General features: G+C 45.9%; 1 protein-coding gene across 1 annotated transcript; it reads right to left on the bottom strand.

Moving 5' to 3' along the window:
- Nucleotides 1-27,504: 27,504 nt before the first annotated feature.
- NFATC2 (nuclear factor of activated T cells 2) lies at nucleotides 27,505-118,031 on the bottom strand. Its single transcript, XM_075721359.1, has 10 exons — nucleotides 117,887-118,031; nucleotides 108,352-109,378; nucleotides 106,828-106,996; nucleotides 88,657-88,859; nucleotides 86,329-86,501; nucleotides 75,600-75,740; nucleotides 60,075-60,130; nucleotides 59,038-59,164; nucleotides 56,784-57,479; nucleotides 27,505-27,560 (listed from the first exon to the last, which is right to left on the bottom strand). The coding sequence occupies exons 1-10, from the start codon at nucleotides 118,029-118,031 to the stop codon at nucleotides 27,505-27,507; spliced, it is 2,793 nt and encodes a 930-aa protein (XP_075577474.1).
- Nucleotides 118,032-144,179: the final 26,148 nt, after the last annotated feature.

The following is a 144,179-nucleotide window of genomic DNA, read 5'->3' as shown; positions in this document are numbered from 1 at the left end:
TTTATGCCAGAATAAATGGAGCATCTCTGGTGGATATGATTGAATTGATTTACAGCAAAGGAATACAATTTAACAAGGAAGCCATTACCTTCAAAAAAGGAGGGGGGGAGGGGGGGAAGAACCCTGTAATTCTGAAGACTGCAGGTTTTGGAGCATAAATGACAATGGAAGTTTATGGAGCCTTTTGGATTAAACCAAAGGCCAGCTCCATTAAACCAAATGGAGCATTCCTAATCTGACATGTTGACAAGAACACCCCTGCCTATTCCAAAAGGGAGTTTCAAATGAATCCAGATTTATCTTATGTTCCCAACAGGGGCTGGGCTGGCTCCAAAGGAAGTTATCCAGGCCAAAAATAAACAAGATACACATGAAGCAGTTTGTGCCACCAGGAAACCTTCCAGGGAATATGTGGAGAGGAGAAGGAAAGCCAGCAGAATCATGGCTTAAGATGTCTTTCCTCTCTCCTCATTATGTCCTATCTCTGTTTCTTCAGAGAATGTAAATCAAAGCTTCTTCCCCATGAGATCCCTTGCCCTTCTATTTACTTTCCTCATTCTTGCCTCCCCAAGAAGAGGGCTCCATGTGCTGCTCCTCCCCAACACTCAACTCCTCCCTGTCCTGCAGTTGCAAGGAAGCAGCTACAGAGATGCTCATTGCTGAAGCCCATTGCTCATGGTGCTCATGATCCTGCATCTGCTAATATTCATACTCGGTTATTGACTTCTGCAAAAGCAAGCTGGAGCCAAACAGCCATGCTTTCCCCAGGAGTGTGTACACATAATTTGAATTATGTAATTCTAAAAAGCAAATTTACCCTTTTCCAACTGCTTTTTACTGTGGCAGACACACAGTCACAGTAATTGCAAATATCAGGGCAAGCACCTTTTGCATTTATATTTTGTCAAACTGGGACAAACCTTTTAATTTGCTAAGAGACCCCAGGAGAGCTGTCCCGGTGGCATACATTGCTCACTGCGCCATGTCTGACCGGAGCCTGACATGGGTTTTATAATTTGCTGGAGCAGAGTCACTAAATTACACGCTGCTATGAGATATACAACCCCACAAGACACAGAACAGCTCCTTAATACAACAGCCTTCGAAGAGGAATGAGCTCAAATACCACTGCAAAGAACAAAGTTACCCAGTGTTAGAGACAACATTAGAAGTTCTACCTCATGAAACATTACAGACTCCATTTTCAAAGGAAATCCAAGTTTGTGCCCATAATAATAGCGTGTTCAGAACTTCCTGCCAGAGAAAGTCTGTCTAGCTACGAATAGACAAGCATCAGTGCATGCAAAAAGGAAGGCTGCAGAGTGTCTACTTTACAAATGCAGCTCTAGGCTTTCAGAAGTGCATTTTATACACATGCAGGAGGGAGACAGTTACAAGATGTTTGGCAGTGAGGGCCAGGGTATAAAATATGAGTCTCAAAAGGTTGTTTTATAGCCTGAACTGTAGATTTTGCAGCAGCTTTAGTATTCTGTTAGCTATATTTTGGAAATCAGAAATCTGTTCCAGAGATGTGTGTTGCCTTTCATCTAGTATTAACATTTAAATTTTGTGTGTGAATCTCTCGTCATCAAAATTACAACAGTCCTGTTTGTCCATGAATTGTGTCATTTACTATGCCCAGCAATAACTGGATGATAATGGCCATGTTCTTGTAGAATGTGATACTTGAAGGAAATACACTAACAGAATTAAATGTGAAAAACAGATTACTAGTGTCACTTGCAGCAATGAAAACTTTTGCAAAGAGATGGCATAGTATATTACTACAGTATAGAAAACTGTTGAAATGCTGCACATAAAATAGGTAAGGGACAATCAATGATTGTATGTGTGTATTCACCACAGAGTCCCACTGACTTTAATAGCAGTTGTATGTACACAGCCAAGGAAGAGTTTTTCTCATATATATAAAAATAGATATATTTATATGTCTCTATCTGTATGAGTAGATAGATGTGTGTGCACTTATGTATAAAACCACACAAAACCACAGCTGCTTGGTCTTGTCCTTTTGCTATAACGTTTAACAAGCCTGGTAGACATTTATTCTGATAATATTACAGTATATTTGCTACATGCACCAAGGTTTTTATTGTTTGTTTGGGGTCTTTCTGTAGGTACCAGGAAGGTAATAGGTAGCTGGGTTTTGGGGTTCAAGCAGATGCAAAAATCTGAGGCTGGCAGATCAAGACTTGAGCTTGAGAAGTGCAAAATATATAGCTGGATCATTCCAGCAGTTCTAGAGCAATGATTTTGCTCTTGTCTGTCTGTAAGATGTCTTTCGACTTGCTCTCGATCCTGGCAAGAAGCTCACAGTTGAGGCTTTGGCTCTCCTTCCAAGGAGGAATATTTAGGCCAATATGGACACTTGAATCTCCCAGCCCTCGTAGGAACTGATAAAATTATGGGCAAGTTCCACTAACTGACATTGGAGAGTTTTGTTTCTAACATTACTTATAACTAGGTCGTGCACGTGGGACTCAAGCTGGGTATCTGGAGGGGATCAGGAACCTGTGTGCCTGGGTGAGCAAGCTACCTGCAGGATTGCAGATGGGGAACACCACCCCTACACGCACTGTCTGCAGCCCAGGGTTTGCAAACTGTTGCCAGCTTTGGCCAGCAATGCATTAGCCTCTCCCTGGGGAGGGATGATGACTCAGAGGGGTGTCTGAATCATTTGGGCTTCCCCTGGGCGAGGCAGGACTTGGGCGCACTGCCCTGCCACATGTCCAGGCAGGGGGGATGGAGGAGGAAGGAGCTTCTAGCTCCATAGACCTGCAGCCCCAGGAGCAATCTCCCTCCTGGAGGACCTTACACCTGCAGAATAACCACAGGTGAGAAACAGGATCGAGGTGACATATGGCATTTGTAAAAGTCATTCCTATGACTTTTTTTGGTGTATTTGCTTTCAGGGTCTGTTTTCAGTTCACCGGCGCTACAAACTACGGCAGCTTCCCTGCAAAGTCTGCAATAATGCGAAAACAGAAGTGAGCAGTGAGTGGCTGTTGCAAACTACACTGGTCTCCTGGCATTTTCGGTTGTTTTCCACCCACCCTTGAAAATCATCTCTGGCCCAAAATGGAACTGTGAGCTGTACCACATGCTCTAAATGAAGTGCTAATTAAATACTTCTACTTAATGTAGACAACATTTCTTTGAAAAGACTGTAATGTATTGCAGATGTCATTAATTCCCTTCGAGAATGACAAAGGGAGCAACGTACACATTGCATCCCTCTCTAGGAGGTAGGGTTGTAACCTGGGTGGTTACCACTGATAAGGCCTAATGCTGAAGTAGCACTCGTCCGATCCAAAATCCTGCACATGTTCTCTCACAGTGACCTTGGTATCAGGAATACTGCAGGTGTTTCCACCTGCATGCACATTTTGACACATGGGAGATAAATGGCGGAGCTGTAGAGCTTGATAGATACTTGGGGTCTAAAAGAAAACAGGTAAGAACTGGCAAATGTTGCAGAAAAGAACCTAAATCTCTCTGGGTGGAGGCCCCAGCCATGCTAGAGGAGCTAGCAAGTGGTTTCTGGCTCAGGCTGTCCCAGGACAGAGCTCCACACCAAAGGAACCGAAAGGCTTTGGGCTTAGCACATGCACCAACATCCTTTCTGGCAACCGGAGAAAGGCTGAAAATCCAGGTCCAGAGTAGCTAGAATGCTCTGCTAAAGTTATTGCCGTTGAAATCATGGTTGATCTTTAGGTTTCAGGGTCAACAGACATCAAGCTCAGAAGAGCCAGATCACCCAGCTTTTGGGATATGTTAATGCTGTTAATGGACCATATGTTCAAGTCCATTTCCAAGTCCAGACTTGTCCGTGAGCAGCTTGCTTTCATGCAAGCTCTGGCGCAGGCTCAAGTCCAGCTCTAGCTTTGTCCTGAGGGAAGAGTTTGAGCAAAATGGGTGTCTTTGTACAGACCCAGGCTCTCATCAGTGCGGTCTGGGTGGATTAGACAAAAGCAGGGCTGTGCATACAGGGATTCAGTTTTCCAGCATGAATCCCAAACTTGGATTGAAACACTTCATATGTATACCAGACCCAAATTGCCACCAGGCCAATAGCTAGCCAAATGGACAGGAGCTTGTCACGGAGCTTGTCCCCACGTGCCTGTGCTCGTCACACACATGGCCTCTGTTCTCAGGCAGGCTCCAAGATCAAGCCCTCCTGGGTCATCTTTTAGGGGAGGAGATTTTTCTCATAATCCACAGGATGAGAAATCCCGATTGTCCTTTCTATGACAGTTTAAACCTTTGGGTATGTGAGGGGTTACCTGTGTGAGACCCGCGCTTTGCCTGAGCCTGGGCATCAGAGCTGGGTCGGAGAGGCCCCCGCTGCGTGCAGTGGGGCAGGAAAGGGAGCTTTTGGAGCATTTCAGCTGCCACGGTCTGAATACACCACACACACAAACAAAGCAAATAGGATGGAAAGAATAAACTAGGAAATCTAGTTTTCATGCAGTTATGGTTACTTACGGGGTTGGGAAAGATCTCTGATACTCCAATATCAGGATAGGGAAAGAGCCTGATTAGGCAGAGATTCCAGTTCGGAAAGGAAGGAGTGTGAGCCAGGACTCCTGGCTTTAATTAGTTTGTGCTAATGAGCCTTGTTAGTGGCTTGTCTACTGATAACACCAGTTTGCTCTTCAAAATGGATGGTACTATCCTGTATCTTTAAGATCAAGCAAATAACTAAGGTGTGTTAGTGCAGGTGAAATAATATTTGTGTGGGACTTCCAGGCCCACAGACGAACATTGCAATAGTGCCTATGGTTTGGGGTGTCAGTGGTGATGAATTAATTCTTACATTAACACTGGCTATGTGTAAGTTTGTAAGTGCAAATTGGAGGAGCTCAGCACTGAAGAGTTAACAGGTGAAAAAAAAGCCAAGTTCCTTCTGTTTGCATCGTGACACATTTTGCTTTGAACTGCAGCCAGCGTGAGCCACCTCTGCCCTGATCCAGCAGTACCTCCTCACTGCACTCACGGAGCTTCGCCCCCTGGGACCATGTCCTACAGGTCTCCCCAGCAAAAAAGACACAGGGTATTCATGGATCCTTAACTGCAAATTGAATTTGCTCTCTTTTTCTTTTGAAGATTGCAGGCCTGTAAAGATCTGAAGCTGGTTTAGCAACTGTTCTCTGCAGCAGGATTGTGCTTCTTGTGCAATGTTAAAACAGTTATTTTTATTAAAATAGTGAAGCCAGCATGTTTCCTTGCTGGTGGAGGGGCCAATGTGGTCCATAGCATACTGAGTTTCTGCCTGCAGTGCCCAAAGTCTGCAGGCAAAAATGAGCGGCAGGGTGCAGAGAAGGATGTCTGGTGACCCTGGCAGCGTTGCTCCAGTCACCCTCCGCACACTGTCCCTGGCCTGTCCCCACCTCAGCAGCTCTTCCACACTGGGCAGTTGTCTCAGCTATCTCCATGTCCACTTTCACCTTCTCATTCCCAGGTACCGTGTTGGGAAAGGTGCATCCTTGTGCCATTGACGGCAGCCGGTAGAAGGCATGGACGACCTGGCACCCTGATGCTGGTACCAAACCAACCTCAGGCAGCCCCACGCTTGGGGCACAGGGAGAAAATTGCTCCTTCACAGGAGATCTGGGGATCTGGACAGTTTCCAAACAAGTGACTTTCAAGGTGCCTGGAGGCTCTAAGTGAAGAATTAAGGGTACAGCCAAGGTAATCAATATTTTGGAGTAGCACAATTCATGGATTATTCTCCTCTTGTGGGTGGGAAGGAAGTTTCAGGGTGGGATTCAAGCGCACGGAGGGGTCAGAATTGCTTCGGTAGCTGCAGTAGGCACCAGCAGAGCCTGCAGGGAGCTGGGGCTCTTGCGGTTGTGCTGTGTGAAGATACTCCAGGAGATACCAGAGTCAAAAGCAGAGAAAATCATCATTTTCAGAGTGACACAGCAATTAATTAGCTCTATCTTTGTTCTTCTTTTGCTAGGGCTGATAACACTGATAGCTGAACAATATGGAGATAGCTTCAAAGAACTTCTTTATAAGAAGAAGTATGCAGCATCTTACTGTGTAGAGTGTAAATGCTGCTCCTGTAAAAATTCATAGAATATTGCCACATTTCTTTCAAGATGGTTCTGCAATGTTGTGAGTGCTTTCTGGGGTTGGATGCTCTCTTGGGAGAAAAAGGAGGTAGGAATCCAAGATGATGAAGAAACAAGAAAAAGGGGGAAGAGAAAGCAGACGGCTAGGTGGAGAGCTTTCCTTAATAAAGTATTATACATTGAGGATGTGAATTTAATTGCCTGTTGCTATTTATCATGACCACATAAAATTCAAAGTACTTTGGTATTTAAATAGTTATAGATTCAGAGATGACTCATGAAGCAGAGCTGATATTTTATCCGTGGCCATGTTGGTGAATGGTTTTCTAATGCAAGGATCTTATTTCCACCTCTCTAATGGCATTTCTGTTCTCAGATTATTTTGTTGTAGATAAACGGGACAAAATGAAGAAAATTAATGCTTCTGGGGCTATCTATTATTACAAACTTAATTATTTTCATTTAAAAAACACACTGCTACAGTATTGCAGAGGAATTCCAAGTTCTCACTCTCCAGAGAGAATTAATCAAGAAAGATACCTTCTGGCTCCACTTCTGTAGGAAACTTTGAGGGGAATTTTTGCTGCTGTTGGTGAGCAGGTCTCTGAGTCAAGTCTCATTTTGTGCATCTTTTTGCCAAGAGGCAATGTGTCGTTTGTGTGATAGCCCCTGCAAGCCTCCTGCACAAGGGAGGGAGTGTTTGGAAGTGTAGGGGAGCGTATCCAGTGGCATGAACTTAAAAGAAAAAAGAAGAATAATCCTGCAAAGTTCAATTCTGCATGTGGAACTGGATACGATTTTCAATCTGTCAAGTTTAATTCTCTTAGTATTTCTGGGTATGGTAAGCTAGAATAGGCTGAAATTTGTGTAATAAATAGGATCATTCACATGAAATCTATTTTGATACAAAATGTTCTCTCTTGCCCTGAAGACAACTAGCTACTCAAGCAGCCTCTCCACCCCGAAAAGAATTTGTAATGGTGCAGTGGTAGTTTTCTCTTCCCCCCAAAAAAGAGTTACGTTTGAGAGAAGACAGATCCTTGTCCCAAGGAAAGCATTGCTGATGTTGGAGTCAGGGACCCCAAACAGAGGCTGCTTTCGGCAGATGCATGTTGAGGATTGTTAATGCTGGAGAGGGAACTGACTCATCACATCATCAATTCTGCTCCTCTGCCAGTGCAGCACAAAACGTCTTTTATCATCATGCTCTCTCTTTCTTCTTCGTTTCTTTTTTAAAGGAGTTTAAAACTGTTCAGTGCTCTTGTCTTCCCCTTTTCCAGCCTGTTGCTGTTCTCTGTCTGGTGGTTACATTTTGGGGTGATGGAGCCCCCATTTGCCCTGTGCAGGAGGACTCTTCCCATCCAGGCATTGTCAGGGACAAGCCAGAGGATGAATTTCTTGGCTTATGCTTTCACTCCTAGCACTGAGTTGCACACATAGCCCTTAGCTGTAAGAAAACTAAGCTTTCCCATCTGAGTCCTTTTTTCTTTTTGCTTGCCTTAATCCCTCTTTGTTGCGGAAAGCACTGTTTATCTTAATGGGGACAGCAAGAACACTCTGGCCGCATAATTGCCACGAAGGCTACAGCACGGTCCAGACGGTACCAGTTTGCACTGATATTTTTCTGGAGCATGCCAACAACAAGCGGCTGCTCTGAGAGCTGAAATTGCTGCTTTTTTCTGTTCACATCTGCATTTGATTTTCAATCAAGACTTGGTTGGTGAAAAGCCAACTAATCTACAGTTTGTTTTTAAGGAGCTGGTTTGAGCCAAGTTTAGTACCACAGAACTAGTTTTTAATAGATTTTTTTCCCCTGAATTATAAGTATTTTTGGAGATACAGACTATTTCAAATGGATCTTATGGGAAAATCATTATTCACCATTATTTGTTGTATTACTATCTTGTGTATGACTGTTATGAAGGGCCAAGACCTTTCTGTGCCAGGTGCATTACAGCACACAGCAAAATGGCAAATCACATCCCCAGGCCCTCATGGTGTCAGGGATGCTGCTGGGGAGATGGGTGCCTCCAGCTTTGTGCTCTGGAGCCAGGGAATCCGAAAAGTTTGACTTTTGTGAGAACTAGGGGAGGAATTTCCACAGGTTTTGCATGAAATGCCTGGCATTTTGTTTGGGCTTGTTGTCACATCCTCTTCCATTTGCTGCTGTTGTGGCAGATGAAGAATTGGTTTTGTATTGAAGATACACGAAAAGTCACTGTTCAATCAGAAACTTCAAAGGAACTGAAAAAGGATCCATCTGTGATTCAACCATCTTAAGCTTTGGGGAACAAAAAGAGGGCAAGGTCTTGGACCACAGGGGGTTTTTGCTTTTTTATGGCAATTTTTCTGTGAATTACAGTAACAGGAAGCACTGAGCTGTGACTAACACAGACTAATACAGAAGGACTTCTAGTATAGATTGCTGTCCTTTACTTACCCAAGGCTCCACTTGATACGTAGCACACTTTTAACAGAATTTTTTAAGCTGAACATAGATTTATTGTTGAAAGGTGCTGAACTAATAACCCTCTGAAACTACAGTTTCCTCTTAACATGGGGAAAATTGGTTGGGGGCACCAGCTGGACGAGGAAGAGGGCAAATTGATCATAGTGACAAAGAAAAAATGTAAAAGGTAAAAACAACTAACATAACACAACTGTAGCACTGCGAACCGTTAACACTCACATCTCAGTGTTTTGTGCCTCTATTTGCATGTGTGCTAGTGCAAAAATCAGTGTCAAAACCTACCTCGGTCAGTCTGTATATGAGACCCCCTGCAAGCACACCAGCACGGCACCGAAAGCCTAAGGCACTTCGCAGGGTCCCAGAAACTATCATTTCCGTGCCCACAGAATTAGGGGAGGGGGGAGCTGGGGCTGCTCCCGTGTGCCCCAGCTCCCAGCCTGGGCAAACACTGCAGTGCCCATGGAATTGGGCAAGGGCAGCGCTGGGGCTGCTCCCGTGTGCCCGGCTCCAGCCGCGCTGCCCCGAGATCCTTACGGGCCCGCTCACTCTAGCGGCTTCTTTTCCATAGGATGAACTTGACCTTCCAGCCTGTAGTTGTTTTATTCCCTTTTTATTAGATTGTTTTATGCAGATTTTCTATAGCTGGACATTTTTCAACTAAAGGTGCAGGCTTCAGTAATGAAGATCCACGAGTCCCATCCCTCCTCTGTTAGCAGGCGTGATGCGTTTGGTGCAAGAGCTTTGGCTTGTTAGAGACCTGGTTTAAATAGCTGAAAATACTAAATGACTGTGCGGTTGTAGATCAAAGTACAACCTTCAGCAGTCTATGCTTTCTTCTGCTAAAGCTTGAAAGGTCCCTTAATAACCGTCAGCCCAGAGCTAAAACTTAGCATTCTTTTCTGGTTAGTTGTCTTTTAGCCAGCAAATATATTAACTACAGTCTTTGTACGGAAAACCTGCTAATTTCCCACCTACCTTCAATTTTCTGGGTTAGTCCCAGTGGATGTATGTTTAAAAATATATAATAGTTGGAGGCTGAGCATACGGCTGCAGTGGTTTTGTTCAGCCAGCCAGCTGATGGAAGTTGGCGGCTGTGTTTGTACGGGGCTTTAAATACCGAGGGGAGCTAGCCGTGCCCGTTGGCGCTGCCAACAGCAGTGGCTGCGCGTGCGTGCTCGGCGCTGGCACCGTCCTGCAGAGTGACAGGCTCTTCTCTGCCTTACGTGGAAAGTAGAACACAAGGAATAAACCTCTACCTGTTTCAGTCTTTGGGGGACATTTTTAGGGAGCTTGGATAGCTTGATCTGCCTTCCGCAGTCTACCTGGTGCCATCTATTGCTGCCTTCCTTGCAGCACGTAAAAACCTTCCTCTTGGTATGGTTTGTGCTTATGTCCAGTATATTTGCCTGCATATCTGACCTAGACACCAATGTAGGATGAGCAATTTTAGGTTTTTAATTTCTTTCCTTCCTCCATGCTTGGCCTTCAGAAAATGGTTTTCTTTTTTTTTTTTGGAAGGAAGGAAGGAAAAGCGTTGAACTTCTGTTTACCTCATTTTGTTTGAACAGAGCCCTGTGTGTTAACTCTCCTCCGCACAATGAAACTCTATGTACAGTGAAAATTGGCTAAGTGGGTCCTTATTCAGGATCATTCATCACCATGGCACGGCCTCGTGCATACATGGCAGATTTACATCAGTGAAACTGAGGAAGAAAAACAAAAGGCCCATGATCTGAAGGAAGGGCTGGCGTTATTTATGAAGCGCCAGTAACGTGCTGAGGACTAGATGAAGATCTAATCAGCCTCGCTCTGCAAGGGTGCTGGTGGCAGGGTGACACGCCACCGAACGCTGCGGCGAGGACAACGCAGTCAGCAACTCGGGGCTACTTAAAGGCACATCGTGGCGTTCATTTTGCACGCTAGACTCTCCCCTCCAGAAGATAGGGCATGCATATGGGAAGTAAGTCTAATGGTGAGTTTAGATAGTAGAATTAGTTAAAGGAAATAGCGTTCCTGTTGCACTTGTTTATTTGAAGCTTCAGGACCTTCACCAGGCTAGGAAGCCACAGTGATAGGTTCAGATCCCACTTTTCTTGTTTTGTCCAAGCAAATAAATGCCAACAAATATCAGAGGGGATGCAGAGATGAATGGAGAATGTGCTGCTTGGAGTCGGCAATTTATCCTCCTTGAGGGGCTCTAATATATACCTTCCCTGTTGTCTCTCTGCTGTATTTTGCCGAGGGACCAGCAGCAGCTCTGAAGTTGTTACCCAGGAGCCCAAACCCACAAGCCAGGCTCAGGCCGACTTCATCGAGAGCATCATTAGGATGCTGCTGGGCTGGGTGCAGGGTGCGCGGTGTCAGCTGGCACGCGCTGCTTATTCACAAATTCTCAGCTTTTTTCATAGAACTGGCAATACTTGCTCAACAGCCAATTGCCAGACCATGAGGAAACCTTCTCCCACTCCCTGTATCCTGGTGGTTTTTGTTAAAGGAGAAATTGCATCTCTTGGCACTGGACGAGATGAGAGTTGTTCTGGTTTCCGAGGCGTTGCTTTTCGGTGAGTGTCTCCAGCTGCTGCACTCCCCTTCACTCAGGGCACTGACTCATGCTTTTTGCCATCACAATAAGTCTGTTTTCATAAACAAAATTAAGTGCACTGTGTTTATTCATTAGGGAGATTTGAAGTCTCTCAGCAACCAAGAAATATGCTTCGTGGGATGAACTGTCCCTCCCTCTTCCCCCCTTTTCTCTTTTCGCAGCTAAGGGGAAGAAAAAGTTTGGGAAAACACTGGCCCAATGCTATCAGCAGGCTGATTCTGAGCCTGCTGATGTGCAACACCACGACTGAGGAGAAGGTATTGACTACTCAGCTGGGGTGTGTACATCTCGGAGACTCAGTGCTCTAGAGAGAGATACTGTGAATTGCACAAAGACTAACAGGAGAAAATGAGACAGGTTAACGAACTAGTCTTTAAACAACGCTCCAGGTAAGCATAGCATACATGAGGGGTCCCAGCTTGACAGCCAGAGGGAGAAGCTTGTCTGGCAAGCTTCTTTGGGGGTACTGGAAAACATGAAAAGCTGGACATGAGCCGGCAATGTGCACTTGCAGCCCGGAAAGCCAACCGTGTCCTGGGCTGCATCAAAAGCAGCGTGGCCAGCAGGTCAAGGGAGGGGATTCTGCCCCTCTGCTCTGCTCTGGTGAGACCTCGCCTGGAGCTCTGCATCCAGCTGTGGGGCCCTCAGCACAAGAAGGACATGGACCTGCTGGAGTGGGTCCAGAGGAGGCCACCAAAATGATCCGAGGGCTGGAAAACCTCTCCTACGAGGCCAGGCTGAGAGAGTTGGGGTTGTTCAGCCTGGAGAAGAGAAGGCTGCGGGGAGACCTTATTGCGGCCTTCCAGTGCTTAAAGGGACCTACAGGAAAGATGGGGAGAATCTTTTTAGCAAGACCTGTTGTGACAGGACAAGGAATAATGGATTTAAACTAAAGAAGAATAGATTTAGACTAGACATAAGAAAGAAATTTTTTACAATGAGGGTGGTGAAGCACTGGCACAGGTTGCCCAGAGAGGCGGTGGAGGCCCCATCCCTGGCAACATCCCAGGCCAGGTTGGACGGGGCTGTGAGCAACCTGGTCTGGTTAAAGCTGTCCCTGCTCACTGCAGGGGTTGGGCTGGATGGCCTCTAAAGGTCCCTTCCAACCCAAAGCATTCTATGATTCTATGTGGATGGCTCTGTGCCAGTGGCTCTCTTATGGACAGTTTTGTGCAGGACTGGGCATGGGCTTGGGCTTTTGCCAAGCAAGACAGGTTGCCCAGTGCCCCAGTGCCTGTGCCAGAGCCAGGGTGGCACAGCCAGCTCTGCTGCTCTTCTCCCTGTCATGTCCATCCCAACCCCAGCCTTCTCCTCTCCATCCCACAGTGGGAACATAGCTGGAGCCAGCCCCATATCCGAAGTGGGACAAAATTCAATTTGCCTACAGTGCTGATAGGTTTTGAGCTGGATCTGCAGCAAGGTGAGAGGCTTGTGCAGCCTCACCATGCTGAGACTGCCCGCTTTTGGGTGTCACTCCTCCCTGCTGCCAAAGGAGGAGCAGCAATTGCTGCTATCTGGGATTACTGATGTATTGGTGACATTGATGTTTCTTCATTAAGGACTGGACTAATGCCCGCAATAAAATTTGAGAGAAAAGAAAAGTCTTCCAATGGTTAAGCCTGAAATAAAATTAGATTAGATGGAAGCTGTATGAGTGAGTTCATGGCAACAGGATGGATAAAATGTTGGGACTGAAACAACCCCTGTGTTCTCACTTAGAACAAGTGTAAAGGCAAGTAGCAGCCGAGAGATGGCATTAAGCACGTGAAGAGTCAGAATCCAATTAAACTGATAAATAAGCCCCTGTAGTTCATACGAGTTCATAACTCAAGCATCCGGATCAACAGGTTCTGCACCTTGGTCAGCTGCAGTACTGCAGAAGGAGGAGTCCAAAATGCCAACTTATAGAGCATTATTAAGATAGATTAATTCTAATGTGAGCTAAAGAAAATGAACTTGATCAGAATCAGCAAGTCTGTGTAAGGACGTGTCTTGCTCATATCAGCTCGCCAATATAAATTTACTCCCTAATGTACGTTGCCTATTACCATATGTTTTCCAGCATGCCAGCGTGATGGGATACCTGCTGCCCCTTTTGAAATTTGGTTTATGTTATGCAACCCAAATCAGAGACTTGCAAAGCATCTCCCATACTGAGTGCATGCTTCCATTCAGGTAGCTTTAATCCTGCAAAAGAGAATTTAGAAGAAGTAAGTAATCCCCAAACCAGTGGGGACCAGTGAGGGAAGCAATTCAACCAGCCAGGTATAATGTCAATATACAAGGAGTGTAATCCCAGCCTCTAAAATAGCAAGATCTGGGTTTGAACATTGATTAATAAAACCATGTTATTACAGGGTGGAGAATGTACCTTGTATTTCTACTCATAACAACTACCCACTGACTTCTTTACTAGTATGCAAATTTTGTACCCATAGAAGAGGAAATAAACGTGAAATTTGCTGTCTTTGCAGCAAATGTAGAAGGTATTTTGGCCATTCTTGAAATCCCACTTTCTACCACATACTATAAGTAAAGTGAATACCTTTCACTTGTGCTTTAGAGGGATCCATAAATCAGAAACAAAGGACAGCAGAATAACAGGGTGGTATTTCTCCTTCTAATATACCACATACCTCGTGCCAACAGCAACAATGTCAACATGATCTGTGGTTTCCGTGCCAGACGATTCTACAGGACTTGAGTGTGGGGGTTGCTTACCTTCCAGCGCGCAGAGCCAGCCCTTACTTGCCAGCACCCAATCTTCCTCAGTAAGAGATGCTGGCAGCAACCTCAAACTTCATGACTTTGAGGGAGTGGGAGCATGGATACTGATCTGGGCTCAGAATTTTGATAACTGGATTCTGTCCCCACTTATCATCGCAGTTGCTGGAGCTGGGACTTTGGCTGAGTCTCTTCCCCATGCCTCAGTTTCACCATCTGTACAAACAAGGTTATATTTCCTTGAGAAATTTGTGCTGTGTGGATGAAAAAACACTGGATAAAACCAAGGAATTTTGTAATTTTAAAATGTTTATAATTTGGGAATGTTTGGTTTGTGTGTGATTGATAGCAAGTGCAGGGGGTCTTCTGGCTTAGGTTCCCACGTAGAAAACTGGATACACTGATATGTGTAGGAGTTTATTGGCTAGATAAACTAAAAAAAAAAAAAAAAAAACCAAACAAAAACCATGTCTTCAAAAGCGTAACCAGATGGACTGTCCTGCTAAATAGTCGCAAGTGTGTGGCTGTGCATAATTCTTCAAAGAAGACATCTTAACCTGCAGTCATTCTCTCACTGGTGTGTCTACAAATACTATTTCAATACTCTTCAATTTCTGTTGCTCTTGGATTCTTTCGCCACTGAAAAATGCTCTGGGTAAAGTCATGGCCAGGCAGAATGGGTAAGTCTAATTTTCGGCTCCCACCAGGTCAGCCTCCAGCTCTGATTGCTTATAAAACACCTGAGAGATGAATCTCACACAGAAGCAAACTGTCCTCTTCAACACCTTCGGTCGGTTCTGCTCTTCAACCCCTACCTCCTCCTGAGAGACGGAGCCAATAAGCCACCATCGGGTGCTGCTCTTTACAAACTAGAAGTATGTGGGTCTCAAAGGACTCTAACAACTTTTTTGAGAAGTCCTGTCTCATTTCAAATCTGCTTATTTCAGAAACTGAAAAAAACCCCACAGACATAGAAGAGATCTCATCAAACATGTGATGGGCTCCAAGCCACAAGTGGGTCTGGGTCTGTGTTAGGGGTAGGTTCAAAGGTTTCAACCAGCCAAAGCTTCCAGCACATTCAGATGCAGTGCCTTGGAGTGTCGGTTTCTGAAGAATTCACATTCAAGCTCAAACCTCTGTGTCACATATTTGAACCACCCAGGTTTGGAGGAGGGAGAAGCCTCATGGTTATTTCTGTTGCTGCATTTTTTTTTTTTTCCCTACTTAGTCATAATGCTTATCAGGCATCATTGCTCAAAAAAAAAACACCAAACCCAAACCCCACAACCCAAAACACCCTTGTCCTCAGATTTTCTTTTCATCCGCCAAATCCCTCTTATTTCCTTAAGTTCTCCTGATGGAGATCTTACTGCGGGTAAGAAAAATAAAACAGCTAAGCCTTCATCATTAGTCTTATTTCAGAGGGCTTCAGGTTGGCCAGAAAGATCTGGGTTTGTCTGATATAACTTTAGGAAAATGGATTAGTCCTGGACTGTAACCAACACAAAATGGATCTTGTTTAGGTGTAGCCTTAAGTTATAAAAAATACATATCTAGCTTAACCTGTTTCTAAAGAATGGAGGGATAATTAAAAAATGGTTAATTGTTGCCAAACACACTCTCTGTTGTGTGAACCAGAAAACTGTAGGGGCTGTGGTCAGAGAGTACCAATCCCTGTGGGGTACGACGATTCCATCCCTGCTCTGGTTTCCACACCGCCTCTGGAAGCCATGGTTGGTCCCCGGCCGGCCGGCCGTTTGCTGTTTGCCAGGTAGGTTTGGTGTGGTTTTCCCAGCTGTGAAATGGGGCAATTGGCTCTTGGAGCCTAACAGGAGTGTGCTGTGTCAGGGAATGGAGAAAAAAGCCACGAAGTCGCATAACCATCGCTGCAGCTATGCACACACTGGTTTAATACAGAGCTGCTGCAATTAATAGAAAAGGTGTCATCCTATGATCATCACCCGCTGGCCGGTGCGTGAAATAACAGTGGCAGAGATCAGCCCAGCAGAACTCCCTGCTTTCTGTCGTGGTTTAGCCCCAGCCAGCAACTCAGCACCACGCAGCCGCTCGCTCACTCCCCCTACCCCGATGGGATGGGGGAGAGAATCGGAGGAGTAAGAGTGAGAAACACTCCTGGGGTGAGATAAGAACAATTTAATAATTGAAATAAAATAAAGTAAAATAATAATAATAACAGTATAATAATAATAGTAATAATAATATCCAAAGCAAGTGATGCACAATGCAATTGCTCACCACCCGACAACCGATACCCAGACAGTTCCCGAGCAGCGATTGCTGCTCCCTGGCCAACCCCCCCCAGTTTCTATACTGAGCATGATGCCATATGGTATGGAATAGCCCTTTGGGCAGTTTGGATCAACTATTCTGGCTGTGCCCCCTCCCAGTTTCTTGTGTACCTGGCAGAGCATGGGAAGCTGAAAAGTCCTTGACTAGCATAAGCAGTACTCAGCAACAACTAAAAACATCAGCGTGTTATCGACATTCTTCTCCTATTAAATCCAAAACACAGCACTATGCCTGCTACTAGGAAGAAAATTAACTCTATCCCAGCCGAAACCAGGACACTTTCTTATGAGGGAGCTGAGCTGCACAAGGTGAACCAAGCTGCATGGAAAACTAGAAAAACAAGGTTTTTCCAGACAAAACAGTTTTCAGCATCATGAAACACTTCCTAGTCTTGGCATCGCTTTGCCAGAGCTGGGGAGAGATGGCTGGGAAGCCCCAGAGGGGAGGGTGGGGGTGTCTGCCCGCCTGTGTCTCGGTCTCGGAAAGGCCGGCCAAGTCGCCCCATGCTTGGAAAAGTGCGTGCATGTGTCTGGCTGGCTGTCGGGGGCAGCTGCTTCGCCTGGCAGCGCGGCTCGCCGTCTTTTGCTGTCAGAGTGGGGAGGATTAGGGGAGGCAGCAAACTCCTCCGCCAAAAAACGCATCCCGGTCAGAGGCCGACGGTGCGACGTGCGAGGGTGCGGTGTGCGAGGGTGTGATGTGCGAGGGTGCGACGTGCGAGGGTGCGACGTGCGAGGGTGCAGCGGGTGACGGTGCAGCGAGGCTGCTGCCGGCGGGGCCCCCGCCTCCCTCTCCCCCACTGCTGAACCCACCTGGGACATTTAATCTCCCTCTGGTGCCCCCCCCGCAGGGGTCTCGGCGGGGTGGGTTCCCACGGGGGCCGTGGGGAGGGCCATGGGCCCGGGCAGCCCAGTTCCCTGCAGAGGGCACCGGCAGGCTGTGCTGCAGCAAAACCCTCGCCGCATTTCCCCGGACCTTTTTTTCTTGCTAAGGGAAAAAGAAAAAAAAAAAAAACCAACCCGCAAAAACCCAACAACAACCAAAAAAACCCCACCCAACCCTCCGTGCAGCCTAAAGAGCAAATTTTACATAAACTTTGCTTTGGCCTCAGCTGCAGCCTAGAGGGAGCAGTGCCATTGTAAGGCAAAGTATCGCATAGCCCGTTCCCATATAAAAGCCTAGAAAATGTAAGATATGTGGGCATGGTTTAATTACATTTATTCCTTCCATTTATTTCTTATGTTATATGGCCTTTTTAAAGGTAAATGAAGCCAATACGGTTTCTTGCAAGAGCCTTGTATACATAGCCAGCAGGAATCCTGATTTATAGACCTGTTTGAGTTTAGAATGGGGAAAAGGAAAAGCGTAAGGCAAGAAAGGCACTCCTGCGCTAATGGTAGACTGAGCTAGTCACTGGAGACTTCAACTCAAAACAGAAAGGGGTCTCCCCCCCCCCCTTTTCCTTTAGTGAAGCCTAACATGAAAAAGCTTAGAAATTAAACATCTGTTGGGCTTAGATTTCAGTGGCTTGCTCATGCTGATATAATCAGGCATCTGAGAAGGTTTCCCTGATACTACTTGGCTTTCAATAAGATTGTATAAAGGGTCCATGAGAAATTTACTCAGGCCAACCTAAACCTTCAGGACTATTCATCTCACCAGTGATCTAGTCTTACCAAGTATTTGATATATTAAGAATATCCCCAGGGAGCAGGTCAAAGATGAGACCTGACTATCGCTCTATAGAAAAATAACCTGCCAGTCAATGAAGCTTCACTTTGACTGAATTGTAGCCAGTGGCATGGAAAATACATAAATTCCCATCAGTGTCATGTTCATGCGCTCTTACCCAGCACAGTGCAGAGATGGTGTGGCCAATCTGCCACACTTCATTGGACCCAACGGCTGTGCTGCTGTAGTTCCCCGTACAACACCTGAGCAGACTGCTGTGCTGCTGGCTGGAGACATCCGAAATGCCTGTGCACTTAGTTATAAGCCTGGAAAGTTTTGGGAATTAACGGTAACACTCCACAGCTCTCACGGTAAGTAAATGAGGCCCCATTTCCCATGGATGTTTTTCTTATGCTGGAAACCTTTTAATTTTAATTTGGGATGGGGAAAGTTTGCTGGTAGTTGCAGCGAGCCTGCAATGCACATTCATCCTTTCTGCACACACTTCCCAGAGACTGGATGAATGCTTAGTCCAGCTCCATCACTTGCCACGCAGCACATGTGCGGTCATCGCCACTGACTCTCATCCTTCCCCAGCCAGTTTGTAATTTTTCTTTCAGCTAGAAGCAGTTATGTATTTTGGTATATATAGGGCAGTGTTAAAGCAAGTGGCTTCAGATGCTGTAGCACAGATTAGGGCAAACTTTGCAAGGAATCAGGCAGTAAGATGTGAGGAGGTCTGTTGTCACAAGTTTGGGTGGGGGACATACACACGCTTCTGGATTTTTGATGCCTTGAGTTCACCTGGTGTGAAAAGTTAAGGCACATGGGTTTATGACAATTTCTGACATTGAAAAAAAAATGTAAATTAAAGGCGGGGGAAGCATGTAGCTGGCAAAAAAGTCATTGATATTATCTGTCACAACTAATACGACTCAAACGTGACTCCTCCTGTGATTACTCCTAGGCTATCATTAAAGGCCTGCCACAAAAACACAGCATTCATCTCTGTTCTGCTCTGCCGGCACAGAGGCTGTAATATTTTCCCCTCGGCCGCGCTGTTTGCTGTTGCACCGATGGCTCCCACCAAGGGCCGGGAGGGCACGTTGGTGCAGGCAGTGCCTGCAGCTTTGCTGGAGGGAGGTTTCGGAAAGCTGACGTCCTAATCCGCTCTAGACCTTCAGCAGTATTTCAGAACAGGCATTCTCAGCTGCTGCTCTCAGCTAGAGGTGGTGGGTAGACTGGACCGCTCGCGGGGAGACATTTGAGTCGTATTTCCTCTGCTCTTTCCTCGCGCGCTGCTGGAGGAGAGGGCTCAGGGCAGCGGCGAGGCTCCGCGCCGGCGCTGAGCCCCTGTCCCTCACCTCCGCTGGAGGCAGAGAGCCAGCGTACGGGCCAGCATCCAGCCCAGAGGTCCGAGGAGTTAAGCTGCAGTTTCTTACTGCTGCTTTCTATCTGGAGCCCAAGGCGCAGTCTAGCGGTTAATATTGCCTAAATAATTTCTTTAATTGCATCTAGTCCTGTAAGTGCGCGTAAATGCTGCAGCTGGCTGAGGAAGGTTTGTTATGCTTTCAGCTTGGGTTCTGAGGCAAGCAAGGCTGGCGTGGTGACCGCTGGCTGCTTGCTCCCTGTACCCCATCCCTGCCTGAAATCTATTTCATCCCAAATCCCTGAGCAGAGCTAAGCTCTCACAGGTAGTTAGACAGCTAATAGACTGCAGTGCTCAAAAAAAATCTATATCCTTTTACTATTTCTTTATACCTGAGTGAGAGATAGAGACTGTTTTTATTTTATGTGCCTGCTTGCCTTGCTCTGGTCTGCCTCCGTGCCCTCCCACTTGATTTCAGCTACAATTTCGGTCCTACCGTCTACTGAATAAAGAGGTGCCTTTGTGCTGCAGTCACCTCCAGTGCCTGGATTCGGGCAATTCGTGTGCAGTGCAGCTCCTGCCAGCCTCTCCCGCCTCCCCCTCCCCCCCAGGCTTTTAGGTTAAGTGGTTCCTCACAACCTCAGCAATTTTGCTGTGCCAGCAGTCTTGCCCTTTGGAGCTCAAATCCAGCGCTGTGGCCTTCCCTGCCCTAAATAAAAATAATTCAAGCCCCTCTACACCAGGAGTTCACTGAGATGACAGCTGCTTACCGGAGCAGCCGGTCGGACAAGGGCACAGGAGGTGAGCAGGGCTAGGGAAGACAAGGACAGCATTGGGTGGGAGCTCGTCTTTCCTGCGAAGCTCCCTTAGCAGCAGCCCAGTTGAGCGTGGCCACCTGAGCAAGCCAGTGATGATGTATTTAGAAAAGAATCTGCTATGAAGCTGAAAGGCAGCGTCTTAAATTGAATAAATTACATTTGTATTTTAAAAAAAAAAAAAAAACCCAAAACTTGTAAATCGCATATTTACACAATGGAGCACGCGAGCAAGCGAGTTCTCATACGAAACCCAGATGTTCATTAGAAACATGAATTTTTCTTCCTTGCTGCTACTATGAAAAGTAAAACTGGGAAAAAAGTCAGCTATGTTGAAGGGGTATAAAGGAGTTAAGTCTACAAGATCCAGGAAATTTCCCATTAAGACTAAAAATCTGGGGTACTGTCGTAGTCTCTTAATTTGGACCCAAGATATAAATTAAAGCCAGAGTATCAGGTCAGGTGCTCAAGTTCTCAGCCCTTAGCTGTGGAATTTCCAGGTTAAGTTACTTAAATTTTCCTGTTGCTGAATGAAGCTAAAAATCCTGTGTGCCATATATTTGCTCATCATAAAAAGTTCTCTCCTAGCCAGTAACAGCTTCTTTGTTGGCGAAGCCTGTCTGGTTTATGAGCTTCCCAGCCTTTGTACAGTGTACTGGGAGTTAAGAACTTCCACATGGCGCTTGCTCTGAGGCTTTTGTGAATAAGCAAAGCAAAGCGCTTGCTCTATGTCCAACAAATGCATCAAATATGGTTTGAATTCTCTGTTTTTAAATGCAAAGGATAATATTGATTTTGTTAAGGTAAATGTCTTTAATTGTACGCTACATAAACTTGACTCTTACTGAGACATAATGGGCTCTGGGCATTCTTCCAGTACAGCAGTATGAAAATGTATCTTTTCATGTCTCCAGTAGAGAAATGCAGAATTAAGATTTAGATGAACAAAAATTAAATGGAGTACATCCCCAGTCTCTAAAAAGCATATACGGACGCAGAAGGACATTTACGCAGATGGAAATTAATGCTATATTAAGGTCAAAATTCTGGAGTACCTGCGGATGTGCTTTTTATCGGGATGGTGCCGGTGGGAATAGAAAGTTAAATGAGGGAAAATAGACAGTAAGAGAAAATGAAGACGTTCATAAAATTGTCACTGTATGAATCAATCTATGTCATCTACAGAAACTGAATGGGATCTTGATGCAAAGGGGTACTGAGGGTACTGGGCATCTCATTAACAAAGTACTCCATACTCTGAAATCCTTATGCACGTTCCATTTGTGAGTATTTAGGAGGGTGACTCACCCACTCGATATTAGTTTATCAAAGTCAATAAAGATATTTAAGAATAGACCAAACACTCACGCAGCAGATGATATCTTTTCATTTATTGCTAAACTACCATAGTACAGGCAATATATAAAAATATTTTACAGATAGCAAAAAATCATTACATTGGAGGTTAACAATGTTGTTGTAGGAATGTGAATGATCTAAATCCCTTCTGAATTCTTAAAGTTAGGCTTTTGAACAAACAGTTTGATTAAAAAGACATCTGTTAGGATGATTTGAGTGACAATTGCTCACTCGTGTATCTATCACCATCTGGTTTCACTTGAAGATACAGGGTAGGGCTTCAGCAAGGAGGCTTGGACTTCAGGGAGCGGGGGATCACTTCATAATTACGCACGCTCACACACACACACACAAAAATATCTAAGTCCCAGTTAGGCCACCATTATTAAGACTGAGCTGTACCTTGATTCTCTATTCCCAGGTCTCACCACACTACTTGTGTAGTAAGGTACCGATCAGCATCAGTAAAATGACGGCCGTTTAATCCTGGAATAACTGATTATTCCAACACCACATCCGTGGATTTCTGATCTATTCCAAAGACATAAATCATTATTCATTTTTGTGACTCAGTCATTCCACAACTTTTGACCCAATTTTGTTATTTTATGAGAGTTGTTGAAAAGAAACTCAAAATATTAACTTTTCCCCAGATAACCACTCGTTTGCAGCCTATATGATCTTTTACAGTGCCAGCACCTTCATTTGAAATTTATTGCAGTGTGGGTCAGGTACCAGTTTCTTTTTTTTTGTACACCAGGAACAATGAAAATGGCTAAACAAATATTAAACAGACCATAGTAGATTAGATACTGACTGGTAGTTAAACAAATTGCTATCAGCTGTCACCCACTGCAGCTATAAAGTAGCAGACATTAAAAAAGACAGATGCCAATCTTATGTCAAACAGTCAAAAAGGTGGATTATTCATTCTGAACTGAGAATAATAAAGAATTACAACTTTCCACATGTGATGGCAGATAGATGCCTTACATTTACAGGTAAGAAATCACTGCAATGTAAATGACGAACAGTTGATTTCTGGAGAATTTGTAATTCACCCATTCTAAACCCAACATTGGTGTCTCTTCCTATTGCACAGGAATACGTAATATAAATAATAAACACTCAGAATTGAAGCTAAACTGGAACATCAGATGATCGTTAAGTGGTGCAAAATTTACGAAGAACTTAATCAATTTAAGATTTGAAATTAAGACAGCCATTTTCTTGAATCCCATCTGGCAGATAATTGTTCCCTAATAAATAGCAATTTGGAAAGAAATGCAGGGGAGAAAGTCAGATTGAAATATTTAGAAACGTATTTCTGAAGTGTTTAAAGCTGTCTTTGAAGTCTTTGGAAAATTTATCAAATATACCTTTTTAGGACAATAACAATTCAACAACAATTGCATAGAAAATTAATACACTCAGAAAATGAAAATTGATCCTTTATAAATACTATCCTTAATCCAAAAGGCGTTGCATATTTGGTCAGACAAAAAGCATAGACACTTTTTTTGTAAAGATATGGATTACAAAATACACTTTAAAAAACATGCTAGCTAATTTGAGAACTGTTTTAGATATGTTATTAAGCAGCAGCATTTTATACAATAGAGAATAACATAGTGCTGGGTTTGGAAATATTCTACATTCAGAAAATGCTGTATTCCTACAAGAAGAATGGAAGTGATACATATTTACATGGATACAAATAAAGCAAGTGCAAAAACCATGGCTCTTCTACATTCTTTCTACCAATAAAAACACATACATTAGACACTTTCATTCCATCGCTGTTGTTCAGGTCTTACATTTTGCTCATTCTCATGGAGAAAAACAAAAACGGGACTTCATACTTCATTGCAAGTATCTTCACGAGCAATTACTCTCCTGGCAAACTGTACTTCCAACACTCGTAACTGACAAAAAAAAAACCTTCCTGATATCCGTCCACTCCCATTCCACTCTCAGACTGTTTACATATCATGAATGATGATTTTATTCTACGTATTCATATATTTGATGCAGAAGTTTATAGAAGCTCATCCTGTATTTGCAGCCAAAGCTTGGATGGAAAAATGGAAGTAAAAAAAAAAATGCACACACACACAAAAATGAAAGAGATGAACTTTGAGTTCCAACGAGCCCCATGTACTTCGCATGGTATAACTTTGATGGAAAATGCATTAGAGTTGTTCACCCTGCAGACAATATGATTGGAGGCCTTTGGTACAATGGCAGGAAGGCACTGTGGTGAAACATTCAGATAACTGAGGAAAGACAGAATTTCCTCATGTGCAAATATGGCTATCTTCCAGATAAAGTGAGAACAAATTACTCACAGAATGGTTTTAACTCTTCCAAGGTTAAGCTAATGCTTCTATAGAAAAAGAGCAAGTTGTATTGAGTAACAAAATGTTAATACTGGAAAAACACTGCTCAGCAAGAACAGGAAATAATTTAGTATTGAATATTTTGAAGTTCTTCAGCGCAGCTATATAATTTTAACCTATCGGTTTTCTTTTTAAAAAGAGACAACAATGCGTAACGCTATGTCTGAGGATACTCCCTTTTCTCCGGAAATAAATATAAAGTTGGTTAAAGCTGTATTATTTAACTAACAGTTGCATGTAAAAGCGGATAGAGTAGCATGGCCTGACCTCATGTAGCTGTAAATAAAACCACTAAAATGTAGTCTATATTATATACATCTTATGAACCCTCGATCCAGTAGCTGGCTTCATATGCCTGCATAGGTCTGGCTGATTGGAGCCATTTATAGGATCGTGACCCAAGTTTGTAATGGGGGTGTGTGTGTGTGTGTGTGTTCATATATAATCATATGTGTATAATATATCCATATATATATGGTTATACTATATAAATATAAATGTATATGCACCTACACACACATACAGATTAATATTTATGCGTTAAAAATGAGGAAGAAATACAGCTAATGCAAGCATGGGTAAAGCACTTGTAGCACATGGAAAAAAAAAATCCTCTCCCCTCTCTATAGCAAAGTGCCCGACAGAACACATAAGAGCAGTGGAAATCTTATCTTTCGGTTTAAAAGCGCATGTTTCATGGGTGCATCCTGCAAAGTCGCGTCAATGGAGCATTGCAGGGGCTCAGGGGTTTGCCTGCGTGGGTCCCTTTGAAGGTTGAAAAGCCTTTGCTGTGAGTCCGTATTTTTCTTGGCTGCTTGATGCATTTATGCATTATAGTAAAAAGGGGAGAAAGATGCTTAAATGATCAGTGGGGGACAGTGACAAAAAAATAAAAATACAAATAAAAATCAGTCTGCATCATGAACATGCATACTGCAATGGGTCATTGCAGGAGAAGGCTGCCAGTGGATTTGGTGCGCGGTTATCTGACTTCGAGATCAGCTGTTCATCTGTATACAGAGGACTATTGACAAGCAGTTGCTACGGACAATCACCAAATAAGCAGCAATATTTTTAGACTACGCCAGTGCGTCTACAGATTTGGAAAGAAGTCCATGTTTTTCTTTGGTATACTACTTAAAATCCAGCAAGAGAGAAGTCGCTGTCAGTTATTTGGGGATTTTTGGTTTTCTGTGAATGGGTTTTTGGTTTGTTTTTTAAATTTCTCCTATAGTTTACAGGTTGGATCAGGGAAAATAGACGGTCATTTTCAGTAGTTCCAAGTGTGAATTCCGTGAAACCGGGAGACACATTTGGTCTGTTCTGTTACTCAGCTGCAGCAAAGAACTTCTGACAGGCAACGTTTGGCCTGAGGAATTTTTCAAAATTGTCCAGAATGTCGGACTGCATTAAAAAATCCGTAATATATGTCAGATTCTGGCAAACTGGCAGTTTTAAGAAAATCCAAAACAGCTTACTTTGAGGCATGTGAGCCAGCCGAAGTACTATCCAAGCGCTGTTTAATGATCAGTAATTGCCCTGCGCAGAAGTCATTTCAGCTACTCCAAGCCTCAGGTTTGTTTCTGTAAAAGTCAGTAATAAAAGAGGCCATTTTCACCTCTGCAGGTAACAGACTGAGGCTGGGCTATCTCAACATTCGTACTGATGCAACACGTGGAGCTCAAAATATGAGCGCCAGCATGAGGCGTCCTCAGCCAGGGACTTTTTGGTGTTGCTGAAATGGGAATACAGGGGATTCATTTTGTGACAAAAGATTTGAATCTCACAAAGTGGGCTAACGCCTGCTGCCACTTGCTGTCTTACACTAGTGCTGTCGGTGTGTGTTAGCAGTACTTCAAGGGGAGAAGAAGCAAAATCCCCAAGCTGTGTTAGTAATGCCAGTTTGGGATTTGCAATCAGGAAGGGCTCTGCTCTGGTTCAGGAGCTAGGCTTGGTTGAACCCAGAGCTCAGAGCTGCTCCTGTGAAATGCAGATTTCAGTTTAAGATCCAAGATTATAGGTGAGACCTAGTTCAGGTATTCTGGAAAGTCTAACAGTTCTATTTCTAACTCTAAAACTGAAGACCTTGCAGAGTTTAAGTGCCAGCTTTTATTGGCAGCAAATATATTCTTCTCAATACTCCTGAAAAGACTGCTGCTGAACTGAGCACATTCTCTGCAGGGTTTGTGCAAGATCTTTCTTGCACTATTGGGGAACCAATTATGCAGCTGGTCTGCTGTATTCATGTGACCTAATTCTTGCTGTGAGGATGTGGACACATTGGTATTCAGCAACTGAGAACAGGATAGATTCGCTGTGTTTTCCAGAATAGAGCTCAGGCACTGCAGTCTTAAAAATATCAGCATCCCTCATTTACAAAACCAGAAAAGATCATGACGTATTTCCTACAATATCATGGCTATCTTTTACTGTACATTGATTGTCCACTCACGATGCCTTTGTATCACACTGTGGTAGCAATGACATGCCAAAATGTTATGAACTTGCTAGCTGTGCAACTGCAGATGGCAGCGGTTATCTCTTATCGTGATAAGCCTGTGTCAGTACAGTATATTCTAACACATGAAGCAAAACATAACAAACATGGTAACTCATGTGGAAATTTAACCTTTCCAGAAATTGCTGGTAGCTTTGCAAAGCTAAAGAGACAAGGTGAATATAAGTAAGTGTATACTTTTTCTGGAACATATGACTTCTGTAAGATGCAATTATTTTCCTCTGCAGCTTGTGTGGCTAAATGTTTGAGCTGCTAGATGAGACAAGTTATGAGCCAATAGCAGGTTCTATATGAAAAGAAACAGCAACAATTTATTACAGAGAAAATATCTAACATGTATTCTTACACTGCCTAAATATTAATAAGGATCAATCGTAAAATCTTTGGATTTGCTGTGACTCCTACAGATTAATCTCTGTTTTATCTGGGTTTATTTTACCTTGGGACAGGTGTTACAACTGCTGAATTGCTCTTTTCACTGATTCTCTGTGAGCATCCCTCTCCTTCAAATTCCTATCCAGTCTGACAAGAAAAATGAAGAACCTGGATTCAGCTGACATCTACTGTTTGAAATACCGATCACAGTGCTCAGAGTCAGAAAAAAATGGCTTTTGATCCCAGGTCGGATAAAGGCCGAGCAAACTTGGGTTGCCTCAGTTTCCTACAACAGTAAAACTTCTCAAAAGGGCTTTGAGACCTGGAGGGCAAGTCATTGTTAGTGAACCGCAAAACATCGTTATTCTTTTATGGAATATATTACTCTTTCTTCCCCCGTTTCCCACCCCACCCAAATAAGCACTAATATATAACCTCCCTTGCTTTGTGCGGTGTTCAGGAGTGACATCTCACTTCTCCCTTATTACTATGATAGATCGATACATAGATAGATATTTTGCAGCAGGCTTGAAGAGTTTCCTCAGACAGATGCTCTGTTATACAAGAACAATACGATCTTTGGACGAAAGGAAGGGTGTCCTTCTCGATGTTTACAGAGAGAGGTGGCAAGTTGCTTAGTCAAGGCTGTCAGCTTGATGCCAATACATTGTTCCTTGCATTGAATTGGTGCCTTGAGATGAACAGTTAAGGAAGCAGGAGGTTGCAGGGGCATTGGAAGGATCTAAGAGGTCAGTTATGGAAGGATTCGGTAGAAGTTGTCTCACAAATCTCTTCTTCTATGTCTGATTTCTGGCAGGGAGTCCAGAAAATTCCTTCCTGATAATTTCGTTAACTGTGAAATAAAAGAAAGAGAGAGAAATGTTAGAGCACTTTCAAAATCACAAGAAGTAAAAGCAATCCTTGGGCGGTTTGCTGTTAAGCTGAAAACATCCCCTCTGTATTCATAACATAATTTTAACTTAAAACTGTTAGTTTTAATTACCCAGACTACATATATTTGGAAGGCCAGTGGGAAGGAGCGGAGAGAGGGGGTTTACACTGTGTTCAGCATGCTTCAAGTACCATAAAAACACAACTGAGAAGCTGTACCATGTGTCCAGTACCTGCTACATCCCTTACGTACACAACACTTGCCCTCTTTCACAGACACTTCCTTTACCCGAGGTTAAAAAAAAAAAAAAAAAATCTGTAAGTATCTGAGCATTTTTACATTTTCACTAGGCTGAAATAAGAATATTTTGAAAAGAGAAAGGCCAGATTTGGAGGAATTATAGTGGACAGTGCTGAAAACACAGAGATTGCAATTCAGGTGAAAAAGTGTTGGATTTTTTTGTGGTTTTGAGTTTTTTTTGTTTAATCTCACTGTAGACCCTATTTGCTCGACATTTTTGTTATAGTTTGTTTGTAGATTATAATAGAAGCAAACTTCCATGCACCACTATGATACTCTAAGAGGCTGGGACAGGCTTGTTCATAAAGCTCAAGAGAAGACACTGAAGAACTTTGTTCTCTGTTTAAAAAAACCAGAACAATATTACATGTTTTATACAACAGCCATTCTCTCTTGTCTACCTTTCACACTTATTTGCCCAAAGCACCCTTTGGTCCGTCCTGGAACAACATTTCTTTCTCTAGGCAGTGATTTCATTAGGAGAGACATGGGTGTTTTGGTGCAAAAGTCCAGAACTGCCTGTTTTGGGGCTCCATTTCACATGCAGCTCCTTGGTGCTGCATTGACCAAGGGGGTCCAGAGGTCAGCAACTGTTTACCTACTTCGACAATTTTGCCTTAAAACCGAAAGACCGAATTTTCTAAGGTTTCAGAACCCCAATCTGAATGATTTCTCCCTGCTGATATTTAAGAGCTAAGACGAGGATTAATTCAAACCAGAGAAGACCCTCACCCAAGACTGATTAATTGTCAGGTATGCAGCTGTAAGACTCCCCCATATTTAGGCCCATTTCTAAAAAATGTTTAAGAAAAATTTTAATTAACATAGTATTTCACCACTTCCCAACAATTAAAAAAAAAAAAAAAAAGGCACCTGATCTCTTATTGTCTCTGGGAAGGGGAACACATGTATTAATTTTTAGTAGGTATGACTAGTAGTTTGAAAGCTCCCTCCACTCCACATGCAATGGAATTTATCTCTGAGAAAGTAAAAAAATCTGTTTCACGCAAAGCTCCACGTTATTACCGTACATGTAACGCACAGTATTACCCGTCTGCTGCGGTCAGCTATCCTCCTCAAGGACTAAGTATTCTCACAGAGCACAGCACAGGTGCTTGACGGGAAGAGCAGGGAGCCAGCCCTCCATGGTTTTGGGTACAGTAAACTCTCCTGAAAGGACCCCATCGCCTGTGCCACAGAAGGCAGTTTCCATCCCTCCGTGCTCAAAAACCCCACTGTTAACAGCCCAGGGTTTAGCTCTTCCTAATTCCAGCCAGGAAAGGCCTGATATCGATCAGATTGGTGCCTCTTGGAGAGGACATGGGCAAAACCAGCATGGCTGACAGCAGAACTGTCCTCTCCCGCTGCCCAACTTCCTACCTGCCACCGTCACCTGCTGGCTTCTACCAGCCTTTTGGGTGAATTCGTGCAAATAGAGCCCATATGTGGGGTATCTGGTGTGTTGCTGCTCTGCAGTGCAAGCAAGCAACCAGTGGGAGGTGAGGTTGGTCCACTTTCAGGGAACAAACCTCCTTCAGCTCAGCTAGAAGAGCTTCCTGTTTGCTCTACCCAGGAAATGAGAGGAGCAGGTCTTCAATGGAAATTTTTCACAGCCTCAGCTAAAAATAGCAGTGAGGTAAAAGAAGTGGGCACCCACTCTTACAGGGTCATTTCCTTTCTAAAAACAAGTGGGCTGAGAGTGCAGGCCGATTTATTTATCGACACGTTTGTTTGAGCAGCCAGCGTACCAAAAATACCATGTATGAGTTTCCTTTCATTTAATACAGCCACCACATGTGGAAATACCACAGCCAACAGTCATCTTCATCTAGAAAGGGTTAAATGTGAAGTGAAAAATGAGCAGATAATTAAATGATGTTTACTAAACCTACAGTCTTTTGAAAGGTCCGGTTTTGGTTCTGTTTCCCAGCCTGAGCTTTAGGCAAAGTGAAATCCATTGCACAGCACCAGCAGACCACGAGCCTGGAGCTTGGCCAGCGTGGGGACCTCCACTTGCCGGCTCTGGGCAGGTTGGATGGTGTGGTGAAGGGCCCACTCAGCCTGCAAATTTCACTTTCCCTCTTGTGTGCTGCATGGGAGGTCAGCAGTGGGTTTTGTGGGCTGAGGTTATAGGGGGGACTACAATACGTAAAGAGCTAGAATGTTGCAAGGGAAGAGTATGAAACATTAACCCCATAGACGGGCTGCACGACCATGCTCGGGTGCAGTTGGACACTCTCTCTGTGAGCTCTTACAGGTGGCAAATTGGATTTTTGTTGTAAGGATCTGAATGACAAGGAAGCTTCCTGTTTTCAGGTGGCCTGAATGTCCTGTAGTCACCCTGAATTTCACCTAAATCTATGTGGTGAGGGGAGTTAGGTGCAGCTTAAGCTGGACAACACTAGTCTGGGAGCTCTAAGGAAAGGATGTGTAAGTCAATGATTGTCCCAGCACAAAAAGTCCTAATCTACAACTAGAGCCCCTAAATCTAATGAACATATAAACCTAACAGGAATGGATCCCAAGACAAGTATCTCTCTCCCAGCTTCGAGTCACCTCCAGACTGAGTCTAGTGAAATCACACATCTTTGGTGATCTGCTCCAGATTTGGGAGCACATGGATCCAGATCCAGGTATAACCTCAGTGACTTGGGTTTCAATAGTAGGTTGAACAAAATCAGCAAACTGAGACATATCTAAACCTCAGAGGAAGCTGAGATCATGTGCTGAACTTGCTATTCTGAACTCCCATCTATCTTTTTTTGGTAGCATGCTTAAAATGTATCTCAAGTATCGGTTCTCATTATTTGCTCATTTCTAGCCGAGAGGAAATGGAGATGATGTGATTAATAAATAAAATATTGTTACTTAAGGTGCCCGGCATGTGACAACTCTGGAGCACGCTGCTATTGATCCATTTAATGAGAAAGAACTGATTCAATGGGACCATGAGGACATATGCAAAGATAATGAAAGATTAAACTATAAAAAAAAAGATATTTAAATTACAGCTGACGTCAGCCATCCAGACCAAGAAAATGCCTAGTTAGGCCTGAATCCCTTCAGCATATCCTCTGTTAGATAGTGCTGTTGTACGAGTATTACAACAGCCCTGGTGCTTGCAGATCCCCAAGTTAGCTGAATGCGAGAGGCTGGCTGAAATCATGGGAGAATGTCTGCATTCTTCTAATCACTCAGCTTTGATGGGTTAGAGTCAGTCTTTCAGGCTTCAGTCCTCAAAGACATTTAATTTAAGACTCTAATTCACATCCTCTCAGATAGAAATCTGGAGTGTATTCACTTGCGGGATGATAGTGGGTTGTATTAAATACCGAGCTTCAACTAGTAGTCCAGAGACAGAAAACAGTCTCCAATTTTAGCTGGCAATGAGTCAGGCTCCTTGTAATTGATTATATACACGCACACACGCTCATATGCATGCGTGCACACACAGTCACACACGCATCAGAATAACAACTATCCTAGCGTTATTCCATGTATATATCTGGAATAACACCGATGAAGTCAACGCTGTCACAGCACTACACCCGTGACAGTGACTGGGGACTTGTGCCCTTTGGGGATCCTGCAAGAGTGGGGTCTCGTCAGAGAAGGCAAAGCTCAGCTCCAGCGGGCTCCTCCCTGCACTCGGCAGGGATCCTGCACATTCCATGCTTGCTCCGTTGATGCGGCCAAGAGGCAGTTTACATGCGAAGCCAACACAAGACATGCGGGAAGGAACTGATGGCATATCAGGGACTGAGGAGGAAAGTTGAACCCTGAATTTTTAGTGTGCCCTCAAAATGGGACCAGGCAAACCACGGTCCTAACGTGGTTCTAGCTGCTGCCTTGGAACAACAGGATGCTTTAGCCCCGCATGCACAACCCCATCTCTCCTTCCCTGCCCACCAGGCCCCAGCTACTTCAGGACAGCTCTGTGGTACACAAGTGGGGAAGAAAAAGAACGAAAAAAAAATTAAATTAAATTAAGTAAGATTTTAAACCCTCTAAGCCAAATAAAAAGGGGCATGACTTTTTAATTGAAAAAATAAATAAATAAAGGTTAAGAGAAACACACAGCTGGAGAAAAGGCAGAAAAATACCAATTACCTTTCTTTTTCATTGCTTGGATCAAAGATCACAGTCATTCTTTTTCATATAATGTTTTGTATCCAGCTAAGGTGTGTATCTATCAGCTCTGAAAAAGATTTGCAAAACCATTTTTGAGAAAAAAAAGTAACCTTTGACCTGTGTTGCAAGGCCAAATGTTACAGTTTTCAGCTACTCTTTCATTTTGTGGTTTAATTTATTAAAAGGACATTTCAGCATATACAATACATAAGGCAGAACCTAACCGCTGACCTTTCTGTTTGCTCAGATCCAGCACTAGATTTTACTTTTTTCCCCTCTTTTCTCAACTGATATTATCTAAAAATAAGTATCAAAAAATTACACTCCTAAATTGATCACAAAACATATGCGAAATGCTGGTAATTCGATCTGAGACTTCAGAGGCACAGGAGGTCCATGCGTCTTGTAAGTCAGGTCAAAGACTAGTCACTGCCTTTTGCAAAACTCAGTTATATATTACCATCTTAGCGGCCCAAATAAAACATGACACATTTATGCCAGACCAAAAGTCAGTCCCTTTTAAATAAGAGATCTAACCACAGTGGCCGTGCAAATTAGACTTTGCCTTAATTGTGAAGAACAGAAAGATATGTGCAAAGAAATTATGGAAGTTACAGTCTTTGCTTCAAATACAAATAAGGTGAAATTTTTTTCTCATAAAATGGCAATATTTAATGTTCTGTTTCTTTTTTTTTTTCTGTCTGATCTTTTTAGATTTATTTCTAATTCATCATGAAAGCATTTGGCACTTCTGCAAAACTATCTGGAAATTAAAAAAAACCCTTCAATATTAAGGAGGAAAAAGTGCTTCTTAAAAACTAAGTTAGTTTTGAGTGCAAGATTCAGAAGTGTCTTTGCTGCTGGATTTCAGGTGACTATATATAGAAAAGAAATATTTTACTTGGCTCCCAAAGATTGTGCAGCCACATAACGTACACTGGAACCTACCACTCAGTACACAGCCTATTTTATATTCTGCATCCTGGAAAATCAGCTTTTGCACATGCAAGCAGAGCAACTAATTGACTGGTAAATACAAACTTAGGTGTATCAGGCGCAAGGAGCCCAAACCCAACAAACTCTGTTTGGGAAAAATACTGCGGGGTGTGTGCAGGGTTGTTTTGTAAATCAACAGCAATGAAAGGCTTTTTTCTGGAAAATGGGGTCGTATAACTACTAAGAGGTTCTTAACTGTAAAGCTTTACTTTAATTACATGTCAAAAAAAGATTTTACTCCTTATTGAAATAATGCCAATAGATGCACCCTGCAACTTTTCTTCCTTGTCCTGCTTGTAATCTATGTAGTCTGTATAAACTAGAAACCTCTTCAACACCATCCAGCCCAACAGCAATCAGGTCATCTCTGTTAATTAAGCAAACTCTTGGAAGAAGTTACTGATCTCAAACTAAGTGGCAATCCAAGTCCCATGATGCATTTTTTGCTATAATAGTTTCAATAGACTCAAAAACCATCGGCATCTTTCCATTAATTTAACATCATAATATAGATGTCTGGTGGAAAACGGAATCTAAATAAGATGCGTATTTTTGGCTAAAGCCTGTCCCAACTGAAATCAATATCTAAACTCCTCGTGATTCACAGGATCTGGATTTCACTCACGACATTTAAATATCCTTCCCTTATATTTCAATATAGTTCCAGAGTGAGGTGCAAAAGTAAAATTATCAGTATCTATGGTACTATCCTACTCAAAATCTTTAACAGGAAGCTGGGTGTGCCTATAAGAAAAGAGCAGAAAATAAAGATAGCATTTCTGCTAAAAAAAAATCTCAGCGTCCTAAACGCACTATACATCAAAACTGTCAAGAAGGAAATACTCAAAGCACTGTGCCACTACCCCGGAAAGTTTAAGGATTTTCTAAGTACTTTCATTGTTGTCAGTGTGCTTAGAGAAAAGATCAACAGCCTACCACTACAAAACAACTGCGTTAAAACTGTCAGGAAAAAGCGTGACCTAGTAGTGGTTAGAGCAGAAGACCGGACAGCAGGACTCCAGAGCTTGGACCTCTGCTATATCATCATCCTGCCATATGGCCCTGGCCAAGTCCAAAGTATCCCTGAAGGACCAGATTTATTACAGGTTTGCTTTGGTCTGAAAAATGCAGAAAGACTATGAAGGTCACACTCAGGGAACTTAAGTAATACATGCCTAGCTAACAGAAAAAAGCCTGAAATAATGATAAGCTGCATAGAATGAGCTTCTACTAAGTGTGTGGATGTAGTAGAGCGCGATCATTTTCAGAAGTCCCAAGAGGGATGTTTTAAAGTCCTTAGGTAGTTTAGATCCCAAACTACCAAAGGCATGAGGTGCTGAGCTCACTTAGGCACTCTAAAAATTCTAACAGGCAACAATTTAAGTTACCAACCTAAAACCTTTAAACCCATAAACGTCAGTCAACGTTGGAGTGCTCAGTACCTCTAAAAATTAGCTCCTGAGTACTTCTGTTAGGAAATTGAGCCAACATAGGCAACAGAGAGCACTCTGGAGACAGTGACCTGTTCTGACTTTGCCGTATGGCATCTAAAGCCTGGAGAATAAGGAGCACCCCTCAGCTGTGGGGATGCCTTGTTCTGGGAGACACTGGGGTACCACTTGTGAGAAGCTGCTCGGATGCCCTCTTCACTGACTGTGCAGGAAGCGTGGGGCTGGTATCCCGAGACAGTTTGTAGCCTGGATAATTTCTTTTAGACAAGCAACCCTTTGTTTTTGTTTATTCACGCATACTTCTCAGACAGAAGTTGTTGCTCTGCAAACTGTTCCCTCCAGCTGAGCTCTCCTCAGTGGTACAAAGCAAAGTGACCAGATACCAGGGAAGGAAAACAGAGCAGTTTGCAGCAGTGGAGATAATGTGAAACCTGCGCTGCTCTCCCTGTACTACCTGCCGTGCGTGCTGGGTCCTGTCCTATTTTGCCAGGCTTCACTTCAGCTTGTTACACAAATGGTTACGATCTTGTAAATCAGTAATACGTTGCACCTGAGCCTGTAAGCGATTAGTAAAAAATCATTACACTTCCATGGCCAGAGGACTTTCACATAGTTAATCAGTTAAGAAAGGATCTGGGTGTTAACTGGTTGTTTAATTCCCTGGAAGGCCAGTTTATTGAGACCCCGTAGTAAGAGGACTGAAATCTTATGTGCAAACAATATATTGGAGAATTATATTGCTTACAAATGACATACTCTCCTGGCAAAACAGGTGCCAAATGTTGCCCTGAAGTGAGCTGAACGGAGAAACTCTTAAGGCTGAGCTGGTGCGGTTTGTGGTGCTTTCAGTTATTTAATCCATTTGATCCCTGTTTGAATCGATTGGAAATCACTGAGTCAAGTTTTCTAGGTACCTTCTCCATGAACCAGGAAACTGGGTTATGTGATACTTGCCAGACACACATGCACACACGCACGAGCTTTCTCATCCTGGGTTGTTGACTGGAACAATAAATACAAGAAAGAACAATTTTTGCTCCAGAGTGTAATTTCCTGTTTGCTTGATGGATTGCAGCATTTAGTTGTCAATTTTTTATCAGAAGATTCTAAGATAGGTGCAAACCCTGCCTACGCATCAACTGAAGGAAGAATCCGGATCAGCTGGTGATCTGGCAAGTGCACCTTCAGGCACAATTTCATGCCCGTTAGGCTTCAGCACATCGCCGTGGGAAGCCCTTGCAGCTCACCTACAGGCTCAGTCCCCCTGCTATAAAAATCACTGAATCAGAGGAGCTGCATCTTAGTCACTGCATGACTATGATGGGAAGAGGCACCCCATCAAACTGGGGTCTTTCTTTAAATCTCATTCTCAGCACCCTTCTTCTGCCTGGTCCGCAGCGCCGCACACCCTGGAAGTGAAGCTGAGGGGTGGCGATCAGGGTGGCATCCAGTGCCAGGCGCTGCCCATCTCGTTCAGGGGTTACCTGACAAAGGACTGGCTCTGAACATTAACGCCGACACTGCCGGGAACTATATGAATATGAAGCAAAACCTCTTGTATTATTAAATTTGCGAAGACTATGATAAATACCCTGTTTATTTATTGGATAAACCCTTTAAGTCTGTTTAGTCACTACACATAAGGCATAAAGGGACTGGAACAAGATCTGATGGCTTTGTGCAGTTCTTCTAGGAGTGTCAGCAGCCACTTTGGGAAGCGTACCTTGCAAGTGGAAAACTAGCTCAGCCTGGGTGTGATGAGGAACTCCAGGCCACCGTGGATTTGGTTTGTAGTAGCTTTCCATAACAAAGTCTTTTTTTAACTGACTTTCTTTCTGCTCACATATATTTAGATATGACTTTCATTCTGCAGTACTCTGATGCCAGATAGTTTTGGCTGAAATTGTAAGGGAAGGGACACGTGTTTGAGTCATGCAGTTGGCTCTCTCTAGTTGATACTTAGCAAGTTACTGAGAAAAGATGAAGTTTGTATTTAGTTTTAGTTAACATGCAATGAGACCAAGTAAAATGTTCCAAGTAGAATACGCACATAATAAATAAATATACAAAAACTTATACCAGAAGGGGATGGAGTTCATTTTCTTAAACCACATTAGTTGGCTAAACCAATAGAGAAATATTAGGCCGACGGACTGAAGCTTAAGAAACACAAGGCAAGAGTCTTCATTTTGTCACTGCTGCCTCTTGATCTAACTCTGTGGCAGCTGCTGCTGCTGCAAAGCACGAGGGTGAACTGTGCTCGCATCTATTTTTGTGTGCATGGTTTGGACCTTATGAATTTGCTACATAACTGCTGAGATAAGCAGTGCCATTTGGTATTGAGACATATTTCTTTTAGATTAAAACCAGCAAAACCAAAGGAGGTTGGTGATGATTTTTTCTGCAGTAGCTTGCACCTCATGGTTTAAAAGCTAATGAAATTGGTAATAGATACCACAATGCCTCTAAAATAGTAACTGTCGTCAGGAAAAGCACACAAGCGACAGCACTATTTATTCACATGCCACTTTGCAGTTTCATCATTCTCCTAGACTTAACCTATTTACTAAGAGGCGATATGAGTCATTCAGCAAAGTGTTTCAAAAACAGAGAGAGAAAAGAGAATGGATGGGAGAAAGCTATTTTTTACAGGAAATAATTGGGGGGTAGGAACCAAAGAACAGTTACAGCATGTTCAGGATTAGCTGAAAGTAACAAGAATAGGCAATGCTGCTGCTTTTTATATTTCTGTCACAAAGGAACTACTAGAACAAATATTTAATTGAGGGGAAACAAAGCATTTAACAAATATTTAATTAAGGGGAAACAAACCATATTACCCTTCCCTTCAGGCAGTTTTGCAGGGGATGAACAGTCAATAATGTAATCTATTTTCCTCCCTTGAGCACTAGTGCTTATGTCTATTAATCCACAAAACTATTTACTGGCTCTAATTCTCTGGCATCTTATCTTCTGCTGTGTCTTAACTTTGCAAGCATCCCTGCTGAAGGGCTTGTGGATTCTTGCAGAACCCAGGCCTCTCCAGCAAACCAGGCTTCCCTCCGAACATGTCTGAACTGAATTTTAAGCCTGGTTCTCAGGAGAAAACAGCCCGCAGAAATCACTGTCCCAAGGTAACAGGGAAGATGCACAAGTGGCCTACGAACAATTCTGCCAGACAAACCAAGCTCTCCTCTGGAACAAGCATGCAAATAACCTTCTGCTTGCAATTACTCTGCTTTCACAAACAACTTCGGAACAGTGACTGCAAAGAAGGCATATGTTTCTTATGTGCCTTATTTTAAAGAGGATTATGGTCAGTAGGCACACTGTAGTGAAAAACACTGAGCAGGGGAACACATGAAATCACTTTTGCATACAGATTATTTTTCTATCATGACTCCATAACCTTCAGCAAATGAATGTTTAGGGCCAGATTCTTCCCCCCTTTGCATTAGGCACTGAATGGTGAGCGCTGTTTTAGGAGCCCTGGTATCAGGACCTGCCTCTGCAGGTGACAGAAAGTGATAGGCACCGCTAGAGAGGTCTGTGGGTCTTGGCAATGGGAGTCCAGGACAGCTGAGCGCCTAACTTTGGGGCTATAATTATGAGTCCCAAGTTAGCTGGAAAGAATCCAGACCATTAAATATTTAAGTAGTTATTGACAGAGTGTTACAATTCACATATAACAATGTCAAGGAGGTGCCACATGCAAGATACTGCGGGTCTGCCCACATCCATCTGTTTGCTTTTATTTTGCGCTTTGTAAGTCCTCTGAGGCAGGAATTGCTATTTTTCCTTTGGAGTCAACACAGCATCTGCCACAATGGAGTTCTCATCCATGCGGGGGTTTCTAACATAAAATAATGCAATAATAAAAATACTACGCAATACTATGGAGTATATGTATAAATCAGAGACCACTATGAACCAAGAGGGAGAGCTAATTATGAGACACCTATAACTACAAAAAGGAGTGCAAAAGACTATGGGGAGCAGATACTGTAAGTGACTTTGTATCTCACCTCAAGAAGGCCAGCAACCTCTGACAGTAAATAGCTTGAGAGAATAAGAAAAATGTATATGCACCATCCAAAGACTTAAAACTTTCAATTTGACTCAATGGCACAAACGATAAGACTTTTGTTCTCAGTATGAAAATGAAAGAAAAGAAAAGAAAAGGGGGGATATAAATTACCAGAAACAGATCTGAGCTCCTCGATGTCCAATAGCTGTGGAGGTGACTATCTTTAGCTGAAGCGCAGCTGGCGCTACTGAGGTTGGGCAATTCCCAACCTCACCACACTAGCAATAACCTACATTTGTTCAGAAATTAGCCCTCAATTATTTGCAGACCTCCCATCCCAATTCCAGATCAAGATGTAGGAGCAACCACCCAAAGAGACTGCCCCAGGGAATCCTTCCCAGGATTTAATGATGAGCCGTCCCAAATTTTCTAACTGTGAGGTCTGAGAGCTGTGTGTATCCCCATGCAACCCAGGCAGGAAGCAAAACACTATGCTCCTTGCAGCGTCTCAGGGGCATGCTGCAAGTACCTAGCAAGACCATCCTAATCACTCCCAAGTTCTCATCAGCTGTATGACAACATTCTCCTTTGTACGTGAGTTTGCACAGCCAGCTCACGAGCTCTGCATCTGTAGCTCATACTGAACCTATTAGTTTGTATTTAACCATCCATTGCTACGCTTCCTGGGTGAATTCCAACCAAACAACAAAGGCTTTGGAACCACATCGCGATAAAACACCCTCTTGCCTAAAATAAAGATAAAACTTGCTTACGTTTGATATGATCTCATCTGACTACAGAACACATTCAGAAGCAATTGGCAGGCCGTCCCCTCGGCTAGGAACGCGGATTGAATGGGAATACTGTTTGTCCTGCAGTTGGGGAACTAGCCACAGACAGCTGGAAGACACAGCAGTAGCAAAGTTGAAGGCCAAGATCACCATAACTCTTTCTGAGTGGTCTTGGAAGGAGAGTGACTGCCAACAACGAAATGCCCCAGCTAAAACACACAGCATAAAACCATATGAAGCCACTGGATATCTTCTGCAAAGTCAGATTTTTTAAAGGTATTTTGGTAGCTAACTCTCAACTAAATCACTGTGGATTAGACATCTAGCCACTTTTAAAAAAAATCAAATACACAAAGAGACAAGCATGCATCTCTTCTCAGGATCTGGCTTAGACCGTACCCAACATCTCCCTGACAGATGAGATGGAACAAGTGTTGGGGAACACCAACAGAGGATTGCCTACGATAGGAACTGGGGGATTGTCCTTTGGGATGCCAAGCAGAGATGGGAAGGTTTTTGTACTAGTAAGAGCTGACTCACTGGTGGGGAGGTAGTGCTGACTCCTTGCACGGTTCTTGCAGCATCATCACGAGGAAGGCTCACAGCATGTCTATGCAGCACCATGACGTGAATTGTCACCACCACGGAGTGATGCCGCACAGCGCTGCCACAATCTCTTCTCTAGGACATGGAAACAGCTTTGATGGCTGACTACCACCAGCTGCTGTGCTTTGCCCCAGGCTCGACAGGAGCAGTCATGGTGGGGAGAAACGCAGCTGAAGCAACAGGATGTCTGTCCTTCCTAACCCATGCTCCCCCATAACTTGTGAGGCTTGGAGACTTGGCTGCGGGCTGTAGCACGTGCTGTAGAGCCTGTCCCAGCCAGCTTCAGCTCCCGCGGTGTTCCTCGGCACTGCAGGACTGCCTGGCAGTGAGTGTGGGTGTAACACTTCAACCCACACAGGAATTGCCTGCTGGACACAGCACGCTGGGATCAGCAGCAGCAAAACAGGCAGGTGCCTTGTAAAGGGGAGGGAATATTCTAGGTACTACAAAAATGCAGTATCAAGAGACCTAAAAATGAAAGTAATTTACTGATGGGAAAAGATAAACTATTCAAGAGGCTGGGCCCTTTTCAGCCAAGAAGTTAAAACGTGCTCCAGTTTAAGTGGGTGGTTAAGCCATGGCGACTTCAGAGCATGCTCATGCTACAGTGGGTGCTGGGAGAGGGCAGAAGGAGCGTTGCAGAGCTGAGAACTCCCCCATTTTGTGCTGACAACAGCAACCAGTGTCCTTGGGAGAGCCCCATCAAGCAGAGATCGGTTACGTCTCATGGCCAAGCCAGGAGCCAACATCCCTGTGGGGTCTGTCAGCACAGAGGGTGGGGAGGGAGCGCGCTCTGCCCCAGCTGTGCCACAGGTCACACAGTGGGGCTTTCCTCTCAGGGGGTCCCCTCGACATGACTGTAATCAACACTAAAAAGAATAGTGCAGTTAATATTTGGGCTGCAAGTCGCCACTGTTAATAGCGACAGCCAGCAGAATCTCCAGAGAGGGTTTGGTCACTGCTGACCCTGGCTGAGATCTGAAGGATGATAAGGATAGGGAAGGCTGCAGCCTTTCAGCCACAAAGGCAGAGGCAAGTTTTATGGTTCAAGAGGGTGACAATCACCAGTGGGCACTCCCCACCTTCTCACCACTTGTGCCAGGTGCCCCAGAAACATCAGTCGCATCCCCCTTGCACCCGCTTGTGCAAGGCACTCAGCCTAGCCCTGCCGCTGCGTGGGGGCAGCATCAGAAGGGGGGCAGAGAGCAACATGAGGGTGCCTGGTTTGGTTTGGGCTTTTCTTTTTTTTTTTTCTTGATTCAGAAATGTCATCTGCATCCAGCTGTTAGTATTTTGGAAATCTGCTGGGTTTTGTTTTCCTCCTGTGATTCAGCACAGCTGATGCTCCAGCTGCAAATGCCTCAGCAGCCAGTGAGCTCGCTTAAAGCAACTATACATGAAAGCCCATGTCCTGGCCAGCACTTCCTCTGCCGGGAGCACCCTGGGACTCCTCTTGGGTCCTGGGGGCAGCCTCCTCATTGCTCTAATGGGAACAGTGCTTGACTTCATCACATCCACACCAGATGAGAGTGTGGTAATCAGGAACTGCACAAATAGGTATCTACATCAAATGATGTGGCAAAGAAAATACTTTAGTTGCAGCCAACAGCATCCTGACTCCAACTTCTGCTCCTTCTGAAAGCATGGCAATGATTAAACCTTGAACTGTAGCATAATAAATACACTGTAAATCGATAAACTTCCAAAACACTATGCCATTGCTATCCACTTTCGGGTTTTCTGCTTTTTTGCAGAGTTTGTTTTTTAAAATCCCACATTGTCATGAGTATAATCTATGTTATTTATAAAAAGACTGTGATTCAGCAACAGGGCAGGTTATACACAAACGAGGGTAATGCCTTTACCCCTGCACCTTTTCCTTCCAGTATGCTTCTCCCACGCCCATTCCAGTTGCCCGCTCTCTCTCGAGGCCCCCATAATCCCCCCTTCTTTCCCCCTCTCCCAGAGCAGAGACCCCTGCTAGAGGTGGAGAACGGCTGGATCCAGAGTGCCTTGAAAGGGCAGGAGAGACTGCAGCATGTTACGAGGAGGTGGGGGCTTGCTGAGACTTATTTTCAAGGAACAAACTTTTAATGGGGTGCTGGTTATACACGTGAAAACATGGTGATTAAATAAAATTAAGGGACAGGGCTTTATTACTTAAATAATTCTTCCGTTTGACAGCTGAATCCCAAGTCCCCCATTTTTATCCACACAACCCTAATTCTATGCTCAGTTACTCAGTGACATGGACGAAATCATCCATTACTGAATAGTCAGGTAAATACAAACCACCACTAAATGTAGCCTGATCATGTAACCGGCCTTTGCATGTCTTTCCCCTCCTGAGCACTGATGGAAACAATGTTGGGTGATTAATAACCCCTACTGATTATATTTACCAAGTAAGCTACAGAAGAAGGTATAAGCGATACAAAAGCGTATTTGCTGCCGCAGTGGGGTGCTGGGGTTGCTTCCCTGGCAGGGGCAGGATGGTCCCGTGAGGCAGCGATGCGGTGCAGGGCTGTGCTCCTGTGACCCAGCCTCTGCATGCCCAAAGCTCTGGGGGGAAAGGGGGAGGTAAAATCCTCTTTAGAGAATCCCTAACTCCTGCAGATGATAAGCACATTGTAGCTGAAGTTAAACAAAGAAGAAAAGAAAATATATAGTGTAGGCTGCTTGTAAGGTCACCAAAACAGTGGAGAAGGGATTACTTCAATTTCCCTTTTACCTGGAAAGAAAAATAAACTGAAAAAACAAAATAACCCCACCACCTCTTTAAAGGGTTGGAAAAAACCTGTCTGAGAAGGGAGATAGTTGAAAACGCCTCGTTGAACTCGTGCTGTTTTCCATCCCCCATAAGCAGGCTTTAGTGTGTCTTTTACCACGGCTGGCCTGGATGCAGGCATTTCACAGCGCGGGAGAGGCGGGGCGAGGAGCAAGAGGACTTGAAGTTTGCTGTGCTGTCCAGAAGATGAAAACACTAGTGCTGTTTATAGAGGGAAACCCAATTCGTCAGCCCAAATGAATTCCTGTGCTAATCCATGCAGGCTTCATGTTTTCCACCAGCCCCAGCCACTGTAAAGACTATCTTTAGGAGGCACAGTGTGTTTGGAAAGGAGCAGCTGGAAAGAGGGGACGTTTATGCCAGCTTGGAAGGCTTTCTGGTATGGAAAAAGAGGAATGCTCTCTTGGGTCTCCCCACAAAATTAAAGCATCTTCATCCAGAGCAAAACGATGCCAAGCACAACAAACAAAAGCGGCTTTCCCCAACTCTCCTGGGCAGCCTCACTCCAGGGTTCACAATGGTTTCCATAGAACTTGTTTTGCTATCATAACAAATTCGATCTATCCAGGCGTGATGGCGCGCACTGTTTTCTAAAGACAAGAAAATTAATTTCCTCGCTTATTTGTCTGCCAAAGCATTTTTGTCTAGGTGCCACAGACAGGGACTCCCCAGATAACTAGTGCATCTGCCTGTCAGCCGAATGCAGCGCACGTCTTGAAAAGAAAAATCCTCGAGAGGTTTTGGTCTGTGAGGCACAATGTGAGCTACCTTTACTGCAGAGGCTGGGGGAGAGGCTGCCCTCGGCTAATCACTCTCGTTCCTCGGCCTCTGATCCTCCCAAGCTGAGCTAGCCCCAGCGCAGCGTGCCTGAGTGCGGCAACACGGGCTTCCTGTAATAAACCAGCCATCAACTGCGAGCACCTCTCGTCGCATACACGGGAGGAAATGAGTGTCTTGTTATACTGACCACAATCTGTTGAAATGCTAGTAAATATTACACTCTAACTGTGATTAAGGGCTAGATTATTTGCACGGCCAGGGTACGCTCCCCAAGAACAAGAGCTGCACTGGAATGTCACACGCAGAGAGGTTTCTTCCAGCCTTTCTGCAGAGACACTCGCTCTCAGCAGTGGTTTTTGAAAAGCAGAGATGTTTTTCTGCATGACAGAAAAAGTTGGAGGAGCATTTAATGCTGCATCTAAACCAAGACCATTACCAGAACAGCCTGAATTTTTGGAAAGTCTTAATCTTGATCTAAAACTTGCACTAGTTTTGAAGATGGGAAGAGCTATGAAATGTAATCAAGTATAAAACAAAGGTTCACAGATATTAATTTCTAAAACAGACATAATAATAGTTTTGTGCGCTTTTTCTTTTAATAATAGCCTTATAGGCTATTTATACTGAAGAAAAATTTGTATTAAAATCAATGGCATTTTTTTAAAAAGGAAACATATCTGAAAACAGAGTAGAAGTTATTTGAAGACACGAAGATGCAGGATAACCTCAGGAGAAGAGCTCTCATGTAACCCAGCCTACCTAAGCTGAAAATCTCACCCTAGGGTTTGCCTGCTGGAAATTAGTATCTTGGGATGCTTTCCAAGGAAGAAGACAGCACCCCACTCAAAGGAAATGAACATGTGTGAAGAAGAAACCAGACAAGAAAAAATTAAATGTAATTTTAAGGAAAAAACACAAAACACAATGTAATTAAAAATACAGCTGCTAAAAGTCCTCCTCTGATTTGCCTCAGTTCTGGTTTAAACCAAGCCAGTTTGCTCACTGGACCTGTCCAATGCCTAGAGGGGCCAGTGTTTGCAGACTACTTCCAGCCTTTGCAAACACCAATTTGTATAAAATAATTACTTCATATCCAGTGACTTGAACTGGGGGAGTTCCCCAAGTCTTAAGGACAGCTTCCTAGGTTGGTGACCATTTACCTACAGAAATGCTGGGCCTTATTTCTAAGCGGCTTTGGCAGACCCGTGAAACACGTGATTAAAGCACAGGTATGGCAGCACCCTGTGTGCCCCCAGCAGTGCCCCTTCTCCTGGAAAGCAGCAGCCGAAGGCATTGCCTGCGGGCGAGCTGGATGCACCACAACTACACGGAGCGTCCGAGGGCAGGTGCTTTTCAAAGTCAGGACCTTCACAGACACTTTCAGAGAACAGCCGTGCAGCCTCCTGGTAAGAATCGGAAACCCAAAAGTGGCTGATGAAGACCCAGCACAAGCACCAGGAGGTATTTGACCATAAAGGGAATGCAATGTCTGGTGCATCATCCAGCTTTCTCTGGCCTTGTGGCTACGGAGTCTCCTGGAAGTGAGCTCTTACAAAATAACTGACACTGTGTTGCTCATAATGACAGATATTTAACCCAGGGAGGTTCAACTGTCACAATACTTTCACCATTGACTCCCATACTTCTGAAGTGGTTCTCCCTTCATTTAGTCATTCTCACTCTTTCCAAAGAAACTTAGAAACCACCTAAATAAACCAGCACTGATTGAGACATTGCAAATGTCATAAGAGTCATTCATGTGTCTCACTATTTGTCCTACATTTGACTCGATTCATTCATGGATGATGAAGTCATTCATCATTAAGAAACCAAACCAAACCACACCACAATTTGGGAATCTTTGACTAGACTCCCCTGGCAGAGATGATCAGAGGGAATGATTGCAAACTCACACTCCTCTAATTTACTGCTGCTTTCACCCTGGCCCAGATTATTCTTTGCGCGCTAAAAGCGAAGGTTCAGAGTCCTTGCACAAAGGCAGAGCAAGTCAACACCTAAGCATTGAAAAAGGACTAAACTATGCTGTCACTTTGCTGTGATGTCATCCAAGTATTTCTGCAGGGCCTCAAGGTTTTCTGGTCATGCAGTGCACACTGCTGTGGCGCACAAACAGGTCACCGCACTGCCAGCATCCTCCCACCACCCGTGAGTTAAAGCGTGCCCAAATGCACACTTACAAATATCTTAAAGACGGGTGTCAGGAGGATGGGGCCAGACTCTTTTCAGTGGTGCCCAGCGACAGGATAAGGGGCAACGGGCACAAACTGAAGCACAGGAAGTTCCGTCTGAATATGAGGAAAAACTTCTTTACTTTGAGAGTGACAGAGCACTGGAACAGGCTGCCCAGAGAGGTTGTAGAGCCTCCTCTGGAGATACTCAAAACCCACCTGGACACGATCCTGCACAATCTGCTCTAGGTGAACTGGCTTTAGCAGGGGGGTTGGACTAGATGATCTGAGGAGGTCCCTTCCAACCCCAACCATTCTATGATTCGTGGAAGCAAGGGACAGTCTGCTTTGACCTTTACTTCCACACCTGACTATTATCCATGTGGAAAAATTCTCCCACAGATGCAAACCTATCACTCACTTCAACATCCACAGGCAAAAGTCAATAATACTTTTCTCACTAAATCTAGTTCAACTACAATTACCCTCTAAAGAAATCGTGTTTGTTCAGCTGAGGGCAGAGTTTACCCTGTGTTTTGGAGTGCAAAGTTTCCAAATTAAAAACCCACAAAAGGACACAGCTTGATTAAAATGGGAACTGCGTGGATTAGTAGAACCTGCAGGAAGATGGAGAGTATTAGACCAGTTTCTCACTGAGTGAATTAGTGTTGCTCTGCTGAGTCACATGGGCATCACTGTTGAAGCCCTTTGATCCTCACTGGTTTTACTCTAGTTAACAGTAGCTGAAGATTTAACTCTTTTATACCCAACACTGCTTAAATCCAACTCAAGACCAAGTTTTCAAAGTCTCCGTTACCAGACCATTAGTCATGCGAATACAGAGACCAGATTTTTAATTGCCAAACAGACTGTAGTATTTCTAGCAGATGCGCACCTAAACTGGAGCATATGAATGTTTGCGAAGTTGGGAGTACCTGGATTTAGGGGTTTTGTGCAGACCCCTTTTAGAGAGAGGATCCATCTGTGAAATTCACAGCTGGATGTATGCCCAGATTTCGGTGCTTGCAAAATTGAAGAATGGGGACTCAGAGTGATGATTTAGACACAACTGCATTGCTTATACATTTTAAGTTGGCTTTTACCTTCCTCTGGTTTCTTCTTGGTAAACACAGAAGAAGTTGTATTACAGAATGAGAAACAGTGTGAAAGCCAGCAGCTCATTGAAAATTCAAACTAGGAGCTAATATGCTGGGAAGGGAGTTTTGTGGTCTTCAAGTATTTGCTCTTCCTCCCCTATCTCTGCCTCTCCTGCTGGCACGACTACAGATGTGCTGCTTGTTTTTCAAATCAGAGAAGTAGGAATGACCTATTAGGTCATCTAGTACTTCTCGTAGCCAGTGCAGGATTGTCATCTTCTACGTTTGTCCAGTCTGCTTTCAAAATCCGTCTAAAAACATACTGCATCCAAATTAGAGCACAGAAGTCTCTTGGAACTGGTGAGTAAGCAGCATTATAAAATGACCGGGGAATGTAAGGCCATACCAGCTTCTGCTGGGCAGAAAAGTAGCTCTCACTACTTAAGAGTTCTCATAAGAAAACTAACTTTGATGGGAATTCAGATGATTCATCCTTAAGTTTTTATTTAAAAATGGCCAGGGATTTAGAAATAATAATATTTCATAAGAAACAAAGTATGAAAAGCAGGTGGAAGAAAAATGGATTTTAAATTAATCATGTATAGGTCTTCATTCTTGTGAGAGAAAAGATCTATGCAGACAAAAAGTCCCCCATCAACTACCCATGCTGCCTGGCAGGATGTGACCTTCACTGGAAAAGTTCTGCTTGTGCGAATAATGCGGAGGATCCAGCCATTTTTCTATAGTAGAAGACTTTGTAACTGGCTTTCAGTTTGCACCATAAACAGACCGTATATCTTTAAGATGGTTATTCTTGCCAGGCATTTTATTTCACAATAGTTAAAGAAATGTGCAGATGTTGTCCAAACTTTTCAAAGCAGCAGGGCTCTTTGCAGCTGCTTGCAAGATTTCAGAAGTGCAGCTCGAAAATGGCTCAAGCTGCCTTTTCGCTAGCCATCGCAGGAGGAGCTGAATCCTCCCATGTATTATATTGCACTTTAAGAGAAGAAAAGACACCTACCCTTTTCCCACCTTTGCACATTCTTAACATTAACACAATTTGTAGCAAATTAAACTGTGAAAAGCAGCAATGCCAAACCCAGGCATTCAGGGTTCATGACTCAGGCCTCTAATAATCATGAGATTGGTTTTAAAATCATGCAATCAAGCCCCCGCCCCCAAAGTTGCATCATTTTTGTCTGCCCAGATTTTGAAAGACCAAAACACCAAGGCTCATATTTTTAATGTTTTGGTTTTTCTTGGGTCAGCCTTGAAAAGATAGCTAAGAAAAAAAATAACTCTCGTATTTTGCTGCAGTCACCTGCACAGGGACTTTTAAATCACTATAAATATTCCAAGACTCACAACGAAATTGCAAAGAATTAGCAAAAGCTTTGAGCTGCCATGTGGATATAAGCCATTTCACTGGTTATACTTATTCAATTACATCATGCTAATTTTAAAGGGGAGGTAACAGGATAAACTGTGAGGACAAATACCTACCTAGTTGTCAGGGAGGGTACAACTCCCCTCAGCAAAGCATCTTTCTAATAAATTAATCTGGCCCATTGCATCACCTTTGCTGGAAGTTACTAACACTAGGATTCATTTTGAGGTGGTCAACATACAAAGCAAGCAGGCTGAGCTTGCGCAATTACTGCCCGTGTGAAAATCCCTTATATTACATAGGCTGTAGCTACCCCTACAAGTTTAGCCAGCTTAGCAGCGCTGGCATCGCTGGTGAAACCCTTCTTCCAATGCAGACACAGTCATCCCAGTACAAAAGCCTTTCAGTGAAACAGCTGGTGGTGGTTCCCTGACTTGGCATAAGCTGTGCTGATTCCAGTGTTTTTACACCAACAGAGCTGTGTCTATACAAGGGCTTTTACCATAATAGCTGTGTTAGCAAAATAAAAAAAAAAAAATCAACCACCTTAACCAGCATAGTTACATGGTAAGCTGCCTAAGTGTAAAACAAGCCTTGCTAAAGGTTTCCAGAGAGCGCTTCTCTGGTTCAGTGCAAAATGGTGAATTTAGCTCTAGAAGGAGTTAACCCCCTTTCCTGCTTTGCACAGTTTTGTTATAAGCCATTTCCTATCCGCACATTTCTTGCTTCTCATCTCCAAAGCCCTATTTTTAAAAAATGTTGTCAAAACAGTTATGATTTTGACTGAACTGAAAGAATTTCTACGTAAAACACCCAGCGTCACCCCGCGCTGGCAGGAAGACCACTGATTCATTTTCCTTACATCCTGTACTAGCTCATACGACAGCTTTGCTCTGTCTCCAGACCTTGCCCTCAGAAATGCGGGTGTTTCTAACAGACACACCTGTTCTCAGTGACAGGTAGCGTATTACTTGCCAGCAATCAATCGTTCACTTCTGGAAAGCAGGTAGTATTCTTTGCTACACACAGTATGAAATGAGTGAGTCCGGTGGAGAGATAAGAAAAGGAGAGAGTAGCTCTGCCAACCCCTCCCTTTAGTGCAACACGTGTTTGAACAACCTACGGCACAGCCAGCGCTGCCCCAGCTCCTGCACACCCAGGTGGCAGCTTCACGTGCCTTTGGTACCCGCACGTCTGTGCAAGTGATGCAGCCGGGGGCACCTGGGCAAGTTACGCTTTTACCAGCGACTTTTTGTATCACCTGGGGCAAGTCACTTAAAAGCTCTGTGCCCCGCTTCGCCCATCTGTAAGAGCTGGGGAAAAAGCTTTTCTGCTTCTTTCTGCAGTGGAATTAATTTAATTCATTACCATTTCTCTGCACTGGATGAATAATGTCACTGGACTGAAAACTGTTATTGTTGTTATCCCTTTAAACTGAAAGTGGATTGAAGGAATAAAAGTAAATGTATGGTCTATTTTGGCAGATGGCTTCCAACAGATGGGTGTCTATGGTCTTCTTTATAAGAGCTGTCTGCTGTCTGTGATTCAGACCGTCTAAGGAATGCCATGAGCGTGGAGTAAATGGACAGCAAGTCTGGGAAAGGACTTTATTGTGGTTTAGAAGCTTTCAATTCCCAACTGCATGAACAAGTTCTTTTTTTCAAGTAACTCTTTGCCAGTATTTCAAAACTATCATTGAAAATTGCTTGATGCCTTCCGAAAACTGAGCACTTTCTGCTGATAACAGTCCACTGGTTTAGCCTTCAAACGGTGGCATGCCTTCCACCAGCAAATCGCTAGAATTGGGGTTTATTGTCTTGGTGCATCAGTTCGTGGTGGGACCCTGCCCATCGAGGCATGGAGCGAGCATTCACGTACCCATCCTGCAGTGTCAGTTCTTGGCAGTGGTGCCCGTGGTCTCCTAATGGAGTCTGCATGTTCCTTTGAACAGGAAACGCTTTGTAACACAACTTGCCTGCGGGCACTTACTGCACCAATTAAAGATTCCTGAGCTCGAGAACAAAGAGGTGCCAGTGGAACTATGGTTTTAATCACTTGATTTATTTTCTTCCTTCCTCCACTGCTGATTTTGGATGTATGGGTTCTTCTTTTTCTCACTTTGTCTTGTTTTGCATGTTTTTAGGCAGCAGGACAGCCGCTCAGAAAGACTGCTGGGGAAAGAGCAGTCTTGAAAAGGGGCTGGATTTGTCTGAATTTTTGAGTAGCAAATTGTTTCTAGAGGTGAAGAACAGCAGCAGATGCTCGCCTGCCATAACAATACAAATACCTAGTTCTTATTCAGGTATGCAGCTTTTTTGTCTGAGAATCCATGTGCGTTTTAGTAACATGAATGAATTAAATGCTTAACTGTACTAGAGGAAAGGGTAACGAGATACTTTTTAATAATGGCAAACTGAGGTACAGGGAGGTTAAATACTTTGCTGAAAGGCCAGGCTCAGGCACAAGCCAGAAGAACTTCCTCCTGATACACTGGTCTTTCTACTTCCTGCCAACAGACTACAGGTTTTTGGGAGCAGAACCACCTTTTTGTTCTCTTTTCTTATTGCCTCTGGAAAAGCAAGATTCTTGCATATTCCTTACAGCATCTTTCCCTGAAGGGGGCCTACAAGAAAGCTGGAGAGAGACTTTTTACAAGGGCATGTAGTGATAGGACAAGGGGTGATGAGTTTAAACTGAAAGAGGGCAAATTTAGGTTAGCTATAAGGAAGAAATGCTTCACTCTGAGGGTGGTGAGGCACTGGAACAGGTTGCCCAGCAAAGTTGTGGATGCCCCATCCCTGGCAGAGTTCAAGGCCAGTTTGGATGGGGCTTTGAGCAACCTGGTCTAATGGAAGGTGTCCCTGCAGGCAGGAACTAGATGATCTTTAAGGTAGCTTCCAACTCAAACCATTCTATGATTCTATGATATGACTGGAGCACTCAGATCCTAACGTCACACAAACCCACAACAGCAGCGATCCAAAAATAAAGCGCGTAGTGTACCCACGGAGTGCTGTAAGGTCCCCCAACAGAGAACAGAAAATCTGGAATAAAGTGAGTCAGAGCTTCAAGAATGAGTCTGATGAATACATAGATTTGCTAGAGTGTTTGAGCGAAATGTTTTGGAGAACAGACATGCTTCACTCTTAGTCAAACTCTGCCTGAGCAGAAATGACCACACCTTCTATGAAAAGTAGTTCTAATTAAAAACAGAGCATGGCTTTTTCTTGATGCAAATTGTTGCGCTAACCGAACCACAGCCCATTTGCAACATTCAAATACACTGCTGTCTAAAATGCCTGGAACAGGAACATTTATCCCTCTGCCCTGTATCGCTATTGTACTCTGTGCACAGACACATGACGAAAACAACTACAAACCAAACTAAAATGTGCCCCTAAAGCCACCATCTTCTGTGCTTTCTGGGGATGAAATCAATCCAGTGTTAAGAGAGAAAAGCAGCTTCTCTACAGCCAGGCAGGCGGCTGGACTCCTGGCCCCTGCTAGTGTGGCTCCACTGCTCTAATGCACAGAGGGCTTAAAAGTCCCTTCACCGTGCAGCTGAGGTTCCCCCGGCACAGGGAAATCCCCAGCTGGCAGCAAGCTGACACAGCTGGCTTCGTGCCACCCCTTCCTCCATCTGCTGTGCAGGGGCTGGGGAGGGTGAGCAGGATGCTCACGTGCTAGCACCCGAGCCAAAGCCCTAAGGACCACGCTGGCTGTGAGGGGGGGCCCCGTGTCCTGCCTTCCCTCCTGGCTGTACTGACCCTCTCCTTTCATCCGCACATGCACGCCGGTCTCCCTGAGGAGCACGCAGGACCAGCGTGGATGCAGAACGGGCTGCTGTGCGCTGCAGGGAGGGCAGCAAGAGACCAAAACCAGCAGGAAAGAACTCAGTCCCTGACTGCCGCTTACTCAGGGCTGACACAGTAGGTTTGTTTCTTGGGTCCCCAGGAGACCTGGGGTTTCCTGGAGGTACACCCTCCTAAGGCTTGCGCCTCACAGCTACCGGCCTAGGGAGAAAAAAGCTGGTCAGAAAAGAAAGGTTCTTCCTGAAGGTGGAGGAAAGAAGGGATTTGAATTTCATTTCATGCCACCGTCGGGGCAGACTGTGGATTTTTGTGTTGAATGAAAGAACACAAAAAGAAAATGTAGGGACCTAACACACTCTGAATGGTCTTGGATGAGACCCATGGTTAGGGCCATGGTTACTGCGGTGGGGAGCAAAACTGCACAAATTAACACATTGCTCGTAGCGAAGGTGATCGAAAGTGCTGGGTGATTTGCAAGCACCACATTGCACACCCTGCGGATCCATTTTCTGAAGAATATCTGCTGTGTCTGAAATTTTCTGTGAGATACATGAGTTCACTATAAAACATCTCTGCTGATCGGCAGTCTGATAAACCACTACCCAAGCATCCGCCTTGCTTTTCTCCTCCTCATTAAAGATTACTGGTGCACCAAAAATAATTTAGAGCTGCTGTAACAAGCAGACAGTTCTGAGTGTCAGATGTGGTTAGATAGTTACTATTTGAATAATGACAATAATTTTTCTTTGTAAAGGAAAAAGCACACAACATGACAGCTGAACCAAAAAGAAGAACTAAATCTAAGGCAGGCAAGTTGATAACATTCAAGACAAGAGCTACACGTCCATTATTTGTATATGGAAAGAGCCTAACACCATACTTGACACTCAATCTCTACAAGGCACTTCTAGATCGTGTCGCGTCTGAGTGCTTTAGAGTCTGTGATGCATTTATCCTCCTATTGCTCTTGTCACACGATCCTCGTATCTCTGTGTCACAGATGGGGAACTGTGGCACATGGCAGCTGAGCGGCTTCCCCAGGGCTACGCAGGAAACCTCTGGCTCTGCAGCATGAGCATGGGCAGTCCCGGGCACGACCAGTGCCCCAGGCCCTGCGTCACCCTCTTTCTTGATCCTGCCCCACCAAGGGATTTTGGATGGTGCTGCAAATAACTATTTTTTTTAACTGGGTTTGCGATTTAAATAGCTAATCTGATTGCTTTGAAGGTCCTGGAAGAACTGAGTTCTATTTGTCAACATATTTCTGTGGTTGTTTGTGTAACTTTTACCATTGGTGGTTTTGGTTATGAACAATATTAAGACGAGACCTTGGCTGAAACATGCTGAGCACTCTCTCATCCTATGGCTTTCACTTGCATTTGAAGCTAATCACTCCTTGCCAGCATTAGCCTGGACACCAGGTGGGTCCTGAAGGATCTCCCAACCATTGTTTATCTTCATTCCCAAAGTATTTCCAACAGTAATGAATCTCTGAGGCAGAGGTGTGTAACAAAGGTTTCTCTGACAATTTTTCATGAATAGTCCCTTCCTCTGGGGATTCATCTTTACACTGTTTGATATGAAAAAGTTACGGATATATATTTTTTTTGACAGAGAAATATGGAGGTATATGGAGGAATATATATATGAAGGTATACATATGTGTGGCGATGTCTAACCTGCATCAGTCTCCCTAATGGCTGCATTTCCAAATCCAATCGATAGGACTTGTTAGCTAGAGCCTTCCTTCCAGTAACCATGTGTTTGGTAATTCTGTCTGGCAGGGGAAAGCTGAGAAGTTGCTCTGAGATAGCACCAGTAAGAGGAGAATAGGGGCAAATGTCTCCTTCCAAAAAAGCACATGGCAGGTCTCTACATCTGCAGTACGGTCAGAAATGAGCTACAGACATGCTAAAGTTACCATTAAGGTAGCCAGGATGGATGGTATCAGTTGTGCAGCTACCGCACAAAGAGGTCCTCGCACATGGCAAAACCTACCTGAGAAGATATGTGAATACTTGCCACAACCTGCCTTAAGGTCCGTGCTATTTTGGCTACACTGCTGGTGCTATGCAGCCTCAAGAGCTTACAGCTTTGTAAGCTATGGTCACACATTTGACTGTAATCCTCCTGTGGAGGTGGAACCAGCTCTTATCTTTACAAGGCAAAGAGAGGTTAAGTGTGCCAAGTCCCCAGTATTACGTGCCCTGTGGAGCAGTGAAGGCTCTGAGCACAGAACAAACCATGGTCTCAGGAAGAAGGACAAATACTTCTTTTTCACAGCAGGGAAGAAAGATAAGAAAATAATGAAGGGTCCTGCCAGCCATGGCAGCAGAAAGCTGGAAGAGGTAAAGAGAAACAGCAATTGTGTTAGCTATGAGATGTTCTTCTGTGGTCACTTCCAGGAGAGCTCAAAGACAGCATACCCACTCTGAGAGACAGCAGCTTCAGGAATGAGGAACCAACAGAGCGGGGCTTGTCCCAGGTCACTCGAGAAGTTCGTGGCAAAGCTCAGAATAGAAGCAAAGTCCAGAACACCAAGGCTGCGTGTTAACCACGAAGGCAGAGGACAAGAGTTGACGAGAGGAGGTCACAAGCGTCGAAAGGGACGAAAGCTGGACTGTCAGCAGAAATATGGAGAAAGAAGAACAAAGAAGAGGGAGGAGGAAGATGGGGGAAGGGAAGAAGAGCGAAGGGAACCGAGACACCGAAACAGTGATTGCCTAAGAGTCTGTGCATCAGCAGCAGTGCAGCACACTCACGCCAAGCCTGGCTGGGGAACCATCATCTCAGTATCTATCCGTGAAAAATCACAGCAAGACCTAACAGCTCACTTTGTCTCAGAAGAGCTTTCTGGATAAAAGGGATTTGAGGGTAAAGCCTCCATAATCCTTTGGGTTTGCCTTCTTTTAATACTATAAAGCACAAAAATAAACTTTCTAGTCAGGAAAAATATGGCTTTTGTTATGTTCTGAGTCACTTTTCCCCAGCAGCAAACAAAGTGGCTTTTCAATTCAAGTCCTGAACATTTCAGAATTAAATGTTTTGCAAAGTCCTAAAGTAAATCATAATTCTCCAACTCACACTTCTAACTAATGTAAACTCACTGAGGTCAGTAAAGAGACTGCATGTGACCAATCTCACCTGGCCTGACTTGGGTGGCATACCTGATAAATTAATCTCTGGTTGAAATCAATTCAGGATGATCCAGTCAGCTAAGCAGAAGCCTGGAATTTCATTACTAAGTTGCTGCTATTCTGCCTAACGGCTCCTCCTAGCACAGAGGTATAGTTACATGTTACCGACCTGATTCAAAACCCAGTGAAATTAATTTTGTGGTCCATTTTGGGAGTTCATTTAAGTGGACTTTGGCTTGACTCTGAATTTGCTAGCTTTAACTTCAAGACTCTTTCTTTTTTATTCCTTGTACAAAGTTCATACCAAGTATTTTTAGAAACATGGAAGAATCTCTCAGCTTCTCATATTCAAAGTACCTTAAAACACAGTGTTCAATTTTACTATCAGAATGCTTATCTTGCTTTATCATGCCCCACTCCCTGAATGGGAAGTGGATTTTACTTAGCTTTTTTCTTGCAGATCCAGCAAATCTCCTAAATCAATTTCACTGTTAAAATCCAATTCAGCACTCCTCTTCAGACAAGGGGACCAGTAAAAACTCTCAAGATTTTACTGTGATGGCACCAAAGCTGTATCAACCACATTTCAAACACAGACTAACAGAGAAAACCATCCAAACTCTACTCTGCCCACAAAAGCAGCAATGAAGACTGTACATGACAGAGCCACAGAACACTCAGTACCTAAGTCAAAGAAAAGAAAGCCTTCATGGGCACAACTTCACAACTCTAGGTGAGTAACTGCAGGAAAAATCCCAGACTACTACAAAGCACATAACGGTGCACATTCACAAGATCAAACCATGCATGCAATTGCCTAGGCTGAGAGGACAGCAGCAGTGAATATATGTGAAAATCAGGTCTGTACTTCATGCATAAGAACACCCTATATTTGCAGCAATATATCAGCAACCTCACTCTGCTCCCACTAAAGTCAATGTCAGTTTTGCTGCTGGCCTTTACGATTGCAGTGTCCAGCCGCATTATTAACTTTGCATTGATTTCCTCTTGCAGGGAACATACTTTTAATAAAAGAACCAATCAACCAGATTGCCAATAGCTGTCTACCTAAGAATAAGCAGGATATGTTCAAAGAAAGCTTTACTCTAACTTATATTCATTCCTAAAGGCTAAATCTGCTAGGCTCACAACAAAGAAACAGCATTGTTTTACTTATCAATGTCCTACTGTTCATCTAGAACATCTGCAATAGTTTTGCCTGCAGCACTACCCCATTCATTACAGCCCTCGATAGACTGTTCAATGGGCTTTTTTTTGGTACAAAATGTACAAAAGCATTTTACAAAGTGGACTTTGCCCTGATATGAATAATAAAAAAATAATTTAAAAGTGCATTTTGTTTCAGATTCTCCATTTTCCAAACTAACCTTTGGCACATGGAAACAAAATGGCAACAGCTTGAAACCTGCCAGCTCACTCCATGGCACGAAGCAAGACAGAGGGTTTCTGCAGAACACTGCACTTTTTGCTCGGTTGCCAAAGTGCATTGCCATCTACCAAAAATGCAGTTGATGAAAGACCAAAATGCAGCATGATCAAACAGCAAATATCCACACCCACCAAAAGGAGGCCACGTTGGTTTTGTGCAGAGGAACAGGTGGGATTTGTAAGTCCTAAACTTCCTCCCTCCCTCTAACAAACCAACCCATACAAGAGAAGAGCGGTGCTTACCATCATCCAGATATGCTTGGTCCAGATTCTGTTCCTGTTTAATAGTGACTCCAGCTGGTAACACTTCTTTCTGGTCGCTAACCGGTGGTCCATTTTTTGCTGCTCGCTGGCCTGAGGCTGTCTGCTGCTGAATCACAGTAGGATATGAACTTGGACTTAACCTTTGTGCTTGACTGACCTGGGGCTGGCTGGATCTTGCAACATTGGACGTAAAATTTTCACAGCACATGATGTGCTGAAACTCTTGGTGACTTCCACACCTTAGCTGCTGGTTGGTTGGAGAATAGTGAATCACTGGAGAAGACTGCTGGTTGCCTGGAGAGTGGTGGAGCACCGCTGAAGTCTGGCCTGGAGAACCAGCGTGCACCAGCACTGACCTATGGGCATCTGAAATAGCAACCGGTGTACCCATCAAATTGGACTGCTGGTAGCCCAGTTGGCTTGGGCTAAGGCTCTTGCTTCTTTGGTATATTACAGCGGCCGGATTCTGCTGATGGTATCGAGAATCAGGAGAAGAAAGGCTTGAGCGCAACTGCTGGCAAGGAGCCATAGTGGCCACAAGACAGGAAGGGGATTCGGTGACCATTGTATGCTGTGAATAGTAAGGCTGTGTTACTGTTCCCAGACCACTGTGTACTGTATTGCAGATTAAGGCTGGATCATAGTCATCAATGGGCTCTGTTTTGATTGATGGTACTAGAATAAAGCATGCAAAGGACATTATTCGTAACAAGCTGATGGGTAACAGACAGGTTTTCCTTGAAGTAATAAGAGATTTAAGCTGTTTACAAGATTGGATGTGCAAGCTCATATCTCACATGCATTAAGTTTAATAAATCATGTCTATGCAATCATCGCAGAGTTTCTCTTGAAAGCACTCTATACTAAGACGTTCTTTAAAATCTTTAATGATCTATTTAACCACAACTTTCTGAAAATCGAAAAAATCAATACTTTAGCTCATTCTGGAACACAAGCAAAATAAGAAGCCATAGATAGGTGTTTCTTGTAGTACTTCCATCTCAAAGGAAGACCGAGTAACTAGAAATCATATGACATATACAACTTCTCTTTTTCTGTCAAACATTTAACTAGTAACCAAAGGCACAGTTGAACTATTTTAGGGCTTTCTTTTTAGTTCCTTTGCTACATGGAACTTCCCCAGTACTGAGAGCTGAAGATCTTTCTGACACCACCATTTAAAAGACCATGATTTTAGTGAGAGTTGTGCGAATCTTGGTGTGCATAAATGATGGTCCTCTACAGATGAATTCTCACATTTCTAACGCCTTTTTTGTCAAATTTTCCCCAAAACTCAGTACAGAAATACCATACAATGGAAACCATATAACGGTCATGCAACTGGGTTATTTTTTGGAAGTATAAGGTTTCCTCCTCTGAAGCGCTCTGTTTTAGGGCTCATATTAAGATAGTATTGTGCTTCTCACTAGTATTCCATAACAGAACCATTTAGCAACTATACGAAACCTTCACACTGGTTCCTATACAGTTCACAAATTCATGGAGAGGACCAGAGATTTTCAGCCTGGAGGAGACTGAAATAAGAATCAGAATGAATGTTTGCCCATCCTTAGAAACCAGTCAAATGAAGACATCATTTTGAAGCTTGCAAAAAATCTGGTACTGTTATTTTATGCTCTCTGGTTTCCACAAACACAATACTCTGATTTTCTCACAATATTTTTCTCCCAGCCAAAGCTGAGAAATTCTGGGAATGTCATTAGTAATCCTATTGCATTTATTGTGACATGGCTCACCAATTCCCAAGAGGAAGAACATCAGAAAAGCATTTATATTTTTCTCAACCAGCCTCATTCTGAAGAACATATATTGCTCATCTGCTTCCATACCAAGCCCTTGTTACTTTCCCAGATCTGATGTTATCTTACTGTCGTACATGTCAGCTGGGGAAGGCAATGCTCATGGTTTTTACAGGGTCACATCGTGTCAGACTGAGTCTGCTCCCACTGAGGCTGTTGGCAAACTTCCACCAAGTGAATGGGGCAGCATCAGCCCATTGCCAAGATAACTGTCCCCTTAAATTTATGGGAAATTCCTGACCATAAATCGCATGCATCCTTTAAACCAAACAGTTGTTGAGTGCTTAGCTGCACTCAGCTGAACTAAATTATAAAATTTAGATCCTCAAATAATGGCAAGAAAATGACATAGCAGAAAATAAAATCTTGCTTATGAGAATTAGGCAACACTTTGCTCTGTCCTTGAGAATTACCTGGGTGATAGGTAAAATGCTGGGGTTGGCTTCTTTTTCTTTTCCCATTGATGACGTAAAAATTCACCTTCACAGCTGTGCGAATGTGCTTGTTACGGTACTCTGGTACTTCTACAAAAAGCATGCTCTGAAACAACGAAAGGTGACAATACAGAATTAGTAACTGGGGCTGACCGCATATTCTTGGGCACATCTCCCCTGTTACATGTCCAGGCAAAAAGGAAGAGAAATCTTCCTATTCACCCCTATAAAAAAGGGTATGAAAAGAAGAAAGGAAAAAAAGGGCAGATAGTGAAAGACTAGAAGATTTTTGGTACTAGGAAGCTGGTTTCTATATACTGTATTCTCTCTGGTACCTGATGTTGTCCTGAACTTGGAGAAAGACCTCTCAGCTACAAATAAAATACAGAGAATGGTGGTAAATGCGGCAGCACTGTTAATCACACCGTGCTTGACAAACAAGTAGGTATTGCAGAATTCCCTCTTTTTGTTAGAATAAACTTGATTATTCTATAGGCTTTTTACTTACACACAGCCGGATCCCGCTTCCATGGAAATTAACAGTGAGTCTCCCGTTCTCTTCCGCAAGGGCAGGCATCGCCCATGGCAATGCAAGTGCTAGCTCCTAAATGCACTGAACGACTACAGTAAGGTCCCATTAAGCAAAGTGAACAAAGAGGCTCATTCCCTTGAAAGACCAATGTTCATTTTAAATACTATAGTACAAATCCTGTCCTGCAAAGTACAGAACACCCAAGACTTCCACACAAGCAAAGGAAGTCAGGACTGGGCTGATACAATAGAGTCTTCTGCAAGAACACAAAATCTAGCAGTTATTCAATTTGCTGTGGGTTACTGCTAAATGAATAGTTTCTTTTTGCAACACATTTACTGCTGAAGCATTTGACATTTGTTCATCGCAGCAGTAAGATAGCTGCTCTTTCTGCTTTTGAGACGCTCTTTGAAAACTATCCCTTGAATACAACTTGCTGTCTGAGAAGCCCAAGGAGAGGACATCCAATGTTTTGCATACTTACAGGCTGGCTCTTATCTTTGTCCACGGTTGCCTCCATTTCCCAGATCTGCTGCCCATCTAGAAGAATACCACAATATTAACCTCACTGTATTTTTTTTTTAAATCATAAAGCTTGACTTAAAAAAAGGACACAAATTAAGGGCATCAAGTTAGTAAAGCTCTCAAAATGGACTTAATTTCAAGCACCTTCCCGGTCCTAACCAAAAGCAACAGCGTTTAATTTAAACACATCATTGAACACTTCTCTCGCCAGGAAAAGGCTTACATACATATTAAAATTAAATGTTTATGTAGAAATTAGCCAAACTGAGGAATGAAATATTTAGCACAGGTGCAACATCTGCTTTTTACCAGACTTGATTTCAGCCAGCTTGACTGATGGAGGGCATCAGAAGGTCAGATAACTTGTTAATGGTCCCATTTGGTCAGCAGCTCAGCAAACTTTCTGCTATTTTAAGCTAAGATCACATGGCTCCCCACCAGTGTGGTAAGTGATGGAATGGGCGAGGAGGTGGAGGAAGGACTAGCTAAAAATCCTGATCTCATATAGGGTGCACGGAGATGGAAGCAAGCAAACTGAGCCACTTCAGGGCTGATTTTTAGAGGTGCTGCACAGTGAAACTGGCAGATGCTCTGAATTCTCACGGGAGCGTAGGTTTTTCTAGAAGTAGTTCAACAGGGACAGATTCTTACCGTAACTGGGAAACCAGCTATATAGGGTGCTTGATTTCTGTTATGCATGCCCTCTTACTATTTATACTCGTTTCTTATATGTGCAACATGAAACCTCAGCACATGATATCTAGCAATACCTCTCCTCTGATCGAGGAACAAGCCCAACACCTCTGACAGCAGATCCGCACCTCTGCACTGCCACCACTGCAGGCTGTGAGGGAGAGTCACCGGCAGTCTGCCTAAAGTTACTATAAAGCACCAAATATTCACCGCACTCAGTGTAAATGCACCTCATTGCATGTGCAAGTCTCTACCTCTGAACCACTGGAAGTCCTTCTGCTCTTAATTACAGCCACACAGCTCGTCTCCATTCTGAGTTACACAAAATTGTATCTACAGAGGAAAATAAAATTTGATCCCCTTGTATGGAATACCATCAAAGTAACCCCCATGCTATAAGAGTACATCAGCAGTGACAGTACACAGACTGGGTGCTTCATGTGGCTACAAATATTTCTTAAATCTACTGTCACCCACACTTCCCAGAAACATCTTTTAGCAATGTCTTCCTTATTACCTTTTTTTTTTTTTTAGATTTTAATCTCTACCCCTTTGATTTTTATATTCTGCTGAGCCTTTTAGCCAAGCAATTTGCAGAAGAAAAATACTGATGGGAAAAAAAATTGCCTCATACCTTTCTGAAAGCGTGATTTTAAAATGAATAGGGGACACATATCCAAACGAACCGACGTGACTTGAAATACTGCAGCCGCAAGGCTGGTGTTTGCTTTAGAGAGGGGGAGGCAGCTGCCGGGCACGTTTCTGTGGGGGTTCCCCAGGCTGCACGCCCAGGTCTGGGCAGGACAGGGGTGGAAGTCTCCTAAAAACAGTCCTTCTCACAGGACTTTTTATTTTTCCCAATTCTTGGAAATTCTGCAAGAGCTGCTTTTGTCCTCTGTTATTTAAGTACTTCTGCTTCTGGCAAAAAGGGAAATGAAAGAGTATTTTTAAATGCATTTTACATTTTCTCTGTTGTTTTCCTCTTTGTTCTCCGCTCCGCGCAGACAATGAGCTGACAGATGTGCCGGCTCTCCCGGCAGCCTCTCCCCGAGAGGGACCCGAGCTGCTGCTGGAGGGCCCTGCCTGCCCCAGCCCCGCGTCCTTTCGGCCGGGGGCCCCCGCCAGCACGCCCGCTGCACCAGGCAGGACCTCGCCTCCCCCAGCACCCTGCACCCCGGACACCTCAGCTACGTTTCGGCCCCTAAACACGCATGTTGGTAGACAGCCGGCTGAACATGAGCCAGCAGTGTGCCCAGGTGGCCAAGAAGGCCAACAGCATCCTGGCTTGTGTCAGGAACAGTGTGGCCAGCAGGAGCAGGGAGGTGATTGTCCCCCTGTACTCAGCGCTGGTGAGGCCACACCTCAAATACTGTGTCCAGTTTTGGGCCCCTCAGTGCAAGAAAGACATTGAGGTGCTGGAGCGTGTCCAGAGAAGGGCAACAAAGCTGGTGAAGGGTCTAGAGCACAGGCCTTATGAGGAGCGGCTGAGGGAGCTGGGGTTGTTTAGTGTGGAGAAGAGGAGGCTGAGGGGAGACCTTATCGCTCTCTACAACTACCTGAAAGGAGGGTGTAGTGAGGTGGGTGTTGGTCTCTTCTCCCAAGTAGCTAGCGATAGGACAAGAGGAAATGGGCTCAAGCTGCACCAGGGGAGGTTTGGATTGGAAATTAGGAAAAATTTCTTTACGGAAAGGGTGGTCAAGAATTGGAACAGGCTGCCCAGAGAGGTGGTGGAGTCCCCATCCCTGGAAGTGTTCAAAAAACGGGCAGAGGTGGCACTTGGGGACATGGTTTAGTCCAGTCTACCCTTGATTGGCTTAGAGTAGACTTGGTAGTGTAGGTTAATGGTTGGACTGGATGATCTTAAAGGTCTTTTCCAACCTAAACAATTCTATGATTCTATGAGGGAGAGAAGGGTTTATCCCGAGTCCGTCGCCAACAGCGTGCCCCTTCCTCCCTCAGGACAGGCCGGCTCCCCAGGGCGTTTCGGCAGGGTGCCTGGCTTGCAGGAGTGGGCACACAGTGCTGGCTGAGCCTCCCCACCCCTCTTCCCCAATCCTTCCCGCTGGGGAAGCGGAGGCAACCGAGGAATAGCTGGCAGCTTGGCCCCGTCCATCGCCTACCTGCGAGGAAGAGCCTCACAGGGGGAGAGAGGGGGGAGAGAGCCCGGGCCTCCCAACACCTCATGCCGCTACTGCCATGGCATACTGCTGCAAGGAGAAAACACTAAATAGTTCTGAATTTTTCTTTTTTTTTCTTTGTTTTTAAGTGTTTCAAGTTCCTCCACAGTGAGTCAGTCGTCTTTTCTACGCTACCACATGGATTAGCAACGGACTGCCAGAGCGGAGATGGCCTAAGCAAGCTGCGTAACCAGAGCCAGCAAGGCTCTTGCCTGATTTGCTCTTTAGCCCTCACACCCCAAAGGACCACTGTGCAAAGGAATGGAAAATATTCCATTATTTAACAATAAGCATTCACTTTGGCCACTGCTCTGGACTGTTGCAGGTTAAATCTATACCCCTATTAATGCAGCTAACGCTTCAAACTGGTTGAAATGGTAAACATCTCGGAGAAGGGGGAAGCCAGCAAATACCGGGGGTTCAGTCCAGCAAGTACTAAATGCATTGTCTGATGACAAGGCACTAAATACTTAATGGGTGGATTCCTCTTCTTCGTGAAAAGAAACCATGGTTTTGTTAAGCAACCATAGTACATGTTAAGGAATCTCCCCATACCCCCCAAAAAAACCCAAAAGATAATTTTTTATAGTTCTCTGAGGAAAAGAGGAGGGCAAAGGAAACAACAAAATACGTCATAAAATAAGAGCTCTGATAGAGACACACATCGGGAACTGTCTAAGCAATGCAATATGAAGATGTCCTGAAAACAAAGACAGCCAAGTGGGAATATTTGACATTGGTTTTCCTCCAGGCAGAATGTTTTCATCTTTGTTTCTGTACTCCTAAATTCAAACAGTCTGTGCAGATACAACAGCACCAACTTCACAAAGAAGGTAGAAATCAAAAGGATTTGCTGGTCCAAAATGCATAAAATGAAGGAGAAACGGGCCTCCAAGTCATCTGCCATATTCAAGAGGCCTGTGAAGCATATGCAACCACAATCACAGTGGATTTGATTTAGTAACCGAGCCACTGAAATTGCACTAAAAGCTAATGAAGCCAACCATAAAAATCAAATGGTGTTTAGGCTGAGTCCAAAGTCTGTGGGGATTAAGAGTAAGAACGAGAATAAGCCCAACCAAACAACAAATAAATGCATTTAGGGTTATCATTCGAATGATGATACATGCTTCTGTTTGGATATATTCATGCTCGTGGCAGCTAAACAGGTTTCTAACAAATGTGTCAGCAGCAGCAATCCCTGTTCTTTAAGCACTGTTGAATATAACCACTCTGCAGCTCACTCCCTGACCTTTATGCTTAAATATCATGATGTGGCTCCATCTGTCTCACTGCTTCACTTTTATAGTTGCAAATGTACAAACTTTAGTTCGAGACAATCAATATTTGCTTTTCCTTTAACCCCTCTGCATACGCACATTACAGTGAGCTTTTGGCAGAAGGGAGGCTGTGAATAAAAGCAAAAATACAACTGCATTCAGAAATCTCTCTCTACTTCAACCTATCCTTTTTGCTGGTAATGAAAAGAAATATTTTGATTATGTACACTCAGAGAGTTAATGGAGAGCAGGAGGACTAAACTGAGAAGTCTGAGGCCCATCTGTAGGACAATTTGAGCAAATTTTGAAGAGAGAAAACTTGCACCAAACTGTCAACACATTCATCATCTTTAGAATGTGCATAAATGAGGATTTTTTTAGGAGGAAATTAAAGTGGATGTTTGAAGAAAGTCATCAGCAAAAATAGGATTTTTATCGTAAGGATGTGCTAAAAATCTTAATGCTGATATGATGGTAGGGCACAGCCCCCAATACAAAACGTGTGTCACCACCTGGGTACTCAGAAGTAAGCCCTTTTCTCCGGTGCCAGTGTTGTAACCCAGGTGGTGCCTAAAAACCACGGATGCATTTTGCTTTGAGCAGGAGGTTGGGCTCAACGACCTCCTGAGGTCCCTTCTGGCTTTAATTACCCTGTAATTCTGTCATGCCACAAACGGGACAAAAGACCGGTCCCCTCCTTGCTTGCAAACCAAGAAGATTAAGCCCCAGCTTGACTGATAACTTAATCTAAAGTCTCCGAGTACACAGATAGCTGTTTATTGCATACAATTAAACCTGCGTTGACAGTGGAGAGTAAGAAAACTGCAAAAGAGCGACAGCATCATTTTTGCTGAAGTCTTGTAAAAGCATGAGCGCACACAGAGAGCGTGTGCTCTGCAAGTCGCAGTCAGCGCTGGGCTGTCCCGACAGCGATACGCGCCAGCCAGAGCACTGCAAGGATGTCCCAGTACGTGCGTGGATCACACTGGAGCTTGGTGCCAGGTCCATGTGTGTGGTGTGTCTCAAATTCTACCTCCACAATGGGGAATTCAATCCGCGCCTCTGAAAAGAGCAGTAGTTCCACTAAAGATGATAAAATATTTTTGGATTTAGACCCTGAGGTCTTACCAGCCATAGCTGCTTCATGCAGTATTTTTACTGTTGTGGTTCCCTGCTCATTTAATGGTTTGTCTTAGTTGGCAAGTCTTTAACACCACAGGTCAGTGAAATGTTCAGGAAATAGAGATTTTTGTGCTGCTTCAGGGCTATGAGACTTAGCATTAAACCCTGATGAGAGATCTGATTGTGTCAGCACTCTTTGGAGGAATGAATGAGTTGTTGGAAGAAAGTAATTCTACCCTCTCTAAGTCAAACTGCGATCATACCAAAAGTCTTGCTTCAAACTTTGGGGAAAATCAAAACGTCAGTCTGCATTAGGAACATTTTGGGTGATTCTCTGCAGCCCCTTATAGGACTTTTTTTAATTAGCCAATTAAAGGTTTTCTGAACCAGTTACAGCCTTTACACATTATTCACGATCCCTTACTCATGACTTTGGGGTCAGTAACTAGCAGAGAAACAAACTTACTGCTTTATTTGAACAAGCATGACTGATGGACTGAGAGGTTCAGGAAATTTTCTTTGCAGTTCTCTCCAGTTGAAGACTAAGTATACTATTGTGCCAATTCTGTATGTGATTCTGTGCCTGTGTGTGATTTTATGCTTGAAAATGTACATTGCTTTTCAGTCAAGCATTACACAAATTACCTAATGGACAACCTGTTACCTTTTTCCCAGGCAGCAAACCATGCTAGCTCCCCAAAGAAACTGAGCCTGGTAGCTAGTGGGACAGCTGCCCCAACTGCACATTTCTGCAGAGTTCCCTTTGGGCTTGCAGTGAATTGTCCCCATTCTCTGTGTTTCTTGGAAGGTCTTCCAAAAAAGCACAACTCTCTGTCAGCTTTCATCAGTAGATGACGGGCACCTCTGGAAAACAGTCAAGGCTTTTCAGAGCCACCCCAAGAACAAAGTAAAGAAAAATGAATGCTTTCCAGCAGAACAGACACCACTTCCAGGATGCAGAAGCCTTATGTGCAGGGGAACCGTCACACATCTCTGCTGCTCTTTTCGGGGACGAATTCTGATTTTGGCTGGGAAGTTATTCTACTTCATGCCAGTGCAAGGTTGCTCAGCATCTGGTCCTAAGCAGTTGTCTCCTCCTAAGCTTTTACTTCAGAATAGTATTCAAGCTTTAGAGCAAACACAGCATGAGTGAATTTACAACTCACAAAAGTAGAGCTGTTGAATTTTTCACTGAGTTTGATTTCCATGGATTTCTTTTGCTTGCTGAAGCAAGACTTCCCACTGCAGTTAATGAAGCTCTGTTTAGATGAGCTGAGGCCAGTGCCTTCATTTCACTGAGGACATAAGTTTGAGTCACCAAGGCCAAAGATACAAGTCAAGGTCTGGGAGGTAAAAGGCCAATGGATTAGTCATCCGCCATCCAGCCCAGCCCCAAATCTGACATTTTGCACAGTGAGAACAAGTCTAGAGGAGATTTCTCCCCATCTATTGTTGAGAAATTCAATTCACGCTAAAATAAAACATAAATACAGTAGTTGAGTAGTGAAGCAGCAGGGGCAGTCTGTCATTCCAGAGCTCTTCCAAATGATTCCTCCTGCCAATTCATCAAAATAGATTTGTTGTTTTTTAAAGATTATACGTGTGTTTGTGTGTGTGTGCGTGTATAAATTATTAAACAAAAGCTCCTCTCAAAATAAAACCACTGGGAACCTCCATGTAATAAAATGAGTCACACCAGGATGCGATGACTAAGTGGGAGAATAGGGAATTCCACTCCCCATGCCAGCTTTCTACATGATCAATTTTCTGTCAACAGGTGATGGGAGCTTGTCTCTCTGCCTTTTGTTTATTCCAACAATTATTATTATATTTTAATATTCTCTTTAAACAATTAAGATTCAAAGCTGAGTAATCAGGACCAGGCATACTTCCACCAGGCGCCCCCATAGTAAACAGTGAGCCAGGGAATCCAGGCCAGTAGTGGCTGCCTGTGTTAATAAGGATTTACCAGCTGTAAAATTCCAAAATCTTGTGTCATACGGGGAAACCTTCCAAAACACTGGATTCCACCCTGTCTCGCTGAGTCTCTAACAGCTATGGCAACTCCGTTTCTGCAGCCACTCTTTTGCATTTTTGTGTGTGTGATCCTTAGATTTTTTCCTGTTTTGCAGTGTTTTTCTGGGATCCCCAGTTTCATGTCTGACAATTGCCCCGTGGGATTACAAGAACACCTGGGGTAGGCAGCACATTTCAGCCAGGGGGTAAAACCTGGGGGCAGAAAGGTTTGCTGGGTTTTCAGCAGCTGTAATAGCAAGGAAAAGCAGAAGGTGTCCCATTTACCCTGAAACTTTCTAATTTGCACAGCAAAAAAGGGCAAACTCTAATCCTCCTGATTAATTCTTGTTACTCTTCAGTGTTCACGAATGGTGGGATTTGCTGAGACACCTTCCTCTTTTGCTTAGGAAGAACAAACAAAACAGAAACTCAAAGAGAACCTCCCTGATCCTCCCCAGTTCTGACATCTTTGTGCAGAGAGAACTACCAAGCAGGCCCTGCGCTCCACTTTGCTGCTGCCTTACTTTGGTGCACAGCAAGGCATGAGGAGGGGAGATTAATCTGGAAGGTGATCACCTTTAGCTAATGCAAAAATCAGGTGGGCCTCCCGACAGACACATCTGTAATTTATTTCCCTGGTTCATCCCATCACTCTGCAGGTTTAGAGTGGAGAAGATATGCATCCAGCTTTAAATGCTGGACTCCAGCCACAGACTGCGTGGAGCAGAGAAAGTGTTCTTTCTAAACTATCAAGAAAATAGCAAGACAGCAAATTTATTTCATATACTCTCTGTAGAACCTCATATATTGCAAACAAATTGAATCATTTAAGATTACAGTACCACTCTCAGTTTTGCTAACTCTGTAACTATTCCCAGATATTTTTTGCTTTTTTCCTTAGCCTTGCCCATTAAAAAAACCTGAACAATAGTTTGGGTTCTTTTCCCCCGATGATGGGCTTTTGTCTCAGGTTAAGATGCCTTAAAAACCTACATTGTAATGCATGTTCAGCAGTGGATTGCATCTGTGACTGAGTTATGATCCTAGTCCTAAGAGATGTCCTGTTCCTCTCAATTCTCCATAACTCAAACATTCTATTTCAGTTCATTAATTTAGAAATTTAGTGAGAGAACTGGAGCTTGGCGCTTGCATTAACTATTTAAAGTTGTTTACTGGGGTCAGATAGCAAACATCTCTTTTGGATGGATCTGGGGAAAAAAATGAAAGTTTTAAAAAAAATTTTTGGTGTCTTTTTAATCTTTAATTTGCCTGAGAAAATTGCATCATTAATTTTGCATCACTAAGTTCAAAGAGATAATTGTTGCAAATAGTTTGCTATTTTTTGCATTCCCGGGGAGTTTTTTGATCATTCATGAAACTGTCAGACTACTAGCAGGCATTTAGTTCCCTTTTTGGGGCATGGTGAGAAATTTCAGACTTGACACAACAGAAAAGGGGAACATTGCTGTGGACAGTCTTATAATTTCCTTTCACGTCTCCCACAAAGGACCACAATCCTCATCCCTGGTTCCTCACTATCATCAAAACCAATGTACAAGCCACCTTCTATTCACATTATACATGTCATAAAGCCATCCCATCACGGGTTTCTATAGTGAATTGTCCTGGACAGAAGAGTGTTTCATGTTTCAAATCATTTCACTGATTTTGAGCAGATACATATCAACTTATACAGTTACAACACATATGGGCTGTAAAAGGCATCTATTGCATAGAGCACTTGCAATAGCGGCTTTACTTATGATAAAATGTCAGCCAGTACGTGCATCGGGATTCACGGGCCTGGCGCAACACGCGCTGCGGACTCAGCTTCCCCAGGAGCTTTGGCTCAAAGTAAAATATCACCCCCTTTAACTCTGTGCTTGTCAAGGCTGCCCCACTCCTCCCGTTGTGGCCTGGCAGTGTATAGCTGTTCACTGCTCCAGAACCGATTGCTGAGGACTCCCACACACCTTTAACACAGGATTTACCCCATTTCACTGAACTCTCTGGCTGCTTTTCATAAGCAAGTCCCATGCCCGAACACTCAGAAGCATTGAGCTTTTGCTGCAGCTGCAGGACAGAAGGGAGTGATGTAAGAAATTATAAATTCTTAAATTTTTTGTATTTTTAAAATCTGTTTTGCAATTTGACTATATCTAAATATATCTTTAACAAATCTTCACTCTCCCAAGCTATAAGTTGTGAATATAAAGTCTTTCTAGGTAGCTCTAATTTCCTTTTAACTTGTGCAGGGAGAGGTACAGGAAGATTGAGAGCATCACTGGGTCCAGCTTAACTGTGCTTTATAAACAAGACTTCTTCTAGAAAGCGGAAATTCCAAAACCAGAATGCGCTGCTGTGCTTATTTGCTAGCTTGTGATGCAGCAGGAATACTGAAAAGTGCAAGTTTGAGAGCAAAATCCCTATGAAGCTTGCTTGTTTGCATCTAAAAGTGAAAGTAATATGTTTCGAAGAAGTTAACTTACTTGCCCACAGTTAAAAGAAAGCACGTGTCTGCAATGAGAGATGTACAAAAGTGCTGGAAATCAGAGAGACACTGTGAAGTAGTACAGACATCATCAGAATAGTTAGTATCATTGTTGTTATTCCAGAGACAGGCAAGCCATTGCAAGGGATGTAAATAAATATACTGGGATAAAACAGGTACATGTGGCCATGGACGCTTCTGAGCACACAAGCCACTGCAGTCAGCATAGCTGGATGCACAATGAGAGCCCATCTCCTGCAGCCATCCCCGCCAAGACAGCAACACATACATATACACCTGAGCAGCAGAGAGCCGCAAAGAGGATGGGCACAGGTTGGAGGCCTGACACACACCTCAAGCACCGTGATACTGCTCCTGCTGTGCACGAGGGCGTGAATGCTACTGCCCTACCTGAAGCAACAAACTCTGTGAATCATATCTCAGATATTCTAGTAAAGCTGCCAGGTATGCCAGAGTGGGTACAGGACAGAGCCAGAGGAGGTACAAGATGGAACGAGAGGGAGGGAAGAAGAAAGGCTCGTGGCTCTTGGTATCCTGGGCACTAGCTCAGGCCCCGTGGTTCGTTTCTGTGGTACGGAGGCAAATGCCTCTATTCAGGGACAGCATTTTGGGCACCGTGCAGGTGAAAGCCTCAGCTCACCACTGACACGCTGAATGCAATGGCCCTGATCCTGCCCTGTGGTGAGCTCTCCTGAAACCAGCAGACATTCAAGTATGTTCAAGCTCACCTGCTCGAGCTATCAGCATCCTAAGAAACCACTGCCATGAAAATATCACAGAGGTGACAGACACGCAGGAACTCAAGGGAAAAAGAAACTAGAACTCCGCTGCTCAAATCTAGAGCTGGAAAGGTTTATTTTTGTCAAATGGACTTTGAGCATTCACGCTTCAGAGGCCTTGACAGCTGCATCAGTTCAAAGGGCACAGAGCGCACCACCTCCTCTCTTTTCACTGCATGGCCGAATTGGAAGATTTATGGTGGATCTACTCCAAAGATGTACGCTTTCTGTTTGGGTTGTTCCTCCACCACCCACATTGTCCTAGCGATGATTCATGATGTCCATGTGGCCACCATAAGAGTTTGGCAGAGGAAAGCACAGTCCATTTGCACTTTTCTCCCAGGGAAACACAAAACTCCTCTATCACTCACAGCAGAGCAGCAGTAACCAGTACACAAATGGGAGTAAACACAATGCAACCAACAACATCTGACTTGCAAATTATTACATGACAATTAAAACAAATAAAAGGGGGAATTCCAAACCTTTTCTTTTTTTAACTGCATTGTAAGATCTGGGCCGCAACCAAACACTAACACCCTTGACCTTCAGCATATTCCAAATCCTTGATAGCCGTAAGACTGCTTTTCAAGCTCTCTCTTCCAGATCAAAATTAGAAGAACACATGCACTTCAAAAACGTCTATGTGTACAATCCAACCTAGTTGCTCCCCCGACCTGTTTTTATTCAGCTGGGCTCAGTTATGTGTTTCTGAATTCAGATCTTAAAACTCTTTCAGCCAAACTCTGCTTTTGCGTGCTGGACTGACTCTACCGAATTCATGAGTTCCCCTGGCTTACAGCACCCACAGATTACAATCTTTCATCAGGAAGAGATAACCTTAAAAAGAACTCAAAACTATAATGCTTGCATGTTGGCGAACCTTATCATTAAGAAAATGAATGCTATTTATGCATCAGCATTTCAAACGCAAGTACTTCATCCCCTTGCTCGCACACGGAGCACTGAGCTCCCAGCCCCTTCGGTTCACTTCCTGCTGCCATTTCCTGTCGCAAGTCTAAAATGAGAGACTTTTACAGACTTCTCATTGGCGAGCTCATTGCAATAGTTTGTAGTTCATGTAATACAACAAGGCAGTTATTTTCATAATGACATCCCAGCATAATTTGGGGAATATTCTTTATTTTCCAGGTATTTCTAGGGAAAAATATACATGTCTGTAGTGCTGTGTAACAGAGAAGTAAAAACTGTTCATTATTAGAAGCATGCTTAGAAGCATGCCTAGAAGCATGTTGGATTTCGATCACAAATATGAACAGTTCTATGTTTCTCTGCGTTGCTAGTAGTGAGTGAGGAACTGCCTACAAGATCCAGGGGAAATTGAAATAGGTTTTGAGTGTCTGCCTGAGGGATAAAACCTAATTCACAACTGTGAGCCCCAACAGCAGTTTCCTCAGTTTTGTAACGCATGCTGACTGCTACCTCCTCAGCACCCGCTTCATTGCAGGCACTGATCCAAACCCCAGATTCAAGGTATGCCCAGTTTTTGGAGTCTATGAAACAATTAACAGGAGAACGTCTCACTGCACAAAGATACCTGCACAAAGGTTTTTGGGGAAAAAAAGAGTCCAGCTACTCTCGTCTTAAACGCTGGACAAATGAGCCAAGTCAAGGAGCTCTACGGAGTACGACATGCCGAAAGCTATTAGACGCTTATCTACACTGCTGCTCTCACCCTTGTCATTACTAGTAGAGCTAAAACTGGTGGCAAAAGTGGGAAATCAAATACCACTTGCTAGCACAGACAAGCCTTGTGAGCTGTTAAAATGAAACTCAAAGCAAACCATGTTTCCCCTGTGAGCTGGTGCATCTTCCTGCCTTCACAAAGGTGCGATTCTTTCACAGGCTCCCCAGGGCAGCGTCGTGCTCTGGAAGAGGGCGCGACAGTGACAGGGTCAGGCCAGCGATGCACTATCCACCCACCGGGATGTTTATTGTGGCTTACTTTGCTTCTGAGCAGCTTATCAGTGCTTTTTGCAAGGTGCTGTGCTGATCGGATCTGCAACGAGCGAGCTCCCCGAGGCAAGCGCAGGATCCACCTCCTCCTTCCACGCAGTCACATTTCTAATTGATAAATCGGGCTGCAGAACTGGGCCATTTTGTTCTGTGTTCATGCAGCCTAATGCAATGACAACTAAGCATGGACACAGTAATGATAATTAAAATTGTCTACAGTTTATAAAGAGGGAAGCGAAAGTCGGAGGTACATAAGATCCTAATTTTCAGGCAGGCTGGGACACTCATTAACCTCTGACAACGCAAGCACAAAGGCTTAATTCTCAATCTGCTGCAGTCAGCCAGAGTCAGAACAACATGATTTGCATATCCAACTTAGCTCCTTAACCTTCCTCACCTTAAGATATACCTATTAAAGAAAGCAATCTTCACCTAAAAGCACTTCAGGGCGTAACTGTAAGAGGTATCGCTGCATTATAGAACAGTGCATGGATACACAGAGAACAAGCTCGCCTCCAGCACAGAGCAGAGTCCCCCCGCTAACCCACTGCAAGCTACACAGACTTCTGACTCAAACCAAAGATTTGTCTCTGGGCCTCCCACCCTCTAAATTCCCCCTCTGCCAACCATTTATTCAAAGTCCAGCAGACTGAGACTGCCTGCAGAGGCCGAGGGGCGGCGGGGGAGGCAGGATATGGAACACCATCATGCAAATCCCTGCTCCAGACTGGGCACTGCCGCTGGGATAAGTCATGCCTCTTCGCTACCAGGAGGTAAAAAAAGAAGAAAAAAAAATGCAGTTTCCCCAGCATTGAAGAAAAGCTTTAGATTTAGTGTGGAAAACGTTGTTGTTCTTTTTACTTTCTAACATCTGTTCCAGCCAGAGCCTTCTCTGCTCTTATATGGAAATAGGGGCAGGGCGGTTTGGATGTTTCCTCGAAATGGCATTAAGAGCTACCTCCTTTTAGTGTATCATCTCCTGTAGTTACTGCAAAACATTCTTGGGACAGGTACCGTCGCGGGCTGCCAAGCATGTTCCCATGCACCTTCACGATTCGCTGACATCGACGGAACAGTGGCAGCACAGTGGGAAGGAATTAATACACGGGCTTAAAAGGAAATACAGGGTGCCAAGAAAATTGCTCTGACTGCACAGGCTCATCTGAACCTTCACAGTTCAGAGGCCCATAGCCTTTCGTTCTTGGTGTAAAACAGCATGGCTTGCTGGTGGTGTGGGAAGAAACTGGGACCCACAGCATGCTTTTTTTCTATCCCCCCTGTCACCAGCTGATGCCCACATACATTCATTTTTGGCTCGATTCTTCCTTTTTGCCAAAGGCATTACCACATAAATCATGCACATTCTGTTGACTTGGGTGATGCAATTTCTTAAATCCCTTGCGAGTCACTGGATATATCGCTTAAGCTGCCTCTACCTTAGTTTACCAACAGAAAACTTAGGAGCAACACGTTTTCTTAACAGCACGAAGGGAACGCAAAGTTTACATAAACCAGGCTGCTGCCTTTTCATACTGCAGAGTCCTTTGTCTTGCTGAAATCAACAGGAGTAAAGGATGGCAGAGTCTGGCCCTTCGTATTTGCGAAGTGCTTTTTTGATCCCTGGACATTGTTATTATCCTTGCAGAGCACATTATTTAGAATATAAAAATCAAGCCTAATGAAGGGTAAATTAAAGAAGTCCAGACCATTTACAAAGAAACAAATGTCCATTTGCAAAAGCCTTAGAAAATCCAGTAAAATACACATACCGCTTAGTGAGGTGAGATGAAATGCCTGCATGCGTATGGTATGAGAAAAGAAACAATTCAGCTCTGAAAAAACAGGTAACTAACTACAGCAGAATGCATTTGCTTGCGTTTCCTCATGTAAACAAGAAAACCTGGATTTCTGCTGCCCACCTTAACCATTAGATCATGCCAAGCATATTTTCTGGGGTCAGGTATTCTTTGAGTTAGAAATCGAGTGATGTTTATTATAGCATGCCATTATGAAAACACAATAAAGAGAGCTCAGCAAAGGCAGTAAAGGTGATGCTAGGCAACCAAATAACTCCCAGTAACCATTCTTTATTCCTATTATTTATATTCATCCAACACCAGTCAGGGTTTGGGAACATCTTGTACTGGTTCTGTGCAAGTTGAGCAAATAAGTAGACAAGATGAAAGTAGAGAATCTACAATCTGCCACTCATTCCCCCTTCACGGTTGCTCAAGAGCTAGCAAGATTATCTGAAAACTTCGGCAGAATATGTTTTAGAAGAAGCAGTTCTACTGGAAAAGTAGCATTGGGCTGTAACAGGGGACTTTGAATTGAATTGAATTTGATTAGTTTGCTACACTCTGAGCCTATATAAAAATATCTGAAAAAATATGGAAGATGAAGTGATGTATTCTTGTATCTCAGTATGCATATAAAAATAATTTACTTTGATATAAAAATACGCACTATGCACATTTTCCCCCACAGACTTGAAAATGCAACCTTTGCCTGTAGTTCACATCAATAAAAACCACTCGTTTCAATGATGATTTCTACAGTAGTGTTCCCTAAACATGAGAGTAAAAGAGCATAGAGGAACATGTAACAGTCATCCCATTTCTTTGATAACTTATCCTGTTGTTGCTGATTCCCAGTGTCTGTATTCTTGTGAACTTTCCCCATGACATGGCTTTGATTTACTCTTCAACAGTGCCTGAAAGGCCGATAATGCAAATATTTCCTCCCAAGTCTAATTTTACTCACACGGTTAAGTCAAGCGATTTGGTTTTACTTACATGAACTTGAATGGAATTACTCACTTGAGTAGAGCTACTCATAACCACAAATCTTAGGATGAGACCATGAGACACAACAGCACTACAGCTTTGCCTTATCCCATTAGGGACAGTTAGGAAAAAACTGCCTTACCTGACGTTTTCTCTGTGAACACCACCTTGGACTCTGCTGTGAAATTTTGTCCGGTCAGGATCATCTGTTGTCCTCCATAAACAAGGCAGCTATCAATATCTTGTCTTTCAACCATTGGAAGTTCATGAGCAGACCTTTGGGCTGTGGACAAATTGCAGACATGAATGAAACCAACTCTGTTTTACCAGGACTTTCCAAATCTTCCCAGAACTATCCACAGATCGATCTTGTCATCGTTACCATCCGTTGCCTGCCAAAGCAGCTTCTCCAGGGTGCTAAATTTAGGTTTGAGAGGGAAAAATAAACTTACTCAAGGCATTTTATTTGGAAAGATTCAGGAGCTGGCTGCAGTGTTTCAGCTGTGCTGGCCTTACTCCTTGTCCTTGAAAAAGGACAGCTTGGATGAATGAGCTGGAACTTGCCCATCTCTGTTTCCAAATAAATGGCCAAATTTTCAAGTGCAGGCACACTACAGCCCTGGAGCCCAAAAATTCCACCTGCAGAGAGGATTCCACTGAAAAACACTGAAGTCCTTCAGAAAAAAAGAAAAACAAAAAAACCCTTCTACAAAAGCCCACCACCTCCTACAGAACAGGCACTACATCAGGCCTGGAACAGTCCATTAGCCAACAAAAGCACCATCTCCACGTGCAGGCACCAAGCCTTGTGCGCACAACAAGAGGGGCAATCATGAAGCCACGTTCACATCGGCGAGCAGCAGGGGTCACACTGGGACTCTGCTGCAGCCCGGGCTTTTTGCAAGCATGTTTTGCAGAGGCCTGAATGTCTGAGGAGCAAGGCCCTGTGTTGCAGACTAAGTTTGCAAAAGGCAAAGAAAAAAAGGTAGGGTGGAATCCAGATGGGCATGCACATAATCAAGGATTTCTAAGGTCTTTACTGTTCTTGGCCACAAACTTGGAGTATGACTTTGGCAAGTTATTCTCTCTTTCCCCAGCCAGAAAACCAGGATAGCACCATCTCTCCACCTACTTTCCTCTCATCCCATTAAAACAGCCACTTGCATGGTCAGAAAAGCTTCGGAGATTCCTGGTCACCATCCCTGCAAGCCCATTCCAACTGTTTGTTAACAAGCGTCAGGAGCCGCAGAAAGTAAAGATGCGAGAATTGTTCCCTACAACGCAGACAGCTGGAAAATATCATGAGCTTCCCTGTGACCAGACCAGGTGGGCAGCAGTTTGGGTCTGGTGAACTGTGAGTTCATGACCTGCACTCAAACTCCTCCAGATTCATCCACCCCAACTGGAAAAGCCTCTAGAGGATGCCACTCATCTATTTAACAGCTGCCTTGGCTGGATTTTAACTTTCTCTGACAAAGAGCCTGCTCCCAAGAGACCCTGAGCACTTGTGTCTTCCCTTCACTGAACACCGTTGGCTGCTGAGCCAAAAATAAGGAAATGTTATCCCGTACGTTCAGTGCCGGTCCTCCACTTGCACACAGGCAAGGCTGTGCTTTCTGTGACCTGGTCCCAGCACCCTTCTACTGCTGTGCAACCTTCAGAAAGCCAAAACCCCAACAGCTCTTGGCCATGGTGAGAGCTGTACAGATTCTCTCACAGCATGAAGAAAATGCTATTTGGTGGGAAAACACAAGCATTAAACCTTTCAGACAGGTATCTGTAGAAGAGGGGAACAACTTTTCTAGCAAGGAGAAGCTCAGCCAAACCCTTTCTGCCAGTCATGACACAGAGTTTTTGCTCTTGTTAAAAATATAGACAATGCAATATTTATAACTTTCTTGTGACATTTGAGAGGCATTTTTTAAAGTCTATTTAAAACAACATTATGACTCATTGTTCCCTGCAAATATATAACAACAGCTGGGCTAAGATACTGCCAATTAAGAATATATATTCAGATTATTTTCACAGAAGCTGCTAATTTCTTTCACATGGCTGTATGATTAATTCCTTTCCCTAAAAACTCAAATTTTTTATGAGTTCATAATTGGATTTATCACAAAGACAGACTTGTAACCTCAAAGGCTTAAGAGTAAATAGCAATCATCAAAAACATCTCTACAATAGTCAAGACAAAATGTATTTAAGCTTTGCCCTGGACACTGTTTATTCCTATTCAATCCCCAAATTTCACTTCCAAAGCATCCCGAAACATCAATATTCCAGATTAACCTATGTCTCCTTCAGACTTCAGTGTGTTAGTAGAGAGCTTTGTACCTGACATCCCACAGATCAGTGGTTCTCAAGGCTTTTTCAGGATGAGGAAGGACAAATTTTAGCCTGGAAATAACCGTCTGACTCATCTTAATTACACTTGGATCTCAGCAAGTTGGAAATCGCTGCTGAAGACCAAGCCTCTGTCCAACTTCCATAGAGCGCAGTGTTTGTGTACGCTGCGACCTACCAGGGAGCCGGGGAGGACAGGCAGTTCACAGGGAATGTGCATCCCAGCTCTTAGGAAATGCCAAAAACCCTTCTGCCATCCTCAGCCGAGCTGGGGTGGCCTCAGCAGCGCTGCCTGAAAGCCTGCAATGGGCAGAGGTGTTCTGCAGGTACCCCAGTGCAGCTCCGTGCTGCCACGGCCCCATGGCCAGCAGCAGCCAGGCTGATGCAGAGCTACGTTCAGGCATGGCTACAGCATGAGTAGGCTACAGGTATGTCCAAAACTGCTTTTGCCCTGACCCAGGCTCAGTCACCCCTGTAGGTGTACAAAACCCACATGTGCTTTATACGTGCTGCAGAATAATATCATTTAGAAGTGCTTCAGTTGAGTTTCTCAAGCAGATAGCATGCTAAAGGGAAAGGTGGAGCAATACAGGTACCTACTGAGTGCTGGGTTTCCTCTGCCCTGCTTTGTCTGCACTCTTCTCCTCCCACTAGGTGGTCTGCAAACCCTTTTCTAAAAAAAAATCCAGTTTTCATTTTCCAAGATTTTTCTTTTTTTTTTACCCAGGCCTATAACAAGCTTTCACCCCATTCTCCATTTCCACCAGTGAGGAGGCTCAAGGTTCAGTGTGGAGCTGCCTCAATAGGATTACTTTTTTTTTCCTCTGCAAGAAATATTAATTGCCAATAAATCCCCTTCCTCCAAGGCTCATGATGGGTGGACTGCATGCAATAATTTCACACTATTCCTTCTCTTCCCCCAGGGGTTGGCACTTCATAAAGTGACCTACAGCTACTGGAGTTTATGAGCTTTGAATAAACAAAACACTGTTGATTTAACCAGTTGGGGTGTTTACTTTCAATAGCAACAGTTACTGACATAAGGCAGCAAAGCAAATGCTATAGAAATGCTCACACTTGGCCTGCAGCAGTGTGTCAACCTATTAACAGGGGACATTATTTTTCTATTTTATTTGACTGTCTGCAAATCAAGATGTCATGGATGCGTGGTGCCAAGAAATACAACGCACGCAGCGACACAAGAGAGAAAGGGAGCTGCTGTCTTGGAGCGCTGCACCACCTCCAGTGAGCCTCAGCCTGGGCGGGACGCAGCCCTGCTGCTGCCTCCCCTGCCCGCGCCGCCCGGCAGGCTGCTGCCCACAGCCCACCCAGGCTCACCTGCACCCGCTGCAGGGGCACAGGGCGCTTGTCGGGGGCTGAGCCTTTAGCCCCTTCCCTGTGCCAGCAGGTGGAGGAAAGGTTAAGACAGCCTAAACCTCTGGGCCGGCAGGCTGAACGCTTCACAGCGGATGCACAAGCCTGGAGGCTGACGGTAAGGAAGCGTGCCAAGGCAGGGCAAAGGTATTTCTTGCTTCTCCACCTGCCCACGGCATCCATAACTGTTCCTTTTTCAGCAGAGAGGCTATTTGGTTTCTAGGGCAAAAAAAGGCATATTTTGAGACAACTGATTACCTGGATAAGTCTGCTGTGGCACCAAATCTCCCCCAGGAGAGTATTGCCCATTGCTGCTAGCAGGTTCCAAGTGACAACCTCAGCTGTATTCCCTAACGTGCTCCTTAGGTGACCCCAGCTCCACCTGAGAGCCCCTTTCCCTCCGCACCGCCCAGCTCTCCCCGTCAGTGCTTCTCCTGCACGTCTCTCCTGGGATGAGCAGTTCTAGCCCTGTCTGAGCATCGTGTTTCCTTCCACCGGCTTGGAGGGCTTCCAAGTGCTGCCTTGTCTTGCCCAAAAGCTGACTTGTTTTATGAGGAGTCTTAACTGAAGCTAAATGTCTCCTAACAGCCTCCAGAGAGGAACCGTCTTGGCAATCTCTCTCCCTGCATGTGCAATCAGAGGGAGGGCTGGATCAGGTAATGTAGGCAAAGCAAAAACACTAACGTGATCTGCCTCTTGCGAGGAACAGGCTTGTGAACTCTGCGCAGAGCAGCACGGGTCTGAGCATCACTGCCAGAGCCAAGACACTCTACAGCCTCCATGTGTCAGCACACTAGCTCAGTGCCTTCTTCTGCAGAGTGGCTGGAGGCCTCCATGCAAACGTCTGCATAAACAGAGGCCAAAGATAGCTGCTAGAGTGAAATGTGCTCCACGCCATCTTTCTGCCACCTGCAACAGTGGATCCAAAGCTTAGGTTTACCTGTTGTCTCTGTGACCAGTTCAGGAGAGATCTTATCCTGGATGATCACAAGGAGCAGGATTGAGGCTCACCTGCAGCTAGCATCATCTCTAATTACCTCTAACTGCCATCACAAGCCAAGTAAACCAAAAAATGTGGCTACTTAAAAGAGGTGGGGTCATGACCTGGACCTCCAGTGCAGCAGTCTCCCCGGGCGAAATGTCCAGGTCCCTCTTTAGACCCCCCCCGACCCCATCCTTATCCTGCCCAGGGCAGTCCCCAGCTCAGCCCAGTTTGCTGGAAGCCTTCAAGCCATGACTCACCACTCCTGATAGGTCTTTCCAAACCCCCAAAGGCTCTTGGCTCCAGCCACTGATTTCTGTTGGATTTGAGAAGAGCAGATAGAGCTGGGTGTCTGAAGCTAAATCCCAAACCCTAGATGCAATAGCAGAGGTGTAATTTGTTGTGGGATTAATTCTTCCACCTCAGTGCAAACCTCAATGAGCCAAAGTCAGTATCTCATTCCTCCTGTCACACTGTGTTTATTTACCATGAGCTGCCTGCCCGAGGGAGGATGGGTAGGAGCAGAGCTTCTGTGCCCAATGCTTATCCAATGCATTAATGTCCTGAGAGACTTTGATCCCATCCATCACACACTGACGCACCCTGAGCTCTCTGGCGCGAGGAGAGGCAAAGGCTGGGGAGCTGCAGTATGGCAGCCAGGGGAGGACCAAGGGCAGCAGACATCTCTAGCAGGCAGGCAGACACCAGTAAGGCACCCTAGACAGCAGCAATCTTCTAATCGGAGGGATGGGATGAATTACCTCCTGGTAGGAATATGGGGCGGTGGAAGGCTTAAGTGAGAATCAAGTAGATACAGCAAATTTCCAACCCTTGTGATTAGATGGGAAACCTTAAAAATGTGATCTAAATGCTATGAAAAGAAGAACCCAGTATGAATGACAACAGTTTCCAATTTGTTGCCAGCAAGACTTAATCAGCAGTTTGTGCAGAGCCATCCAAGAAAAAAGCACCAAAAATAGAGGGCTTTTCTCCACCTCCTTCTCTGCACATAATTTGTTTTATGATGTCCTTGCAAAGGAGGAGTGACAAGCACGGATGGCAGCAGTGTCAGATAAGTATGATACTTTCTATGAACTGCAGCCAGCTCACCAAACCAGCATGTGATTAATGACAGGAAAACCATGGCCTCGGTTCACTTCTCTGTCGATCATCTCTGCGGGTATGCACAGCATTTCCCTTTAATCCCTTGTGGAGGAGATCTGCTGAGCTTAAATTATGCTCAGAAATCCATGCTCTGTGTAATACACTGGGGCGCTTGCCTTTACCAACAGCAGTATTGCAAAGACAAAAAGTAAACAGGAGTTCATCCTCATAGCGAGGCTTGCAGCCTGCAAAAAGGGCAGGCATCTTCCTTCTGTCTGACTCAGACTTTCCAGACTGAAATCTTTTGGTTGCACATTAAAAGTGACAAATGTTGTCGGAATTAACTTTTAAATTCTGTGCTTTAGGAGAGAGAAAACATTTACTTTAGAAAAAGCACCAGGTTTTGTGTCAGCTGTTTTTATGGCAAACTATGTGACTGTCTTGAAGTTGAAATGAAAGGGGGGAAAAATTCCTTTAATTCAACTGCTACTCTCATAATAATCATAGTTATGGTTAAACTTGCAAATGGGTATCTCCCAAGTGCAAAGAGACCATTTGTTTCTGCTTTTTTGTCTCAACAAACTAGGGCTCCTTCTTGCCTGCCATTGTATTCCAACCAGCACAGCTCCCGGCCGAGGAAAAGCACTCGCTGGTTTGCCAAGACAACATTCTTTTACATGACTAGCTCTTTCCTCTGTAGTTATTAATGTGTCACATATCATAGGCTCAGATTGTCTAATATTATGGGAAAACCTACTAGAAGGAGAGAAAAATAAAGGAAACTTCCAGGGAAATTGGTTAAAGGGAAATAAGATATTTGACCCAATTTAGTGGAACAAAATACGGTCAGTAATAGAAACTAATTTAAATTCCTCAGATGGACACACAGTTCTTTAGTAATAAGTTTTGTTTGTTTTGTTTTTTACCACCTCGGAATATCTATTATAAGAACAAGATTTTAGACTCCTCCTCTCGTGCCAATTGCAATCATTTGCATTTTAAGGGATTCATGAGCACAGCTTAGTATCAGCAAACATGGATTATATGAAACAAGAACCATGAGACACTTTGGGAAGGTTTAACCAGAATCCATTAGAATAAAAACTGTGACACAGCGTGGATGATACTCCTAAGCCTTACACTCACATCTTGCAGACACTTGCATAAAGCAGTTTTTGGTTGCTGACACCATGGAGTAAAACAAGCTGCCTCGCAGGTGCTTATGTGGCTACTCAGAACTCCCTTCCATGCCGCTCCTTCTCTGCTCCATGGATGCTTCAGCTGAGGAGCAGAAACACAACTCCAGAGGTCAATCACTCACCAAGAAATGAGTTTCAGCTCATAGTGAAAGGTAAATCAAAGCAAACGACTAGAACTAACGTTACACAAATTGCCTTAAAGGTTTGAAAATAATTATCAGGTCTGCAAATACCAAAGCCCTCCATGGGTGATTCCCCGAGTGGCTTGCTGTTATCAGGGCTGTATTTGAAGGGACAAGTGAACTCAGTAATCCTTCACGCCTGCGATTTCACCACCTGCTGTGACAGCCCTGCCTGGCCCAGCCAGAGCTCCCCTACACGAGCTGCTTCACGCCTGTGCCTAAAGCGCAGCCCTGCACAAGCAGGGATGGGCATTCGGGCATGCACAACTGCAGCACGACTAGCAGCGCCGAGGCGTGCAGAGGTGCGCAGGCAGGGAGCCGGGCCAAGCAGCATGCCGCTGCGTGGACCCATCGGCTGCGGATCCCGGCTATATCTCATGGAGCGCCTGTGGGGCTTGCTGCCATTTCACAGACTCAGCATGGAGCAACACCCAGGAGAAGGGATTTTTCTCACCTTTCCAGCACCACACCTACAAGACAGTGGCTTTTGATCCCTAACTAAGTGATGGCCTGTTGCTGCAATTATCAGAGGGCTTTCAAATGCCTTTGCCTCCTCAGTGGCTTCAGAACGAATCAACAGGCAACAGGAGAAAAAAGCTGCAAGCTGCTGAATGTGCAGGCTTGTCTGGATATGAGGTCCATTTTAAGGCATAACTGATCATTGAACAACATATCACCTCCTTGGTCCTCCCACACAGCTGCCTGGGGAAGAACTTGCTCCGGATGATGCTTTGAACCTGTGAAATCCCCTCCTAAAACCTGTCAAGTGCTGAATGTGACACAGACGAGGTGGAACTGAATCGCCCCATGAAAAGCAGATACTTCACAGTTCTTGCTTCATTGCAGCTAATGATCTGCTGACACCGGTGGGAATTTTTAGCCAGGATCGGCTTCTGCTGAGGAGAGCACTCAGATACTCTGATGGTAGCAACAGTGCTCTCGGGGGAGCCCCACTGGTAGGGAAATGGCCAGTTATCTTAAAGCTGCTACTTACTACGGGTTTCCCGGTGGGATATTATTCACAGCTACCAGACAGGAGAGATCTTACGGGAGAGTCCCTGAAGAGAAGGGTTCCCAGGAGGCCATGTCAAAAAAATGAAAAGCAAACAAAGGAAAAAAAAAAAAAAAAGAGAATCCCAGCAGCACACAAAGGCGGAAGGTGGGATACAAGGAGAAAATGTCACAGAGACCCAGCGTGCCCCTTCTCGGCAGGGCACCTGAGCCTACCTGCGACCATGAGCTCTGCAACATGTGCAGATTGGCTGGGAGAAACAGAGATTATCATCTCTAGTGTGATTTAGCCTGCATTACTAACACTGACTGAACGAACTAATGTTTTTAGCCATCTTCCCAGAACTGGGCTGAGATCAGGAAGTGCTACTGAAATGCAAAAATGTTGCTAAACATGCAACACACGTTCTAAATGGCAGAGGCTTATTACTCCAGATCACGTTACACTCTGCTGCCATTAATTCAGAAAAGCACAATCTTTAACATATCTCTCCCAATTGCCAGTATGTCCAGTATTCCAAAAATAAAACTTTTTTTTTTCTTGGGGAACAAATACATTTTTTCTTGTAGGAGCATTGCTGTCTGCTATGCAGCCAACATTTTCATACCTTAATTATAAAAAACATAAAAATAAGCCACTTATACTGGTATCTCCACGCTTAGCTTTTTTTATGCCCCTAAGACGCATCAAAACGAATACATCTCAGAATAAATGCCTAGACATCTTAAACAAGCCATTGCAAATAGCAGTCATTGCACAGGCAAATTAGGTGTGCACATACAGTTCAGAAAAACGTGATCTTATTCTGTAAACCGTGACCGGATTTCTGCTTGAACGCTCTTTGGTGATGGGCACAAATACAATGTGCAATTGTGGAAGGGTCTTAGAAATGCCTGGCTAACTGATATTTGCTTCTCGTGTAGGAGAATTTGCATAAGTGGGGTGTGATCTGCAGGCTCCCTGCATGACCCGGGGACCATCCACCCTCTGCTCCGGGCTCATGCTGTTTTTCTGTACGGTGGATGTAGGAGTTACACCTGGAGTTTCCCACCCGAGTAGCTCCCCACTGCCCGCAGGAATGGGCTGTTTCCACTCGGAAGAGAAATTGAGGGAGAAGCCAGGTGATCCTTTGCTGCAATTCCCTTCCTATCCACAGAAGCTGCAGTTTGCTGAACATTTCCTTTAGCAAATGAGCCTTTGTTTCAGCAGGGACACGTTTGGGGTGGAGGCCACTATTGTTTCAGCCATCTGGTCCTATAAAGGATGGTAACCATTTCCTATGGAGAAAGGTGGTGGCTACTCCCACTATTCTCCCTTCCCCATCGCGGTGCCCGGAGACTTCGCTCAGCTGCTAAAATGCTCTGATAGTTGGTATCTTCTCATAAACATTGCCAAGAGATCGTACGTACCCATCATCCTCTCCTTAGCCTTGCCTTGTTTATTCATTTCTACTGTTTTTTAAAAAGCTGCCATCAATTATTCACTAGTCACAATTTCTCTTGATTTCCCATCCAAAATTGGCTCCTCTTTTATTCTAAGTAGTTGTTATTTAAGTAAAGCCTGCATCTCAATAAATAAAACTCACACATGAGAAACTCTTCAATGACTTTCTTCACATGACTTATGGCAAGGCAGGTTCTGCTAAAGGGGTGAGTCATTCAGCAAAGGGAGAGGAAAACTGTTCATTATGTATTTGTGAAATCCCCAAAGTGCTGAAAAGGCACCATTTACCAACAAAAAGCATCACAGGATGCACATGAACCAGCAAAGTGGGTGGAGCCCTTCCAGAAATGACTGTGACACGGGGGTACCTCATCAGAGGCCTCTCTTTCTCAGGATCCAGTACGTTACTATGAGTGGGAGGTGCAGGTTTCTCAGCTTACACGCTTGTAGGATTTGCCCCCCAGAAAGCAAAACTGCAAGTTTTCTTCTGTCCCTCAGGGGAATACCAGAACAGCCTGGTCTTTCCCTGCTTCAGCTACAGCCTCCTAAGCTGCACACCCTTAGCATCGACATCTAGAAAAAACAATAACGAGGATGCACCCGAGCCTCAAAATCAAACCTGTTTCTCCATTTCAGTTGTGTTCCTGCCACAGCTCAGATCAAGAGGACTGCAGTCACTCCTTCAGCAGACAGGACTGGCCACAGAGCTAGGTTCTGGCCCAGGTTTGAATTCAAAACCTCCAATCACCTGCCAACTTGTGGATAACAAGTTCTGGTTGTGCCTCCACTCAAACTAAAACCGCTCCCAGGAAGGCAGGCAGTTTGCGTGGTCATGCACAAACAGGGAGAATGTATATACGCCCCTATACGCACACCCACACTGGCTCCCTGCTCCCAGAAAAGACCTGCTAGCCAGAAAGATCCAGAAGCAACACACTAATAAATAAAATTTGCAAAAGCCCCGAAGTCCCTTGCTGTCCTCAGAAGCTCTAAGCGTCGTGAAGAGCCACCTGCTGCCAAAGCTTGTTTCGGGAAGGGAATGCATATAGGTAAGAGCCGCAGGTCACTCAAATGGTGGCACAAACCCAGCCAGCGCAGGAAGAGCAGAGCACCTTGCGTTTGCCTACGCGAGCACATCGGGTTTTATCCCCTCAGTGCTAGCCTGGAGCAGAGGGACAAGACGATCATTGTTGCAAGAGATGGAAAAGGAGCAAATCTCGGATACTTACAGCATTCGATGGGGTTTGATGCTGCTTGCAGAGAAATGATCCTGCCGTTGGACTCAGGGATGTGCACGCGGAAGACGAGCCGGACACGCGTATTCTTCCTGCCAATGTCCGTCTCTCCCTTGCGCAGCTCGATGTCTGCGTTCCTCAGCTTCAAAATCCCCGCGCAGTCAATGCTGCCAAACACACATGCCATTTAGCTTAACATTTCTGCTCTTGAGCAGTTTGGAAATAGGTGACAGGCAGGAGAATTAAGCTGTTTTTCTTCGCTCTCCGGGTTAAGAGCAGCTCCAAATACTTGTTCTGCTTAGGAACCAGATATTGCCATTTCAGCAGTTACAGGGGAAGCAATCCCAGACACGCAGCGAGCGAGGGATGCTGCTGGACCCCTCCCTGAAGAGTCTGGGCCTGGCGGCTCAGCGTGTCCCAGGCACGTCCCAGCCGACAGCTAGGGTGGCCTTTACTCTGCGGACAGCTGAAGCCACTCTCCAAACACTGTAACCCTGAGTCTTATTTCCCTCCTGTGCTAAGCACAAGAGTGCACATGGCAGCACCCGCCCTGGCCCCCCGGGACAGGGAGAGTGAACCAGAACCAGAACATAAAGTGCACACGGGGGCAGGCAATGAGCTGAGCCTGGGCCAGAGCCCTCCACAAGCTAGGAAGCATTAAAGCCTCCACCACCAGCTCTCCAAACAGCTCAGTGCCCAGAGACTGCACAGCAGCTATGGCCTGCACGTGGGCAAATTCGTTCAGCTCCACGGGGAACCACAGCAGTTGAACCAGCTAATTGCCAGCACCAGCCAGGCACGTTTTCCCCATGGTTTGTACAGGCAAGCGTTGAATTCAACTCCAAAGCAAGAACCAAACTGCTCTCCCCTCCTTTTGGACAAGGTAGGTGCTTCTGCTCCTGGGCTCTCCAGCCCTGGCCCAGGTCACCGTGCCATCCTCCAAAGCCCTGGGATGTTGTTCCCAGCCAAGGCAATAGCCTGGCAGTGCAGAGAATGGTCCTCTGCTCCCATTCACCCTGTCCCTGCACAAAGGGAGGACGTAGGGAGCAGGATGGGGTTCAGCAGCAATGAAAGGATTAGGATTGCTTAAACCAGCATTGCAACTTAATATTGCTGTAAGTGCAGGTTAACTTCTTAAGAGTCCAGTGTAACCTAGCAAACATGCCTGTCTACATTAAGAGAATGTGCCAATTAATATTTACAGAATCTGAGATGTTCAGCTCAGCAGCAGTCCTTGGAGGGTGCACTGATATTAGAGAGGCACTGCCAACCCATTTTGATATCAGTTTTAAAGACATACCATTTTTCTTCTTTTGATATGAATTAAAATCACATTTTGGGAGGCATAAACCCCAAGCTGTTTCCTACACCCACACTGTTCCTTGCCCCTGCATGTGTGCAGGGGTTTATTACTCCAGGGTTACTCATTAGGAACAGACAGTCATGTTCCATTCAGCACTTGGCTGCTTAAGTTTAAGATGCGGACTTTTATTTATCTCCTTGGGTGCAGAGGGAAGGAGAGGCTTGAAGGAAAGGGAGGAATGAGGTATATTTTCTGAAGAAAGATATATAAAGAAAGAATGTGGATTTTGCGATGAAGCAGGGGGGCTTAAAAACATAGCTGCTCTTCCAATTTTGTCAGTATCCTCTGAAGGATGGAGATACAGCTCTTGCCTCTGCAGAGCAATCACTCTCATGCTGCCTGGCACACATTCAAGCCTGAAGTTTCAGACTGGTGCCCACTTCATCCCTCTGCCTCCATAAAACTGGAAGGAGTAATACAGAAAAGATGTGTCTGTACTTGCTTTTCTGTTAACCTATTACAACAAGAGAGTGCGATTTCATGGCCAGAGCACTTGGCTGAGTTGAGGAGAGATGTTTTCTATTCCATTAAATGTTGTAAAATGAACAGTACACCTTTCCTCTGCTGTCTGCTGCTCCTTGCTTCTCATTGCATCCCTGCAGCATAAGGACTTGAGATTCGAGTCTCGTTTTCCTTAGTGCCCTACAAAACTGACTTTGAAGATGACAGATGATTACAATATAGTCACCGCAGCAATTGGGGTAAAGAGCAAAAATGCCTGCGTGGTCAGCTGATGAATGGTAACTCTTTAAGCAGCTTTAACCCAGGTGCTTGTAACTGCTGCTCATGCTTTTGTAAAAAGGGTCTCACACTCGTATATCATCCCGATGCTTCGGAAAAGGGACTCCCTCCAGAGCAGGCATCATTATTCATTTAAGTGACTCCTTTCCCAAGGAGAAAGAACGTCACATGACAATTTAATCCTCCTCAACTTTGCTAATAAAAAGAAATATGCTTACGTTGCTTTCATGTTGTTTTTGGGTTCCAATGGGATCTCTAAAACTTTGGTGTTGCCAATGATTTTTTCATAGCTGGTGGTGGTGACAGTTTTTCCTGTAATGCGATGGACTTGATAGAAAGCGTGAGGTTTAAGTATCCGTTCGTCTGCTGTCCCAATGAAGATCTGAAGACCCAAGGGTTTGTTCTCCATGTAACCGTGAAGCTGGCAAGAGATTAAAAATCTAGTATCACACACAGGGCTTGCCATGCCTTCATGTCAGGAAACCAAATAGATATAGACATATATACAGATATGGAGACATATACAGACATAAAGATATGCATAGTACAGACTCTCTCCCGCTCTCAGAGACAGACATCCTCTTAAGAGTATTTGCTGGAGTACATGACACATAGGGAAGGGAGCTAATGGAAAACATGTAATTAATGGTTATAATACTAAATATATCAAGAAGAAAAAGAAGGATCTATCAAGAAGAAGAAATTCCAGACAAGCTCTCCATTACCAGAAATTTGTTGGCTGTCTCCAAAACAGATTGATAAATCCCCTCAAAAGGTGTATTTTTGAGTACACCTGTTTAATTTGCAGTGACTGATTCCTAAATAAGGTTCAAAAGATTTTTCTCTGTGGGGTGGATAAAGCTGCAAAGCGGAGCTGACTCCCCGCACCTGCAGCCTTGGGCAGCGCTTCCTGCTTCCTGTCAGCAGGAAACATGGTAAAGACAGAAGAAAGTCTCTCACTTGCATTTATATACGTGGTGTATATATGTGGTACTCCCATATGCACCTTCTCCAGACCTTATCAAAGCTAATGGAAGATGCCCATTGACATAGGGAGCTTTAAATCAGTCCCTGTGTGACATCCAACTTGCAAACTCTAGTTTCTGTCCAGCCTAACATTCAGGAAAATGACTTTGCCTCAGCTCAGCTTATGATTCCTACTTCAACTGCAGTTAAAAAATAAGGTTTCCCCCCACCCCCAAACAGGAAGTATCTAGCAAACGTGTCTGCGATTTTGAGAACTGAAATGTTAAACGATGTATAAACATTTCAGAAATTAATGATCCCTGTCACATCCCTTTTCTCTGGCCGTGGCACATGCATTCTTGCCCCAGCTCACATCCATTTCAAACCCAGCTGGAAGGACTGTCCCTCCAACCTCTCACCTTGCTCAATTCACCCTGAGCTTCACATCTCTCCAGCTTCCCCCGTCTCCCTCATACCAGACATAAGCTGCCTGCCTTCATCTTCAAAGCTCTGCTCTTCTCTTTGCCCTCTCACCTCTCATTTTCTACCCAGTTATCAACACCTATTCCCAAACTTCCCAAATCCAGCCCCAGACACCAGCATCAACTTCTTAAACACTCAGAGCACTGCACTGTCTGCCCATCAAGCCTCTTCCCCCAGGGAGGATGTTCCCTTTTCATATCTACATCTCCACCCTACAAATCTCCCTGTCTGCAGAATTCTTAGTCTTAAAAGGAAATATGTTCTTGTTCTCCTGAAATCACTTATGTGGACGAGCATCGACTTACTATTCTGAAACTCATCCTTCCCCCAGTTGGTTCACCTTCAGCCGTTCCTCTTGCATTGCATTAAAATACTATCTGTACAGGTAGGGACGGCATTTTTGGTCTGTGACTGTACAGTACCTGGCATAAGGAGGTCTTAGTTGACCTTAGAGACTGGGGCCTCTAGGGTTCAAGGACATAACAGACTCTTCTGTACCAAATAACATTTTTATAAACAGCATTTGCTGCAAGAGAAGCAAGAAAGCCAGAATGCCTCCATAGCCCAGGAGACGAGGAAATTTCTCCTTCTTTATTAACATTGAAAATTACAAATCAAACCATTCTAAATTTCTCACATAACCAAAAATGAAAACCAGACATTTATCTACCGCATAGCCAGCGATCTAGCTGAAAGGGAACTTTATGGTCTGAGACATGCTAAATTTGTTTTCAATTATTCTGTCCACATACAAAACCTTGATGAAGCCATACAAATCAAATGGTACTGCAAGATCAGAGAAAAGGAAGATTCAGCTAATGGTATTCATGGCCAAACCATTTTTTTTTTTCTTTTTTCTTTTCACCAGTCAGCAGGAGGTATCTTTGCATAGAAGGATTAATTCCCCCCTAGAAGGGGACCACATGCAGCATCAATGCAATCCTGGCAACCTTCCTCCAGTATGGCAAATGTAAAGCGACACTCACTCTTCTGAGCTATCATTACTCATCTAGCAAATATTTGCAAGGCATACAAAGAGAGGGTCTATGCCCCAGAGACCTTACAACCCAAGGGCCTGAATTTGCAGCCTCCGCTTACATGAATAGCGCCATTGAAGTCAACAGGCCTTAAGAAGGGGTTGTGCAAGAAAGAATTAGAGACTCCAGCCCAGCCGCAGCTCAGACACCTACGATAGCTCACTCGCACAAGCACTTCGGGAGATTGCGAGGAAGGAAAACAGGGTACGAGGCTTTGTGCAAACATGCCAGTTGGCTCTGGAAGCGAGGTGGAGAAGGAGTGGAGCTGGACTCCAAGCACAAGGGTTGGTACCGGAGAAGCAGCGTTGCCAAGAATGTGATAAATACGATGGCAGCCATGGGGAGATTTAGAAATGTATAGAGTGTATAGAAGATGAAAGGCGACAGAGGTCAAAATGGTAGATCTACTGGGACCAGGCATAAATGTAGGAATCGCCCCCTTTTATCCATGGAGGCCCATTAAGCCCGGGTCCTCTGGGAGCCGTACTGAAACTCATCCTACATATGGTACTTTCAAAATCCAAGATTTCCTGGCCTTCAATGAAAAGCCATTATATGACCAAAAGCCATCTTGTCTTTACAAGGGGAGAGGGAGAAGAGTAGTTTTTAAGTACTGAGCATGTTTATTGTCATGCCTGACAGAGTAATTCTTTGTGGATCCAGCTAAGATGACGAGAGGATCCTTTGGACTGGAACGGTTATTACGGTGAGAGCAAAGCAGCTTTCGCTCTACCCTGGCAGAACAAAATCCCAGAGTTATAGGTGGGAGACTGGAATGGAGGAAAACAGATAATAAATTACAAAAGAAAATTTGCCCCCAGTGAGCACAGTCAGTAGCAGCTGTAACGGAACTGGCTACATACACAGTTTTTAATACTTGGCCACCTTTAAAAGTAATTTTAAGTGGTGTTTGCTCATGTATAGAATGAGTTCCCAAGACAGAGCTATTCATGGTCTTCTAATAATACGTATGTCTGTGGGTATGTGTCTGTATAAATGTATACATACTTAAAGAAGAGAGGAATTGATTGCCTGTTCATATGGCAATGTTTGTATCATCTGCTGGATGAGGGGGTATAAAACACATAGTAAAAGGCCTTCTGGTCCTCCACGGGACCAGATTTTAAATCAGTTGTTTGACCAGTGGAAGGAAGGAACATAATTATTGGGCAATTTATGGCATACGCTTTGGGATGACATCACTGTAAAATCAAAATAGCATTATAAAATGCCAATACAAAGAGAAAAATATATGTAAAAGAGTCAAATATCCCCATTTAAAAGGGTGTGTCCTTACCTTGAGTTAACTGATTATGTTTTAAAGGATAATATAGGTGATCATTTACCATAAGCATTTCCATTTACCTTTCATTTGCTAAGAACACATCAGGATGACTTAGAAACAAAAAATGAAGACGGACAGCCCACAGAAATGCTCCAGGAACTTTAAAACCGGAGTTTTACACCCAGCATTGCCACCAATTTACTACATAGCTTTGGTCATGTCATATAACCTCTCCGTTTATCTGTAACAGGGAAACAGTGATGCTAACCCTACTTTGCAGGGACAGAAATGAGTTAATATTTTGTGCTGCATTTTTAGATAGAAAAATTAATTGTGAGCTAGAATGAAAGAATACATTAAAGCTATGTTTCAGATATATGTCTCTCCTCAAAATTGAACGAGAGACTGTTACTCTCCATAAACGCTCACCTCCACTATGCCAGGCAGCTGCTTTAGTATTTAACCATAACGCTGATCTTTTCTTTGGCAGGGCAATGGAGTAAAAGTGACCCTTAAAGAACCCTACAGAGAAGTGAAGACTTAAAACAATTTTTAAATAACAACATTAAAATTCATTTTTTTCCTCCCTTAGCAACAACCTAGCCGCTCGAAAGTCTCAGTTTTTCAGTCCTACTCTTCCGCTCATCACACGGGAAGGGAGACAGCAGCTCGCCCTGCAGCTGCCCGAGGGGAGGACGCAATGCCCTGCAACGGGAGCTTCAGCAGAGACGAGAACAGAGGACCAGCCCCGCGCCAAGGTGTTCCCTTACTCATCTTTCCGTGAAGCAAACGAAATCATCTGGATTTCAGTTTCAAGAGAGTAAGAATCGAGAAAGATTTATGAATACAGAATTCTAGAAGGAAATGTTTTTGTGTATTATAAGGTGACCTATTCACAATAAAACTCCCCCAAACTGTATACAGATCGAGCTGGAAAAAACCCAACTCCTTTGAGTCACATTTGCCACAAGGGGAAAGAGAAGCCAGACATGATGTGTACCTTTCCATACTCTATTTTGGGATTTTAAGATCCTATTTCTTTCAGTTGAAAGATTTTTCTTAAACTTTGCTTTTGCATAACTCTTATAATATTAACATAGCCAGACATGGGCTGGTCTGTGACCTGAGGAAATGCAAAGCACTTTGGCAGATAAACAAATAACATCATTCAGAAAACAAGGAGACTTTTCTTGTTTGGTTTGCTGCTATGATTGGGTTTCTAAACAAAATGGAAATGTGTGGCATGATTATAATCATCAACTCACCTCTGCATAAATAAAATTCATTCATTCTGCACTTCATCTGTGGATCAATATCAGTTAAATTCAGGGCAGGGGGGTATTTAAGTGCTATTTTCAGGAAGGCACGTGTGTAATTCTGCATGCAAAAAATGAGCAGAGGTGCCTTCAGCTGCTGTGTATTGGCAGCCCAGTTACCCGCCTGAACACAATTCCTGTGACAGTACCGGCAACCGCAGCCATCGAGACCACACATCAGGCATAGGAAACAACACATTTTTTTTTCCTGCACTACTTCAAAACTCAGGTCTTCTTACAAACTGAACCCCCAGCTCCAAATATACAAGCACTTAAAGCCAGAGTTTAAAATTCACACCTAAATCAGTCCCTACTCCAGTGTTCAGATGAACCAAACCCTGCATCCACACAGTTCACATCGCCTCCAGCTGTAGGGATTTAAAAACACAGGTTCACCTTCGCTGTGCTGCATGAACAGCAAATCTCTATTTGCACAAATATCTCTATGCACAAGTGAAGCCTGCAACACTGCCTAGTTATGCTGCCTGGTAACCAAGTGATAAATTGACTGCAAAGTCAGAAAGAAAGGCAAATTCCTTAAAGATTCTGTAGGTGGTCACCTATAGATACAACATATGCATATGCAGAGGGAATTTAGTGAAACCTTTGGAATTCAGGTCTTTGAATCTTGGACACGTTTACTTGAGTTTAAACATTATTATATTTTATATAGACTTATATTATTAGCAAGAGGAAGGAGGATTCCCGGGAGGTAAGTACAATAACTTTTTTATTCTTAAATGGAGAAGCCAGGGCAGAGAGGTGCAGTGATTTGCTGGGTCCTGCAGGGGACGAGCAGCCAAAGCGCAGTGAGAAACCCCAGGTCCCCGTCCCCCTGCGCTCTGCCTTGCTGCAGGGGTTGATGACCTCATTCTGCAAATGGCACAAACGTGCGGTAACACTGCTCGGTGGCTGCAGCACCTCTGTTTCCACTAGTATTGCAAGCTTCTGCCTTTGCCTTTTTAATTGGTGGGTTTCAGAGCCAAATATGCCTGGGGATTTCTAGATTGGGTGTTGCACATCTGAAAGTCCGCATGCAAACAGTGATGGGCTTTGTGAGACAAAAGCAGGAGCATCTGCAGATCTTACGGGCACCTTTGAAGAGCCCCAGTGAGAACGTTGCCCTGTGCGATATGGATGCCGATTGCCTTAGAGAGTAGAAGGGAATAATTTGTTTTCCATTCACCCCAACAGAGCCTTGCTTGTCAAGAATTTAGGTCTTTCTCCCCTGGGAGGTATAAAGCTGCATCTTTAGAGCTGATTGCACGCATCTTCCTGTCTAGACAACGCAAGCTACTGCCAGAAGGAAAGTATAAAATTGGGGAATGAATTCACTAGTCTTGGTGATTTTATTTGCTTGAAAGTAATCAGCTCTCTTGCTTGTTTCAGCTCACTGTAACATGAGGCTTAGTCCATTAACCGCCGCATATTACTTGCTATCTCCCCGTGGAAGTCACTCCAGCTTCCCCCTGAATGCGGCGTGCATGTGTGTGGTCAGCTTTGAGAACAGCGCTGGGCTGATTCAGGCAGGCCACCACCAGCCGGTAGTGAAAAGTGGGAAAACAGAGTTTGACGGGCAACAGTTAATTAGAAGCAAATACAAAGCCACGTGAGAAATCGCTTCCTCCTACTGCTTCCCTTTTCCTGCTGTACACCAGAAGATAAGAAAGCACCGAAAGGCTCGCCAGGAGCAGCATGCGGTTGTGGCACCGGCTGCCCTAGGATGGAGCCCCAGCTCGCCCAACGCCCACCTTCCTCTAGAAACAGCAAGGGGCTGTAGGGTTAAAGCTGTCTCTCAAAGCTTTTGACACCACAAACTGTTCTCCTGCTCTGACTCTTCATCACGGTTTTCCGTGCCAGCAAGCGCTTTCAGACACTCCACAGCAGTCAAGAGGAAGACGTGCCTGTCGGAAGAGCCCCTGCTTGGCGCAGTGTTTCTGATCTTCCTGATGGAAGGAACTCTGCATCTTGAATTTGATCATTAATTCTCATAATTAATAACCTTTGACTGCAACAATTTCAAGGAGCTTTTGGAGGGTCTGTACTCAACAATACTCCTAACCAAGATGGAAGATCTGACTGTCTTGTCTCAGGGAGAGTGGCACATCAATAGCCGTCAGTAATTAAGACAAAGACCTCATCCAGACACCGTATCATGTCGCAGCTTGCCGGCCCACTTCAGTCAGAGCTGACATTGAGCAACAAAGTTGAATCTTGTCACATGTTTTTGTTCAATTTAATGTACTTGGGACGTAGCAAGAGAATGCAAACCAGAAGGAAATTTCTGCCTTGGTTCTTTTTGCTCCTTACCGAAGCAGTATAAAGGCCTCCAAAGATAATCCTTTGAACGTCTGATTCTGCTAAATGATGAGTTTTTATTATACTCAACTTTAAGTGTTTCTTATTTTGGTGACAATTTTGTCAAAATTCCAAGGACTGAATCTCATTTGCTCTGCTGCTCCTTACAGTAAATGACAAGCAGACTCCCAGTGTCTAACTGGGATTTCTGCTTTCACATGGGGTTAAAATACAGGTCTGGGACAGAGACAGCAGCTCTTGGGAGAAGGCAGTTGGGGGGTTTTGTTCCTGACTGTCCTGACAGTGACCTTACATTGCAATGTAAGCAAGTTGTTTCCTCTCTGTGCCTCAGTTTCCCTACCCCTATGAAGAGCTGATCCTGTTTTCAAGATGCATTGACCATCTCGGCTGAAAGTTTAAAAGAAGAGGCACTATGCGTCTGACTACTGCACATCTACAGATATGGGGATTTGGAGATCAGATTTTCATATCTGGGTGAAAATATGAATTTTTTCCTACCAAGAAAACCACCTGTGTAATTAAAGAGCTTCCATGCACGTTCATGACACAAGATTTAAACTTCCTCCAGCACGACAAAACTCCCTCTGCCGCAAGTAAATCAGAAGGTGCAAATCTGCTGATTTCGACAGAATCACACCAGGGGAGCTTCTCAGCACGAGGCTTCTGCCACCAGTGAAGTCGGTCCCTTGCCAGCTGTCGGAGGCACTGTGGGAACTGGCCTCAGTCCAGCTGGAGCAGAATGGAGGGCAGAAAGCAGAGCTGCTTTCTTATCACCTAAACTTGCAGCTTCCTCTGCCACAGTCAGTTCATCCTTCCCGGCAGACAGGCAAGCAGAAATGCTTCAGGTGCAGCCCCGGGAGTATCACGCTGCACAACCGAGATGTGGCACAAAGCTTGAGAGCAACCATGTAGAGAAGGGGGAAGAGGGGACAGCGGTAGCAGCAAGAGCATCTTGGAGTTACTCAGTTCAGCGCGAGATGATTGATTTGACTGCAGCAAGAGCATCTTGGAGTTACTCAGTTCAGCGCGAGATGATTGATTTGACTGCACTGAACCAAGTCCCCAGAGCTGAGCCCTCTGCCAGGGCTTAGTGCCGGGCCTCCAGGAATCATACCACGGCCTTTGCTCAGGCACTGGCTATTTGACTGAATGTCAGCCAGGTTTTGGAAAGGATCTTGGCCAAAAAGCATTTTTGGGAAAAAGAAAAAAAAAAAAAAAAAAAAGAAGGCGGGGGGGGGGGGGGGGGGATATAGAAATAAAAGCAAGCTCCAGGAGCCTCTCTCCTCCCCATTTTCTTTCTCATGCTGAAACCCACAACACGAGGCATGCTCAGAGAGAGAATAACTCGGGTCTGCTGGAAGCACCAAGGTTTCAACAGTTGATTCAGAATGAAATAGAGACCCTAGAAAATTTTCACAAAGCAGCAGCAAGCAGGAGAAGCCCAGTCCCTTTCCCCCCAAACAGCCATTAGCCCGGTGAGCACGATGCTGCCCCCGGACGCGGGAGACCCAGGTGCGAGTCCTTGCATGGCACGAGGCTCTTCCAATTACATAGACATTGCTCTTGAGAGAGGAAGAGAAGAGCTAGAGGCTTAGCTGGACGGTGAAGCCTGTGAACAGAGAGCTCAGATCTGAGTTTACAGGACACTATCCACCCTGCATGAACTTCTCCTGCGGACACTCAGGCGCGCTCTGAACAGGATGAGTTACGTAGGCGTTACTGCTGCGCTGGAAGTGTCCACATTCATGGCAAACAGCCATAAATCTGAACTCTGGTTTACTGCGCACTGACTCCCCCATGTACAGTCCTGCAGGGAGATCACACATGAAAGAGTAGCCTAAATCTTACATCTGCCTAATCCAGGCGTATTCCTAATCCAATGAATAACCCAGGCTGCCTGCATCTCACAGGCACCACCCTCAAACTGGTTGGTATACCCTCCTTCCCCTCACCTCTGCCAAAATTACTTTCCATCAGAAGCGATGTATTTTGAATTGGGCTCAAAAGTTTCAACGAGAACTTTTCCTTCATCTCTAACTCAAAGCAGGCTGGCCCATGGGAAAATCCCCCAGCTCCCTTGAGGTACATGGTTCACTGATCATCTGCCCTGCACCTCTGCACGCCAGCTGCATCCCAACGGCACCGTGGAGCGATCCTGCCCGTCCTTAGGCAGGGCCCTCGTAGGGGCGAGCTGCACTCACTCAGCCGTAACATCTGGGTGACAGCGTCCCTTTCATACAGGGGGATTCAGACCCAGTTTAAAGACTTCAAGCAACAGAGGATGCAACTTATCTCCAGTTAAACTCTCCCAGTAGCTGATTAGCCTCACTGTTATCCAACAGTTCTCTTCTTGCATTAGTTAGAGAAAACATACAGATCAGCTCTTCCTCTAATCTTGGTTTATTAGATACCATATTTGATATTCTGTGTTTTTCAGTCCAGTCTCTCATCTAAACAAAAGCAAATTTCAGGCTCATCCATGTTTTCCTATACTACTTTTGATTTATCTAGCAATTTCATTTCCCCAATGGCTCCACTGAGCTTTCTCAATAGATAGATCTCAAGGTACAGCCACGCTACCAGTATGCTAGCAGTACAGCATGAGGGATCCTGACTGACCTACGCTTACATTGGATAGGACACTAGTTTTGAAAAGAATTTCCAAGATGTACCTAAAATCTGCATTTTCAGCACTGTACACCTCTCCCTGCATTAGCACATGTAACAACAGTAAATATATCTGTGACCCAACAGCTCAAAGCTCAAGAGGCACCTGCAATCATCACAGTTGTGCAAACAAGCCCGGTAGTCCCGCAGGTAAATCAGGCGTGAAACATACAGTCAATCTGTCATACGCTGTTCTCGACCTGGCGCCAGAAATCCCTGCAAGCGCCAAAAGCTGCTGAGAGCCTGCGCGAGGCTCCCGCTCGCTAGAAAAGGGAAGCGAAGGCCACGAGAATGGTAGAACGATGTTGCACAGCACAGCCTGCCCACAAAAGTGCAAACGCACAGGGCTTCGTCTCAGACCTCGGACTTCACCTTTGCTGAACAGAGAGAGTTGGGAAGATGGGCAGAAAAGGACAAACTCAACTCCTCCGACGTGCCCTCAACAGTAAATCTTCCTGGGCAGGCTGGTTTGGGCTTCAGCAGGAGCGCATCTCCAGCCCAGCCCTTCTTGTGAGAGTGTGAATCACGGTATCAAGCTGTGATTTGGTTTTGAGTTTCCTTCAAAGGTTCTGGTTTCACTAATACGCAAAGGAATTAGTTGAATGTTGGAAGTCACATACAGTTAACAGTCGGGGCCCCATGGGAAGCTTAGGCTAGAGAACAATGTCTCCTTTGACTCAGAAACCACAAGAAAACACATACGGCAAAACTCAAATATAAAAGGAAAGTGGAACATACGTTTGTTATTGTAAAGCAGCTCCTGTGTAGTCCAGTAACAACTTTATCATTCCAGCTTCTTTTTCATTTAAAAAAAAAAAAAAAAAAAGGAGTGAAAGTCACCCAAATTTTAAAAGTTAAAACTCAGGGGAAGGTTGGGTTGGCTGTGCTGAACCACAGCCCCTCTCCATACCGCTTTCCTGCGTTAAAGAGAAGCAAGGAGAAGACCAGCACGCGCAGGCGTGCAGCGCAAGCTGTGACGGGTCGGGGGCACCCTGTGGACCTCCCTGGTGATTTCAGGAGAGCAGCAGCAGGCAGGGACTGAAGCCTCAGTCCACTTGAGTTACCTCCCCCTCCTGCTGCACGGGGAGACGGGGAAGGAGGAGTCCCTGACGCTCCGACTCGAAGGAAATATTCCCTCCTCTCTCCCAGCCCTGTTACTCGTTTTAACCCCCCGCGTTTGACTAAACGAAGACCCCAGCACTCAGCAGCAGCCGAGGCGGGTCGGAGGGATGTCGCCTTCCTGTCTGCAGGGACCGCGGCTCTGGCGGGGGCAGAAAGCTGCCGCCCACCAGTGCACGGTGGCTGGGGAGCCTGCACGAAGCCGTGGGCTGAGCCCGGTGGCGGAGGAGGCCCACGCTCCGGGCTCCCGCTTCCTGGGGAAGCGCCCAAACCACCGAGCCGTTGCGCCAGCCGCTCCAGCCACCAAGACTGCTCTCTGCAAAGGTCCCGAACGAAGCCGGCCGTGCCGGTCTGCCTGAGCATCCCAAACCTCCGGCTGCAGGAAGGTGCAAACTTTCTGGCTGAAGAGTGAGTTTTAACCCCTGCCGAGCTGGGGATGACCTGCTCTGGGCAAGCTGCTGCCTTGGGAAACTGAGGCCTGAGTGACCGACATCCTCAGGTGCTTTCAAACACCGCAGCCTCAGGTTGTGCCGAATGGATTCGACTATCTGACACAAGCAGCAGAAAAAAGCAGATTTGTTGATGAAGGACTGAGTTGTTAACGTGGTGGAAGCAAGAGAAACGAAGTGAGATGTGCAAATGAGCTACTGATTACTTAGGGGCTGGTTTTCATTCAGAAGTGTTTGAGCCTTTTGTAAAGATATATTAGAGAAGCAATACATCAGGGGAAGGATTTGCTAAGATGGCAATAAAAAAAACCCCAAAATACCAGTCAGGCACATTCCTTTGAGAAAATGACTACAAATTAGTGTGCTGAAGAGCCGTGTAAAAAACCAGGTTTCCTAAGGACTGTTTACAGCAAGGTAAGTCCAAAATACACAGGTGCTTGGGGAAAAAAATAGAAAAAATAAGAAAAAAAAAAAAAAAGAAGGAAAAAGGCTTATATTTGCTCTTTGACCCCAAGACTTAGCTGAGTTCTCATGAACAGGTTTTTAACAAAATAATATACCTCAGCCTCCCTGCAGTCCATGGAAGATGCACATGTGAAATTGATGACCTGTGCCACTGCTCTCAATTATATGAGGTGAATGCAGCAGTAGGTCGCTCATTTATCTGGCACCCATTGCCTCCAAGGACCCCAGAGGACTTCAGAATGTGGGAATATTACGACATGAAATGGGTTTGTCTCATTTATACCCCTGGGCTGCAACATGTCTAAATGCAATGACTTCTAATGAAACAAGTACAGATCAGTTATCCAGAGTACGTGGACAATCATTTACATAAATCAACTGCTCATCTTTCCTAAAAGCTTTTCCTTTCCCTTCCATTTCGCTTGAAGGAAGGACAAGGGTTCTGCTTAGAACTCCCTGAAATATCACACAATCGTGCAAAATATCATTTCCATCTTGAAAAAAAATCTGGCTTCATGCAAAGCAGCAGGACAAAACCAGAACCACTAAGTTCAATGAATATCTTCAAAATAGTATTTTTATGGCTTTTAAGAGATCATAGACTCTGCTTGATCATGGGGTGAAGCTCATCCAAACCCAACCTTTGCTACTGAAAAGGCCTTTCCTTCTCATCACTGCCTTAAGCAGTTCAAAGACAGGACAACCTTTGCTGAAGAACTGAAAATCTACCTCTGAAGCAGAGAGGTTCTTATTGCCACTGTGGACAGTACGTGAAAGACACCTATGCCAGCATCCAGTGCTACTCAAGCAGTACCACATGCCCTGTTTCCCCTTGACAACAGGATAGCGAGCAATGCCAACAACCCAAAAAAATTAATTTCCTCTAAGAGGCAGGAGCTCTTAGAAGGATTATGGAAAACAACGCTGGGAGAGATCTCAAGGAATCACCTATTTCATCTCTCCTGTCCCAAGCAGAATTCAAATATATCCACATCCTTGCTAGCAGATGTTTGCCTAAAAGCATGCAAAGATGGGAGGTTTTCACCCCTCTGGGCAGGGCACGTTGCTGCGGGGTGAATTCGGACAGAGCTAGATTTGTGTTTGGATTGTCCCCTTTAACCCAATCGCATCCATAAGCTCTTTGCACGGGAGCAGTCACTGCCTTTCCTAACGGACAGTCTCTTCCAAAGCCTTGACTGGAACAGTTGGGTACAAATAAGCAGCTGACCCTCAACATCAGTGAAAAAGAGTTGGAAAGGAGGAAAACAATCATGCCTACCCCTCCTCTGCATTCTCAGTGACCAAATGGACCTGCAAGATGGTAGGTGCATGCAAACTTCAGCTTTGTCCTTTCCCCACAGGATTTCCTCGCTGTTCTCAGTGACATCTAGGGGATACTCACACTGGCATTCAACTTAAATCCCTAAAATAGAAGCCCAAGTTTCTCTATCATTAATAGCAAGCTGTAGTTTCCTCCCAAGAGTGACTCAGAACACCTAAACTGGGAACCTACACTTCTCCAAGCGATTCTAGATGGTCTCTGAAGTTGGATGGTGTGAACATTACATGAGATGCATGGCTTCTCTCTTCCTCCCCCAGGCAAAGCAAATGCCCTCTTCTGCATGGCCCATCTAGCCAGAGGTTTTGATTAACCAGACTCTTCTCCTGCCATACTTGGAGTGCACAACTGGTGCAGTCTTGTGCACAAACTCTCGGGGCTAAACACATGAAGAAGAGGAAGCAGCATCAGAAAGATAAACCACAAGATAAGGCCTGGAGGATATGAGATCTGCTGGTCTGTAGCTTCAGAGCACCCAAAAGAAGAAACTTGCATGCAAAATGCAGTTTTCAAAAATATTGCAGGTCAACACCATGCTACAAAAACTAGCTAACATCTCTTCCTCCAGAAGGTTCAGCTGGATAATTAGTCACATGTGTACTGGGTTTGCACAGCAAGGGTTTGGTAGCAGGGGGGCTACAGGGGTGGCTTCTGTGAGAAGCTGCCAGAAGCTTCCCCTACATCAGATAGAGCCAATGCCAGCCAGATCCCAAAATGGACCCACCAAGGCCAAGCCCATCAGCGACAGTGGCAGCACCTCTGGGATAACGTATTTAAGAAGGGGGGGAAAAAAAAAAAAAACAACAAAAATGGGACACAAACTGCAGCTGGGGTGAGGAGCGAGAATACGCGAGAGGAACGGCCCTGCAGCCCCCAAGGTGACTGCAGAAGGAGGGCAGGAGGGGCTCCAGGCGCGGAGCAGAGGTTCCCCTGCACCCCGGGTGCAGCCCATGGCGAGGCAGCTGTGCCCTGCACCCATGGAGGCCCCCGGGGAGCAGAGATCCCCCTGCACCCGGGGAGGAGCCCACGCCGGAGCAGGGGATGTGCCCCAAGGAGGCTGGGACCCCGGGGGAAGCCCACGCCGGAGCAGGCTCCTGGCAGGAGCTGTGGCCCCGTGGGGAGAGGAGCCCAGGCTGGAGCAGGTTTGCTGGCAGGAATTGGGACCCCGCGGGGGACCCAGGCTGGAGCAGGCTGCTCCTGAGGGGCTGCACCCAGGGAAGGGACCCACGCGGGAGCAGTTGGTGAAGAGCTGCACCCGTGGGAAGGAGCCACGCTGGAGCAGTTCATGGAGGGCTGTCTGCCGTGGGAGGGACCCCACGCTGGAGCAGGGGAGGAGTGTGAGGAGCCCTCCCCTGAGGAGGAAGGAGCGACAGGGACGACGTGCGATGAACTGACCACAACCCCCATTCCCCGTCCCCCTGTGCTGCTCGGGGGGAGGAGGGAGAGAAAATTGGGAGTGAAGTTGAGCCCAGGAAGAAGGGAGGGGTGGGCAGAAGGTGTTTCAAGATTTGGTGTCATTTCTCATTACCCTACACATGTTCTCACTCCTCTCTCCTACTCAGTTTTGATTGGTAATAAATATAAACTGATTTTCCCCAAGTCGAGTCTGTTTTGCCTGTGATGGTAATTGGTGAGTGATCTCTCCCTGCCCTTATCTCAACCCACGAGCTTTTTCATTGTATTTTCTCTCCCCTGCCGGGTTGAGAAGGGGAGTGATAGAGCGGCTTTGGTGGGCGCTTGGCATCCAGCCAGGGTCAAACCACCACAACATGGAGAGGGTTAATTTAATGGGAAATTAGAAAATTCAGAAAAAAAAAATTAAAACCACATTATATTTTAGAAAAGGTAATCAAAATAGTGGAAGAGCAGTCTGTTGGAAGTGGTTGTAAAATGTATGGGACGTTCAGCCTCAGCATAAATCCCACCGCTTTGGTGCCCACTCAGGACAAGCTTCGCTTCTCAGTATTGAAGTCCAAGTGTTTGAGAGACAGGACTGGATTCAGAAGTTGCTATGGAGAGGTCCTAGCACTCCAGAAAAATCCCAAGGGCGGTGTGTTCCAGTCTGTCATTTGAAAAGTGCCGTGGGTCCCCAGCACCAGGTCTGCAGCCGGCAGGAGAACCCCAGCCCTGTCACCCCGGGGTCAACACTGCCATTCCTGCTCTGGGGCCAAACACAGACAGCACTTGTGGAAAATTAATTTAATTTAATTTCCTTACAACCAGTTGCTTTTAACTCATGCAAACCTTCCTCAACACAGCATCTACCTTTTAAAAATCTCTCCTGTTTCATTTTCTCTGTTTCTGTACTGTTTGCATCTGACAAGAACACGAAAGTTAAAATTCACTGACGGGAAAAAAGCGAAAAAAAAAAAAGGAAATCTTGAAGCCAAATATCTTATGACATGAAAGTGTTGGATTTTACTAGCCTTCCCGAGTCTCAGATGTCATAAACCATACAGGTGCAACTATCTCATTGCTCTGCGCCCATGTGAACCTTGTTATGTTAAAGTGAACACAAATCCAACTAATACTTCCAGGTTTATAATAAACCTTCACAAAGAAACTGTCCATATTTTCCCCATATGCAGTCACAGCTGTGCAAAGGCACATCTGCTCGGGAAACTAACGTGAAGCTTTGAATTTATAGTTTAAGATCCTTAAGCTTGATGGCAAATTATGATAAAACTAGGAATATCAGTTCTTCTCTCCAACAGAAAATATAAATCCCTCTTTGATTGATATTGATGACAGGAAGGAAACAAAGCGCTTCTATTTCCCCGTGTCACAAGAAACTCCTTCATTGCAATAAACATCCAGTTGATAGAACAACTTGGGAAGGTAAATGATATAATATTTGTAAGCAAACTGAGAAAAGAGCAAGTGCCGATTGGCCATACAGTTCATGCATCCATGTAGCTTCTAACACACCACAGCAGGCTATGAGTTTGTCAGATTCATAAACTAAAAAGATTGCATCTATTAAGGCATGTCAAATGTGATTGCTATTCATTATTATCCTGCACCCTTTATTCAAATATCCAGTCCATACATGCAAGTCCAGCTCAACCAAAGTAAACAAATTCATTGATTTAACAATTTATGGCTTGATTTTAAAAGAGGCTGAGCCTGCAGGGGAGTATCTAACATATGTTTGAAGTTAAGCACAAGCCAACAGTGAAATTAGTGGTATTGCTCACATGCTTAAAATCAAGCATAAACTTCAACATGTTCATAGTTCACGGTTGCCATAGCAAGTCCTGAGTGTGACCAGAACACCCGTACGATGCACCCCGACTTTGCCCAGGGGAAGTTAGAGCTGTGGCTGCTCTGTGCCGTTGCCATACCTCGTTACCAGCAATATTGCCCTGACACCTCGCAACCCCGACCAAAAGCCTGGCTTTCCTTCCTGAACGGCACTGGCCAAACTTGGGAGGAAATGAGTGAGAAGACTGATGTGGCCCCAAATGGCTCCAGAGCACTTACTCAGCCGTTATTTTACATTACCCTTTGAAAAGTGAAGGAAAAGCCCTTCACCCTCCACCACAGAATAAGGGTTCAGCTCATCCGCTTTCCAGGTCGGCAAAGGGCCAAATTTGGTTACTTCCATCACCATCAGCTTGGATTTCGTTCACTGATTTCAGCAGGGTGACCTCCCACCTCACAAGCACAGCTAGGACCAGAACTGGACTCTTTAGAGCAACAGAAATGATACCTCAAAATACAAAATTTTGTTTCCGTAGCGACATCAGCCCAAATCACAAGGGAGCTCCTTCCTAAACTCATTCATCCTTTCTCTATAAAATTACAAAGCTGATAAACATGTCCTCTCTATATCTACAGCTTTATAGAGGCCAAACTTTTTCTTGAAATCATCCCCACTACTATGTAACTATCTTGCCCTCCTTATCACACGGCTACTACAGCTAGCACAGGTCTCCCCGTGGTGGTGCACATCCAGGACAAAAAGAAGGCAGCGTTACCACAGGTGACAAGCAGAACTGCACGCAAGGTGGGACACGGCGTCAGCAAGTTATATATAAACCACGCGCGAGATTGAAATGGATGTACTGAGTGCTTGAATTACACACAGGTGAAATTCTCTGACCTAAATTTAAATGGGCTTAAAATTAGAAGTTCTACCACATAACCAGAGGACAGGAAAGAAGAAAAAAAAAAAAAAGAGTAAAATTGCTAAAGAAAAAGCACGTGCATGAAAGACACTCCTAGCAAAAGGCAGCTGTTAACCCTAGGGAAACTCCAGTTTAACATCCATACCTTCCTGATCCAACTCCCATTGAGGTTAATGGCGGTTGTTTTGCCTTTCTTTAAGCCTCAAGTGAATGCGTAGGAACCGTGTACAGTATGGACCGGAGAGGAGCCAAGGTCAGATAGAGCCAGAAACACGGGCAGCAGCTCTGCTCCGTGGGAACCGGGGGAGCACGGCTCCAAAACCCTCGCTCACCGCAGGCAGGAGGACTTGGTACCGCAGATCTAATGCCATCGGATGGCTATTTTAAATCTGAGTTTAGTAGGTCACTGAGCTACGCCGAGTTTGAAAGCCAGGCTTGATGTTTGTACATTTGGAACCTCCCAAAAAGCCCAGGCTGACACAGACGAGTCTGTTCTCAAGATAACATGGGCTCATCTGGAATTCAGGACATCTGGACAGCTTCTGACAGAGCTGGGTCACAGCAGGTTTAACATACAGCCCAGAAAAGGTGGCAAGTATTTTGCCTAAGTTTCTGAGTTTTCACAAGCTAATCCAAACCAACCTTACAAACATCTCCGACTTCATCACAGTTCAACTTCAGACCCTTTACGCACACCTACAAGCACACCCAGGTCCACATGGTCCTCCTCTTTCAGGATCGGCCCCCAACAAGACTTTAAAAAATGAACTGCCGCCCCGCTTTTCCTCTGCGGAGTTGTTCTCCAGCCCCTTACCTGGACGACGGGGTGGCCTCCAGTCGGCGCCTTGACGGCCCCTCGGCTTCCCTCCGTCTCGTAGTGTGCCCGGTGGTGGGGCTTCGGCTGTACCTCGATCCGCAGCTCATAGGAGCCAGACTGGCTGGAGAGCGGCCACTCGAGGGGCGGGAGCGACTGGACGGGCAAACTGGGCAGAGAGACACCACACCAGCTGAAACTCTTTAATGCTTTATATCTCAAAGCCCTGATCCCTTCTTCCCCCAAGTACCCCATCCTGCCAAAACGTTTCAGAGCCTGCTATTAATTTCAATGTGAATATGCTGTCCTGCTCATGCTTGATTACAAACTCTGCTGAACTTCAGGATGAACACAATAATTTCTGCGAGCCCATCTCCTTGCAGAAGACAACAGAATATTTCTATAAAATAGAAATATCTGTAGCAATTGTATTTTTTTCCAAAGATCTTCCTCTTTTATCTAGCTTTTGCTATGCATCTTAAACTTCGACCACGGAACATATATCGTGAAATGTTAACTCCATTTACCATTACTTACCAGTTGCGTAAAGTAATAATATTTATGATTTCCATAAATATTAAAATGCACGTGAATAAAATGCTAAATATTCTTACCTGATACTAGTTTTCCTGTTACCAAAATACACAAGGGTTTATCACATGAAATTAAAACATTGAAACGTACCACTAGAGCTTGCACTCGATTTTATACAACTCTTATTTTGTTAGTACAAACTGCTGCCAGGACCGATCTAACAAGCCAAGGAAAGTCATGGCCCATGTTCTTTCACTCGCAATTTGTGTTTAGCAGGTCGGGAGCAGCACGGGATAATGTCAGCATGGGGACAACCTTGCTGCCGAGCGGGATGGCAGGGCTGACAGGGTGCCAGTGGTGACTGCAAGTGGAGTCACACATTTGGCAGCCTCCACGCTGGCAGATGTGCCCCGCTCAGGGTGCAGACCTGCATGCCGCCAGCGCCAGACAATGGAGGGTAGTGCCAATGACTGAGATTTGGGTTAAACGACAATTAACAAATTAACAACCAACAATAAGTCACTTGGGGTTGACCAAATGCTCAGAATGACTTGGAGCAGCGTACTCTATTTTGAATCAGGAAATATTTAAAGTATTTTTATCCTCGATGGAACTTTTAAAGCGAGACATTCCCTGAATTTAGAAAAGCAATCAAACCATTTTCTTTAAAAGCAGCAGGATGGAACAAGAGTATTTAGCTTTTGTCAAAGGCTGTTTGCAATCTGCTTTTAGACGAATAATTTGGAAAATTGAATTTGTCATATGCTGTGCTACGAATGAACCACTTTGATGATGTTCCTTCCAAACCCAGATTTTTTCACTTCTCAGTATCATCATGGATTGGGCTCCCATTTAACCAGCGCTGTCCCTGAGCACTTAGCTCTGGTCCGCGGCAGGATGTGCCCAAGGAAACACTCCCTAGGGATCACTATGCATGACAGAGGACATCACACCATGAGAAAACACGCAACCGCAAGAAGCATTACATACCTGCAGATAGGTATTGCAGGCACCAGTTGCTTTGTCCAGGATGGAGGTACCAACAAAATTGATTCTGGGGCTGAGTTTCTCCTGTCCTCCTGCTCACAAGGCCCATGGAAGTCAACAGTCTGAAAGACGTGACATGGAATGCTGTTTTTGTGGGAAGGCATTGATGAAGGATCAGGGCTGGTTTTCCAAATTTTCGTGGGAACGCCACAGGAAGGATCCGTAGGAAGGCTATTCATAGCATCCATGGAAAGAGAAGCGCTGGGCAACTGCGTGTAAGTAACTGAAGAGTTGTCTTCTCTCAAGGGGATGCGAGGAGAGGATTGTGGAGAGGGGGTCCTTGACTGTCGTGGAGAAGTGGAAGGCAGCTGAGTACTGTAGAGCTCAGTGCAAGAGTACCTCCGTTTTGCACCTGGTGATGAAGACCTGGAGTTGGGACAGGGTGATGGTGAATGTCGTCCCAAGCAGGTTTCCTCCGTGATGCTTGTTCGTGGTGACATTATTGGAGAGGTTCTAGGAGAATAATGAGTATGGATGTTTTGAAACTGTGGACAAAGGTCATCACTAGGACCATTATTTGGTGAAACACATGGTGATGTGCAAGGAGATACATTTGTCTCTGAAATGAAACTTGCAGAGGAGCCGCTACTAGCTGGGCTCAAACACAGTGGTTCTCTGTAGCCCTCAAAGCCAGGGACAGGCAGGGTAACCCTTGGGCTAGCGGTAGCTGAGTTTGACTGATGTTCTACCAAAAGAACATCTGTGTCTTTGCTGCGGAAGGGACCCCCTGAATGAATCAGTTCATGATATGGAGTAATTTCAATCCTAGGGCTCGGAGCAGAGGCCCCTGCAGCGTTGGCAGGGTGTGTAGGTGTTGTCCCTATACTATCTGGCTGTCCATATCTGCCCATGGGATCTGCAGAAAGGCTAGAAAAAGGCAGGGGGCATGGCTTGAGGCCACAGTCCAAGACATCATGAGCGTATGTAACTCCAGAGGGTGGGCTGTTGGTTTTATGTGGAGTCGGTTCTTCTGGAAAAAGAAGGGTCTCTTTAAGACTATAAATATTATTTATTACAGAAGCTGAGCAATCATGGATTTAAAAAAATGCATATTTATAAACTGGTTGTGATCTGATATTAGGTAAATATTTGTTTAATTCTTTTTAACTGCAATTAATGCTTGTGAAAAGTACTGGATTAACAGCCAGGGAAGCTCAAGTGCTCAGAGCAGATGCAGCATGGACAGAAGCACGGCAAACACCTCCACACCGCCCAGCCGGGCTCCCTCTGCCTGAGCCCTGAGCTAGAGGGATCACCTGGAAGGGCCGGCGACATGTCAGCCTCTCTGCCCATTTCAGCGCTGGCCTTCCTACTCTTTCTGCCAAATATACCCCTTAGCGCCAATTGGGGCGTTGTGACTTTGGTCAGCTTTTGTCAACCAAGAGCTGGACTGACGCCATCACATCACAAAACCACTTCCAAATAGGTCTATGTAAAACCAAAAGGTTGAGGAACAGCTTTTGGCGATGGGAGAAAAACCTTTCTCACGCAGCAAAGTCCAGCCAGAAAAGGCTTCATGAAACCAAAGCTGAGCTCAAGCTCTTAAATCAAAAAGTCAGTTCTGTGTGATGATTTGTTTGGTTCCATATCGTGTCAACAAGTTTTGGTGGAAAGTTTCACGAGAGAAAGCACCAGATGATCAGAAAACACATTCACAAATATTTGTTAGAAAAAAGAGAGAGAGAGAAAGGATCCAGCCCCAGGTTTACAGGCAATCACTTTCCAATTTCAGCTCAAGGAATGTTTTGGCCAGAGAAGGATTATAAAGTACACAATAACAGGTAAGTGTTCAGTGCAACCCTCTCTCCTGGTGCAAAAATCCTCAATTTTCAGAGATTCTCAGTCTTGCAAACTGTCCCCTGGTTGCAGAGTACAGGGATGCTTCCAGGCAATACAGAATTCCCACCAGCATCGCTGAGCCCAGTTCCGGTCTCGTCCCAGCACCCCATCGGGTGCTTAATGCCAGCGGCATCCGAGAGAGCAGAGTCATGCCAGGTATCCCCGGGACAGACCCCTCGACGTACATCAGCTCCTGCAGCTTCCCTAGCTTGGGAGCTGAATAATATTTGTCATTACACAAAAGCATGCAAAATATTGTCAGGAATTTGATATGGTTTTAAAGATTTCAATGTGTCCAGCAGGAAACAGCTGAAACAGCTCCACAGTTTGAGATTCACGCTATGTGCTCACCCTTGGGCACAGATCAGTACGTGGCACAGGCGAAGAGGGGTTCATTTAAATAGCTGTTCCAGCATTTTCTCCAACTCCTACACTACATGAGGCAGCATTTCCCATGAGCAAATAAGACTGTACATAAAGCCAGGTAGGAGCTGACTGGGCTTTCTGCAAAAGTAGCAAAAGATCGTAGTGAAAATTTTGCACACAGAGAGACTGTGATTTAACTTCAGGGGTTTCTCGTCATTTTCAATTTTAAACGTTTCTTAGCGTGAAAGCAAAATCCTCCACTGCTTTTTGACTACTACTTTTTGTGCTCAAATGTTTTTTTGCACAACCTGGAGAAAACCCCACGAAAAGAAAAAACGTAGCAGGAACTGCTGCGCCTTCGTGTTTAGTGGGAAACCTCACCAGCCGACCAAACAAACCAGCACACAGAAAGTCTACGTGGCGGGATGGGAGACAACCGGGAGAGTCCAGCTTGCAGATTTCTTAAGGTTCGCTCTGGCTTTTAATCCCAGCACACGGCTGTTTTGGGGATGGGAAAACAAGCGACAAGTAACTGAATTTTGAGCCGAACACATTTTTAGCATCGTTGATCTCGAATATCAGAGCTTAGGCGTTCACAGGATTAGCGTGTCATTCACACCACTCTGACGCATCAAGCCTAGATACTGATGCTACGATTCACTTTGAATAAAACGCATCACTCCTTCGGACTCAACAGCACAACACACCCCTCCGCAGTCACACAAAACATCGCTCCCACCGCTTTCAGAAGAATCACTCCCATTTAAATGGCGGCAAGAGAGCAAAATCAGCACGAAGCAGAGCACAGCTTGACGCCAGGACTCGAGGCAGGATTCGTACAGTGACCAGCAATCCCAGGAAAGCTCTCCAGGCTGAACAGCTTCACGTCAAGGAACAGGCGACCGTTTCAGTTCCCCATTCAACACACCTACAGCGAGAGCTGCCCCCGCCGTACACATCAAACCGTGTTATCTGTGCCAGATACACAGACAACAGGTAAAAAATTACAACTCCTCACAACGTATGTTGAGCAGCAAATCAGGCATGCATAGATTTGCGTTGAGGGGTACCGGGAAAGCAAACACATACATATGTATGTGAATGTGTAATTTTTGAAATAACAAACAGACGCCACCACCCACAGGTTCTGCTTACTAAAAATTGGGCTTCAGATAACCCAAGTTTTCTTTGCTTTTCTCTGAAATATTTAAACGAGCACTTTCATCCTTGGCATTCACCCTCCAAGAGGATCCATGTTCCAGATATTAACAACAGTGTTTATACACAACAACAAGCTGCAGCATGCCCTTGCCTTCACGCAGCACTCTCGCAGAGCCCTCCTCTGCCGTGCTTTACGGGCCACGCGAACGGGGATTGCTCACCCAGCGCGCACAGGCAGCGAGCGAGGCCAGCGCCCTTTGCCAAGCAGCCAACACCCACAGCCTTCTGCAGAGCAAAAATATTTAGCTTCCCCCCACAAGGCAAATTATCAGTAAAGCAGACAGCAGCACAGGAACGCGGGCAAGGCTGCAGACAAGAAAACCTCGGCTCGTTTGAAGAGTGCCTGGGGAACCGCGCCAGGCAGAGATGCCCGGAGGCTGAGGCTGCGTCGCGGGCAGGGGAGAGGCTGCCGGCCCTGACTCATCGGCACGGCTTCGTCAGGACCCGGGGCTTGGGGGGCCTGGGGACATCTCCTGACCGAGCCCCAGGCCTGCCTAGCTTCAGAGGTACAATGAAATCACTGTCCCGGGTGCTATTGCCCACGCCTGTGACGTCATGGTCTGTCGCCATGGAAATGCCGGTGATGCTGCAACGCAAGGCTCTGACCTCACCGGGGGAGGGGAAAGGGGCAGCCGGGGGAAGCAGCAAGCGCTGCTCTCCGGAAGCAAACGGCTATTCCATCGAAACCAGGAGAAATTCTGCTTTTTGCTTCAGTAGGAGGGGACTGGCTACCCGACTCCCGGCCGGCTTGGCTAAGGCAGGCTGGGATCTGGAATCCGCTCGAGGAAGGGGCAGACCCGAGCCAACATCCCAGCTTCCCGAGGCGAGCACCACGGGAGTTTGGTTTTGTAAACAATGTCAAGCTCCTGCCTTTGAGAGGGGCAGCGGGGGACAGGGAGAGGTTGCTCCCCGGCAGCCCAGCTGCTTTCTCGCTGCATTTGCAGATACCAGCAGGAACGTGGAGCAGCCCAGGGCACGGGAATGGCTCCAGGCAGATGGCCCTAGTGATACCCATGCTTCTCCCTGAGCTGCCAAGGTGAGCTTGGTTAGGGAGGCAGGAGCTGAGGACACCCAGCTTCACACCCTCTGCCACGCTGGAGATGGCAGCAAGCAGCCCGGCCGCCCTCCAGCTGGGCTCCCCAAGGAGGCGAGAGGCCACTGCACCCCCTTACAAGAGCATAATTATGTGACAGATCAGCCTCGCAAAGCTGGTTTTCAAGAACTGAAGCAGCTTTGAAACCTTTGTGCAGACGGCCCAGAGGTACAGCTCGGCACCCAAAGCTGTGCCACCTTCAAGGGTTCATCTGTCCCTGCGTATTGCATCCCGGAGCACAGACTGAAATACTCCTGCAAAGGACTGTCCTCTCCACCGCATTTCTGACGGGCATCTCGGCGAGCAGCACAGCAGCCTGAGCACAGCTCCCCTGCCACCCCTCCGCACGTGCAGTCACAGTGCCTCCCCACCTCCCTTCGCCCGGGCTTTTCCCAGCCTGAGGTTTCACTGCTGAATCATGCTCTGATTCAGTACCAAAAGATCCTTCTTGTTTGAAAGGGGGTTAAAAGAAAGTGAGCTTCACACCCAGACAACACTGACACCTCCTCACGTTCTCAGTCAAGTCTGCCGTCAGCGAACAGCCTGCTCCCCCGTGCCACCCAAGCTTCACTCCAAGCCCCCAGCATCCCACCCAAACTGCCTCCAACCTCCCAGCTCTTATTCCCCCCTTTCTTCCGTAGCCTTTACCCAGTCACTCATTCACAAGACCACCTCTCCTCTTCCCACAAAAGGGAACGGAAGCAGGGCTCTGCGTCCTACCGGACTGCAAGCAAACGCCAAACCAGCTCCTACGGACAGGCTCACCAATGCTGCGGGCAGCTCCACCAACCGGGCAGCCTCCCCAGGTGGGCACCTGCAGGACTGCCCTTAGCAGTGATTAGCTACAAGAGTTAAAACGCAGGTGAAAAAGATCGAGGGATTTGAGTTTCAAAGGACTTAACATTTGGTTTACAAAACTCCTTGTCACACGCCTCTGGAAAGGCACAAAGGAAAAACCACACAGGGTCCTGGCGGGCTCCAGAGGTTTCCCAAGCCGGGCGGGACGCACCGCAGCGTGTGCACGCGTGGCTTTGCAAGGGTCCACCCTCTGCTGTTCTTTAAACAAGGTGGTAACTCCAAAGCCGTTCAGTCAGCCAAATGTGACCTTGCCAATCAGCATGAAATTAGGGAATAAGAGATCACCCGAGCAACTGCATTCCACGATGCATTTATACAAATCATGATCTAGGAAAAGCTAAAGATAGCTGCATGCGGTACAAGGGAGGGCAGGGGGAGTTCAGTTTTGACCTCACATCCGTTTGCTGCAGTGAAGTTCGTGGGATTTAAATGGAGTTCCTTATTTGCATAAGTAAAAGAGTCCAAATTTTTTTCATTAATTTGCTTAGTGTCATTTGAAGGGGCCAGTCCAGAGCTTTTTTGCATTTTTCAAAAGCCGAGCCGTCTGTTATTTACACTAGCTGCTTGGAAGCTCAAAGTGAAAGTTGGTTTCCTGAGTGAAATCTGGTATTCTCTGTTACATGTGCGTATTTGTTTCTTTACTGCAGGGCTGCCGCTGAACACTGCCTCCTGTGTTACTGAGCCAGTCACCAGGACTGAGCTGCAAGCATTTTTATTTTTTTTTCCTTTTAATAGCTTTGTACTGGGGAGAAAAAGAAGGAACGAGGCAAATTATACAGGGCTTGACACCTACAAGACGTGGCAATGTCCCTGGGAGCCTGTCTACATACAAACAAGCATTCAGAGGAATATTAATATTTATAGGTGCTCCCTGCTTCCCCTCTCTATATTATACGTACATAGACCTTGTAGATTCCTATCACCAGATGCAATGTAAGAGTCTGCTGAGCTACAGCAAAGGCTGAAGCCTACGAGAAAACACTCTTTCCCATTTGCATTCTCCCCTGTTGTCTTGGGGAAGGATTTTGTCTGGAATCTTATTTGAAGATGGGTTTTGTTTGGATTTTAAGTTTCAAAACACCCCTCAGAGGATCAGTTCCCAGAAGGGTTAACCTCAAATATGAAAAATTATGTGGCAGCTTTACCTATCAGTGGATCGTCACACAGTGAACGCAAAACAAAAATCCACAAAGTGAGCTGCTGAAGCAGAGTAGTTGTCTGGCTTTTCAGTATTTTGTCTCTCATAGTGGCCAACAACAGGTATTGTGCAATAATGCACAAAGCAGTTATTAACTTACTCATCTGGGAGTCCTATTTGTAGGAGCCAGTTCAAATGCTCATTGACTTTCTGTCAGTCTTCTCCACTGAGAAACAAGGATATTCAGCACCTTTCAAGTCTGAAATAACCTAAAACTTGGGATACCACTAGCAATACCTCCAACGTGTACCTCTCAAGGGAACGCACCTAACACATCTTTTTAAAAGGAGACAGAAAACATCTTCAACGCCCACGTGAAATCACAATTTCAACCTAACAGCGCAGGATACCTGCCTTGCCCAGACTTCCCAAAGCCTGTTCACCTGAGCACATCTCTGAGTTCAGTCTGCTGAAGGCAGATGTTTCTGGTTTGCAAATGCTGAGAAGAAGATAGCTAATTAAAGTCTGGCAAGTAAGAGTAAAAGTAAAAGGCACATGGAAAATGGCACTTTGTGCAGCACTCCTGCTTTTGGAAATGGTTGGCTTAGAGAGGAATATCTAATATTAATAATATTGACCGTAGGATTTTTATTTACCCTTTTTTCCCCTGTTGCTTTTATAGCAGTCCATGTTCCTGTTGTCTCAGGCACACATAAGCACTACTGAATGCCAACCGCTTTCAGTAAGGGTATTTCTGGCATTTCCATGGCAATGAGTTGTGATATAGATCCTACTTTTAAAACACAAGCTTAGGTGGATACTGTCAAATCCAAACATTTTTAAAAAATGTTTATCAGAAATAAGCTTTCATCCCAATCCATTTCTAGAGCCCCAAATTTACCTTTTTTCCCCCCAAAAAATTGTTTTAAATCACTTTTAGCATGTTTACAGAGTTTTGTTATTATAGGACTTGTAGTGAGCGGTGGGTGGAGCAGGCCAGACTCCGAGGAAACCAGAGCCTCTTTCAAACGGGCTTTGAACGTAGGAACCAGACTGAAGTGCTGGGATCCACAGACACTCCTATGGTTTTGGTTCCATGTTGAATCCTCCACTGAAAAGGACTTCTTTTCCCAACTGCAGTTCAGACGAGGCCAGAATCGCACATGAACAACGAGCATCAGTTACCACCAGCATGTGGATAAAGCTCTTTCTCAAAATTTCAACATTTTCTGTTCTCGTGTAAACATGCTTTAATCTTTTGTACATTAAAGGTCACGGATGTATACTGGATTGCTTACAGACTCTAGCTGGTGCCTTTTCAAAGCGAGGGAGAATGTTCTCCAGATTACAATGCTAGTATATATGGTTGTGATCTTTTTTTTTTATGCTAATGATTTCCATCTTTGGAACAAACACAATTACTACTAATTATGGTTTCCAGTCATTCAAATGTGGAGAAAGCAGGCTCAAGAAGGAAGTTACTTCTACTACAAGCATACACTGCTCTGCATTTATGTGGTTTGAAGATTCAACTTTCTACCCCCCACCTACGTACTATTATATTCTGTGGAACTTCCCACTTAAGGCTTCGCAGCAGTACTCTCTACTATAAAAATGTGAAAAAACCCAGCATCTGAAGCTTTCACTGAGATTTAATGTATTCTCATTAAAATCACTTACCTCTCCCCATCGTGGCTTTATTTTTGCATGGTTTGATCTACATTAAACCTTGAAAGAAAATTCAGCTTTGTACGTTTGATGACATTAACCGTCATCACTCAGCTTTGATGCTGGTGCACATCTGTATATTTAAACAAGTATACAAAGCACAAAACTCAGAAACAACTCTCCATTTCACTAACGATGCCATGACTTGGGCCTAACAGGTCTCCTCCTGCACTGTCCCCCAGGAACACAACATCCCTCTCTTCAAAGGCCCTAGAGAAATGCCACCTCTCAACCGTGCAGAACCGAAACAAATGTATCTTAGAAACAATATCCCAGCAATTCTTTCTGCTGGGTCCCATCTCTCTTGACTTTGTCTGGTTTACACAAATCTGTATTTTATGGGTTAGGAAGTATCGCTTCTTAGTAGCGGCAACAGATAGAATTATCATTTAGAAAGTGAGGCAACACTTGCCACAGTGCTTTTAGTATCACAGACTTGCATAAACTCAGAAAAGTAGGAGAACAGTCTGCAAAGCCTTTTTTTTTTTTTTTTCCTTTTTATTTTAACTTAAGCTTATGGTGTTTGACCCAAACTGGAAACTAGATCTCCCCAGCTCCTCGCCATCCGAGCAGGATGGTCAGACCCATCGCAGGTAACTAACTCCTTGGGGCTCCTGGACAACTAAGAGCCTTGGGGCTATGCAACTAGGAGCCTTGGGGCTCCTAGACCCGGCGCTCAAGCTGCCTTTTTGAGCTTCCAGAACGCCCTCTACCATGATGATGATGGTCACAAGGAGACCAACCGAGCTGAGCTCTTCTGCTTCGCCTGTCAACAGCTGTGCTCACAGCCGGGGGCACAACTTCGTCAACAACAGGAAGGTGCCACGGCCGCCGTCAGATACTCCGGCACCAGACGGGGACCAAGCCGCTTGCCGCCGGTGGCGGTGGCGGGGACCCTTCGCAAGCGCCTGCTGGCTGAAGCAGCCCCGCAAGCCCCGCAAAGCGCAGCCCCGAGCGCAGCCCCTCCGGCAGCACACGCCGCCCGGCATCCACCGCCGCGCCGGCCCCGGCCAGCCCCACCGGGGCCCGTGCCCGGCCGCAGACCCAGCCAGGGGCCCCGGCGGGGCCGGCCCGGGGCCCGGCAGCACCCCGGCTCTCCGCCGCCCTGCCAGGGGCTGCCGGGGCCGCAGGCAGCGCCCGGCCCGGCCCCCGGAGCCGCTGGGCCCGGCAGAGGCGGCCCCGCCGCCCCGTCGGGGCGCGGCGCCGGGCTCCTCCTGCGGCGGCTCCGCACCAACCTTCGATCGGCTTCAGGTAGTCGTAGTCGAAGAGGATGGAGAAGTCAAACTCCTCCTGCGGGCTGCCCTCCCGGGCCGGGCCGGGGCCGTGCCCGGGGCCCCCCTCCTGCGGGTCGGGCTCCGGAGCCTGGGCGGCGGCGCTCATCGCGGCCAGCGCCCGCCTGGCAGCGGCGGGGCGGGGGGGGGGGGGCTCGCCCGGGGCCGGCCGGCTGCCGAAAGCAGCCCCAAGTGCGACAGCGGCCGCGAAACCCGTCGGTATCCTTCCGAGTGCAAGCGGAGAGGAGCAGAACGGGGGGGGAGACGCGCGGAAAGCTCTCCCGGGGGTCGCTGAGGCGGGCGCGGCTGCCCCCGACGGCGGGGGTGCGGGCGGCGGGCCCGGGCGGCGGCACACGGCGGGGCTGGGCGCGACGAGCGGTGGCAGCTTCCTGCTGCCGGGCAGCACCTGCCGCCGGGGCCGCCCCCGGGGGGAGGAGCCCGGCCCGGCCCGCACCGGCCCCGGGGGAGAGGGGGGTCCCGCCGGGGGGGCGCCGGCAGGGCCGGGGGAGCAGGGAGAGCGGAACGGGCCGGGGAAAAGCAGGGCGGCGAGGGAAGCGACGGCGTCGCGCAGGGATGGCAGCCTCCAGAAAGCCCGCTCGGCCCCGCTGGCTGAGCCCTCTCGGCCCCGTTAGCCTGGGGCAGCCCGGCTTGCCGTCCTGCACGCAGCCGCCTCCTCCCCGGCAGCCGGGCCCCTCTCTCTTGGGGTTTCCAGGGTCTCCAGCAGCTCAGGGGCTGCCCTTGCCTTCTCCAGGCCTCGCGTGTCCCCCGCCACGTGCTCCCGCCTCCCATCGCAGGCTGCTGCTAAGGCAGCAGCAGACAGGTTTCTGGGTGCGTCTCGTCCTGCAATCACAGGCCAACCTCTCTTAACCGGAGCACCTTCAGAAACACCGAGTCCGTCGTGCACAAGGCCTCTGTTCTCCTCCTGCCCCGCTCACAAACAGTGTTTCACAGAATGGGCTCTTGCCGCGTTCCCGGCTGACCACACTGCCAGCGCTGCCAGCTTCCCCAGGTACCCTGGGCCACCTTTCCCACATTGACTCTATTCATCCACGTCTTCCCCAGGCCCTTCGCAGGGTGCTGCTCGCTGCCTCCCACCAGCCTTCTGCCCCTCCGATGGCTGCTACAACCAGCAATGACTTCACTCGTGGGTAACTGGAGATCCTAAATTTGTGTGCTTAGAACATCTGTGGTCAGAAGACTCTGTTCCCTCGCTTACCTGTTTGTATGGTCCCCTTTATTAGTGTATGGATGGCTGTCACCGGGTCTGTGAGTTTGAAAAATGCTCTTAGTCTGTAGACAGGGAAGGGAGGCAAAGGCAGAGGGACCAAGATCATTAAAAAAGTATTTTGGTGTTTACTTCAACTTGTTTTTATTTGCTAAGCCTGTTAGCACGACAGCATTAAGTACATTACAAATCTGACCCTAAGTTACTTGTCTAAGGTCGCAGAAAGCCTGGTTCATAGCACACGCGAACCACAATCTCTACGTTTAGGCTTATACCCCGTCACCTTTAGCATTAATACGGCCAGCCAAGTAATGACAAATCACCTCCTCGTCGCACCCGTTTCCTCCATCCCTTGCCAGTCCGGAGCACAAGAACTCGGACTTTTCCTGTGCTTTGAAACGAGTTTCTACACCGAGCTTCTGAGGAACCCCAGCAGCGAGCTGGGCGCCGGCCGGTCACCCCGCAGCAGCTTCTGGGAGGCATTAGAGGCACCTATTGGCGAGCAGAAACACTGCACAGCGCCTGCGGGTGCCAGGGGGGCAAGGGGAACGGCGAAAACGGCTGCTGTGGCTGCATGAAGGCAGGAGGGGAACAATCAGACCGGAATTAGGCCTTTATGGCATTAATTTGTTACTGGAAAGTGCCCAGGGATAGGGAAACAAGAGTTGCAGAAAGGGCAGGTGATCCTTGTGCCTGGGTTGTTACTGAGGTATTTACAGATGGAGATGGTTAGCTGGAAATACCGGGAACCCTACTGGCATATTCTCTCTCTATATTTCCTGCTGGAGCGCAATTTAAACGGCAAGGGAAAAGCCATTGTTCCATATTCGCAGCCACTAGATTAATGAGTGATTTCACTGCAGTCAACGCCATACTTTAACGCAGCAGAGACTAGAAGGACAATATTTTTTCTCATTAATGCGTAATATACACAGTAACACAATAGCTTCCTTGGACTAAACTATTTGAACTTTCTCCTGCACGCGTTGCCAAAACAACCAGGAATGGTGCTTTGCTGGGTTTCCACACGGTTAGCACACAGCCCGCTGTGCACATGCACACACGCGTGTAAGCGGCGTGAAAAGGTCACAGGCTGTGGCTGTCTCCTCTTGTGCAACACGATGCTGCTGCCTGACCCGACGTGGCTCCCTGCTCGACGCACGGACCGCTGAAGCCTCTTTTGAAAAGGATCCAGTGCTCGTTCTGTGGTTGAGCTGGAGACCACAGTTAAAGTCTACCTCATCTGCTGCAGCGATCCTTAATGCTACACGAGGCGCTCGCTCTCTGTAGTTTCGTAGTGTCTGGTTCGGCCAGAGACAGGGCTCTGCTGCCGCCGGGCACAGACAGGGAAGCCAGAGTAGCCGGTGATTAGCGGTCTTGGCTACCGGCATTCAGAAATGAGGCCACCCCAGAAAGCTGCAGATGGGGTTGAGCTCTTACCCTCAGGAACGTGCATGGGCAACGGAGGCTGCTGGCCCCTGGGGAACATGTTCCGCTCTGTCTGAGGGCTTGATTCGGTCTGAATTGTTTAAATGCGAAGAAAACACGTATTAAATTGGCCTATTTATATATCTGTTCTAAAATGATGCTTACCGTTTGCTGGAGCGTTAGCCTTTTATCATTGGCCCTTCAATTTAAAATTCATTAGAAAAACCAAATGTACTTGCTGATCTTGGCTTAGCACTAAAGAGAGCTGTCATCCTTGCAGCTAACAACACATGGAGCGCGATCGGATAGCATCATTGGTATTAGCCACAAAAAGAAAAGACACGAACAATAACTTTGGCCTTTTTAAGTAAGATATGGGTGATTGGCAGGAGAGCATGGGGAAACGACCCCCAACTTGTGCTAAATCTTTATCTGATCCTTTATCCTTTAGTTCCTAGCTCGCCTGCAATCCATTAAGCATGTGAAGTTTCAAACTTATCCTCAGCTACTCCTAGAATTAGTAATACTCCACAAATGGAAAATGTACCTTTTGCTTTCCAAGATGACCATGTCATCCGAAATAGCTTCACCGCTAATACATGTAATCATAAATTCTGACACTGGCAAGGAATGAGGGTGACAAGACAGCAATGAGAGAAGTGTTAGAGAAACGTAGGATTTAGCTCAGCTTATAGCATTCAACTCTTTCGCCCAGCGGACAACTTGACAGACGTCAAGGAGCAATAGCCACCAGGCATACAATCGTCTGGATTCCCCCTGCTCTCTCCTGCAGCTCACGGGGCACATAAGGACATTGGTCCCATATGACCACTATGGCATAACGTATAGGAACAACCGCTTCCACAGGCTTTGAGTGCACAGAGGTGTCAGTTATAACGCTATACTCTGTGGGCTGTGTCGGGACCTACCAGAGTGTTATTTCGAGCAGAAATGGTGCAAATCCACAAAATATAGATCTGGCCGAAATATTAGAGATGCATGAAACCATTACTAGGTGCAAGCAGCTATAGAATTCAGCTCAAGTGACAACTCTAGTTTTTGGAGCCCTCCAAGGGCTGAGTGTAGTTCAGTTTAGACCCAAAACATGCTCTCAAGGCAACAATGAGAATAAAAAAATATAAATTGTTAACGTTTTAGCTGTTATAACTACGTAACTGACAAATACTGCCCACAGTCTGTCATTAATAATTAGCGATGAAGAAAAGGCAGGGAAACTATGAGACTTAAGCAGACTGTGGATTCTTCAGCTCAATACATACACTCAGCAAAAGCATCCAGCCACTCCAAATCAAAGGAAAAACCCAAACAACGTGAAAAACACTTCCCAATGTTTGTTTTCCATTAGGGCTGGAGTGAAAGGCTGGAATACAGTCTCCAAAGACTGGAAATACTTGTTGGTTTCCTTAAATCTTAATCTTTTTCATATCAGAAACACTTCCTACAAGGATCCTCCATTTATTTCTCCTGTTACCACTATCAAAAGGCCGACACGGCCACAACCCCCGGCCGCTGGTCACAACTCCGCTTGGGCTCAGAGCACCCACATTAGAGATCTGGGAGTCAGCATTAACTCTTTTTTTTTTTTTTTTTTTTTCTGTAAAGCTGTTTTCATGAGCCAAAAAGGTGTTTCAAGAACTTAAGCAAAGTCTGTCCTTGGCAGCATTAACAAAAATTGCAGCCACGTATACTTGCAGCAGGCTCTACACAGAGCAGAACTGGAAATACACTGTGCTGCCGTTTCAGGGAACTGGAGAATGGAAGGAGTCCTTTTCCACATAGTTGGATCAGTGCTTGCCTTTGGCAGGGTTTTGCTTTAATAAACTTTAAAAGTATGTGAATACTGGACTACCTAGGTACTAGGGGACGAGGAATCCAAAAACAAAGCGAAGAAAGAGTAGTTTCTAGTGTAATATAAACTATGATTTAAAATGTACTTAACATATTTTTCGGTGTTTAAATTTACCGCAGGTCTAATTTATCATTTACTATTTTCAGTTTCTACTCATACCATCCCATTGTATTCCCTTGTACCAATAACTTCACTAATGCAAGCGATGAGGTGATGCTCCGAGCTGAAGAAAGTTTTAGACAATCTTCTCAGAAATATGGTGACTCTGCTAACTATTATGTGGCCCACATTACACAATCTACACTGGACCCGTAATACCGTAATACCCTCGTATTAAACTTTTTAAGAGAAAAAGAGGTAAAGTGCATTAAAAATGCCGCATGTCTATTTAGCAGCTAAAACCCAAAGAAAATACGAGTCAATGCTGTCTTAAAAATCTAAGTGTTCTAATGGTGTATGTGGCAGGCATTAGAAATTTAACAGGCAACTAAAACTTGCACATGGACTTAATCCAAGCTCTTTAAAATGAGCTCAGACTGTGAGTGACTAGTTGCTTGGTCTGGAGTGTGGGGAGTGCTATTAGAGAAAAAAGGGAGAGCGCTGAGGGGGAGAAATATTCTGGTCCTTCCTTTGAGAGACACACATGCACACATTCTACTATTCAATTTTGGGGTCAGGTTGAGTCAGAGATATTACCCCCCAATTTTAGGCTTAAAGTGGTTTGGCAAGAAAGGACAATGGAAAAATCGCTCATATCTCCATGTTCCCATTAAGTTCTGAAGTCTGCTGTGCAAACCAAAGGAATGCACATATCATAGTTTAAAAAAATAGATTAAGCCAGTAGTGGAAAAGAAGTTTTAGGATATTATTATCCTTGGCTATTTTCAAAAAATGAATGATGAAACATTTTAGTTAGAATATCTATTGGAATGTTATAAAAGAGTGCTCCAATTATGTCAGTGTCCCATCTGTGAATGTGATTCCTGCCCTGGACGAAAGACTCCGAAATCATTTGCTGACAGTTAGCTGGTGTAACTGCGTCCCGCGGGGCAGGCTCACAGACAGAAAGGGGCAACCTCGGGTGACGGAGCGTTAGCAGTTGTGCGACAAGAAGATGCCACAGGGACTCACGGTCACCTGATGAAAATCTCTGCCGTGGCTAGTGTCTCGCTGGCACTTGCAGAAGCACAGCTCAGGCAGCAAAGCTACTGAAGCACCTTTTTGCTAGGTGTTAGGCTATGCAAAGCCTTCGTTCCCCGTTCTGAGCCTGCTCCAGTCTTTACGACTGGGGGGCTAGGGCCTCAAATTATTAACACATCATTGTTTACACACCCTCCGTTAATGAGACTCTTGCACTCTGTTGTGGGTGCAGAAATCCTCCCAAAGCCAGAGTCTGATCCCGAAAGTGCCATCTGCTATTAACCCCTGGCAGTTTCATGCAGCTCTTTCTTTGTGGAAAGCTTGGGAGCAGATTTGGGACACGCAGGCGAGTCGGTGCCAGGGTCTGCTCCCATCGCCCCTGCGCCACTGGCAGGAGCAAGCATTTTGCATAAGGGAAAAATACACGCTGGGGCCCAGGAGCAGATTCTTTCTGGAGCATCTCTGGGCTCTGTCGTGCAACTGACTGCACTGCTCAGCTGGCTCCTGTGGTCCCAAATATTTGATCTGGGGAAAACAAACAAAAAAAAACCCAGCGCCCTTCATTTTGGTCTGTGACTGCAGGGCTCTGGGGAACATCGACTCCGGGGAAAGCAGAGCTGGACAGCAATGAAAGGAGTTGTGGTAGCTGCCATCGGAGTGCTGCCTTGTGCTTGGACCGACTGCTATCCTATGGCAGGTGGGAGTGGGACCTTGCCATCCCTGAGAAGTCTTCTCTCTTGCAAGAAGTCTCCTATCTTTCCCTTTCCTGCTCTCTCTGCAGCAAAATAACTTCTCCGGGGTGTTGTGAGAGTGACTAAGAGCAGCCGAAGCGCTCAGGAGAGAGGGAGTTTTGTCTGGAGAAAGCCGAGGGTACACGAGGCAGGGCAATGGCCTGATCCTAAGGCGGCAGAAAGCCTCTCGGAGTCTTCCCATTGGCCTGCCCGAGAACCGGAGCTCTCGGATGATCCCCGTTGGGTGTACGTGTTCACGAGTGTGTTTTGGCAGGTGCCCGGGGAGCTCGCTACGGCAGGAGAAAACAAATAGCCGCTACTGAGGGCCCTTCAAGCGCAGCCCTGCGATAGCCGCCCCCCCCCCCCCGGCCCGCACACCCCCTCGCCGGCCCCGGGAGCGCCCGGCTCTGACTCAGCGGCCGAGCGGCGCTGCCAGCGCTGGCGGCGGGGCGGGGGGGCGCGGCGGGCGGGCTCGGCGCTGGCCGGCCGGAGGGCGGGGGGGAACCTAAACGGGAGCGAGTCGGTGGAAAAGCGCTTCCCTCCTCCACCGCCTGCCCCCTCGCCACGCTGCTCCCCCCCCCGCCCCGGTAGCCCTGTAAAAGTTGCGACTCACCTGCGCCTCCCGCCCGGCCCGCGGGGTGCAGCGCCGAGCACCCCGGGGGGGCGGGCGGCCCGCCCGGGCAGGGGGCTGCAGGGCTGCGGGCAGAGCGGGGGTCGCTGGGCCGCGGGTGCTTTACCAGAGCCGGGCGGCGGGCGGCGGGGGGGTCCCTCGCGCGGAGCATCCTCCGCCCGGCCCCGCCGCGGGTGCCCACGCCGCCCCCGAGGGCGCCGGGCACGGCCGTGCCCGCAGCCCCCCGCCCTGCGGGCTCACGTCGCGCGGAGCGGTGCCCCCGTCCCGCGGCTCCGGGCCACCCCCGCGCCGCCGCCGTGCCCGCATCCCCCTCCGCGTCCCCACGCAGGGCCGCTCCCGGCGCCGCGCCCTCCCCCGGGGCCCACCGCCCCGCTCGCCACCGCGGCGGCACGACGGAGGGTGCCGCGGCCGCCCCCCCCCCCCCCAAACGGCCGCCCCCCGCCTCGGCGGGGCCGCGGCGGCAGCGGGGAGATCCCCGCGGCGGAGGGGGTCGATGCTCCGGGTCGGAGCGGACCCTCGGGGCGGCCGCGCAGGGGGCGCGCACCGAGCGCTGGCAGCGGGGCAGGCTCCTCCTCTCGCCGCGCTTAACTCTTCCCTCCACCGGCACCGGGACACCGCGGCGGCGGGAGGGCAGCGCGGCGGCGGCCGCCCCGACCCCCCGGCCCCGGCCCGGCTCGCCCCCGCCCGCCCGCCCCGCGGGTGCCGACCCCGACGGGAGCCGCGGGCACCCCCGAGGGCAGCGCGGCCGCGGAGCCGCCGGCCCCAGCCCGGCGCTGCCGCGGGCTCCGGCGGGCCCGGAGAAGCCGCCTGCGACGCCCCGAGCCCCCGAGCTGGGCAGGCGGCGGAAGGGTTAAGCGGCCGGGAGGTTACTCAGCGAGGCTCCGGGGGTGATGGCTTGGAAGAGGAGAGTCCCTCTGGCTGAAGTTTAAAGGAGGTTTCTCCAGACAGCCTTGTATCGCCTTCGCGGAGCGCTTCAACCCAAACCTAAAGCCAGTCCGGTCCCTTCCCCGAGGGACCTTCTCGCCGTGAAACCCTCCCCGCCCCGCCGGCCGAGCTGCCTGCGAGCGAGCTAAAGCCGGCAGGAGAGGCCGCCCGGCCCGGGGAGGGACCTGCAGAGACCCCCGGGGACGGGAAACGCGCAGGAGGGCACCCACAGCACGCAGCCACGCAGCGCAGGAGTAAGACCCTACCTTGATCCATAGACCTCATGATGTGGTGGTAATGTACCAGCCTGCAGGCAGTTTCTCTCTGCATCAGGAATTTAAAAAAAAAAAAAAAAAAAAAAAAAAAAATCAATAGCAGAAAAAAAAAAGAAAAAAAAAAAAGAGAAGAAAAAAAAAATCTTCTTTAAACCATGTTCAACCAGTGCCGCCCGGACAGAGGGAACCCCTCTTGCTCGCCTCCTCTGTAAGTGTTTGGAGGTGCAAAGAGGGATCCGAACTGGGCTGAGCTTGTTCCTGAAGTGAAGTCAGTTCTCTGCTCTGAGATGAGGGTTACTAGAGAGGGAAAGGCCACTTCCTTCCCTGCTCCGAGTGTTTATAGTCTTTGAATGCTGTAAAATAACGGGATTCCCTCACTGTTTCCTCCTGTTTATCCCAGTGCCATGGAAACCCCTGGATCGCCTCCATCTCCCAAACTGAGGGCTTTCCTGCAAACTTCACACTCAGGAATCCATGACGTCTCCCAGCTCCGGGCCAAGGCAGCTCTGCGGCTTTCTCAGTCTGCAGCACAAGCACTTAATTGTTGAGCAGAAAGTTAGAGAGCGAGAAAGAAAGAAATATGGATGATGTTAAAAATCCCAGTGTGTGCTTTTTAAACAAAACTTGCAGGAACTGCAAAGCCTTTCAAAGCAACGGGGCTTCTGTGCAGAAGTTTTCCTTCTTCCCAGCAGAGACAAGCTCGCGCTGCTGCTGCTTTTACCTTTGAATAAATCATTCAGCAACCCGAAGTCCCCAGCTTGTATTTATGTCTTTTAAATTCGCCAGCACCCTATTAATACCTATCTTGTTACTAGCACGGGTTTTGGCTTCTAATTACCGCTGGCTCAGTTCTTCATGCAGAAGACGAAAAGAAAAAAAAAAAAAAAAAAAAAGGGATCGGTTAATTTGCTTAGTGGCATTTCACAGACCTCTCTCTGTTTCTATTTTTAGACCCATTTAGGAGAGGAGCAACCCCATGGATTTCCATTGATACACGTGGAGCTCAGCGAGAATGAAATAGCCAAGGAAGCCCTGAAACCAAGACAACCCGTGTGTGTTTACACGCGCTACGTATAAACAGGAAAATAAAGCAAAAGAAAACAGGAAAATAAAGTCGAAAGATACCGCGAGCCGCGTGCTGCCCCGCAACGTACCGCTGCCGCCGGCGCGCTGGGGAGCGCCTGCCCCTCGACGCGGGGCTCGGGCTTTGCGGGAGCGGGGAGCGGGAGCGGGGAGCGGGAGCGGGAGCGGGAGCGGGAAGCGGGAGCGGGAGCGGGAGCGGGAGCGGGGAGCGGGGAGCGGGAGCGGGGAGCGGGAGCGGGAGCCCCCGCGCAGGTGGGCCCGGGCGGCCGGCGGGGTCAGCCCAGCGCGGCGGCGGCCGTGAGTCAGGGCGGCGGGGCTTGGCGCGGCGCGGAGCGGCGCGGAGGGCCGGCTGGCACCCGCGCGCCGTTTCCATTTTTCACTCTCTCAGTCCCAAACGCGACCCGAAGGAGGTATCGCAATCAAACTTTCTGCTTCTCCAGTTTGTTGTCCCGCAGGCTAGCAACTGCAGGCAGGCCAGGGAAACTCAGCGCACCTCACTTTCCTAGCCTCTGTCATTTTTGGACGCGCCGGGGCGGAAATGCCGCCCCCAGCTCCGCGGGCCCGTTATGCAACCGGCCTGCGCCGACCCCCGCAGCGGGGGCAGCCCCGGCCCGCAGCCCCGCGCCCCCCGAGGGCCGCGGCCGGCGCCCCCCGCCCTCCGGGCAGCCTCCCCCTGCCGCCGCCCCGGCCCGGCGCCGCAGCGGCCAGGCCGCGCTCCCGGCCCGCTCCCTCGCACGGCGCCGCCGGCCCCGGCCGCCGCGCCTGCTGCGGGGCCGGCCCCGCCGCTCTGCCCGCGGCCCGCTCGGACGCCGCCGGGAGCGGGAGCCCGCACAGCGCCGGGCGCGGCCCCGGGCCCGGCCCCGCGCGGGACGCGGCCGCCCCGGCAGCGCTGCCACGGCCGGGTGCCGCCGCGCTGGCTCGGGCCCGCTGCGCCCGCAGGCCGGGGGGGCCGGAGCCGCTCCGCTGCTGCTCCGAGGCGTCGAGGGGAGAGCCAGGCTGCTGCTTCGCGTGGAGAGCGAAGCGTTCATTCCTCGGCTTATGAAAATGCTGCTTATTAAAGTGGCTGCCCGCGCCCGGCTTCCACCCCGGCATCCCCGTCGCACCGGGGACGCGGAGACGGGGAACCGGGGAAGGGGCTTCAGGGGGGCTTCAGGCGAGCTGGGAGGGGGCGAGCTGCGAAGGGGCGAGCAGCGGGAGCAGCCGGGCGCGGGGGGGGCCCGCAGGCAACCTGGGGGGGGCCGAGGGCAGCGGGCCCTGCCAAAGGGTATCCCGGAGCGAGCGGAGATGGGCGACCCCGACGGAAAGCTTCGCCTCCTCCCACGCTGAGCTATAATCGGGGGAGCAGGCACAGCTCAGCGGTTATGGCACACAGGTTGGCTTCCCTAGTCTGGGACCGTTTAAAAATACAATGTCTTTTCTTTTAATAGCTCAGTTATCGGCTCCCGCTAGTTCACATGACAGGGTTTTCCTAAAATATCTTCTTCCACCAAGTTTTTTCCAACTTAAAAATGCTGAATCCTGCTACCCAAATTAAACTCAGTGCAAAGCGAAAAAAAAAAAAAAAAAAAAAAAAAGAAAGAAAGAAGTGAAAGAGGGCTGGCGGCTGCCTCCGGACTGCTAGCATTCCCCAAACCAGCATATGACACAACTGTAAGATTTCCAAGGCTTTTGGAGAGTTCAGCGAGAGAATCGTGTCCTCCACTGGCTGCAGCTTCCCCGCTGAGTTAAACTTTCCTGACGGAACCTTTCTCCATCTGGCTCCGGCTCCCAGCGCGTCGTGAGCGGCCGCGCAGGAGCAGGGGATGCGGTTCAAGTCTTATATAACCCTGCAGCCTGGATGCGGGGGCAGAGACTTTCCCTAGAAACGAGAGATTTTTATATATATATATAGTTATTTTTAGCTTCCTTTTTCAAAGGAAGGCCAAATACCTCCGACTTTCCTTTGCTTTCTTATTTTGGTATCACTAAGGGATTTTATTTTTGGAGGTAAGGAGCTATTAATAGCTAATATTTTTAGCTATTTATTCCCTCTTTAGGAGAATACTTCCTCTTTCTTTCAGGGGCACATTCTGGACCGCATCCCTAACCCCCAGTAACAGACCCGCCTCCCCACCCTGCCCGCGGCACCCTCCGGGATTTGCCAAGAGGATGCCTGGCTTTTGGGGACAGGGGAAGGGGTGCATCTCCCTCTCCCTGGCTCGGGGAGGCGGGGGGGATTGGAAGCCGCGGGTCCCCCCGGGAGCAGCCTGGCCCGGCCTCAGCACCGGGCTCCCAGCCGAGGAGGCCAAGCAGGGAGCTGCCGGGGCCCGGGCGGCTGGGGAGAGCCGGCGACCGGCCTGGGGGGCCCGGGGGTCCCTGCCTTCCCCCGGCAGCTGCCCGCAGCATCGCCGGGCAGGGCCGCCGCACCTCCCGCTGCAGGACGAGCGCTCCCCGGCTGGCTCCGCGCTGTTAATTGGCAATAAAAATGAAATAGTTCAGGGGTTTTTTGTTGTTTGGTTTGGGGATTTTGGTTTGGGGGGGGGGGGGGGGGGTTGGTTTTTTTGTTTTGTTTTTTTTTAATTTCTCATGCTCTCCAGGAGATAAGACATTAAGGCTTCCTGAGGATGTGCTCTCAGGCCATTGGGGCAGCTGCCCGGAGTTTATCATAATAGACTTCATGGAGACATCTCTGTTTTCCACTTGCAAAAGGTATTCCAGGCTCACAGCAACAATAAGTATTTCTGACAAAAGCTCCTCACCCTTCCAAAGTAAATACCGTTCTCCCCGATTCCGCCATCGCACACAACGCGCTGCCCAGCGCAACCTCGGCCTGTTGAGGCCGTGAAGCGGAGCCGTGCCCGAACACCGGATTTACACACCGCACCTAACCAGGGCTCCCGAACTGAGCCCAGCAAGCACCGAACAATCCCACATCTGCAGCTCGGCCGGCTTAAGCAACACAAACTGGCATCTCCCTCCGTTTTTGTAACAGTCCGAGAGCATCATGACTCCACGTTACCAACTCAAGCTTATTTCTGACAATGCACTTGTCTAAATAACATATTCATTCACTTAATTAAGTTACAAACGAAGTGTCTGATCTTGTAATGAGCTCCACGTGGCCCGGGGAATCCACCCACATACAGCTCTCCGAGATTGGAACTAGAACTGCTTGAATTTTTCCCATCAAAACATTTTTTCCAAATGAGAAATAGCTTTTCATCTAAAATGAAAATTGGTTGAAATTTTCTGGGTTTTTTTTCAACAAAACTCAATAAACCAAAAGGCTATTTTTTTCAGTCAAAGTAGTTCTGTTGGGGTTTTGTTGGTTTTTTTTTCCCCCTCCCTAAGAACTGGATTTTAGTAAACAGATTCTGTCCGTGAACATTAAAAATTGTTTTTATAAGTGAAGAGTGATTTTTTTAATTTTATTTTTTCCTCAACAAAGGCAACCTCAGAAAACAAAACCACAAATAAAAAAGATATTGAAGAAAGTGTAGAGAACATTCTTTCTCCTCCCCCTCCCCTCGAAAATTTCCTGTGAAGGAAAAAATAAATGTCTTTCAACTCGCTCATAGAACAATAGGGCCCCACTCTCGCTGTCTTTAGCCAGGCAGCTCTGGAATTAGTGTCCTCCGATGGGCCCAGGAGGATGTAATTAATTCAGCTGGCCTGATACGATACCATCCTGGGCTGCAGTTTTCCCGTTTTACCGGGTACCGCGCCTGCCTGCCAGAAACGCGGGGCTGCGGGCAGGCGGCGAAGCGCCTTTGCCCAGCGGTCACACGAGCGTGTAAGGGCTTCTGCACGGAGATGCCCGGCACCCTCACGTCAGCTTCCAGGGGAAAGAAGTACCAGGTCCGCACCTGCAGCCGGAGGAAAACCTGTTCTGAGCCTCAGCATCCTGAAAAACCCGACCGGGCTTTTTTTTTTTTTTTTTTTTTCCTCCAGGGAAGAGCCAAATGGCTCAGCCTGCCGCGGAGCTGGGGGGCTGCCCCAGCCCGGCCCCACAGCATCCCCCGGCCCCGCAGCATCCCCAAATGTCCCCGCCATGGCCCGGTCTCCCACCGCAACTCCCGCCTCGCCTCCGGGACCCAAATCACCGCTCACATCTACCCTGGCCCCTTCAACGTGCCGATTCTCGGCTGGGGAGTTTGAGAGGCACGGCAACTCATGTGCCCGGGAGAGAGAAAGGGGCGGGATGCCCCGGTGGGTGCGACGGAGGCGATCAGTCTTCCCGGGAGGCTTTTTTCACGCCCGGGCAGGAGGCAAAGCCGATGGTTCCGCCGAGCCCCCCGGAGCTCACACACGGTCCCCACGGCCCCGCGGGGGTGCGGGGGGCGCCGGGGACAGCGGGGTGCAGGGGGGTGCGGGATGGTGAGCCCTGCCAGCAGGACTCAGGCGTGACAGCTCGGAAATAAAAGCAACACCTGGCTTTGCTGGACTGTAAATGGCGCTAGGTCTGCTCCAAGCCTGGAATTTCGCGTAGCGCGCCCTGTTCAGCAGACCTGTGCGGGGAGGGACGCTTACAGGCTGCGATCTGTGCTTTTACCCAAACATCAAACACTGTTTTCAGGGAACACTTAAGCTCCAGATTGGCACTGCCTTACAAACTACTACCAATGACTAGGTTAGCAGCTCCAAGGCTTTCTGCAGATGAGCACGTAGGATAAAATTGAACTATAACCTTTTTTTTTTTTTTTTTAAAAAAAAAGCAAGGCTAATTAAACAAATAAGAACTCTGGATGAGGCTGTAAACATGTTAGTTTCTTGCCAAAGATATTTTCTCTTTAAGATTACAAAACCATAGGGTTTTGTTTTATTTTCCAAGATTTTAAGCTAAGGTTCGGGGGGGGGGGGGGGGGGAAGAGACAGCCAAACAGAGCAATTACTCGCTAGAATAATTAGGAAGAACATTAGTCACACTGGGAGTTGGAGAGGTGCTTCTCTACGTGGGCAAGGCAAGTAAACGCCATGCTACCATTTACCTGTTTCGTGTAGAGCTTAAGTCACTGTGACTGCAGTCACCAGGCCACGCTTTGGGAATAGGTCTCCAACAAACAGCCACGCATGAGAAATGCCAGTTCTTTAACGTCTTAACCCTGGATTTTTATCCCCATTGAAAGCTGCTACCTGGGAAATTCCCATTATTGGTCATACCAGGATTAGAACTGGCTTGTGAACCTCCTTCCCTTTGCATAGCACAGGAAAAAAGGGAGAGGAAGGAACTACCCGTGCTGGCTCGGAGCAGGCAGGGTGGGTTCCCAGGTGCCTGCCGGCTCCGCCTAAGGCAGCCCTTGGGCTGCTCCGTCCAGGGCCCGGCCTGGGGCAGGTGAACGCTGGGGATCCTCTCCTGCCCGCTCTGTTCAGTGAAGCTGGGTACAGCAGAGATCCTGTCCCCTAGATTATCGTTGTTACAACAGTACAAGGAAATAGCTGGTCACTTTTGCACATCGCTCCCAGCTCACAGAAGAGTTTGTGGAATGAGAACGGCATCATTAATTAATCGTTATTCAGCTATTCAACTCACCTTCCCCTTCCAAGGAGTTACTGTAGAGAACCAAGGTAGGAATTTTGAATTTGAAGAGATCCTTCTGATCGCAGGTGATTATGAGCATCTTCCCCCAGCTGCTCCTTTCAGGGGGTGCGTTCAACACCCCCTAGGCACACACGTCCACGCACCAGTGGCTTCACGGTTCTCAGCATGGACCTTTCTCGCAAGTGCCTCTCCAGTGGGGCCGGGTGTTTGCCAAGCTTTTGGAAAAGGAAAGCATTCATGGTTGAAAGCTAGTCCAAGAAGGACTTAGCAACCTTAGACCAAGAAGATGACTAGGAAACCCACCACGCTCGCAGAACACCTGGACTCAAATGCCCACACCTATTAGCTCCTGGCTCAGCTGGAGAACACAGCTATGCTGGTGGATAACTCCAAAACACACCAAATCAGTGTCACGCTGCTTTCTCACTATATAAAGTGATTCTTTCACGCAAGGTCAGAGTGAATTGCAGTTTAGGGCGATATTCTTGTATCTAAAGACAGCCTACCACCCACTATCAGGGCACTGGCAAAAATACATGTATAAATAGATAGCATTAGTTTCAGTTAGAATCATAGAATCGTTTAGGTTGGAAAAGACCTTTAAGATCATCCAGTCCATTTACAGTTACATCAGGATGTAAGTTGGTTTATTAATAACAACAACAACCTAATCCAAATAGACACCTGTACGTTAGGTTCAGGATGGGAACACTGATGTAGCCCTTCACTATATCATACCATGGCTAAACTAAATAAAGATAATAAAGAAAGGTTATGACTGTTTTGAAAAGGTGGTTTTATCCCTTTAATATCACCGCCAGGGCAAGGGAATCTGATATTACAACCTGAACACAATTTACGATTCATTACTGGGGCTCTAGCCACACCCGGCAGCTAATCTAGAATTTCACACATTTAATGAACTGCATACTTGAAATATGTGGTCTGTAAAATCTGATTTACACTGTTGTTAAAATAGTTGGTGTTTCAAAGAAAATATATTTTAAAGTATGTATTTGTGCACAAAGTTGTTTTGTTGTTTTTTTTTTTCTTTCCCTCCCCTAAAAAACCCAAACCCGGTCATTAATTTACCCCAAAGCATATAAAACGTTCCCTACAGCGTAATTTCTAGTGCAGTATTTCTTTCAGCACCTCAGATTTACTCCCTATGTTTCTTCAGGAGCAACTGCATTTGGTTATACAAAGGGGTAGAAAGCCCCCACAATGTAACTGTAGGTGCTTTAGTCGGTAAGTTAACTTGACAAGTCAGCTCATGATGGAGTCCAGGGTCTATAATTAGTCCTTACCTGCCACCATCATAAACCTGCTGCATTAGGTCGGTCCTTGCCTGGGCCGTACAAGAGGTACCTTGCAATCCCAGTTCATTCAAGCGTGTTAGCTTTTTATTGGATGTTAACACCTGATATTTCCTCCAGGCTCTGGTTTTACTGAAGGCTTTGTGGCATTATGTTCTTCGGAGCTGGAATGGCAACAGGAGCTGAAAGAAAGAAGAGTGGGAACCCGTGTAAATCACCGCCCTGCACGGTATCCTGACGGTGAAAGATCACAAAAGACACCTAGGCTGTTGAAGGAAATAGCTGCCATTCACGTGTGAAATACGAGATGTTTCTTTCTGTTGAAGGGTATTTATGGTGAACGCTGCACCTGTAACAATTAGTTCCACACTTCAGTAACGAGGACTCGCAAGAATTAAACTCGGACTTGAACAAAACCTGAGGATTGCATGAGGGTGTAGGTGAGCGCGACCTGACAGTTTACACCAGTTGTGGATCTTCCACCAAGACACCAACACAATGCACTTCTTCCTATCTGATTTTGGAAGGATTTTCTCCTTACGGGTTAGTGTTGCAAATACCAATTTCACTTAGAAAATTTGTTTTCTGCATCATTTCTGCTTGTATATAGGAAAGATCAGAAATCAAAATCTGATCAGCAGGAGGCTTGAGACTGCCTAGAAGCAAAACTGGGCAGCTTCGAGTCAAACTTTAGTCTACAGACAGTTGCGTGACAAATTCTGGCACTGGTTTCAAACTAAAATGTAAACTGTCACTTTGGTTAATTTATCTTGATCCAGCTAAAAGGCAGCAATGCGTCCTGACAACTAAATAAAATGATACCAAAAACTGGAAAGAGGCATCCCTGGAGAAAGCAAGATCGATTATGGTTGATAACATCTAACCTTGGTCTTTTAGAAATTCCTTTTTCATTTTACAGCCCAGCTGTCAGCGTGGAGAAGGTCCAAGTCCCTACGCCACGCTGCGCATGATCGATAAATGCTTCTTCGGAGTAGCTCACAGCAGGCAACGATCGTGTAGATCCTGTTTAAAACTGATGTTCCCCTTCTCCAGGGATTTTACTTCCCTTGGACGCAGACAACTATAGATAAAGGGAAGAACCAGTGTTAGCTTCCAGCTCACATTTTAGGTGAAAAAATTTCACTGCTCTTGTTTAATTTTATTCACCTTCAACGTTAAAATCACTTTTCTGTTTGTTGTTGGGCTTGAAGTAATTGTTCCAGGCTAGAATGAAGCCAAAATGGCATACTAAATAATTAAAGCTACATTAATAAATGGCAGGATGTAACGGCTCCAATTACATTTAAAAATTAAATTAAGGATCTTAAGTGCAAATCAAGTAATTTGTAACTATGTCTACGCGCAAAGGCAACGCGTACACACACATGGAAATCAGGCACGAGCGCTGCGAGGGCTGACGCCCACGATGCTGCCCAGGGGGAATTCGGGAGGTGAAGCTCGGCTCAGCGGGGTGCTGCTCGGGTTTCCCCGGGCTTGCTAACCACCAGCGCAGCTCAACAGCGAGAGCCCTCCTCGCTCGCGCTGCAGGCTCACGCCAAGGAAGCCTTGGCAAGAGAGTGGTTAAAGTGTTGGCTGCTCTTCACTAGGGCTCTGAAATGTTACAGCTCATGGTGTGCTGGTTGTCAGACACGAGGAGAACAGGATGGAGCCTAACAGAGGTGCAGCTGGAGAGCAATAAACGTTTCCAGCAACATCTCCAGGGCAAAGATCCTACCTTGCAGGGGCCGGGAGGACCGCTGGCAGTGCCCTTGCCCTCGCAGCAAGATGATGAGCTGCTCACCGTCTGCTGTGGTCCAGTTCCCTCCTCAAAGGTCCTATCCTTTAGCTCTTGGAACAAGATCAAAGCCAAAGGTAATAAAACACGGTAAGCGCAACCCATTCGAGCTTCCAGTTCCGAATCAGTGCCCTGACCAGCCCAGGAGAGCTGGCTCGCATGCGAGACCTTCCTGTCCAGAGTGACGGCGATGGCTCTGCCTGGGCTGGCCCAGGACGGCAGTCACAGCAACGGCAGAAGCAGGGCGCAGAGATTCACTGGAAACCATTGCGTCGGAGCAGAGACACTGTCTGACAGAGGGAATGCCGATCCTTCTAAGTGTGCCTTTTGTTCAAAACCTTAATCTCAAATTTACAACGGGTGCAGAGGAATTCTGCCTCTGCGGGCAGCATGCCTTGCGTTTTCCACAGGCTCAGCGCCGGGCAGCGTTTCTTTCTGCGGCAGCTACACCACTGCTGCTGGAGCAGGTAACACGCTTCGTCGGGACCATTACATGGCATTTTATGTAATGGTTATCACTGACGAGTGGTTTGTTCTCATTTTAAATGGGAATTCCGATCAATAGCAATTTGCATCACTTTTTGACAAGCCACATGTTGGTGAAATCTGCCACTGTACAAAATGAATCCAAAGTGACGTGTCTTAAAACCAGAACAACCAGCGCAGGACAGATCCGTGTCTAACGGCACAGAAATATAATGCCTACAGCAGAGCTACAACACAGCTTTGTCGGAGCAGATGTGAAACACATGAGTAAATATGCTGTCTGATGAAATCTCAAGCACAGGAGGTATCCGCTACCCACGTGCCCACCAAGGTGCGCGCTCCGGGAGTACTTCTGAGCTGACTAAGCAGAATCGCGCAGTACAATCAGATCACCTCTACTCATGCTCTTAATTTATATTGCGGGTAATTCTACTTTTACCCTGGTAAACAAGTTTCTGGATATGGTTAAGCTCCTCAGAGTGTACATTTAAAATAAAATCTGTTTCACATAAAAGGACAAATGAGAATGACTATTACCCCCATCTTTAATGCGCTAAATTCTTTTGCACAGATTGTTCTTGTTACTACTTCTTTCTGTGAGAGAATCTGAACAGCACACAGTACTGCTCCTTACGTGCACAATTACAGCAAGCCAAGAGAGGGAGGCTTTAAAGTGGGAATGCAATGATTTTAAAGCCCCTTTTTTGTAACCCACTCACTCAGTAACAGTTAGGTCTTGGGCCGCAAAGGGAGGAAGAGCAGCAGAGGGAAGGACGTTCTTCTGAAGGCCAGATCCTGCAAGATGCCCGTCGTCTGTAACTTTAATTACTAGCAGCATAAACTCAGAGATTCCCCACGTAACCTAGACAGCCCCGCACCACCCAGAGAGTTTTAAGGCCAGGAAATGCCAGCTCATGGCCCAAGGAAACCACAGCATCAGTCCTGATGCTGACCCTGAATAGGTGCCGGAGCAGGACTTCGTGCTGCTAGTAACTGCTGTCACTCTCAAAGCTTTTCCTTGCGTTACCTTTTTGCAGTTGCAGCGATGCTATTTCTGCAGCCAGCTGCTGCTCACCCTCTCCAAAACACACGGCAGTTGCAAAACATTTAGCACAGCAGTTCCAGGTTTAAGATGGAAGAACCTGGCAAAATTTTGGGGTTGGGGTTTATCCATACACTAAGGACAGGTTTTTTGAAGCCTGCAATCACATCCCTAATTTAAACACAGACAGATGAATACTCTGGAATAACTAACTTTCCCATAGAATTGGCTCCAATGTTTAAGGTGGGGAGAAAGTCTAATAATCAAAACAAGAATATTGTTCTGCACTCCATGCTCTGCCACGGACTTCAGGCACAGCCTGGAGACCACAGGCTCTCTCTGCCCCCGTCTCCTACCTGTGAAACGGGAACGGGAGCAGCTACCTTCCTCTAGTCAAGATCTATCGCGACGACGATACTTAATGCCATGGTAACGCAACGGAGAAGAGGCAGAGTAGGGGCACAGCTGCCGTGACCTGAGCCCTCGGAAGGCAAAGACAGAGGGCATATGGACAAGGTTTTCTTCTCTCCAAATGGTTTAAGGTGAAGGGAAACTTCCGTGCACCTTCATACGACACGTAAGGCTCAGGACCATAGTAAGATACCCAATTACCAGCCAGCACTTTTTTTTTTTTTTTAAAAAAAAGAAGAAAAAAGCAAAAAAGACACACTAGTGTATAATACAACCACAATTTGAAAAATAAGGCCAGGCATTCTTTGGTAAAGCCTAGGCTGAAAACTTATCCCAGGATGAGTGATCTTCCAAAAATCTGCCAACCCCTGCAGTGTTCAAACTTCTTGTATGACCACAGCCACATGAAGAATGAAATTAAACCCCATGGAAATCTTTGACATTTCTACTATTATGCAATGTTTGGGTGAAAAAAAAAATTGCAGAAATTCTCCTTCCCTTTCCAGAGTGAGTTTAGAAAAACTATTTCTAGCTTTTTTTAATTACACATTTCACCATTAAAAAGAAACCGTCCATAAATTAAAAGAACCACTAACTGGGGCTTATGTAACCCATTTAGAGTGGGAAATTGGTAACACTTGGGAGTGAAGTCTGTTACTGTAATTTCTGGAGTCTACAGCATTCATTTGATGTGTGCAAACATCACAAAAATGGTTTATTTAATATTTGCATTAACTATTTTATACAAAAAAAGTTAATCATTAAAAAGGTTAAGATGCTGGCATCTGCATCCTATAGAATCTAAAATAAAATCTTTAATAAACGTTTAATGATCTGAGGGATAGTTTATCACTGCTTTAGTGAAATAGTCTCCCAAGTTACAGATTTACTTCATCTAATTCTTTTTCTTTTTTTGGTGTTTTTTTGGTTGGGCTTGGGTTTTTTTTTTTTATTTTGGTTTTTTTTTGTTTGTTTGGGTTTTTTTGAGAGTGTTTATGGCTCTATTACATTTTTGGTAAAAAACTGTCATACTGTGTTCTTAATCAATGCTATTGAAGTTTCCCGTGCAGAGAATATTCAGTGTTAAGCTCCTGCCTTTCCCTCCCGTTTCTGACCCAGAAGCGGGGCAGCCAGCCCTAGCCATGGGACTGCTGTAATGCCGAGCCAGTTACTTAACCTAACGTTCAAGTGATGAGAACATTCCAGAAATAGCTGTTGCTCATGCTATTGCATCATCGCTTCTCTAAGAGCAGCATATATATGTTTCAAATGCCAAACTTGCTCCTACTTCACAGCAGCGGGTACCAGCAGGAACGACCACCTTCTCCCTACTTGGGGTTGCACCAAAAATTGCGAGGACGATTGACCAGAATCTTCCCCAACGAGCCGAGGCTTTTGAAACTGAATTTAGAAATTACAGGGCTTGTTTAAAAATCCTCGGGACAGTTGGGTACTGCGGGACTAACTGGTTGCAGAGCCGGCAGCAGGGCGGCGGCAGCCTGGGGCTGAAGTTCCACCTGGCGGTGACAGCAGCCAGGGCCCCTGGCCGCAGCGGTGGCCGCAGCGGTGGCCGCAGCGGTGGCCGCCGCGACGGCAGCCCGCCCGTGCCCAGCAGCAGCTTCTGTGCTCCACGCAGCTAATCCACGCCATTCCACTGCAATGACGACTTGCGGAAAGCGATCTTGCAAGAAGTCACTAATAAAACCAAGGGCAGCAAAAGCTTACACCAATACTTTAACAAAAAAAAACAAACAAAAAAACTCAACAATCAACCACCCCTCCCAAAACCCCCCTTCCTGTTAAGATTGTTAGAAAACTGTTTCTAGCAAAGAAATTAATGAAGCAGATCTGCACCGATCAGCAGAAAGTACTGACCATTTCCCAGATACGCACTTCCCATGCAGACAAGTTAAAGGACCACAATGCAACTTAACCTATATACTTACAATTCTGTCAAAACACATCTTGGCCTGATCACGCCAGGACTAACTCAGGTGCATCATACACCGCATACATGGATGAAGTAAAGAAGTTGCATAAAATTTATTTTTCCACCTCGTTTTACAACATTCCCTTTTAAGTTTTTACACATCTGCAACATGTGACTCCACAGAACAATAAATAACTGGCATTCGTATTTCTCTTGAATCAAGAGTATTTACACATTGTTTAACTAGATGACAGGTACAAAACATCGGCATCACAGTAAATACCATTTTGACACCAGAATCCATTTCCCCAATTAAAAATTAAATTAAATTAACATTTATTTTTTAACAATTTTAACAATTAAAAATGTTCTCAAAGGCATATAAGTACACAAGTTGTAGTAGGCAGTAGTAATGGACCATATTGGCAAAGCTGTAGAACCCAGGATTTCATGCAAATCAAATAGTTTATTAATTATGAAATAACTAATAATAATAAAAAAAAAATACAAGAGCCCATCCAGCTCACACTGAAGATTTTAGGGGGCACTGGACTGGCCCCAGCAACTGTGCAGATGAGTCAAACCCCATCCGAACAGCTGTATGCAAAGAACTTGTGAGGGTGAGCTGCATGCAATAGTAGTTCACATACCTGGTTTAGAGCACTGCTTGTACAAACCAAGGATTTATGATGCATCAGATGGTGCAGCAGCTTTCTTCAAAAGATAAAGCCAAAAGACAAGCTTTAGGGATTCACATATCTAACTCTCCGGGGCTCCCTGACAAACGGCTCAACTGTAGCAAAGTTTTCCTCAGCAGTTGCAGAGGACAAGAGAGATTGTCGCGGCGTTTAATTGTGATAGTTCAGTAGACCACAGAAAAACAACGCCTTTGGTGCTTCTCAGTTTGGTCCAGCCACAGCTGTAGCTCTCAGCACGTAGTTCTCAACACCGAGGGGACACCAGGGATGTCACTCATCGCTCCCCAGCCCAGTTCTGATAAGACCCTGCACAGATTTAAGCTGCTGCTGTCAAATAAAGAATGTTGCATTTCAATTGCACTATAAGCTGAGCAAAACAAATGTTTGCAAAGATAAACAGGACAAGCTCTATGGAGGAAACAAATATAGAGTTAAAGAAAAGAAAAAAAAAAAAAAAAAGAGGGTTGCAACACACATGGAATTACTGCAGAGATGCAAGAAGAGAACGGTGCATGTCACAAAACCTCCACGTTAACTAACCACCGCAGCAGCACGGCACAGAGCATTGGCTTCCTGAAAGCAGCCACGGGAAGCAAGAGCACACGGCGAGACGTACACCGCTACCCTACAGCGTCACTGGGAGCGCAGTCCCAAAGCACACAAGTTATATGAACTGCTACAGTACATACACCAGAACAAAAAAAAAAGGAATAGGAAGAACACTAAGTAAGGCTGCAAACAAGATACTACACAGAAGAAGAAAACAATGCTTCACTCCCAATAAGCACAAATGATGAGCATACTAGAGGAAAAAGATTAATTAAATTTCCAGCAGAGAATCCATTTATACGTACAGTAAGTATGAACATATGTATTAAACTTTGCTTTTAAAAACATTTTTTAAATAACTTAAGAGAAATAGATTGCAGACATAAAGTGCTAAACTTGAAAAATACAACAATCATTCCTCTCTCCTGCTATTTGTTAGAGGGCAGTTTTAATTTTCTGATTGCTTTAAAAAAATGCAGCGTATACCCAGACAGAAATTACTTCCTGGATTTACAACCTTGTGCAAAAAAACTAGCTGCAAAGGAATATAATTTGCACCCCAAAACACAGCTACAGATTACTATAAATTCCACTAACTATGTGTTCCTTATTGAAGTTATGATTCAATAAATATAACAGAAATCACAATTCACTGCCTTTCTCGGTGTAAGCTAGTATTTTGCAAATATGGTCCACTCCATGTAAACTGTATTGACTTCAGGAAACAGTGAATTCTACCATATATAAGTCTCAAATATTTACATACAGTAGCATGGCACTGTTATTCTTGCAGGACATTTAACTACTAATACACACTAGATAGGGACAGGGCTTTACAAAGATGGGTACTGCGATGTGTTTGCCAACGGACAAGAGGGACTTCTCAGTCACAAGAAGTTGCCAAAAGAAATTCCTGATTCTTGTATTTAAATGTACTTAAATCAAATGCTGACTGGGGACTCCAAAACACATGCATGGCTGACACTATCCAGGAGCTGCAGCAAGTCACGAAAAAGACGACATTACATATCTTTTTGGCAAAGTGGCATAATTCACAAAAGGCTGTTAGCCCAACTCCCTCACAAATGGGCTGTTCAGGCACTGCTTTTCCTCCGTGAGACAAACACTGAGAAGCGTTGGACTCCTAGGGCCTTTCCCAACATGAACATGCATGTCAAATGGGTAGAAATATATATTATTATTATTTTTAGGAAAAAAATTTAGAAGATAAAGAAAGCCAGGCAATTTTTCAAAATATGATGAAAAAATGAATACTAAGAATTATCTCTCCTTAGTCAGTAGGATGTTTCTAAAGTTGGTTGCTATTTATCAGGACTTCAGAAATTGAGTCTTATCAGAAGACTGGCACAAAAGAAAAAAACCAGTGTGTTAGATTAAAGAGCGTTTGCTGTTCTTTTTCCTGAAGGATTTTGAAACATAATTTTCTGTATCAAGAGGGTTTTGCCCATATGAAGTAATGACAAGGTCATACAGCCTTGCACCCTCCACTCACCCCAAGCCACGTGCATTATGAAGCACATCCAATTTTTCTTCCTATCTTCTGGAACTTGCTTCCCCTCCTCTTTGATATTTACTCACAGGAACTGAGAGCAAGGAAGGCAGGTCAGGTTGTGCAAAACATTCCCCCGAGCAATTACCACACATTGACCACACAAGCCACGGCTATCTTAGATCTGAAAATTCAAGACGTACCACTATGGGTCAACACAGACGCCGGCTCTTTTAGAACCACACTCCCATTTTCCACTGATTTTCACACCAGACCTTTTAATGCAGCATTGCGCTGCTTGTGACAGTGGAACGCCTGTAGCAGTGGCAACAGAAGCTGGCAGTCCATGAAAGAGGTTCAGCGTGGCACAGAGACGACCAGGGAGCTTCTGCTCCTCACACCAGTGAGGTTGCCCTGACCTGGAAGGGCTGCCTTGAGAAAGGAGAAGGGAGCTCAGGCTCTGGGCTCTGCCGTTCCTGGTCCCTCCATGCAGCTGACCAACAACGGCACCAAGCAGTGCCAGCTCTGACGGTGGTTTTTATGATGTGAGAGTGAGACAGCAAGCAACTAATTTAGCACAGACCAAACAGCCATTAGATGAGGATGGCTGCCACTAAGGCTCATCCATGTTTGATGCATGGACCCAACGGTAAAAGGTTCCTGTAACTCTCTGTCATTCTCCTGAGCAGCCTAAGTACGCTTTGCTCTCTTCACAGTGTTAACAGTGTGGGCCAATGCTTATTACAAAAACAGACCTCATGGAGTTTTATTTTTGAAAATTAAAAATCAGTATGTAAATTTGCCCTGCGCACGAGCCTAACGCCTTCGTACGAACCCCCACTCCTGCCTCCAAACCAATTCAAGTTTTGTTTTTAGAGCAAAGCAAGCGCAAGGTTCTCAAAAACTGCCTCTCTGCAGGGAGCGTGTCATGAACAACATCCACCTAGGAGTGCCTCAGCTTATTTGCAGCTCATCTTTGCAGTTTCACCCTAACAGGAAACAGATTTCGTGTAGCTGTGAGGAGTAGCAGCTCTGTGACCTTTCCTTTTAGTCTCCAAGGATTCAAGACACGTCTGCCACATTGTCTGCAGAACAGTACGAGTCTCTTCTCACGTTGTCGACACATTTCAAGTCTGATCAACTGCAAATTTCTTTTCCAAAGAGGATTTGCTTTAGTTTAGATAATTTTCTCCTATACAAATAAATACAGAGTAAAGCTATTATGTCACCAGCCCCTTTTAACAGGAAGCACAAAAGCTAAACAAAACTGAATTTCTTCATTTTGGACTACATTTCTCCATATTTATCAATGGCTGGATACTTCCAAAATCACTAGGGTGACCACATTTCAACTGAAGGAGAGTCTCAAACACGCTCAGATTCTCAAGTGTGTGTAGATCCGACATGCTGGAGCCCCATTATGGAAACAGCATGCCATAAATCAGGAATCAGCTGTCACCAGTATAGTGCATCACCTACATTAAGGGATTTCCAAGATGTAAAAAGAATGTAACTACTTGAATCAAAAAGATAAATAACATAAAACAACACAACACAATGCAAGGAACAGCACAGATACTTAAAAAAGTAACTTAAATTTGTCAAATGTAAATTCCAAGGTCAGTTAGCAGCTTTCAGATACTTTTAACCATGCGTGAGAAACCCATCGTCATCACAGTTATGCGCATTTGACCC

The sequence above is a fragment of the Pelecanus crispus genome, chromosome 14 (genome assembly GCF_030463565.1).
Source record: "Pelecanus crispus isolate bPelCri1 chromosome 14, bPelCri1.pri, whole genome shotgun sequence".
Classification (NCBI taxonomy): Eukaryota; Metazoa; Chordata; class Aves; order Pelecaniformes; family Pelecanidae; genus Pelecanus; species Pelecanus crispus.
This window is presented reverse-complemented; position numbering and strand designations above follow the sequence as displayed.

What these genes read in the sequence shown, in the direction of transcription:
- NFATC2 (XM_075721359.1), bottom strand. Translation starts at nt 118,031, where the DNA reads ATGAGCGCCGCCGCCCAGGCTCCGGAGCCCGACCCGCAGGAGGGGGGC. An exon ending in GAGGCCACCCCGTCGTCCAG is followed by an intron (nt 88,860 to 106,827) that starts GTAAGGGGCTGG and finishes ATCTCTTGCCAG; the next exon opens with CTTCACGGTTACATGGAGAA. An exon ending in GCATTTTACCTATCACCCAG is followed by an intron (nt 57,480 to 59,037) that starts GTAATTCTCAAG and finishes GCTTTATTCTAG; the next exon opens with TACCATCAATCAAAACAGAG.